The 144,179-nt window shown below is 43.7% G+C and overlaps 3 protein-coding genes across 3 annotated transcripts; 1 reads left to right on the top strand and 2 right to left on the bottom strand.

Moving 5' to 3' along the window:
* Positions 1-7,599: 7,599 nt before the first annotated feature.
* Positions 7,600-8,529, bottom strand: LOC116859368 (olfactory receptor 4B1). Its single transcript, XM_032844607.1, has one exon. The coding sequence runs from the start codon at positions 8,527-8,529 to the stop codon at positions 7,600-7,602; it is 930 nt and encodes a 309-aa protein (XP_032700498.1).
* A 21,164-nt stretch (positions 8,530-29,693) lies between these two features.
* LOC116859352 (olfactory receptor 4S2-like) lies at positions 29,694-30,677 on the top strand. The gene has a single exon (XM_032844584.1). It carries the CDS (start codon positions 29,694-29,696, stop codon positions 30,675-30,677), a length of 984 nt encoding a protein of 327 aa, XP_032700475.1.
* A 17,199-nt stretch (positions 30,678-47,876) lies between these two features.
* LOC116859329 (receptor-type tyrosine-protein phosphatase eta-like) lies at positions 47,877-96,704 on the bottom strand. The gene is made up of 23 exons (XM_032844540.1): positions 96,671-96,704; positions 93,980-94,216; positions 91,463-91,711; positions 90,153-90,377; positions 87,061-87,327; positions 84,352-84,609; positions 80,074-80,331; positions 78,852-79,130; positions 76,558-76,848; positions 72,124-72,255; positions 70,447-70,657; positions 70,210-70,334; positions 67,786-67,873; positions 65,641-65,682; positions 65,103-65,111; positions 64,913-65,000; positions 62,794-62,884; positions 60,826-60,899; positions 60,588-60,722; positions 58,497-58,616; positions 55,067-55,227; positions 53,740-53,875; positions 47,877-49,629 (listed from the first exon to the last, which is right to left on the bottom strand). Exons 1-23 carry the CDS (start codon positions 96,687-96,689, stop codon positions 49,471-49,473), a joined length of 3,654 nt encoding a protein of 1,217 aa, XP_032700431.1. The 5' UTR covers positions 96,690-96,704; the 3' UTR covers positions 47,877-49,470.
* Between the last annotated feature and the right edge of the window lie 47,475 nt (positions 96,705-144,179).

Raw genomic sequence — 144,179 nt, 5'->3', positions numbered from 1 at the left:
CCATAGACAAAACATCATTGTATAAATCCCATAACCCAGAGGTGAAGCTGAAGTAACACCACCAACAACAGAGGCCAGGAAAAACAGAGGCCTTAGCAAGATAAGATGAGCAGTTTAACCTTGACTGCACTGCCTCCCTCCCAAGCCAGCACAGCTACACCAAGAGGCCTCCCCTGGGCCCACAGCTTCTCCAGCAGGAAAAAGAAAACCCGAGGTGGACATGCAGCTTCTGAAGTGTTCTAAGACACTTCTCAGGAGCCCCACTTGCTCAGATCATGGGGAACACTGTGTTAACCTACAGAACTCAAACACTGGAGATGATATAGAGACAGGGAAGGGGATGGGGCTTACAGCAACCAGCATCAGATCTTGGATGACCAAGTTCCCGCTCACAGTGGCCCCTGCCTGGCCAAGAAGTTCAGTTGGCAGTTCTGCTTAATTCACATCCCTAGCCAATGGCCAAAACAACTATAGAGCCCATACTATGACCCCGCCTGGGCAGCTGAGCAAATTCCCAGTCCCACCAATTGCACAGCATAGTCTCTAATGCCCCTTTTGGGATGCAAGGCCACATATACCTAGCAGTGGTGGAGCACATACTCTGGCTCAACAGGGCAAAGGAACAAATTCATAGTTCTGCCCCAATACTAAGGACAGCCTCCAGTCCCACCATTCTGGGAAGCATGAACACAGACACCTGGGAGCCATGAACACATCCTATGGCCTGACCAGGCAGGGAGCCAACCCAGCAGCCCTGTCCAGTTACTGAGTATACCCTCTGACCCTGAATAACTAGGGACCTGAACAGTAACAATAAACAGCCTTGGAGCCCAGCCTATAGCACCACCTAACCATACAGCCCAGTCTAAAACCCCACCCAGCAGCAGAGTCTAGCATAAAGGCCTACCTGATTGCTAAACACAGCCTGCGTCCTTAACCAGGCCAGGATCCAGCACAATCACAGATCATAGCCTGCAGCCCCACCTAACTAGAAAGCAACCTCACATGACCCTGGAGCACAGTCTCCAGCCTCACCCATCTTCAGAGAACATCCTGCTGCCTAACCTAAACACAGAGCAGTCAGTGGCACCTTCCAGCCTGAAGCCACATCTGACCAGGAGCTATTGGGTGGTATATTCCAAATGTTGAAAGAACCAAACTGCCAACCAAGAATACCATCCTCAGCTAAGCTGTCCTTCAGAAATATAGAAAAAAGGCTTTCCCAAATGAAAAGAATTGAAGGAGTTCACCATTACTAGAGACACCTCACAAGAAATGCTAAAGGGCATTCTACAAGCTAAAATGAAATGGATGCTAATTAACATGGTAAAAAACATATGACTGTGTAAATCTCACTGCTAAAGGTAAATAAAGTCAAAGTCAGATTCTTGAATATTGTGATTGTGTTTCATAAATCAATTACAAGTCTAATTTAAAAGTAAAAAATACAATGGAATATTATGCAGCCATCAGAAAGGATGAATACCCAACTTTTGTATCAACATGGACAGGACTGGAAGAGATTATGCTGAATGAAGTAAGTCAAGCAGAGTCAATTATCATATCGTTTCACTTACTTGTGGAGCATAAGGAGTAACACGGAGGACATTGGGAGAAGGAGTGGAGAAGGGAGTTGGGGGATATTAGAGGGAGAGATGAAGCATGAGAGACTGTGGACTCTGAGAAACAAACTGAAGGTTTTGGAGGGGAGGAGGGGTTGGGGGATGGGTGAGCCTGGTGGTAGGTATTAAGGAGGGCACGTATTGCATGGAGCACTGGGTGTGGTGCATAAACAATGAATTTTGGAACACTGAAAAGATAAAATTAAATTAAAAAAATTTTTCTATGGGCACCTGAGTGGCTCAGTCAGTAGAGCCTATGACTCTTGATCTCAGGGCCGTAAGTTCAAGCCTCACATTGTGTGTAGAGATTACTTAAAAGTAAAATCTTAAAAAAAAAAAAAAGGTAAAAAAAAAGTATAAAAACAACCATAACTGTGATACAGTTTAAAAAGCTGGCTCATAAGAGATAAGATCTAAAAGAATCAGCCACAGACCAGTCAGGATCCCAGGGTACAGAAACAATCTTGCTCCTGATCTGAAGAAATAGCTACAAGTTTGCAGCAGAAATAAAAACTGAAGTGTGTGGACCCATGCTATCCAATGTGGTAGCCCCCCACCACATGTAGTTATTTAACTTTAAGTGGAAATTAAAATAAATAAATTTAAATTTAAATTTAAAAAAATTAAAGATTCAATTATTCAGATTGCTAGGCGTATTTAAAATACCAGTTAGCCACATGGAGGCACTACCATGTATTAGAATAGATATAGAATATTTCCATCATCACGGAAAGCTATTTTTTTATTAAGTTCAATTAGCCAACATTATAGTACATCTTTAATTTCTGATGTAGAGTTCAGTGATTCATTAGTTGTGTCTAACACCCAGTGCTCATCACATCACATTGACAATGCTGATCTAGACCATGGTAACTTCAGAAAACAGAATGTTTACATCCATGTAGGCAGGAACTTCCTCCAACCTATATGTCACTGTATATCCCTGGAACTTAGAGCAATGCAGAGCACATAGTACATCCTCATTAAGACTTATTGAATAGGGATGCCTGGGTGGCTCAGTGGGTTAAAGCCTCTGCCTTCAGCTCAGGTCCTGATCTCAGGGTCCTGGGATCGATCCCTGCATTGGGCTCTCTGCTCAGCAGGGAGTCTGCTTCCCCCTCTCTCTCTGCCTGCCTCTCTGCCTACTTTCCATCTCTGTCAAATAAATAAATAAAAATCTTTTTTAAAAAAAAAGACTTATTGAATAAATTATTAAGTAAACCTAATAGCTCTGAAATAGGTGAATGATTAAGTAAACTATGCTACAATTAGACCATTGATATTATCAAGCCATGATAAATAACTTTTTATGAAAATTTTTAATTGCTCAGGAAATTGGTATGTAATAGCCTGAGAATATGTGCTGATACTTACACCCATTCCCCCTTCTCTATTTTTTAAGTTTTTATTAAGTTCCAGTTAGTTAACATGCAGTGTAATACTAGTTTCAGGTGTACAATGTAGTGATTCAACACTTCAATACAACACCCAGTGCTCATCCCAAGAAGTGTCCACCTTAATCCCCATCACCTATTTAGCCTATCCTTCCACCCACCTCCATTCTGGTACCTATCAGATCATTCTCTATAATTAAGAGTCTGTTTCTTGGTTTGCACGCTCTCTCGCTCTCTCTCTCTCTCTTTTCTTCCCCCTTTGCTCATTTGTTTTGTTTCTTAAATTCCATATATGGGTGAAATAATTTGTTATTTGTCCTTCTCTGGCTGACTATATTTTGTTTGGCATAATATTCTCTAACTCCATCCATGTTGTTGCAAATGACAAGATTTCATTCTTTTTTATGGCTGAATAATATCCCAATATATATATATATATATATATATATATATATATATATATATACCACATCTTCTTTATTCGTTCATCAGTTGATGGACACTTGGGCTACTTCAAACTCCCCTTTCTCTTTAGGAACAAAACACCCTGATCTTACTTAGCTAAACACAATTCCACTTAAAATAAAAGATTATACTTTCTGGTCTCCCTTGCAATTAAGGGTAACCATGTGATTAACTTCAATCAAATAAGATGAGAGCAAAATTGCTATATAGCACTTTTGCATAATCTCATAAAAGAGGAAGTATTCAAGGGCTCTCAGGTGGCTCAGTCTGTGGTGTCTCTCTCTGCCTCAGGTCATGATCCCAGAGCCCCAGGATCAAGCCCACATTGGGCTCCCTGCTCAGCATGGGTCTGCTTCTACCTCTGCCCCTCATCATGCTTGTACTTCCTCTCTCTAGCTCAAATAAATAAATAAAATCTTTTAAGAGAGAGAGAAAGTGATCTTTTATTCCTCCCCTTCTTCCCTTTCCTTTCTCCTGGGATATAGATGAAATGCTAATTAGCCCACATATATGATGCGGTCTAACATGGCATCTATTAGCCACATTGTAGTTTTTTTATTTTTTGAGGGACAGAAGGGGCAGAGGGAGAGAGAGAATCCCAAGCAGGCTCCAGGCCCAGTGTGGAGCCCTATGTGGGACTCAATCTCACAACCCTGAGATCATGAACTGAGCCAAAAATCAAGAGTCAGAGGCTTAAATGTCTGAACCACCCAGGTGTCCCACCACATGTAGCTTTTAAAATATAAATTTCTTAAAATTAAATAAAATAAAATTTAAAATTTAGTTCCTTGGACTCACTAGTTCATTTCACTGCTCAAAGCCACTACAAATTTCTTCAGCACAGACACAGACCATCTCCAGCATGACATAAAGTTTGACTGGATAGCAGTGGTATGGAACACTAGAAAGAGTGAGGTCATGAGGTTCAAGCTGTGTGCTGAAGATGGTAGAGTCTGGATTTCTGATAATGTCGTTAGACCTCCACAACCATGCTGGACTTTCTACCTCTATACATTTGTACTTCTGTCTCATTAAGTTGTCATTCTTTTTCTGCCACGTGTAGTGAAAACTATACCTTAAAAGATTGAATAATAAATGAGAATAGTACAAAATTCTATATACAGAGAAGCTTGCAACACTCTCCTAACTTTTAATCTTTAATCTAAACTTTTCTTTATTTTATGTTTAATACGTTTTTTTAATGCTCAGACAGAATCAACAGTTGAGAACTAACTACATGTCTTCATTGCTAAATGGTATAATTAGACTGTTACACTTCTGTGAATTGAGAAGTTGTTTTTAATGTTTCACAACATTCTCTGGCTCTTAAACAATGGGAGAAAATGCTTTCCTTTGATTCCGATGTTTTTCTAGTGAGACCAGAACAAAGCAAGTAATTAGCTCTCAATAGACCCACCAACTCTCAACCCTCAGTAGGTGAGGTAATCCCTGAGAATTTTGACAATTCTGTTAGTGTGGCTATTATCTGCTCCTGCAGTATCCAATGACTCATTTGATTGATGATGTTCTTTTCCAAGCTCTCAGCAAAGAACCCACACATGTACATGACTAAGTGGCTCCCATCACAGCCCACATCCTAATGTCCCAGCCTTCCACAATACAAGCAAGGCATTGAGAGAGAGGGGAACTCCACCGAACTTGGTTCTGGATCACATGCTTTAAAATATGTATTAACAAAGTATAAGCACATTTAGCAGTAAAGACAATGTGGAGCCTATGTCATAATCTTTTTTTAATTGAAATACAGTTAACAGACAATACAGTCAGCATCTATTTAATAAACATTTATTGAGCGCCTACAACATGTCAGGAACTGTGCTAGGCCCTCAAAGACAGTTACAAGACAGAGAATGTTGAGCCCAAAGCAGCCTCAAAACAAAAGACTTAAACTGTCTTTAAGTGCTTGAAAACTTTTTGGTATGGAATCAGGGCCTATTCTCAGTAGCTCAAAAGAACTAAAAGAAGAGGTATGTGTGGACAGACATGTAGTCATTTTGTAAAATAAAATCAATGACCAGCAGCAATAATAATGAGATGATGACTAATATTTATTGAGCCCATGGTAAAACTCTACCCTGCTATTTTCTAAAAGCTTTACATATATCATTGTGTTTAATGTTCAGAATCATCTTGGGGATACATGCTATTATTAATCTTATTTTTAATTGTGTTAAACAATGTTCAGAGAAGTGAAGTAGCTTGGATCTTGGATTGTGGCTATAGGCAATTGGAACATCCTACGAAATTTCAGAGCTTGAGTTCTTAAAAGAGATGTGCTCTTCACCATGAAAGGATTCAGAGTGAATCAATAAGAAATAATAAAGAGAGGACAATGCATGGGCATAAAGGGTTAATTCAACAAGCACTTATATTTTTTTCAGCAAGCACTTATGGAGCACCAGTTACATGCATATTTAGATCCACAAAGAGGGGCAGTGAATAGTCTTGCCCTTGAAAAAAACACATGTAAAATAATTATAATCAAAGTGATAAGGCAATGATAAAGGGATACAAATATAATCATGGACAGGAGACACAAATTCAACACAAGGAGGAAGGAAGTCAGAGAAGGCCTCATAAGGGAGATGACTTTAACCATCTTAAAGGATGTATAGGATTTTGCCATATGGAAAAAGGTGGTAAAGTTGTTATGGGCAGAAGTATTTCCTCAGGGTTTAATGATGATGTCATCCCTGGCCATGATTATTGGAGAAGTGAAGGAGATTTCCTGGTGCCTTTAAAGCCACTATTCACCTTTATGTTCAGTCAGCTCCTAAGGAGCAAGAGACAAGTCCCTATGGCCTATAACACCACCTGTGATGCTCCATCCCTCTACAGGGAAGCTGCCTGAATTCTTTCACCTGATCCTCAGGGAGAGGTGAAAGGATGGAGTGCAAATGCAACTCCAGTCCTTGTAATTCCAAAGCCAAAGAGATAAATTTCATTATATTTTCTAAATTGTCCACAGTGATATGAGTCAGTTGGGTGAAGCAGAATTTCAGAGAGGTGGAAGGATATATGAGGTCACCAAGATGAGGATGGAGCAATTAAACCACTGTTGGCCAATACAATAACCCCCCTCCACAAAGGTGTCAGTGTAGGCAAGCTTGAATAATGGCTGAAGATCACAGAAATAATGGTCAGTCACACTGGGATCACAATAACAGAGGCACAGACTGTCAGAATGAGAACTTCACTGAGAAACACTAATAGGCATGAAAAGAAGTGGACATGGCATGGTCATTTAGAATAAAGGACAGAAGTCTGGAGTAGAAATATGCATGGACAGTATTTCCCTCCCCTTCATTCTTCAAGTTAAGCCTAATAAGAATTTTCTACATTCTGTTGTTTATTTATATTTGGATAAGCCTAAAAGTAATCTTTCCATTAAAACATTGACTTGATCTTTCCCCACTGACAGCTAGAGCCTATGCCATTTCGATTTTTTTTTTTTAATTTATGGATGCTGGACATTGTGAAAGGGATTGTGAAGATTGAAGAACTATCTTTTGTACCAACATGTCACAAGAACTGAAATTGCCCCCAGAGATTTTTTCGGTACTTGTAATCAGATGGTCTATTTTACAAGATGCCAAGAACCAATCAGAAGAACAGAAAAATTCTTGCATACAATTTTCAAAGATACACTTCTTCATATTGGAAAATAAGATCACATTGGTACCCTCTTCAAATAGCCCATGATAATTCCTCTCTTTGGTTTTCTTTCTTAATGAAATACAGGTCATTATTAGGAGGTTGAAAAAGGAAGGGAGAAGAGAGGGAGAGAGGGAGAAAGTATGTAATAGAAGTACTTTAACCTGTCAAAATATTCTCCTTTCCATTTGCATTTAATTTGAGTCTCAATACTACCCAACCCCATGACATGGTTAGATATTATGGAGCCAATCTGATCTCTGTCCTTGGAACATTATACCAGGATACCAGCCAAGTCTTTGGTTCTAAGAAGAATCACAGAAGCAGCAATATTAAGTCCTTACATTTGTTTCTGCCATAACTGAATGTCTCACTGGAATCAAAATCTATTTCAAAAACAGAGAATAATCAGATATGTTTTTTTCTTTATCACTTTCCCATTTTTACTCCATTCCTGAGTTCTTTTTGCCCCACAACCTCCTCATGGCAATTTTCACCTCTGCATTTCTGAGTGTGTATATGATGGGGTTTAGCATGGGAGTGACAACTGTGTAGAACACGGCCACCAGTTTATCCTCAGTAAAGGTGGAGGAAGGTCTCATGTAGAGGAAGATGGCAGGTCCAAAAAACAAGAGGACCACTGTGATGTGAGAGGCACAGGTGGAGAGGGCTTTGCGCCTCCCCTCTGCAGAATGATTCCTCAGGTTGAACAGGATGACAATATAGGAGGACACCAAGATGAGGAAGGAGCACAGAGCAATTAAGCCACTGTTGGCCAACACAATAACCCCCTCCACAGAAGTGTCCGTACAAGCAAGTTTGAATAATGGCTGAAGATCACAGAAGTAGTGGTCAATCACACTGGGACCACAGAAGGGCAACTGAATGGTGATGAGAATCTGTATAATGGAGTGGAAAAAGCCACCAAGCCAGGAGCCAGTCACCAATACATGACACAGTGGACGGCTCATAATGTTCATATAATGAAGAGGCTTGCAGATGGCCACATAGCGGTCGTACGCCATCACCACAAGCAGAAAGATCTCAGTGACCCCAAAGAAGTGGAAGAAGAATATCTGAGCCACACAGCCCTTGAGGGAAATGGTTTTAATCTTGGCAAGTAAGTCTGTGATGAATTTAGGGACTACAGTGGAGGAGTAAGTGATCTCCACCAGGGACAGGTAGCTAAGGAAGAAGTACATGGGGGAATGCAGACTCTTACTGACATTGACTGTCAGGACTATGAGGCCATTACCCACCACTGTGGCCAGGTACACAAGAAGAAACACCACAAAACACACTCTCTGCACCTCTGGATCCTCGAAAAGGCCAGTGAAAATTAACTCAGTCACATTATTTGTACTGGACTCCATGTGGAGAAGATGAATCTCAGAGAAGAGTCCTGTGACAAAACAAACATATCATAATACCAATCATGCATGCTTATTTAGTACTTGCTGTTAATAGAACCCTTTCGTACATAACATCTTACTGGTTTATTTTACTTACTTATTTGTTAACATAACCAATATTTATCCATTCACTACCCAATAGCCCACTCAATACAATACACTATGCAATCTATCTCACAAAAACTCCACGATCCCAATTTCACAAGTGAGAAAACCAAGGCTCAGAGAGGTTGTGAATTAGCAAAGCCTCCCAGTAAGAAGTGGACCCAGAACAAGAACCACATCATTTTATTCCAACTAGTATGTTATCTCAAGTATAGCCACACTGAAAATAATAATCAACATTTTCAGCAATAATAGGTATCCCTATTACCAATAATCCTTATCATGCCTTAGCAAGAGAAATTCTCAAGTGAACTTCTGTTCCTGAATCCCTTTTTCCTCCATTTACTCCTCAGAAATGCCAATCTCATTAATGGTTCTCCCTCTCTAAAGAGTGTCTTCAGTGGTATCCTTACATGATATTATCAAAGTTTCTGAATTTTTCAGGCCCTATGGCTTTGCCCAACCCCACATCTTCATGAAATGTAACAAACATTTTGAGAAAATTGTGACACCTGGGGCCAAAGTGGACATATGGAAGCTGTTGAGAATATAGGTCAGTATCAAACAATAGTTCACGTATAATATATGGGGATTCACCTGTTCGGTTGTTTCTGTCTTCCAGTATTCTCATCTTTGTCAGCAGGAGGTGAGGATATATTTCAAGCCAGTTCTTTGACCAAATGTTTTATTAAGCATCTACCATGTGCCCAGGCAATTCAGGACATATGAGGGAATAAAGAAAGATGGCTCTCACCCTCAGGAAGCTTTTTGCTTCATGCAATTCAGTAGCACATTTATGAAATGAGGCAGAGGGAAACTCTTGAGATTTTATCTGCTTTTGAAATTACTCTGAAGTGGTCAGTCACAATGTTGTATGCCTGAAACTAATGTAACATTGTGTGTCAGTTATAGTTCAGCTAAAAAAATAAGTACAATTACTTTGAAGTATTTCTTATTCCTCTTATTTTTCCTTCTTCCACTTGTGCTTCCAAACTGAAAAAGATTAAGTACCTCCCCCATCACCAATTTATCTCATAGTAAAAATTAGAAGATATACACAAGGTGACAATATGCTGAGAGAATCCTCAGCAAGCTACCTGGCTATCACTGAAGGAAGAAAATAGGGGGTTGTATGGCATGAAAGAAGGGTACCCAAGAAGAACACCTGAACAGGAGAGGGAAAGCAAGAGGAGGTCCCCTTACTTGTGCAGAGGAACGGAAACAATGAAGGCATCAGAAAGCACCACAGAGGATGTAAAACAGTCTGGTTGCCTAAGGGAAACTAAAGTATGTCTACCTGATATTCACCATTGTCATTGTTATTGTCATCCCAACAGCCACAGCAGCAGACACTGCTGACATTTAGTTAGTATCCACTGTGTGCTGGACTGTGGTAAGCACTTTATCATTGTCCCCTCAATTAATTCTTCCTGTACCACTTTGAGTTAGCTAATTGATAGGTGAGTAAACTCTGACTCAGAGAGGTTAAGTAACCTGTCCAAATACACACCGCTTGTGAGTGATTGAGCCAAGGCTGGAATGCAGGGCTTTCTAGAAAGGGAGGGAGAGCTACCACTCCTCAGCCAGAGAAGAAAGGGGTTAGCCACTCCAGCACCTTAGAGAAATAACACCAAGACCTATCATTAATACAAAATTTGTCCAATTATGCCTTCCCTGTGAATAGCAGGAGCATTCAGTGAACTCCAAGTTACTGGGAACATTTCGACGCCACCACCTCTGGAACAAAAGAAACCAAGAAGCTGTGTCGGATACTGAGGAGAGTGTGGACTTGGAGATGCCCCTTCTTCCTCTGCCCCCATGGCATGGATTTGACCAGGAGTTAGAGCTGCAGCTGATGGCGCTGAGTTGTGGACTCAGTATCCCCCAGCAAGGGGACCCTGACAGACTGCTTTTCTCAGCTGGGTCTTACAGCAGCATCATCATTCTGCCTAGTCCTCAGGCTGGATTCTTTGGAGTTACCTCTAACTCATTCTCTTCTGCATTTCCCACGTTTACAAATCCCCACATCCTCTTGATTTCACTAGTTTTTCCTCCACCTCATCCTGCACCCTCCATCTTCCAGCAGGATATAAGTTCAGGTGAGGATTACCACAATTCCCCCATGCTCCAACTGTCTCCAGGAGTCCCAGGTCTTCAACCCCTCAATGTGTTCTGTATACCGAAGTCAGAATTCTTCCTGAGTCTCTCTGCTCAGATCACTCAGAAATGACCAATGTCTCCCAGGTGCCTGGAAATCAACCCTCAATTCCTCCAAGCTCTAACATACTTTCTCGTGCTCCTTCGGGCCAACTTTACTGACCACTAAACAATACATATTATTGTCCTCTTTAGAGGTCCCCTCACCTTCTCATTAAGGCAACCTGACAACCACCACAAGAGCATCTCTTACTTTTCACATTCCATGGCGTGCCTGCCCCTCTGCCTGCCGCTCCAAGTCCTACCTTCTCTATGATGTCCACTGTTTAGGAAGCCACCCTGGTCACTTCCACACTTGTTCATTCACCTCAACTCTTGACTCTGGAAATGAGTTTAAGTGATCATGCGTTAAATGCAGTAACCCATGTAGTACTCAGTTCATAGCAAACCCTCAAAAAATATAAGCTATTTTTGTCATAGTTGTTATACTTCTAAAATGCAAATCTAAACAAGTTATGCATTAACTTAAAATCTATCAACGGCTTCCCACTGCCTACAAGATTAAGTCCAATAGTATTAGCAGGGCATATAAGCACTGGATCCTGATCACCTTTCTAGTTTCTCTTGCCAAGACTTCCTTCTGAGCCTATTTTCCAGCCATTCTAAAATATATATCATTCTCCCAAAATTGTCCGTTACCCATATACTCTACATTTTATGTGGCATGCACACCTTGGCTTTTTGATTCGTGTTTATTCTTGCTTTAATGTTTAGATCAAACACCACTTATTGTTCCACTCCAGCCAACACTTCTTCCATGTTTTTTACATCTTTCTACTGGAGTATTCAGCAAATTTTATTATAATTATTGTTTCTGTATCTGTCTCCCTTACTAAGTTGAGCTTATTCATGTCTGAATCTTCAGAACTAAATACATAGTAAGTGCCCAGTAAATGGTCATTGAGTTGAATTTTGAAATGAAGATATTCTCTACCACCTGCAACTGGAACCATACAATTTATTACAATTGATTTTGATATCAACTTATTGCTTACTGTGGTTTTATGTTGCTTACTTGTCTTCAGTTCATTACTCCTTAAACCCACCCAGCACCTAAGTGTCAATCTTACAGATGGGGCTCAGAATATATGTAGACTTCTGATTGATGATAAACTGACCAACCAGTAGAACTCATAAGAAAGAATTAGATTATTTAATGCTATCTGTCTGCATTTTCCTTTCAGCCTATCTTGACCACATATAACACAGGTGTGACTCTTTCACCAAATATTTACGGTTGTGAATAATGTAGATCATTTCTATTTCAGAAACAGACTTTACTGCACAGGGTAAAAGCCACACGTGTTACAACTTTGCAGTTAAGTTCACTGTGAGCTGGGTGGCTAAATCATTATGTTCCATAGAAGATATTTGTTGGGGCGCCTGGGTGGCTCAGTGGGTTAAGCCTCTGCCTTCAGCTCAGGTCATGATCCCAGATTCCTGGGATCGAGCCCCACATCGGGCTCTCTGCTCACCGGGGAGCCTGCTTCCCCCTTTCTCTCTCTGCCTGCCTCTCTGCCTACTTGTGATATCTGTGTAGAATAAATAAATAAAATATTTTTTAAAAAGAAGATATTTGTTGTTCTTTGTTTTGTCCAGTGTTGCAAGGACACGAATTATCTAATTCTCATTAAAAGACCAAATCTCTTACACAAATCTCTTACACACTCATGTATATATCATATCTGAGTTTGTATGTTGAGATTACCATTTGGATTACATGGTATATATTTTTAAATGCAAACAAAAAAATTCATTAGGGAAATGTAAGACAGTTGTATCAGATGAGTGCATGGGATCATTGTGAGACACACAGATGATTAATTGCTGAAGGTCAGAGATGACCCATCTTTGAGTGGAGGGAATAGTTCCAGGTTCATGGATCTCTAAAGAGCTGGAGAAAACAAAACAAGAACACCTGCTGAGCTGCTTTTCTCTCTCCTCAGGGACTGATCTACAATAGGGTCTATGGGAACAAGCACTGCAGTTGGCAGCCCATTCTTAGCTTTATCACCTCGTATCATATGTCCCTGTAAGAAGACTCCTTTTTTTATTATTTTATCAGAATAGGATAAAAATTCATATCTGGTAGTGAAAAGAAGGGCCATCTGTACCCCAATGTTTATAGCAGCAATGGCCATGGTCGCCAAACTGTGGAAAGAACCAAGATGCCCTTCAACAGACGAATGGATAAGGAAGATGTGGTCCATATACACTATGGAGTATTATGCCTCCATCAGAAAGGATGCTACTTTTGTAACAACATGGACAGGACTGGAAGAGATTATGCTGAGTGAAATAAGTCAAGCTGAGAGAGTCAATTATCATATGGTTTCACTTATTTGTGGAGCATAACAAATAGCATGGAGGGCAAGGGGAGATGGAGAGGAAAAGGGAGTTGAGGGAAATTGGAGGGGGAGGTGAACCATGAGAGACTATGGACTGAAAAATAATCTGAGGGTCTTGAAGGGGCGGGGGTTGGGAGGTTCGGGGAACCAGGTGGTGGGTATTAGAGAGGGCACGGATTGCATGGAGCACTGGGTGTGGTGCAAAAACAATGAATACTGTTATGCTGAAAAGAAATAAAAATTTTTTTTAAAAATTCATATCTGACATGGTTGTTGCAAGAAATAGACCTAAGATAAAATATATAAAACATTCAAGAGGGTTGGCTGGCAAATAGGAAGCTCTCAATAAGTAGTAGCTATTATTAGTTCAGACTTCCTGGTATTTATTTACATTTTTCTCTCCTTTCTCTTCCCCCCTTGCCCAAAAGAAAGACAATTAGTAATAAATTATCTCCTCTTCCTCCAAGCACTTCCCAAATAAAACCCTCATCCTAGGATCACAGATAACAAGCTAATCATCCATTGATTACATGTAAGCCTAGGTAGATAAATGATGTTCTAGATCCTAACTAGATAGAATTTTATCCTCTAAAATAAGCCACAATGAGAGAAATCTGAGAAGGACAAAATAATAAGTGATAGAGAGCCTGAAAGACCTATTGAAATGAACTTAAAGTCACATCACAAGGGCCTCTTTCTCACAACTGATGCTAGACCCCAAGTGACACTTTATGGAATCCTAGAATGTGAATACCAAGGAGAAATTGAGGGCACATTCTGTTCATCCCCCTCCTTTTTACAGAGGCAGAAACTGAGGCTCAGGGAGGAAAAGTGATTCACTCTAGATCATACAGTGATTTGGAACCTTATACTCACATTCAATCAACCTGAGACATCCTTCTGGGTATGTCATTACCTACCTTGTTTGAGTAATGCTCAGATTTACAGCAAAGATTTGAACATAAAGATTCTTCTCTTTAGGATTAGGAACAATTTCTCCTTCTGTTGCATGAGCTCATCACTCAAAGAATGTCCTGGGCTGAAGAGACTAAAGGAGTGTGCCCTGGAACACAGGAGGCTCTCCTGACAACAACTCTTCCAGCAGGCTTCTTCCTCTGCATAGAAGACCCCCAGTGGGCTAAGCTGCTTCATCTCAGCCAAGGCTCCAGATGAAACAGAAGAAACTTTAGAGCTGAAAGGCAATTTAAAGACTATTAATACAATCTTCTTAGTTTACAGATGAAGCAGCTAAGAGAGAGTTTAACTGACTTCTGAGTCACACAGCTAGTTACTAGTCAAGTTGCCGATGCACTGTTTCCATAACACTGGGATTCCTTTCTAGTGATTTTGATTTTGTGATTGTTATTGCCAGTTAACAGTGCCAGTCTTGCTTCCACACAACAAAGTTCCATCTGTTCTATGATAATTTAGAAAATGAACAGCCTATAGGGATGCAGATAAATCACAAAGAGAAGGATTCAGGAAATCATCCCCATGGCCAGTCTTTAGGTCATCTATTTAGAAACAGAAAAATAAGTACAGACAGCTAGCCAGTGAGTTTAAGGTCCTGTTTTTTAGTTTAGAAAACCCATGCATTCACTAGAAGACCAAGGATTGTTTTTCAATATTGAGATGCTTAAACTATTTAAAATAAATTGAACCTCAGAGTGTGATGAAGAGCCACATTCCCCATGGAATTTGTTGTCTCTAGTGTAAAACTCTACCATAAAAATTGTGAGTTAGGAAAAGGTTCAAGACGTTTTTCAATTATTTCAGCTGGAGAACTTTAAGAAGTTACAAACACCTAATTATTATGCTCTAAGAGAGGAAAGCTAAAGACATGGCAAATATATTCATGGATACGAATATAAGATGTTGCATTAGAAATACAAAACCCAAAAAAAAAAATTTTTTTTTAATCAGAAACGAGTTAAATGAGAGTTGATTAAACTCAGGAAAAAATAAAATAAAAAGACAAAAAATCATGTCAGAAATGAAAATTAAATTACCAAAAGGAGAAGAGTCTAATTAAAATATAATAAAGAGCATGAAAGTAAATCAGATAATCAAAGGAAATAAAATGACATTTTAAAGAAGTTAGGGGAACCTGGGTGGCCCGTCAGTTAAGCATCCAACCCTTGATCTTGGCTCAGGTCATGATCTCAGGGTCATGAGATCAAGCTCCGCATCAGGCTCCTTGCTCAACACAGCGTCTGCTTGAGATTCTCTCACTCCCTCCCCACCACCTCATTCTCTATAAATAAATAAATAAATAAATAAATTCTTTAAAAATAAAAAGTTAAAAGGGCCAAAAGAGAGGGGTGGAAATGGTAGTTAGACCAAGGAGGCTTAACACACATATAATTGATGTCCAAAAAAAAATCAAAACAATAAAATAGAACCAATATTTAAAATCCAAAAAATATTTTATAAACTTAAAAACACCTAAGGCTACACATTGAAAGGATCCACTGGGTACCAGGAGAAGCTAACAGATCAATCAACCCAAGATGTATCCTAGTAATACTATTAGACATTAAAGATAAAGAAAGAAATCCTCAGGAACTCTAGGCAAAATTATGACATAACGTACAAAAACAAAAGACTTGTAGTGGCATTCAACTTCCCAAAAACAATACAAAGCAAGGCAACTGTGTAGCAGCATTTTCCAGATTATTAAGAAAGTATAAACCAGAATATTGGGGTGCCTATGTGGCTCAGTGGGTTAAAGCCTCTGCCTTCAGCTCAGGTCATGATCCCAGGGTCTTGGGATCGAGCCCCGCATCGGGCTCTCTGCTCATCAGGGAGCCTGCTTACTCCCCTCTCTCTCTCTCTGCCTGCCTGTCTGCCTGCTAATGATCTCTGTCTGTCAAATAAATAAATAAAAATCTTTTAAAAAAAAAAACAGAATATTATACTTAACCAAGCTGTCTTTCAATAAACAAAGTTTTGATCAGGTAGTAACCCAAAAATACTGTACATAAGCATCCTTTCTGAAAAATATACTATATAATGAGTTTAATTGGGAAAACTTCAATAAAAGGACAGTCAGTTCTATCAGGTCTTTCTTTTTCATGTGTTTCCAAGACTTTGTTGTTAGGTGCATATGCTATTAGGATTATTATGTCTTCTTCGTGAACTGATCCATCTATCTTCTATGTAATATCCCTCTCTATCTCCAGTAATATTCTTTGTCCTAAAGTCTGTTTTGTCTGATATCAATATATTTGCTGTAGCTTTTATTGATTAGTGCATTTATTATGTATCTTTTTCCATAATTTTACTCCTAATGTATGTATGTCTTCATATTTGAAAAAATGCCTTACAGGCAAGATAAGTTTGGGTTTGGTATTTCATACAATTTAAATATTTTTAATAAGTGTTTAAGTCATTACATTTAGTGTAAGTATTGACTGGTTTAATTCAAACATCTATAATATAATATATATTATATGTTAAATGTTATTTTTTTCTGTATGTTCCATTGTATTTTGTTATCTTATTCCTCATTCTCTGCCTAATTTTGAATTAGTTTATTTTTATGATTCCATTTTACCTTACTACATATTATTTGTTTCTTTTTAAAATATTTTAGTGGTTGCTAACATATAATATATGTATGCATATACAATATTATGGAGACTATATTATATAACATATTATGTCTTTCATTTATTACCATCTACCTTTAAGTGCTTTTATGCAACTTCATACAGTCTAAGAACCATATAGCACTACACTTCCAATTCCTGCTTCCCATTTCTTGTGATATTTTCATGTAATTTACTTGTGCACATACTACAAACCTATAACATATTGCTCCTACTTTTGCCTTAAAAACCACTTAAGAGCAGGGCACCTGGGTGGCTCAGTGGGTTAAGTCTCTACCTTTGGCTCAGGTCATGATCTCAGGGTCCTGGGATCGAGCCCTGCATTGGGCTCTCTGCTCAGTAGGGAGCCTGCTTCCCCCTCTCTCTCTGCCTGCTTCTCTGCCTACTTGTGATCTCTCTGTCAAATAAATAAATAAAATCTTTTTTTAAAAAAATCACTTAAGACGGATGCCTGGGTGGCTCAGTCGGTTGAGCCACTGCCTTCGGCTCAGGTCATGATTCCAGGGTCCTGGGATCTAGTCCCCGATCTAGACTCCTTGCTTGGCAGGGAGCCTGCTTCTCTCTCCGCCTCTGCCTGTCACTCTGCCTGCTTGTGCACATGCTCTTGCACTCTCTCTCTCTCTCTCTCTCTCTGATAAATAAATAAAATCTTTTTTAAAAAATTACTTAAGAGCAACTAAAATAAAAAATATAATCCTTTATATCTACCCTTTTTTAAAACCATTCTGAAGCTCTTCACTTGTTCATATATATTCAACTTTCAATCAAATAACATTATATTGAAAGATAGCAGGAGTAGAGGACCCTATTTCAACCAGTCCCCTGAATTGAGCTGGATATCTATCAGACAACTCTGAATACCCACAAAATCAGCCTGAGATGTAAGAAGGTATATCCATATCTCTACAAACAAAATATCTCCAACAATTGGTTTCAAGGCATGAGGTGGGGTGTGGGAGGAAGGTGCATAATTCTGGGGGCAGATTTTGGAAGACAAATGTAAGGGGGAGGGAGCCTCTAGGATCCTGTACTCCCTGAGTGCAAAAGGCTCCCACACTGGAGACGAGGCACAGACTCCCAGACTGCTAGCAGTGGGGATAGGACTTTAGGGTAATCCTCCAGAATGAAACCTGGAACTGTGGGGGCACATGTTCAAACTGGGGGCAGCTGGCAATTTAGAAGCACAAAGGGCAGAGATGTGCCTAGACCTGGAAGCAAGGGCTGAGAGTGCTGCTGTGGGATGCACAACACAGGACACTGTGGTTTTTAGTAGCACAGACAAAAACAGAGTCAGTGTGGCCTGAAGGTCCTCTGGAGAACAGACTGCAATCTTTCTGTTCTGAGACAGAAGTTTGGATACAGTCACTTCTGCTCTGACTCTTGAAAGAGATGCGGAAAGCTGCAGTGAAAGTCCCCAGAGAACAAAGCCCCCCCCCCCAAAAAAATGGTTCTCACTGAACCCATCCCTCACCACAGGGGTAGGACACCCTCCCCAAACAGGGTTGTCTGAGTAACAACACCACAGGCTCCTCCCCTAGAAGACAGTCTGGAAGAACAAGAGGCTGACAACCCTAAGATCCCTATAACAGGCGCATCTTACTTCAGTTGTCGTCAATAATCTGGACTCTGTACATTCCCTCAACCAACCATCAACAGAATGACTAAGAGGAAGAACTTCCAATACAGGAAAAATTCAGAGACTATGACCTCTGCCACAGAACTAATGGATACGAATATAAGCAAGATGTCAGAAATAGACTTCAGGGTAACAGTTATGCGGACAATACCTAAGATGGAGAAAACCATTAATGACAACATAGGTTCTCTAAGGGCAGAAATGAGAGCTGATCTGGCAGAACCTAAAAATTCTATCAATGAGATCTGATCCAATCTAGATAGTCTAATAGCTAGGGAAAATGAGGCAGAAGAATGAATTAGTGATCTAGAAGACAAACATAGAAAAGAGGGAATAGGAAGAGGCCTGGAATAAACAGCTTAAAATCCATGAAAACAGAATCAGAGAAATAAATGATGCCATGAAATGTTCCAATGTCAGAATTATTGGGATCCCGTGGGGGCAGGGAGAGGGGGAGGACTAGAAGATACATTTGAACAAATCATAGCTGAGAACTTCCCTAATCTGGGTATGAAATAAACATTTGTGTCCTAGAGTCAGAGAGGTCCCCTCCCAAGATCAAGGTGAACAGACTGATGCCCAAGCATATAATAGTTAAACTCACAAATCTTAAAACCAAGGAATCCTAAGAATTTTAAGAGCAAGTAGAGGGAAAGAGACTCCTTACATACAGAGGGAGAAACATCAGAATAACATCAGACCTGTCCACAAAGACCTGGCAAGCCAGAAAGGGCTGACAAGACATATTCAGGGTACTAAATGAGAAGAACATGCAGCCAAGAATACTTTTTCTGGCAAGGCTGTCATTTAGAATGGATGGAGAGATAAAGAGCTTCCAAGACCTTCAGAAATTGAAAGAATATGTGACCAGTAAGCTGTGCTTGTGAGAAATATTAAGGGGGGGTTCTATAAAAGGAGAAAGACCCCAAGAGTGATATAAAACAGAAATTTACAGAGACAATCTATAGAAACAAGGACTTTGCAGGCAACATGATGACAGTTAATCATATTTTTCAATAATCACTCTCAATGTGAATGGCCTAAATCCTCCCATAAAACAGGACAGGGTTGCAGATTGGATAAAAAGACAGGACCCATTCATATGTTGTCTACAAGAGACTAATTTGGAAAGATACATCCAGACTGAAGGTGAAGGGGTGGAGAACCATCTTTCATGCCAAGAGACCTCAAAAGAAAGCTGTCATAGCAATTCTCATATCAGACAAATTAGATTTTAAGCTAAAGACTATGGTTAGAGATACAAAAGGACACTGTATCATTCTTAGAGTGTCTATCCTACAAGATCTAACAATTGTAAATATCTATCCCCCCAACATGGGAGCAGCCAACTACATAAACCAACTGTTAACCAAAATAAGGAAACGTATTGATAATAATATGTAGATAGTAGAACTGAACACGCCTCTCTCAGCAATAGACAGATCATCTAAGCAGAAAATCAACAAAGGAACAAGAGCTTTGAATGACACACTGAACCAGATGGACTTCATAGATATATACAGAACATTCTACCCTAAAACAACAGAATACTCTTTCTTCTCAAGCACACATGGAACTTTCTCCAGGATAGACCACATACTGAGTCACAAATCAGGTCTCAACTGATACCAGAAGACTGAGATTATTCCCTGCATTTTCTCTGCATATGTGGCCTGCATATTCTCAGGCCACAGTGCTTTGAAACTGGAACTCAATCACAAGAAAAAGTTTGGAGAGAAATTCAAACACTTGGAAGCTAAAGACCATCCTGCTCAAGAATATTTGGGTCAATCAAGAAATCAAAGAGGAGCTTAACTCATGGAAACCAATGAGAATGAAAATACATCAGTCCAACTCCTATGGGATATGGCAAAGGAAGTCCTAACAGGAAGTATATAGCCATCCAAACCTCACACACACACACACACACACACACACAAAAAAAAAAAAAAATATATATATATATATATATATATATATATATATATATATCCCAAAAGCATAAATTATCTTTACACTTTAAACAACTAGAGAATCAGCAACAAATCAAGTCTAACCTTTGCATGAGAAAGGAAATAATTAAAATTGGAGCAGAGATCAATGAATTAGAAACCAGAAATAATGCAGTAGAACACATTAACAAAACTAGAAGCTGGTTCTTTGAAAGAATTAATAAGATCGATAAACTGCTATTCAGTCTTATCCAAAAGAAAAGAGAAAGAACCCAAATTAATAAAATTATGAATGAAAGGGAAGAGATCATGACTACCACTAAGGAAATAGAAACAATCATCAGAAATTATTATCAACAGATATATACCAATAAGTTAAGCAATCTGGAAGAAATGGATGCATTCCTGGAAACCTATAAACTACCAAGGCTGAAACAGGAAGAAATTGACAGCTTGAATAGACCAACACAGTAACAAGATTGAAGTAGTGATCAAAAGCTTTCCAAAAAACAGGAGTCCAGAACCTGATGGATTCCCTGGGGAATTCTACCAGTCAAAGAAGAAATAATACCTATTCTCCTGAAGTTGTTTCAAAAAATAGAAACAAAAAGAAAACTTCCAGACTCTTTATATGAGTCCAGCATTACCTTGGTCCCTGAACCAGGCAAGGACCCCATCAAAAAGGAGAATTTCAGACCAATATCCCTGATGAATATGGATGCCAAAATTCTCAAAAAAAGATCCTAGCTAATGGGATCCAGCAGTACATTAAAAGGATTATCCACCAGGATCAGGTGGGATTTATCACTGCGATGCAAAGTGGTTCAACATTTGCAAAATCAATCAATGTGATAGAATACATAAATAAAAGAAGAGAAAAGAACCACATGGTGCTCTCAATTGATGCAGAAAAAGCATTTGACAAAATACAGCGTCCTTTCCTGATTAAAACTCTTTGAGTATAGGGATAAAGGAAACATTCCTCAATTTCATAAAATCCATCTATGAAAAACCAACAATGAATATCATTCTCAATGGTGAAAAGCTGAGAGTCTTTCCCTTAAGATCAGGAATACAACAAGGATGCCCACTCTTGCCACTATTGTTCAGCATTGTACTGTAAGTCCTAACAACAACAATCAGACAACAAAAATAAATCAAAGATATTTAAGTTGGCAGAGCAGTTAAACTCTCTCTCTTCACAGATGCCATGATACTTTATGTAGAAAAACCCAAAAGAGTCCACCCCTAAATTAGAATTCATACAGCAATTCAGTAATGTGGCATGATACAAAATCAAGGCACAGAAATCAGTTGCTTTCCTATACACTAACAATGTAACTGTAAAGAAGAAATTAGAGAATTGATTCCATTTACAATAGCACCCAAAACCATAAGATATCTTGGAATAAACCTAACCAAAGAGGTGAAGGATCTATAGTCTAGAAACTACATAACACTTATGAAAGAAATTGAAGAAGACACAAAATGATGGAAAAACATTCCATGCTCATGGATCAAAAGAATGAACATTGTTAAAATGCTATGCTGCCCAGAACAATCTATACTTTCAACGCCATCTTGACCAAAATACCAATGACATTTTTCAAAGTGCTGGAACAAACAATCCTAAAATTTGTATGAAACCAGAAAATACCCTGAATCACCAAGGAAATGTTGCATTAAAAAAAAAATTTTTAAAGCTGGGGGCATCACGTTGCCTGATTTCAAGTTACATTACAAAGCTGTGATCACTAAGACAGTATGGTACTGGCACAAAACCAGATATACAGAACAATGGAACAGAATAGAGAGCCCAGATATGGACCCTCAATGCTATGGTCAAATAATCTTTGACAAAGTGGGAAAAAATACACAGTGGAAAAAATGGTCTCTTCAATAAATGGTGCTGGTAAAATTGGACAGCTACGTATGGAAGAATGAAACTCAACCATACTCTTACACCATACACAAAGATAAACTTGAAATGAATGAAGACCTAAACGTGAGGCAGGAATCTATCAAAATCCTAAAGGAGAACATACGTAATAACTTCTTCAACAACAGCCACAGTAACTTCTTTCAAAACATGTCTCCAAAGCCAAAGGAAACAAAAGCAAAAATGAACTTTTGGGACTTTATCAAAATAAAAACTTCTGCACTGCAAAGGAAACGGTCAACAGTACAAAGAGGCAACCCAGGGAATGGGAGAAGATACTCACAAATAACACTACAAACAAAGGGCTGATATCCAAGATTTGTAAGAACTTCTCAAACTCAACACCCAAAAAACAAATAATCAAGTCAAAAACGGGCAGAAGACATGAACAGACACTTCACCAAAGACATACAAATGGCCTCTATAGAGAATATCTTACAAGTGAGCATGAACTCCCCTTGTGTCTGTGGCTCTCAGGCATTCTATACTCTCATGCTAGCCCACATATGGCCTTTAAGCAATTCACTTATTTTTTTTTAACTTATCTGTATTTTTCTTACCACTTATATGGCTCTTGGCATTTCTTCCTTTAATGCTTTCCAGTGAAACAGTGCTGTGTTTCATCTCTGCTTGGAGGGGTCTATATTTCGGGATATTTGGTTGCTCCAAAACCTCACCTTTCTACTACATTACCAAAAAAAGTTATGAATTTATAATTTATCTAGATTTTCCTGTTCATAGTATACAAAAAACCCCCTTTCCAGTTTTCTACATTCTAGGCATAAGTAGAAAACCTATAAATAAATCTTCAAAATGTTTGTAAGACCCCAACACTGAAAAGTAGAAAACATTTAGAAAGCATTTAGAAAAATTAAAGAAGACCTACATAAATTAAAGGATATACCATTTAAGATTCAAGGTTATTAAAGTGCTAAATATACCCAACTTTATCAATAGGTTTATTATAATCCCAAATAAAATCCCTGAAGATATTTTGTGGAAATTTATAAGCATATTTTATAATGTACATGAAAACACAAAAGGCCAAAAATAGCTAACCCAACTTTAAATAATCGAAGTTTGTGGGCTTACACCACTTATTTTCAAGAGTTATTGCAAAATTACAGTTAGTAAGACAGACATTGATGTAAAGATAAATTGACCAATAGTGTAGTGTACAACCAGAGGCAGACATGTGTATGTGGACATCTGGTTTATTACAAAGGTGCACAGAAAAGCCATGGAAAACGGTAAGCTTTACAATAAATGGTTTTAATTCAGTAGGACTTTTATATTAAAAAAAATCTGTCCTGGGGCGCCTGGGTGGCTCAGTGGATTGAAGCGTCTGCCATCGGCTCAGATCATGGTCTCAGGGTCCTGGGATCGAGCCCCACATTGGGCTCTCTGCTCATCAGGGAGCTTGCTTCCCCCTCTCTCTCTGCCTGCCTCTCTGCCTACTTGCGATATCTGTCTGTCAAATAAATAAACGATTTAAAAAAAATTTTTTTAAATCTGTCTTGGCCCTCCCTCAAAAAGTTAATTCCAGATGGATTTTAATCTAAATATGAAAAGTAAAACAAAAAAGCATCTAAATATTAATATAGGGAATAATTTTATGAACTTGGAATAAGGAAGGGTTTCTTAAAGAAGATATAAAAATTACTATTGTTTTAGTCCTTTTGGGCTGCTATAACAAAATACCAGAGTAGTTAGGTTATAAACAATAGAAATTTATTTCTCACAATTCTGGAGGCTAGGAAGTCCAAAGCCTAGTCTCCAACTGATTCAGTGTCTGGTGAGAACACATTTCCTGGTCCAAAGAAGGTATTTTTTTACTGTATCTTTATACGGTGGAGGGAATGAGAGGCTTCCTGGGGTCCCTTTCATGAGGGTGTTGTCCCTATGACCTAATCACCTCCTAAAAGCTCTATCTCTTAATAACATCACCTTGGGAGTTAGGGTTTCAACATATGAATTTTGGAGGACACAAATATTCAGCCCATAACAACTATCAAAATGGGAAATACTAATAAATTAGAATACATTAAATTAAGGATTTCTAGTCATCAAAAAATATCATTAAAAGAGAAAAGGCAAGCTACAAAATTAGGAGAGGAGATGTTATAGATATACCGATAGAGAAAGAGATGACAAGGGACTTTTATGCAGATTATATAAAAGCCAGATTATATACAAATAACGTCTACAAATAAATAAGAGATAGATAATCCAAAACTGGACCCCCCCCTAAAAAAAGTCACCTTATATAAGAAACTATCCAAATATCATTCAAGTCATGAAAGAATGTTCAATTTTGGTAAAATCTGAATTTAAAATACAGGGAATAATCTCAACATTACAATATCTTTAACTTCCTGACATTCAAGGATAGGCAATGGGTTGAGCTAGGGAAAGGCATACACAGGTAGATGTAATTTATCCATACTGTGTAACTGGTGGATTATATTTTGGCTTACAGTGATTTATTAAATTAATTAATAGTGAAGTATGTCATGCATAGAACAATGGTGATAGTGAGCCTCAAACAACAGTCACAATTACTTCATGTCAACTCAACTGAAGCCCTAAATATTAAAGAAACTGTGGAATGCATATAAATTGCTTATGGTAATGGAGAACACATAGTTAGTGCTTAATAGAATCCACTGTTGTGAGATTAAAGGATGGGTATCAGACAGGAAATCCAGGATGATTTACCTCTACTGGCATAAAAACAGAGGAAGCCACTCTAGAAAGCCCTCTCCCAAGTGGCCTCACATTTGACCAATGCAGTGAGGAAAGTTACTTGTATCTCTAGTAAGAACTTTCAACAGGGGAAGCAACTCGAAAGCTCACAGGAGCTCATTACTTAAGACAATGACACAGAACACTGTATCCTCTGGGTATCAGGGGGCTTTTCTTTCTCCTTCCCAATCCATAGAGTTGGGATTTGAAAAAGCCTTTGACTGAATTTACACTAAGCTGGAAGACAACTCTGGATATCACGGAGAGAGTAAGTTAACCCTCATGATGATCCCCAAAGTCACAAGTTTCTATCATACTTACCCTCTGTCCTCACTGTTTACTGAAACCTGCCAAGAACTTAATGTAAACAAGTTTGCTTCAAGTCCAAGACAAATAACTTTGCTTTATGACCCAGGCAGCAATTCTACGAATAAATGGGGGGGGCGGAGACAGACTATTTTTCAAAAAAACATACATGCACGGACTACAGAAATTGGAATAGGGATGGTGTTTGGAGGGGTCATAGATGGGTAGAGGATTCATAGGACCCAGAAGTAGGAAATGATGGGAAGGAAGAGCTTCACACCCTCCAGGTAACTGAAATCACTTTTATCACTTTTTTTTTTTTATTTTGTATTTCCCATATTTATGATGTGCAGGATAAAAATTAGAATAACTAACATTTTAAGTATTTTTTATGGACCAAAAACTATGTTAAGCACTATATGCATTTGCTATGTTTTTAAAGATTTTATTTATTTTTTTAAAGATTTTATTTATTTATTTGACAGACAGAGATCACAAGCAGGCAGATAGGCAGGCAGAGAGAGGAAGGAAAGCAGGCTCCCTGCTGAGCAGAAAGCCCGATGTGGGGCTCAATCCCAGGACCCTGGGATCATGACCTGAGCTGAAGCCAGCAGCTTAACCCACTGAGCCACCCAGGTGCCCCAAGATTTTATTTATTTTTTAAAAAGATTTTATTCATTTATTTGAGAGAGAGCAAGAGAGAGAGAGAAAGAGCGTGCATAAGTTGGGGGAGGGGCAGAGGGAGAAGCAGGCTTCCCACTAAGCAGGGATCTCAATGCAGGGCTGGATCCCAAGACTCCAGGATCATGACTTGGGCCCAAGACAGATGCTTAACCGACTGAGCCACCCAGCACCCCTATGCATTCACTCTGTTAATTCTCACACCAACTCAGTGAGCCAAGAACTATTTATCCCTATTTTACAGATTAAGACTATGATTAAATAGATAAACTAATTAGTTAAAGGCACACAGCCAGCACTGGTGTGCCTGGGGGTTGACAATCCAGCTCTGATTTGGTGATTTTAACCAGTATTCTACACTAGACAATAGGTAGTCTGAAGCCAGACCATCTAGAGAGATTCACAAACCAGTAACTCTCATTTCCTTACTCCCTCTCTCTCTCCTTCCTACAAAATTTATTGAGTACCTAACATAAGTGCCTGGCACTGGGTCAAGTCTTGAGGAATGGTCTCTGCATTTAAGTGACACAATCTATTGGGGGAGACACACACATAGTCTAAAAGACAGGGATTTTAAATATTATGATAAAAACAAACAGAGGACATCTACAGGGGTCAGGAAATCCCTCTCCTGCAGACTTTTAGAAAACCACCTCTCTCAAGAAATGTCTGTGGATAAATTTTTTTCAGTGAGTCAGCATTTAGTCAAGGCACTGAAATTTAGCATTTGGTGATGCCTAAACTCTCATCATTAGATTTTTGCCTCTGTCCTCATTCTACCACAAATTGAAGGCTACTAGTGTATTCTGGTTTGTGAAATAATCCATGTCTAGGCCCAGCACCACATGCCAGGGTGACAGTGGGGAGAGGGACAGTGAGACAAAGGATCCTACTGAGACCCAGACTCTAGAAGGAGAAATGACAGAGTTTGAATATGCTTTGTCACAGTCTGTTCCATTTTCTGAGATTGTTCCTATCCTGTAGCAGAAACTACTGTTTGGTGACAAGGCCAATGGGTCTTCCAAGAACACAGGACATCAGGACTTCACTAACTTATCAGAGTACTGGCATCTATCTTGGTGAATTAAGTTTTGTTTGAAGTTAATAAAGGAGCAATTCATATCCCAGAAACATTAAAATAATAAAGAAGATCCCAAAGCTATTATCAATATTTTTTAAATAAATGTCAATGGAAATTGTACATTTATGATATAAAGTAGCATAGGCTAAAAAAACGTATCAAGGTTGAATCTGTGTTTCATCAATGACTAGTTACATGACCATAGATAAAGCTAGTTTAACTTTCTGGGTTTTATTCCTTATGTGAAGAATGGGAATAATTCTACATACTCTATATAATTACAAGAAATAGTATGATTAAGCACTTAGACTAGAGCCTAATCCCCAGTACAGCTCTGTGTGATAGAAACATTATACAAGCAGGAAAGGATGCTGTATTTTGTCAAATGCTTGTTCTGCATCAATTTAGAAGACCATGTGATCCTTGTGTGTACCCTTATTTATTTGTTCTGTCATATTGATTGATTTGCAAATGTTGAACCACCCTTGCATCCCAGGGATAAATCCCACTTGGTCATGACGGAAGCCACACTGTCATTTTAAACATTTTGGTAGCCACATAAAAGAGCAAAACAAGTAGGTAGAATTGATTTTAATAATATTTAATATCTTATTTTACCCAATATGTCCAAATTTTATTATATCATATTTTACATTGCTTTAGGTTTTTTATTTCAATAAATTGAAATAATTTAAATAAAACCGAAACTTCAGTTTCTTAGTCCCTCTGTACACATTTCAAGTACACAGTAGCCACATTGCACTACCCTAGCACATGGAGCAGACATTGTAAGCACCCAACTAAGCACTGTATAGAGAGGAGCAAAACATGGTTCCAACAAACCAGGAATGGCTTAATATCAAGCAACTCCTGGTAATTTTGTTAGATGTGATTGAGCCTTTCGTTCACATGAGAATATTCCCCAGAAATACAGAAAATGAAGCATGTAGTGGTTAAAATGGCATGATGACTGGGAATGACACTAAAATACCCTGAAAAAAAAATGAAGAAGAGGGAGGGATGATGCAAATGTAGTACAACATGGATCATTTTTTAATCTGAGTGATCAATATATTAGAGCTTATACTACTGTTATCTCCATTGTGTATACATTTGAAAATTTTCACCATAAAATGTGTTAAGTACTGGTAACCCAGTTAGAAAATGAAAGGGCATAATTACTGGGTGCTTACTATATGTCGGGCTAGGTTTGGTATTTAAAATAACTCTCTTGAAGCAGTCAGTAGTGTTTCCATTTGAAGGATGAAGAAATAGAGGTTTAAATGAATTGCCAAACTTATGAGAGTAGTATTTGTATTCAGGCAATACAAAGATAAAGTTACACATTGTCTCCCCTTCACACATCTTTTGGTTCAAAGGAATACAGGGATAATGAAACAAAGAAACTACATTCAATGACAATGATCCATCACAGTGAAATGATCATCCCAAAGTCCATGACATAGGCCAAAGCAGAGGAGACCCTAGTATGCATGTAGCAGTTATACCAATGACCAAAGAAACTGGGTCTCTATCAGTGTAAGTAATTTGTCCCAGAACTCACAGTTGGTCATTGTTAAGATCTAAAAGATCTAAACCTACTCGAGAGTTAATTCGTTTCCATATTTTATAACAACTAATGTCAACTAGGATCTGAAGTCTTAGCATCTTGAAGATGGTAGTCCCTTTTCATGAAGACTCTATACATGTTTCCCAACTTTTAGACATATAAGAAGGGACAAAGAGTGAAGTCCTGGAATAATCGAAAATATGACAAAGCCAATCAGTCTGTCAGGAATTTGGGAGCCCAAGGGGTCTCATAAAAAGGTAATTACATCCTGGGTTTGACTCAAAGTGCACATTTTAAGACTTACATACATATGATCACAAATGTGTATGTGTGTGTGTGCTTACTTTTGTAGATTGCATACACCAACTGGAAAATGGATGAAAAGCATCCTCAAATGAAGACACTAGAGGTTACCACTTGGAACCTTGATTTAACACAGAGATTTAATTTAAATTCTGGTGCAACAATAAACTTTGTCGGACAACTGACACTTAAGAAGAGAGCCAAGACTACATCCCTAAATCTGTTCAAAGCCTGTCAGATCTTTTTTTTTTTCCTTTCTTTCTCTCTGTCTCCCTGTCTCTCTGTCTGTCTCTCTCTCTCTCTCTCTCCTCCCACCAGCTCCCCTATCCCTGGTAATTTTAAGAAACAGACCATTGGGGAAGATGTGTGCTATGGTGAGCATTGTGAATTGTGTAAGACTGATGAATCACAGACCTATACCCCTGAAACAAATAATACATTATATGTTAATTTAAAAAAAAAAACAGACTTTACCCAAACTAGTACCTTAAAGTGAGAAAGAAATTTTGAGAATAATTTTTTTTAAAAAATAACAATTTAATTATCAATTAACAATCTAATTATCCTTCTTTTTTTTTTTCCTATAGGTAAAGTTGCACTGTATTTCTCTCTTGTGAACTTCCCAGGTTCCATGGAAAATAATGTTACTGAATTTATCTTCATGGGTCTTTCCCAAAATGAGAAAGTACAGCAACTATGCTTCTTTTTGTTTTTACTCTTTTATATGATCCTCATGACTGGAAATTTTCTCATTATAATGACCATTCAAATGAGTCCAACTCTCAACTCTCCAATGTACTTCTTCCTTAGCTTCCTATCCTTTGTGGACATCTGCTATTCCTCTGTTACAGCCCCCAAACTGATTGTTGATTCCCAAGCCAAAGTCAAGAACATCTCTTTTGTTGGTTGTATGGTGCAGCTTTTTTTCTGCCATATCTTTGGCTGCACAGAGATCTTCATTCTCACAGTGATGGCCTATGACAGGTATGTGGCTATCTGTAAGCCTCTACGCTATATGACCATCATGGATCGGAAGGTCTGCTCCATACTGGTGGTAACCTGCTGGTTAGGAGGGTTTGTGCATTCCTTTATCCAGACCATCCTCACTGTACAACTGCCTTTCTGTGGCCCCAACCTGATTGACCACTATTTCTGTGATGTCCACCCTTTACTGAAGCTAGCTTGCACAGACACATATGTGGTAGGGCTCATTGTGATAGCCAACAGTGGCATGATTTCCCTGAGCTGCTTTGTAATTCTTGTAGGCTCTTACATTGTCATCTTGCTTTCCTTTAAGACCCGTTCATCAGAGGGGAGGCGCAAGGCCCTGTCCACATGTGCTTCCCACATTACAGTGGTGATCTTGTTTTTTGTCCCCTGCCTCTTCATCTACCTAAGGCCTTCCACCACTTTTACTGAGGACAAGATGGTGGCTGTGTTCTATACCATCATTACACCCATGTTAAACCCCCTGATCTACACCCTGAGAAACATGGAAGTGAAAAATGCCATGAAGAGACTGTGGATGGAAAGGTTGTTGGTCAGAAATAAGAGAGACTCTGGTATGAAACTCAATGGGATTGCTATAGCCTCAGTTGTACCAGTTTCCACATGAGTTGCTGGGAACAAGTCAACCATCATCCCTTAAACCTTATCCCATGAGAAAGAGTACAATATAGCATAGTTCTGGATTTGAAGTCTAAAGATCTAGTTTGAAGGGCCTATTCTACTAGTTACTAGTAGTCTGACGTTAGGCAAAGAGATATACTAATCACCCTGAGTGGATTAAATGTTACTGCAGAGAACTCTGACACCTAAACACAGTCCATTACATAATGTATAGTACTGTTGCCTCTGAGTAATAACTCTAACTGATGTAGAATGACAGGCATTGTATTCTAATAAGGTAATATAAAGAAATAATATCAAAATATTGGGAGTGATATTAAAACATAAAGGAATGATACCAAAAACAAATGTTGACATTGATCTTGCTATCCTTTGTCTGGTCTGTTTTAAATCTCATTTTAAAATGCAGATAACTACATTTCCTACCACTTCCCAGGGCTATATAGAGAATTACATGAGGTGAAATTGAAAGTAAACACATTTTGTCAATGGTAAGGATCTCTGAAAGCCAACAAGGCTTGCATCCATGAGACCCCAAAATTACAGCAAAGAAACAGTTAATGGGCTCATGAGAACACAATGAGGCTATTTCCCCAAGACTCAGCCAGAGGAAGCAGACAGAAATGTCTATCTCCAAGTCTTTCTCTGAAAAAGGCTTATCTGCATACTTTAAAAGCTGATGCCTAAGCATCAGGCTTCTAATTTAGCACAGTAGGGGCTGACTGCAATCTTCCCCAGAAACCAAGAAGGCCACTGGACACCATCTCCACCTTCACCCTCTGGCCCATTCCAAGTCATCAGTGTCTCCCTGACAGGAGCTTATACACATATCTGGTACCCAGGTTTTGAGGCTGCTCCCCAGAATACGCCCCCTTCCACCACCTGACTCTGGTGGGCAGTGGAGTTTGAATTCACTGGTCCCATTGGACTACATCAAACAACGAAACACTTCTTAACCAGCTAGGCCCAAGAAATGCCCACTTCCCAGCCTTTCCCTGAAAGAGGCTTATTTCCTTCCTCTAAAGTTGCTGCCTGAGGATCTAATTTTCAATCTGTTTCCTGGAGCGGATGAGATCTTCCGTTTTGGGACACTTACAGGTCTTAGCACACACTCGTCTACTGAAGGCTACTAAACACAAAGAAAGCATCCTGCACACAGGTTTGAGAAACGACCAAAAGCTCAGGCCAGACTGAATGATTAGGTTCATTCCCTACAAAACACCACTTCATCCAGACTAGGAGAGGTGACTACATCAAAAACTAATGATACACTACATGTGAGTTAATTGAACATAATAATATAAGTAAACATTTACGTAAATAAATAAATAAATAATCTTTTAAAAAGTCTAGGAGAGGTGGCGGTTTTACCTAATGCACAGAAACCAACAGAGAGTCAAGAAAAACAGAGAAACAGAGGAATGTGTTCCAATCAAAAAAGCAAGATAAAACTCCAGAAACTGGTCATAATGAAATGGAGTTGAGTGATTTATCTGATAAAGAGTTCAGAATAATGTTCATAAATATGATCACCAAGGTTAGGAGAACAATACATGAACAAAGTGAGATTTTCAACAAAAATATAAGAAAGTACCAAAGAGAAATCACAGAGCTAAAGAATGCAGAAACTGAACTAAAAAATTCAATAGAGGTTAATACGAGACCACATCAAGTAAAACAAAGAATCAGTGAACTCAAAGATAGGGCAGTGGGATTCATTCAAACAGGAGTAAAAAGAAAAAAGAATGAAAAAGAGAGCATATAGCATAAGGGACTTACAGGATATCACTAAAGAGACCAATATTCTCATTACAGGGTTCCCAGAAGAAAAAGAGAGAAATAAAGGGACAGAGTGCTTATTCAAAGAAATAATGAAAATAATGAAAACCTCCTAAACTGAGGGAGGAAATAGACATCCAGATCAAGGAAATTCAGACAGTTCCAAATAAGATGACTCCAAAGAGACCCACACTGAGACACTTTATAAGTAAGTTTTCATAAGTTAAAGAATCTTTAAAGCATCAAGAGAAAAACACCATGTCGCATATTAAGGAACCCTCATTAGGTGATCAGCATATTTTTCACAGAAACTATGAAGTCCAGAAGGGAATGCATGATATATTCAAAATGCTGAAAGAAAAAAAAAATGCCAACCAAGAATATTTGACTTGGCAAAGCTGTCTTTCAGAATTAAAGGAGAGAGAAAGAGTTTTTTGGACAAGCAAAAACTAAAGGAATCTTCACCACTAGACCAGCCTTACAAGAAATGTTAAAGGGAGTTCTTTAAGCTAAATTGAAAGAACACTAATTAATAACATGAAAGCATAGGAAGGTATAAATCTAACCAGCAAAGGTAAAATACAGTTAAATTCAGAATATTCCAGTGTTGTAATGGTGGTAGGTAAATCTCTTATAACTCTAATATGAAGGTTAAAAGACAAAAGTACTAAAAATAACTATAACTACTATAATTCGTTAATGGATCCACAAGATAAAAAGATGTAAATTGTGACATCAAAAATATAAAATGGTAGCCTAGCTGGATATAGTATTCTTGGCTGCATGTTTTTCTCATTTAGTACTCTGAATATATCATGCCAGCTCTTTCTGGCCTGCCAGGTCTCTGAGGGTTGCTGGGGGGAGGGGGGTTGGGGGGGTGGGGTTATTATGGACATTGGGGAGGGTATGTGCTATGATGAGTGCGGTGAAGTGTGTAAACTTGGCGATTCACAGACCTGTACCCCTGGGGAAAAAAAATATATGTTTATAAAAAATAAAATTTATTAAAAAAAAAAATCAGATGAACAAGAAAAAAAAAAGAAAATAAAAAAATATATATAAAATGGGTGGGGATTAAAAATGTAGAGCTTTAATATACATTTGAACTTAAATTGGTATGAGCTTAATATAGACTACTATTAATACAAGATGTTTTATGTAAACTTCATGGTAACCACAAAGCAAAAACCTGTAATGAATACACAAAAGATAAAGAGAAAGGACTCTAAGCACACCATTACAGAAAATCATCACAAAAAAGGAGCAACACAAGAAGAAAGGAAGAAAGAATTACAAAGAGCCAGGAAACAACAAAATGGCAATAGTTAGTCCATACCTACCAATAATTACTCTAAATATAAATGGACTAAGTTATCCAATCAAAAGCATAGAGTAACTGAATGTATTAAAAAATAAGACCCAGGGTGCCTGGGTGGCTCAGTGGGTTAAAGCCTGTGCCTTCAGCTCAGGTCATGATCCCGGGGTCCTGGGATCGAGCCCCGCAACGGGCTCTCTGCTCGGCAGGGAGCCTGCTTCCTCCTCTCTCTCTGCCTGCCTCTCCGCCTCCTTGTGATCTCTGTCTGTCAAATAAATAAATAAAATCTTTAAAAAAAAAAAAAAAAACAAGACCCAACTTTATAAGTTGTTTACAAAATTCTCTCTTCAGCTTTTAAAAAAAATTTTTTAGTGTGTTATGTTAGTCACCACACAGACGAAAGTGAAAAAATATTCCATGCAAATGGAAACCAAAAGAAAGCAGGGATAGCTATACTTACATAAATAAAATAGACTTTAAAACAAAGACTATAATAAAAAACAAAGAAGGTCATTATACAATGATAAAGAAGTCAATCCAACAAGAAGATACATTTGTAAATAGAAGGATCTAAATATATAAAACAAATATTAAAAGACCTGAAAGGAGAAATAACAATAATAAAATAATAGTAGGGGATTTCAGCACCCCACTTTTATCAATGGAAGATCATTCAGACATAAAATCAATTAGAAAACACTGGAGTTAAAACTACATGTTAGACCATCAGGACTTAACACATTTGCAGAACATTCCATCCAACAGCAAAAGAATACACATTCTTCTCATGGAAACATGGAATGTTCCCTAGGACAGATCATATGTGAGACCACAAAACAAGCCTTAATATATTTGAGAAGACTGAAATCATATCAAGCATCTTTCTTGACCACAATTGTATGAAACTAGAAATCAATTATGAGAACTGAAAAATTCACAAATATATGGAGATTAAACAATATGCTACTGAATAGCTAATGGCTCAAAGAAGAAATTAAAAGAGAAATTTTAAAAATATCTTTGAGACTACAAAACAGAAACAGAAACACAACATACCAAAATGTATACGATGTAGCAAAAGCACTTCTAAGAGAATTCATAGTGATAAATACCTACCTTAAGAAAACAGAAAGATCTCAAATAAACAACCTAACTTTATACCTCAGAAAACTAGAAAAAGAACAAACAACATCCAAAATTAATAGAAAGAAGGAAGTAAGAAATCAGAGCAGAAACAAGCAAAATAGATGCTTTAAAAAACAATAGGAAAGGGTGGAGGAGCAACACGGCAGAGGAGTAGGAGACCTAAATATCATCAGGTCCCAGGAGCTCGACTAGATAGTTCTCAAACCATTCTGAACACCTACAAACTCAACAGGAGATTGAAGAGAAGAGCAGCAATTCTAGGAACAGAAAAGTGACCACTTTCTAGAAGGTAGGATGTATAAAGAAGTGAATCTGAAGCAACACATATGGGAAGATACACCATGGGAGGAAGGGTCAGCTCCCGGCAAGCAGTAGTGCTGCAGAGCACAAAATCAGAACTTTTAGAAGTCTGCTCCACTGAGGGACGACACTCCAGGGGCTGGAGCCCTTACAGGGACAGGGTGGTCTCAGGACCCACAGGGTCACAAAAAGACCAGGGATGTCTGAGTGTAGCAGAGCTCCCACATATGAGAGCAGGGAAGCCAGCTGCAGAGACAGAGATGAGGGGTGGGCTCTCAGCTCAGGGTTACCTTAAACCATGATCCAAGGCATAGTCAGGCCACTGCTCTTCAAGCAGGGACCCCACAAGTGGCAGACCCAGGAAGACCCCCTCCTTCCTCCTCCGGGAGGAGCAGCACAGGAGTGTGCTGCAGGAATCTGCTGGGTTTGGAGACTCCAAATGGGGCTGTGTGCCAAAGATAGAAACACTGGGTCACAGGCGAGGTGAGCACAGAACACAGCCAGAAACCAGGGTGACAGGAGTGATTGACCACTTTTCTCTGAGGGTGCGCTGAGGAGTGGGGCCCTGAGCTCTCAGCTCCTACAGAGCTGGAAATTGGGAAGCCACCATTTTCATTCCCGTCCTCCAAAGCTGTACAGAAAGCATTCAGGGAACAAAAGCTTCTGAGAGCAAAACTGAGCAGATTATTTAGCCTGGCCCCTGGCAAGGACAGTATAATTCCACCTCAGGCAAAGACATTTGAGAATCACTGCAACAGACCCCTCCCCCAGAAGATGAACAAGAACATCCAGCCAAGACCAGTTCACCAGTCGATGAGAACTGCAAAACTTCAGAGCTATGGGAATACAGCACAGAATTCATGGCTTTTTTCCCCATGATTCTTTAGTCTTTCAAAGTTAAATTTTTTAAATTTTATTTTTTTCTTATTCTATATTTTTAAGTTTTCCTCTTCCTATTTTAACTTTTTTTAACCATTTTATCTTATCAATACTTTTTCAAAAATCTTTTTTTAATTTTCATTGTAATAGTCATATTCTATCCCTTCATTGCATTTAACCTTATTTTTGTATACATACAGGTTTTTCTTTCTTTAAAATTTTGGGATACAGTTTCTTCTAACAGATCAAAATATACCCTAATCTAGCATATGGCTTTGTTCTAGTCTCCATCCTGATTACATTGTTTCCTTTTTTTTTTTCTTTTTTCAACCAACTTCTTATCAATTCCTTTTTTAGAATCTTTTTTAATTTTCATCTTTACATTCATATTCCATCCTTTCATCATGTTTACCCTTGTTTTTGTACATATATATGTTTTTCATTCTTTAAATTTTGGGGAGGCAGTTTCTTCTAACAGACCAAATACACCAAAATCAAGTGTGTGACCCTGTTCGATTCACCATTCTAATTAATATATATGTATATGTATGTATTCTCAAACACACACACACAGATTTTTTTCTCTCCTTTCTTCTCCCCCCAGTTTTGGGTCTCTTCCAACTTGATTAGTGTATATTTTTCTGGGGTCTGCTACCTTTTTAGTATTTTGTTGTCTCTTTCACCTATTCTTATCTGGATAAAATGACAAGGCAGAAAAACCTCAAAAAAAGAAGAGGAGGCAGTACTGAGAGCTAGGGACCTAATCAATATGGACATTAGTAAGATGTCAGAACTAGAGTTCAGAATGATGATTATCAAGGTGCTAGCTGGGCTTGGAAAAAAGCATGGAAGATACTAGAGAATCCCTTTCTGGAGAAATAAAAGAACTAAAATCTAATCAAGTTGAAATTAAAAAAAAGCTATTAATGAGGTGCCATCAAAAATGAAGGCTCTTACTGCTAGGACAAAGAAGGCAGAAGAGAGAATTAGTGATATAGAAGATCAAATGATGGAGGATAAGAAGCTGAGAAAAAGGGATAAGCAACTACTGGACCACGAAGGGAGAATTTGAGAGGTAAGTGATACTATAAGATGAAACTGTATTAGAATAATTTGGATCCCAGAAGAAAAAGAAAGAGAGACGGGGGCAGAAGGCATGTTGGAGCAAATTATAACAGAGAATTTCCCTAATTCGGCTAAGGGAACAAGCATCAAAATCCAGATCAAATCCAAAATCAAAATCAATAAAAATAGGTCAATACCCCATCATCTAATAGTTAAACTTACAAGTCTCAGTGACAAAGAGAAAAAAAAAAAAAAGAAGGATGCTATGGACTAAATTGTCCCCCCCAAAATTCATATGGTTGAAGCCCTAATCTTCATTGTGGTGTGAGGGTGTTTGGAGATGGAGCCTGTGGAAGGCAATGAGGGTTAGATGAGGTCACGAGGGTAGGGTCCTCTTGATGAGGTTAGCAGGCTTCTAAGAAGAGGAGGAGAGAGAGAACACTGTGTCCCCCACACATACCCTCAGCACCATGTGAGGACACAGCAGAAGGCAGCTCTGCAAGACAGGAAGAGAGCCCTCACCAGGAAACCAGATCCACCAGCACCTTGATTTTGTACTTCTGGCCTCTGGAACTATGAAAACTAAACTCGTGTTGTTTAAGCCACTGAGGATGGTATTTGTTACAGCAGCCTGTGTATGATATTGAAAAAATATATCAACTAAAAAAAAAAAAAACAGGTCAAACAAGAGTGTGCAAACATAATGGTATAGATGTAAAAATGATAATGACTTGTTCAAATCCATGTATTCTCAGCTGTTTCCATTGATTCTCTACAACACAGATATCAGCCTCTCTACATTTGGCAGAAAAAGTTCGCTGCTGCTACAATCATCATCAAGGGAAGAAAAAGAGCCAATTAGTTCTCCATTCTGTGCAGTCGATGATCAGTCCCTGCTTTCTGTGGCCCATGCCCAGCTTTATGACATGATGCCTTTGGCAACTAATTATACTCTAAGGAGCTGAGGCAAAGATCGAGGAAAAGTTTGTAAAGAAGAAAATTAATGTCATCCCTCAGGGGGTTTTCAGAGCTGAGTATTTTTTTACCTCTTTGAGATCCCCAGGAGCTGTAGGTAAGTAATTAAAGGCATGACTGGAGGCTGTGAGAACACTGAAGAGCCAGAGCCTGCGGTTCCAGCCTCCTCCCGTAACCACACTGTGCGCCCAAACCAGGACTCAACACCTCCCAGCACCTCTGTTAGATCCACAAAACAAGACATTGAGAAGTAGCTGGGTTGCCATGCCAGTGCAGAAGCACAGAGGCCATTTCTTTCCCATCTCCTCCTTCCCCAGACATGTGTCTCTGGAAGGGTGGATGATACCACCATTTGTGGAATCCCTGCTAGGTACCAGGCACAGTGCTATGCACTTTATCCATTGGATTGACCAATATGACACAGAACGTCAGTGTTCACTGATACCTGCAGTTTTCGGCTTCCTCGGTAAACAGCTAAATGCTATTTCCCTGTCAGTGGAATGCAGGTGAAAGTGATACATGTCATTTCCACACTTGGCCATAGAAACCCCACACAGTGTCTTCCACTTTCTCTTCCTCATCTTCCAGCTAGAAGGTGACACTCTGAATGACCTTAAGAGGTTTGGGTTAAAGAGGATGGAACCTGTACCAGCCTGGGTCCTTAAATGGCGCCAACCACATTAAACTGTGGCATGACTATTAAGCCACTGAGAGCTGGGCCTTTTTGTTATAACAGCAGTTAGTTTACCCAAAACATCTATTTCACCATCTCAAAATTCAAATTAAATCACATCTTTTATTTACCCAACTAATGGTTCAAGGCACACCTGCCTTATTAACAGAAGTCCACTATCTCCCACATAATGCTGAACCTCATCTCCATCTCAAATTGTCCAAGAACTTCTGAGGAACTCCTAGCCCAAAGGAATCCTGCTACCAAAGACCATGTAGGAAGAGAGGAATTAAAACTCTGACTAGGCACCCTCTTTGGTCATTGCCATGTAATTAGACCTGTGAAATCTGATGGATATGGGTCTGCTGCCCAGGTCTAGACCACTGTCAACGCCATGGTTAGAGTCCACATGTGAGCCCCAAGGTCATAGTTCTCTTTGTCCACTCTCACACGTTCAGCTATTGTTCCCCAAAACACAACAGTCCAGTATGGCTGGACCCAAAGAGGTTTCCAGGCCCAGGCACATGCTGCACCAAATCAAGCCTCCCACATAAACCCTGGTGCTGAACCTATAATTACCAACACTGGTCCCTCTTTCCTTCATGGAGGGCTCCCTCTCGAGGCTTTTAATATTCATTTATTCTAATGGATCATGGTCAACGTTACCATGAACCACATAAATAGGTTTCCTTAATTGCAAATCTTACAGACCAAAAGTTGAGGGTTTGGGCTCTTTCTTCCCAGAAAGCCCCTTGCTCTGTAAGAAAATTGTTCATATCAAGGGGAAGCACTTTTTACTCCATCTCTTGAAAAACATCATAATAATAGGTCCCCACACTTACTATATCTCCATTACTAAGCGGTGCACTCAATTAACTTCTCAGAACAAAGACATCTACTCTAAGAAAACTTCCTGCCTCTGTCTATACAGAGAAAAAGCTAGCAGTTAATCTTGAGTTTTGCACATAGTATCTCATTTAAAGCTATGAGTAAATGCTATCATATCACACAGCATTATGAGTCAATGCTGTTATTCTTACAAAGAACTAGATGTTCAAAGAAGGGAAGTGGCTTGTCTGCAGGATCACAGCTAGTAGGTGGTCAGCTAGGCCACAAATCATGTTCATTGGACTCCAAAGCTTAAAGCAGTTTCTGAGGATCAGGAACCCAGGAGGGGCTTAGCTGGACAGTCTGGTTCAAAGTCTCCCCAGAGGCCACAGTCAAGCTGTGTGCCTCTGGGCTGTGTGGCTGTGTGGCTGTGTGGCACTCTGGGTGCCAGAGAGCAAAGATCATTTGGGGTTATCTTGGTTGGAGACCACACAGGACTTCTTTTCCCCTCTTTTTTTAACCTGAATTTCCTAAATTTTTTTAAATAAAGATTTTATTTCTTTATCTGTCAGGGAGAGAGAGCATAAGCATGGGAAGCAGCAGGCAGAGGGAGATGCAGGCTCCTTGCTGAGTAAGGAGCCCAATGTGGGACTTGAATCCAGAACCCTGGGATCATGACCTGAGCTGAAGGCAGATGCTTAACCAACTAAGCCACCCAGGCATCCCTAAATTTCCTAAATTTTTTACCAAGAACATACTGTATACCAGATTATAAATAAAAAAGCTATCGGGTGCTGGCAAGGGCAGTTCTTCAACCCTGTTGATTTTTACGCATCCTATCTCCGCCTTCTAGTTCCTTTTCCAATCCTATTTTCCTCCGTTGCCTTCCCAACAGTTTAACCAAGTGTCGCTTCCTCGGCCCAATCCTCTGGCGTCATCTAGTGGCCACTTTCGAAATGGCTCCCCTGACAAAGTTTCTCAACTTTTGGATCCAAGGATTTACCTTGCCTTCAGGAAAGTGACTTGGATAGGATGTAACTCATAAGTCTAGAGTCTCGTGTTTTTCCTCAGAAGCCCCAGAGATCTTCAAGTCCAGTCCCAAAGGGAGCTGTCCCCCAGAAGGGACGGATGGGCTGTGAGAACTTTTGAGAACAGGGACTAAACCTGTCTCCTCCTTCTGCTCCCTAGATGACAACCAGCCTTCCCCCCTCCCAGACCAACATTCAGCCAGGAGCACGAAGGTCCCTAGTTTCCTACAGCTTTACAGCTCAGAACCTAACTTCCAAAAACTTAACATTCTCTTTTAACAAACTGCTAGCAGCTGAAGGTGCTCAAAAAAACAGTCTTGGGCTCACAAAGTTTTAGAGAACTTTGTAAAACTTAACAAATATGTTTTAAAATACGTTATATCTAATTTTTTTCATCAAGGAGAAAACAATATTAGGTTTTATTAGTTGAGTAGTCACTGGAATAAAATAGAAAATTTAGGCAAGTAAAAATTAAAATAAAGCCACTCATAATCCCACCATTACATATTCTGGAATTGTCTTTCTTCGATGCATTTATCTGCTTTTTAAATGGGATTATTCCCTACTTCAGTTCTACAAATTGCTTTTCTCAAACTTTACATGTCAGAAGAGCACAGGTGATTATCTGATGTTTATTTCCAATGATACCTCAGTTTCTTGGCTATACCTAAGTAATCTTTATCAAACGAAGTGTTAGAAGCAGAAAACACTTATATGTGAGACCATTTTTGCCTTTTAGCCTGGTTTTTTAAAAAGTCAGAAACAGAGTATGAAGGTTTCTTGCATCCTCCTGCCTCACCCAAACCAAGAGGGTATGCAGAAATATTTTGGGACAACTTTAGCCTGAACCAAGGCATGAAGACTATGTATGCATTCCCCCACCCAGTGTTATCTCTAAGCAGAAAGTCTGGGAGGGCTAACTGTATCATAATCTTTAGTGAGGGCTTCTAGGGTAGAGCTATAGACAAATTCTGTTTTCTCTGGTGTGATAGATACCTCCGAATTCTGTTTATCATTGCCTGGTTAAGAAACGGACTGTTTTAAGGTGATGGGTGTTAAGGAGTGCTCTTGTGATGAGCCCAGGGTGATGTGTGGATCACTATATTGTACACCTGAAACTAACATAACACTGTATGTTAACTAAACTGGAATTAAAATTAAAACTTTAAAAAATTGACTATTTTAAATGAAATCATCTATTCTTGAAAGAGATGACTAAGAACCAAGCCTTAAAGTTGACTCAAATCCCAGCTTCACCAATTACTAGCTGGGAGGCTCTTTTGTTATTGCCACAAAAATGCTATATAATAGGGACACCTGGGTGGCTCAGTTGGTTAAGCGTCTGACTCTTGATTTCAGCTCAGGTTGTGATCTCAGGGTCCTGGGGTCGAGCCCCCCGTGGGACTCCAAGCTCAGCATGGAGTCTGCTTGTCCTTCTCCCTCTGCTCTTCCCCCTACTCTCTCTTTCCCTCTCTCTCAAATGAATAAAATCTCTTTTTAAATGCCACATAATAAATGACCCCAAAGTCATAGAGAATGGAGTAAATCATTCTCGTGGATGTGTAGGTCAACTAGGGAGCAGTGAACAGAGGCAGGGTTGGACCAGGTGTCTCTGCTCCCAGGTGGAGCCCAGCTTGGCTTGGCTGGGGCAGCTCTGCTCCACACGTATTCATTCTGGGGCTCAGGCTTACAGGGCAGCAGCTGCCCAGGGGAGGTTCTTTTCAGAGCAATGGTTGAAGTACAAGAGAGTAAACAAAACCGAGTGAAGCATCTTATGATCTAGGTTTGGCATTAATACTGTCACTTGTGCCCTATCCACAAATCATCTGGCCTCATCCTGAGTCAAAGACAGGGGAGGGGAGTGTATTGGCCCACCACTGTCCTGTACACAATCGCCCACCTACCCCTCTGGCTTCTTACTGTGCTCTTACCTCCCCTGTCAGTTATGCTCTAAAGACCACAGTCTCCATGACCCCTTTTCAAAGCACCGAATGCATTCCTGCCTCAGGGCCTTGGCACACCCTGCCGCTCCCTCTGATCCTTTCTCATTCAAGCTACAATGTATCAGCAGGTAGGTTTAATTCCTTTTAAATTTCCTGTCTCTCCAATAGGCCCTAAAATTCCACAAGGGCAATGACCATGTCTGTTTTGTTCACGAATGTATATACCCAGGGCCCACTGCCAGCCCACAGTAGATGACCAATACAAATTTAGGTTGATAAATGAATAGCTACCACTTATTGGATATTTCATATATCCAGGCACTGTGCTGAGTGTCACAGCAGCAAAATTATAACCACACTCATATAGGTAAAAAGTTGAAATGTCACCTCTTTCCTTACAGAACTTATCTTCAAGCCCCCTCTTTGCTGAATGGCCAAGTCTGAAACATAGGGTAGGCCCAGAAACTTCCCAGTCGGGCATGTGATGGCCAAGATACCCTTGGGAAGATGCCCTCCTAGGGGCCTGAGTCTTTAAACGTCCCAGGTTTGACAAGACATCAACCCACGCCCACCTCTCTCGGGCACCAGGGCTGTGTTTTCAGCAAACCCCAGATACTCCACTCCTGACACTCCAGGCAAACTTTAGCTTTCTGCCACCTGATGCGCATCAAAAGCAGAAGGTCTGTGATTTCCAGTCCGTTTGGGGAGGGGAAGAACTAAAGCTCAGGCTTCCAAACTGGGACCTGCACGATTCTTTAGTTCCACGTACATCCATCCAGAAGCATCTTTTCTTAAGGCAAAATGCTTTCTAGCCTCAACCAGGAATAATTAAATTATAATATGCTCCAGATCTGTGTTTTTTGCCTATTGTGAAAATTAATTACAGCCACGGCCTCGGGCAGACCTGGACACACCAGGGGTACCATGCCTGGAAAACTGACCTGCATTCACATAATGTTTGTCAGTAAACAGCTCAGGAATGTGCTGGAACTGTCCATGGTTTTGTTGCACTTGACAAGCAGGCCAGCGTGTAGCAGTAGTCCCCAGATAGCCGGGAGAGGTGAGGAGCATGGGGAGTGAGGGAGAGACAGAGAACGCACATCATGGGCAAGGCAAGGTGCTGGAAGAACCCCTCTCAGTACCAACTAGGGCTGAGAACTACGGCTGTGGACCCCTTGTGGGGGAAGGGGGGTCAGATGGGGGAACTGTGTCTCCCACTGCAAGGGCTGCTTGTGCCCCTTTCTGTGCGGTAAATTCTACCTCTGACTCACATTCGCAGGACTTCAGTCCCATTAACCTGCCAGGTGTCTGATGGGACCCTTCCCTCTAGCCCATGTGACGCCATGTGGCCACCATGCCATTTCCATCCAGAGAAGATAGTGAAGGTAAGTTACGGGCCTGTGTGTGAATGGGGTTACTTTTTTTTTTTTTTTTTTTAAGATTTTACTTCTTTATTTGTCAGAGAGGGAGAGAGCGTGCACAAGCAGGGGGAAGGGCAGACAAAGGCTCCGCAGAGCAGGGAGCCGGATGTGGGACTCTATCCCAGGACCCCAGGATCATGACCGGAGCAGAAGACAGACACTTAACAGACTGAGCCAGTCACCCATCCCATGCATGTGGTTACTTACATATAATGTCTACGTCTGCACACACACACGCATACACACGCACACACGCCTGGCACATGTCTCGGCAGTGAGACAGCCTCAGGCAACCACAATCCCAGAGCTCTTGCCCTCCAGGCTCCCTCACCACTGCCAGGTGCGCTCACCCGGCCTCCCGTACAGACGGACACACGTTCTCCAGGTATCGCCGGTGCTTTCACGCCCCCAAGGACCCCCACCTCCTCCTGCCAAAATTCCACTGGAGACTCGGCTCAGAAATCTCCAGCCTACCTTCTCCTGGTACCCCTCTTACCGGTGCCTGTCAACCTCCTGGGCATCTCCTGGGTTCCTTCTGTGTTTGCGCCACACGGGCCCCGCCCCCTGCTCATGGACCACCTCTACTGCCTTCGTTCCTGCTTGTCCCGCGGGCCGGCCTGCCCAGCGAGCACCGAGGTGTTCTGAGAGCGCTCTAGCCTCCCCACAAGCACCAGCGCGTGATGAGCCTGTGGCCAGCGCGTGGCCAGAGCATGGGCAGCGCGCCAGCAGCAGGTAGCCAATGCGTGGCCACCGCTGGGCAGAAAGCTTTCTCCTTGGCACAGGTGTGTACCTGCTTATGATCGTGTGAAAGCTACGAGTTGGTGCATCAGAGCATGAAATGCTGTTTTCTTTCTATTTTGACCACCTAAGCCACTAAAGATTTTATTTACTTACCTTATTGGTTCTGTTTCCCCTCTCAAAATGTAAGTTCATGAGGGCAAAGGTTTTTGCCCCTTTTGTTCATGGTGGAACCCTCGGCCGCTGAGGTGTAGTGGTTGGTGCATAGTAGACCCGGGAAATAAAAACTGTCCGCATTGCTACAGTATCCCAGCAATTCTGGGACTTCCCAGATCATCACCAAAACATCCTCAAAAACTCCTGGGGACTTGCCTACGGCATGCGTGCTGCCACCAAGTGGCAGAAGTAGGGTGTCTGTCCATCTGTCCGCGTCTGACCCTCTGAGCACACATTCAGCCACATCTTAGAGGCACACTCACTTCTTCCAAGTCTCCTCTTCACATAGGCTCCCTGGATGTGTGTTTTGGGCTGAATTATGTCTCCCCAGAGTTCATATGTTAAACTTCTAAGCCCAGTACCTCAGAATGTATTTGGAGATATGGTCTTTAATGAAGGTGGGGAAATCGGAGAGGGAGACGAACCATGAGAGACAATGGACTCTGAGAAACAAACTGAGGGTTTCAGAGGGGAGAGGGGTGGGAAAATAAGTGAGCCCGGTGATGGGTACTAAGGTGGGCACGGATTGCATGGAGCACTGGGTGTTCTAAGCAAACAATGAATCATGGAACACTACATCAAAAACTAATGATGTACTGTAAAATAAAATTTAATTTAAAAAATTTAAAATAATGAGATTTTAAAAAAAAAAAAAAAAGGAGAGATGAGTATAGTTAACATTAAGTCATTGGAGGGCCTTAACTCTTTATGGCTGGTGTCCTGATAAAAAGAGGTGAGGACACAGACCCACACAGAGGAAAGATGGTGTGAGGACAAAGGGAGATGGTAGCCACCTGCAAGCCAAGGAGAGAGGCCTCAGAAGAAACCAGCTGGCAACACTTGGATCTTGGACTTCAGGCCCCCAGACTAGTGTGACAGTGAGTCTCTGCTGTTTCAGCCCCCTGGTCTGGGGCACTTTGTTGTGGCAGCCCAGAAACGAACACTAGGTAGAAAATGTTATCGTTAAGGATGCCTCAAGTGGCAGGCTCGCTAGGACACGGCTTCATCAATGAACGGGTGTGCACACAAAGTAAAAAAGTGGGGGTGGGGGGGGAAGAAACAAAGGCACAACATGTTGACATTTTTTATATTTGGTATTTGTGAGTCTTTTTAAAAAAAATTTTCAGGCCATTTTTTTCCTTTAAAAAAAAAAAAGCAACCAACAGCAATACTCTGTACAAGTATAACAAACATTAGAAATATGCATCATTCCAAAATAGTTACAAGAAAATTACAGTTTTAGAGTCCATATCAACACATCCTGTTCCTATGTGCCCCCAAGAGAGAAAAGCTACAGTATGTCGAACACTTGACGGCTACACAGTCTGAAAACTCAGAACTTGGACTTTTGAGGCAAATCAACATCAGTCACCAAGACTCATTTAGCTCAATAAGCATACCCCAGCGCTGCAAAAGAAAACCAGGCTTTTACATCATCTCAGGTGAAAAGCAAACACGGATCGGCTGCATAATTGGCCCCCATCCCCCAGGAGCCTCTGACTCCATGAAGCCCGAATCCAGTGCAGTTAAATGTGCCAAAGTCCAGCCAGAGGTCGCCACGTGCCCACGGGGAACAGACCCCCAAATGTCATTTTCCAATGGTCCCTGTGTCACTAGGTTTACCTTTGGGGGCAAATGTCCTTGCTCTTGGGAGAAGGTACCAATGACCCAAATGCCCCCAACCAACTGACCACCAATCTTTCACTGATAACTAACCACATCCTGGCTATTTTTCTGTGTGCAACTGGCAAATACTGAAGCAGGGATAATCACACCATCTCCTCAATTCCACTGGATTCCTCAGATTTTAGTTCGCTATTCCTGGGAGGCTTTGGCACAGGAGCTCAAAAGCACCTTCTGTTTTCTATGGCCAACCTCCAGCCCACGTGTCCTTTATATTTACACAATTATCTTCCCTTTTCAAACACTGTGCTATAAATACCCTCACAACCCCCACTGGCCCCAAACCCAGTCCTCTTCAGGATGCAAAGAAGCATCGTGACCTTCATGTGACCTGCCACGTGGAATCCAGACCTCTAGACCACAAGCCTTCTTCCCAGGATCTGAGAGTGGCTTGCTGGGGCAGCTGCCTGTTTCCCAAACCCATATCAGGCAGAAGGGAGAAGGATTTCTGGGTGTTTTTGTGTGTTTTTTATACAATAGGTTTACAATTACTGTTGCTTTAGCCTTTTAAAGGGATTTTTAGACTTTTAAAGGGACTTGACACTTAAACTTACCCATCCAGGTGGATTCCTGACAACTGAAGCGGAGAAGGGTATGGCCAACAGAATTTCTGCCCAGGCAAGAGCCTCTCGATGGGGTCAAGGAACTCTCCAAGATCTGGGTACATTGAGGGGCAGACCAGTGTAAAGGTTTGAAAGCCATCTGCCCAAACCCGACATCACTCAGCAGCCTGGGATGGCGTGGCTTCCCTGATGCAGACCTCAAGAGCTGAAGGCCCCCCTGAAGCAGAGTCCAGAGGGCCGTCCAGGCCCATACCACCCATTCCTTTAAGGGCCTGATGCTAAATGAACTGCTTGCCACAAAAGAGAGCAAAGGATTCGGCAAAAAGTGCAATTTCTCTGTGGGAAGGAAGTTCTCCCCAAACGCGACACCTTCACCACCTCTCCTTTTAATCCTTTCAGTACCTCAAAGGGAAAAGGGGGACAAAAGACGTACAAGCACTAAACCTCGGAACTGAATCAAGGGCGTTCAGTTGTGGTTCACCCTTCATGACCCACTAACATGTCCAGTCAGCTCTCAAGGTGCCAGCAGAGTGAGGAACACGGCAGGGGCAGGAGACGGGCTCCCCCAGGTCAACAGGGACCAGGGCACTCGGAGAAGACCCCGCCCCTGTTTTCACTCGGACACAATTGTCCTAAGTTTACAGCAGGATTTATTACTGTGGAAAACAGCCACAGGATTCCAGGAACCTGGCAATTCCTTCATAAGACCTTAAATTCTTCATTGCCTATAGGAGGAGAAACTCAAAACTTCTTCCAAATATAACCTGAGCCACAATATAAAATAAAAAGAAACAAATCCTTTCATGTTAATGCCTTGAGAAGTTTACAGATTATGTACCAATAAAATAAATCCACGTAAATTCTGAAATTCTTGGTGGATACAACACCTGAAGCCAAAAAAAAAAAAATTAATCTACATTTTTTAAAAATCAAAGTAATTACAGCAGCAGTATAGTGAAAAGAGGTTTTAAAAATAATTACATCTTTGATACAAATTCAAACTTTGTACACCTCAATTCAAAGGAATGACTGTTTTAAGAGTTTAGTATATATATACAGTAGATATGGATGTGTGTCACTGCAGATAGACTAAAGCCAGTGGACTTTGAGGGAGGAGGGATTAGTCAGACACTGTTTTCACACTGAAGTGTTCACAGATTGCCACGCTTTTAAAAACACACACACACACATATACACAGACACACATAAAATGCCAACCTGAGTAAAACATTACTAAAAACCTAGAGCATCATGAATCACTAAATCACATATTGCACCTTTAAATAATCCTTCTTACCAAATACAGAAATAAGAAAAAGGATAAAACAGGGACAAGAAAAGGAGATCATGTCACTGTAGGGTTCCTTTGCTTCCCTCCCCCGACCCCACTCCACAAATTCTCAAGGTGATACCTGGTTTCCCCTCTCACTCAACCAATGGGCTGAAAATGTGGCCAACAGAAGTGTCTTTGGGGAAAAGTGGGAAGGAAAAGGGAAGAAAGAATAGAGCACAAAACAGGGGGGAGGTGAAGGGAAGGGGAAGGCCTCCTCTAGTCAAATGAGAACAGGAATGTTACTGAGAAGGCTGAACCTCGGATACTAAACTACTGTTTAAATATTCCGTATATTCCAATTATGAGATTCAATACAAAAATAGAGATATCTACTGAGTTTTGCCTGTGGAAGCATAATTCAGAAAAGGCACATGTTCAAATAGAAAACCCAGGCAGGAGAGGCACCATGTACCCCTCCCTACACGATAATCATCCACAATTATGTATTTTCCATCAGCTAGATTCCAAGATACAGTAGGTAAAAATAGACCTCTGATACTTAAAATATATTCAACCCAACACAATCCTGGCTTTAGCATGTGAATCATATAAAATAGTCTTTTTTAAAAAGAATCTGTTTTGAAAAAGAAAAAAAAAGTCATAGCTCACTTTTCCTGGTGTTCCCATAATTCTTAAGAAAAACAAACAAAAAAAAAAGTGAACTCATCCCATTGGTGATCAGAAATGTAGTAGATTAGCTCACCACCCATCCACAGCCCCTGTCAGCCCCAACTTTTCATCTGTCCTGTGCAGCCTCACACCCTCAAATTAGTTCTAATGAAACAGAACAAAGAATTAAGATATTAGACATATAAAAACATGTCCACATCGGGGCATTTTCCTTTGCTGTGGGTGTGACGGTCCAGGTAACTCCAGAAAGGTCTGACTTTGGGATTAGGCAATATAACCATTTGTCTTTCCAAACGCAGTCACGGGAGCAAGGTTTTCATAGATTGTCATTGCGGTTGTGTTCTGGTAGATGAGATCTACTTTTGAGTCCTTCTGGGATCTGATAATATCCAGAACACACTGGTTGAGGAAAACATACTGGTCCTGTAGAAGAGTAAAAAGAGAAAGCCAATGAGTGGAGAGGTCCCAGAGAGTATTACCACCCAAGGCTATTTTCAGATTACCACTCCCCCAAACCCACCAACCACCCCGCCACACACCCAGTGAACACTTCAAGTTCACGTTTATCAAGAAGCTGCCACATTCTGGTAAAATCTGAAACCACAGATAGCAAGATTCTCATCATCAATCATTCTTAACCAGAGGGACAGACTCCCCACACCTCCCCTCCCTAAGGAGGAGTCCCAGAATCTTGGGGAAGAGCAAAAAAGGAATGTGGAAGAAATAATGCGCATATACATTCAAACAAGAAAAAGTCCAGCAAGAATTACTTGGTTAGCGAGCATGTACTGTATAAGGAGTAAATTGTGATTCTCAACAGAGGGAATATGTTAAAGGGGGATAAGCAGGGTAGAGTTCAGTGGGGACAACCTCAGGCAAGCTTGTCAGAATCTGCAGGTAGCCATTAAAAAGAAAGAGGAAGAAGAGGTATATGCTGACAGAAAGATCCATGATGCTATAAGAGAAAAAAAAATTACAGTGTAGTATTATATATAAAATAGGATTCAATTTTTTTTAAAATACTCTGCGTTAATATTTAAAATATGTAAAGAACCTATACAACTCAACATCAAAAAAAAAATCTGATTAGAAATTGGGCAGAGCCATTTGTATGTCTTCATTGCACAGTACATTTGATGCTGTCCTGCCCTCCATTTTATCCTAAGCATATGGCATTTCCCCTTACGGATGATCAAAAAGGACATATTTTCCTATAACTCTTTTTTGAGCCCCAAACAATGGGCTTTCTTTGATTGGAATCCCTTAACTTTGCTGCTAGTTAAAATACAGGCAACTGGAAATCTTTATTGCACAATGGCAAATTTGATGCTAAACCTATCTGTTGTTTTCTTAAATTATGGAATAATAAAGAATGGCTATAAAAATGAAGAAAAAAAAAGAAAGAAATTGGGCAGAGGACCTGAATAGACATTTTTCCAAAGAAGATATACAGATGGCCAACAGACACATGAAAAGATGCTCAATATCACTCATCATCAGGGAAATGCAAATCCAAACCACAATAAGATATCACCTCTCACCTGTCAGAATGGCAGGAAAAAAGGACAAAATCAAAAAGGATGCAAAGAAAAGGGAACACTCTTGCACTCTTGGTGGGAATGTAAATTGGCACAGTCTCTGTGAAAAAAACAGTATGGAGTTTCCTCAAAAAAAATTAAAAATAGATATACCATTATGACCCAATAATTCCACTAGTCGGTATTCACCCAAAGAAGACAAAAACACTAACTGAAAAAGATAGATGCAACCCCATGTTTATTGTAATATTATTCACAGTAGCCTAGATATGGAAGCAACCTAAGCATCCACTGATAGATGAATGGATAAAGAAGATGTGGTATAGATCAACAATGAAATATTACTCAGCCATAAAAAAGAGTGAAATCTTGCCATTTGTGACAACATGGACAGATCTACAAGGTATTATGTTAAGTGAAGTAAGATGGACGGAGAAAGACAAATATCCTTAGATTTCACTTAAACATAGAATCTAAAAATCGAAACAAACAAATGAAAAACAGAAACCAACCCACAAATACAGAGAACTGCTAATTGCCAGAAGGGAGGGAGACAGGGGATGGGCAAAATGGGGGAAGGGCGGTGGGAGGTACAGGCTTCCAGTTACAGGATGAATAAGCCAAGAGGCTAAAAGGTACAGCATAGAGAATCTAGTCAGTGATATTGTAATAGCGTTGTATGGTAACAGACAGAAGCTACACTTGCGGTGGGAATAACATTACATATAGACTCGTTGAATCACTATGTTGTACCCCTAATGTACTAAATGTACTAAAGTAACATTGTATGTCAACTGTACTCAGTTTATAAAAAGCAATAGCCAGAAGAAAATAAAAGATACTGTGTATGTGTGTGTGTGTGTGTACATGTTTTTCTACAGATGTACATAAAGAACCTGTAATGATATATACAAACTGTAAGCATTGGCTATCTCTAGGGAGTGGGATTGGAGAAGAAAAAGTAATAGAGAAACATAATCCTGTTCTGTTAGATGTTTTATGATGAAAAAGTTTACAGGGTGCCTGGAGGGCTCAGTCTGTCAAGCATCTGATTTCGGCTCAGGTCATGATCTCAGCCCCACATGGGGCTCCACACTGGGGGCACAGAGCCTGGTTAAGATTTTCTCTCTACCGATGCAAAAAAAGAGGAACCCTCCTACACTGTTGGTGAGAATGCAAGCTGGTGCAGTCACTCTGGAAAACAGCATGGAGGTTCCTCAAAAAGTTGAAAATAGAGCTACCCTGTGACCCAGCAATCGCACTACTGGGTATTTACCCTAAAGATACAAATGTAGTGATCCGAAGGGGCACGTGCACCCAAATGTTTATAGCAGCAATGTCTACAATAGCCAAACTATGGAAAGAACCTAAATGTCCATCAACAGATGAATGGATAAAGAAGATGTGGTATATATATATATATATGCATACATACATACAATGGAATACTATGCAGCCATCAAAAGAAATGAAATCTTGCCATTTGCAACAATTAGGATGGAACTAGATGGTATTATGCTGAGCGAAATAAGTCAATCAGAGAAAGACAATTATCATATGATCTCCCTGATATGAGAAATTTGAGAAGCAGGGTGTGGGGTTTGGGTGGTAGGGAAGGAAAAAATGAAACAAGATGAGATTGAGAAGGAAACAAACCATAAGAGACTCTTAGTCTCACAAAACAAACTGAGGGTTGCTGGGGGTGTAGGGAGGTGTGGAGAGGGTGGCTGGGTTATGAACATTGGGGAGGGTATGTTCTATGGTGAGTGCTGTGAAGTGTGTAAGCCTGATGATTCACAAACCTGTACCCCTGGGGTAACTAATACATTATATGTTAATAAAAATAATTTTTAAAAAAAGTAAAAAACAAAACAAATAAACATTCCTCACACTGCAAAAAAAAAAAAAAATCTCTCTCTACCCCTTCCCCCACTACCACCACACCTGCTCATGCAAGTGTGCTCTCTCAAAAATTTTTAAAAATAAAATAAAAATTTTTTTTAAATAAACACATTTACATTACTTTCAAACTATAAAAGAAAACAAACAAAAGACTTTGTAGGTAGGTGTAAGATTTCTGGGTGTCTCAAAAGGGGATAAAAGACTGAGTCCTGCTCTACGTAAGTATAGCGAAAAAAGAAAATCTCTCTTCTGGACAACACAGAGGTGAATTCCACTCTTTGTACCACAACCGTGCCACTCACCCCAAAGCACACAATGTACCCAGGCCTCCAGAATATTCCCTGCTACACTCAAAAACACAGCACATATTCATGGAGTTCTAAATCGGTACGGGGTGACAGCCTGATACAAAATTAACATTCTGCTCTCATCCCAGTCAAGACATGTTCCAACCCTACAGCATCAAGGAAGGCGATTTCTCATTATGGTTGTTGAGAATGTGACTCGAAAACAATGTTTATCAGGAACATCTCAGGGAAAGCCAAATCCAACGGTCTTACCCAACTGATATTGTAGATATTAAGCATTCATCTTCTCAGTTGGCCAGCCACCCCCCCCCCCGTAGCTATGATAATTGCCGTTGTGTAATATTTCCTTGGCTGGGTGAGGATACACAGTGGTATGAATGCAGCCACATCCATTTCATTCACATCATTAACATCTGATGAGTCCGTTCAGGAGCTCATTTTAAGGATGGTCAGACCTTCTTAGAAACAAAGTGTGATGATACCAGTTTTACGAGTTTACAACCCAGAAGCCAAAGTTCAGATTATGTGATGAGTCAGTAGCTGCAAGTTAGGGAATCCTAACATTATTTTGGTTTGTATAGTTCCATTGCTGATATCAGTTACCACTATCTCACTATATCAAATCATTAAATCACACATCAGTTAAGGATCTTAAAGAATGCCTCACAGCCCAGAGCCAGAAAGATGTAGAAGGGTGAAATGTCTTAACTCAAGAATGTGATATGATGCAACCTTCTAAAAACAGATTGGAAAGGCAGCCTGCCAAACACAGAGCTTGGCCTCACCTCTGTTTGCACCATTAAGGGCCTGTGCATTCGAAGGTCATACACAATCCCATACACATCCACCGTGTTCTCATTCTCTATCTGGTAGATAAGACGATCAATGGCAATGAATGTGCCTGTCCTTCCAACGCCAGCACTGAAGAGAAAAAGAAATGAGCACATCACCATGGGTTACTTGAACATAAAACTCTCAAATGTCCCCCTTCGTACATATATCTTGCTCTCCCCCACTATCAACACCAAGGATGGTTAAACATCTGCTCTACTGAAATCCTGGCAAGTGGGACTGCATTAGCTTGGGACTGGGACCCCAGCCGTAAAGTTCATTTGGAGTCAAATGCCACAAATAAAACATCTTGCTAGACCTTCTTAAATCTTAGTGTTGTTCAAGTCACCACCATAACCTAGGATGGCGAGTTTCATCAACTTATTCCCCGTAGGGCCACAAAGCCCCTCTCTTCTTCTGCCCTAAATTAATTTCTTTAGCTTAAAAGCTAGGGTCCTATTGTTCTAAAGAAGGAAAGGGGTGGAAGGGTAAACTTTTTCTGTAAAGGACCAGATAATAAATATCCTTGGCTTTGCAGACAAAATGGCCTCTTTCTGCCATTTTAGCATGAAAGTAACTATAGATAATACATAAATGAGCATGGTTCTGTTCCAATAAAACTTTATTTACAAAAATAGGCAGCCAAAGACATTGTGGCGATGGACCCGTATACATTAATTTACACACAGGTTTTGTATGCCCAAAAGAATTCATTAATAAATCAATAAAATGAACTAGAACTATGTGCTCCAACTTTGTTAAGTAACAAACCAAAATGCTAAAAGAAGAAAGGAGGTTGCAGGGTGATGTCTGTATCATAAAATCTGGTAAAAGTAAAAAGCTATATAAAACCCACAGATACATATCAAATAAAATACAAAAGCATGCAAAGGAATGATTCAGATCCATGTTAGGACCATGTTTAACTGTGTAGGAAGGAGACTGATAAGTAGAGACTTCATGACTGTAAGATCTTACTAATAAAAAAAAAAACACATGACCTCATTTTATACTTTATTAGACTGCTGATTGAACTATTTTGTAAAATTGAACTATTTTATAAGAAATAAGAGTACACTGTAGTTTAAAAGGAAAAAAACAGAGGCAATATACCGATCTGGTCCACAGGTTATATAGTTTGCCAACCCCTGTTCCAGTTCCTGGTCCCTTATACAAACCGTTCTTGAATTTGCAAATGCCTACCACGTTCCCTCTTGGGCCTTGCTTTTCTAAAGTGTGATGGCACTTGAAATCTGTCACACACGGAGCACATCTGCATACCTGCAGTGGACCAGAATGGGTGACTCAGGAGGTCTCTGCTTCATGTAGTCACGAACAAGGTACCGAAAGTTAATGAGCAGGTCCGTGGTGTCGGGAACGCCGTGGTCCGGCCAGGAGGTGAAATGGAACTGTCGCAGAGGGTGACTCTCACTTGTCTGGATCTAAAAGCCAAGAAAGAGTTAAGTGTCCGAGAAGTCCTAGTGAAACGGAGCCATCCCGGGATGCCGAGCTGCACGGGATGGCTGACTGGCAGCTAGATAGGAGTGGTTACAACTAAAAGTTGCAATTTTACATTGCTACAACAATGGATAAAGTGCTTGCCCAGACTCTGATGTGCTCATCAAAGCCCACAATAAGCTCCAGAAGGAGGGGTTCTCACCCTCCCGTTAAGATTCCAAAAAGTGAAGCGACTCCCCCACACTCAGCTCAGAGGCAGCCTCTTCCTAGGACCCTGAGTTCAGACCTTCCTTTCCCACAGCAGGTGCCTGCCTGTAATGCACTCACAGTCTTAGACCTACAGCTCCTTGGAGCCTCCAGAAGCTCATCCCTGAACCCACCTGGGAATGTCATCAACCAAAATACCAAAAATGAATTATACTGATATGGCTCCGATAATCGGAACCTTTGGGGCACGGGCTGCCTCACAATCTGCATGCCTTCCGGAGAGTCTCATGAAGGAGCAGGTAGCTAGTGAGCACTAAGTAAATATTTAGAATTGCATGAGTTTGAGAAAAGGAACTCCCCGCCCCCAACACACAAAAAAACACATCTATTTCAACATCAGACAGATAGTAGAAAGTGGATCTTGTTGTAACAGAGTGAGTGATGACACAGGCTGGTTTCCTACCACGGACAAAGGCAGGCACCTGTTATTATCAGAATTCCACCGAGGCTGGACCATTCCTGTCCCGATTCAACTGTGCTCATTATGCCCAGCCCTGGGCACTGAGCTCAGCCTCATACCTACATCTGGACTCTAGGCATTTCCATCTCCTTTATGAGAGCTACCTTTGGAAGCTTCTTTTTTTTTTTTTTAATGTATATACATTACAAAAGCAGTGTGTTCACATTGTTCAAAATATGGGAAGAGAGTAGAGAAAAAAGGCAGAGTGAAGGAGAGGGTACTGTGAAGTCTTATACACACAAAGGGGACAGTCACAAACTGAACCACAAGTATTCATCCAAAGAAGGAAAGCAGCTGTGAGAGACAAGCGGACAGGGAGGTGTAGGGGGAGGTCAGACTTTTTAGCATTATTTCTACAGAGGGTGGCCAGGGGCTCAGCTTAGGGGTGGCAGTCAAAAGAAACTTTTAGTTCTATCTGCTGTGTTCCCACTTTCAAGAAGGAAAACATATCCGTGCACTTTGTGTAATTAAAAAGGAGTCTTAGGGGGAAAAGTGGTATTTTACTAAATGCTACGTGGTCTCCTGGATCATTCGATCCTGGAACAGGAAATGGGTTTAGGGGAAAAATGTGAAATCCAAATGAAGTCCGGAGTTTAGTTAAAAGATGATAACATCGTGGTAATTTTGTTTAAATGATGTGAACAAAGCCACCCATGATTCCCCTCCCACAAGGGGATTCCCCTCCCCAAGCACGAAAGCAACCGAGGATAACCTGGTCTGGTTAAAATGGGCAAAATCTATAGAATAAGTGCATTATGAGGGTTTCTCAACCACTATGCGCTCCATCGTGTGATAACAGCTTTGACAGCACCTCTAGGGAAGGAATTGAAATATTAATTGAAGCCAACTCCTTTGAGACACAGCACTCAGTGAAGAATTAATACTTAATATACTACCCTGTCTCCGTGACTTTTGGAATCTTCAAGGATAATTCTTGTCAACTAGAACCTAACCCACCAACCTCCCACAAAAGTTAACTCCACTGACTCTACTCCCAGGCTTTTCTTTGGTGCATTATTCACAATATGCATAGACGTTTGTCTCCCGGTGTGTTTCACTTAATTGCAATCTCGCATCTCTCCATGGTAATTACGCAGTCTATGTAGCCATCATTTCTAATAGCTAAATAATGATACACTGACTAGATAACCTATAGTTTAGTTATCTATTCTCTGAAAGCTAGATATTTGAACAGGCTCCAAATCTTCCCTCCATTGTAAATAACGCCAAGATTCCTCTTTGTGAATAATAAGCCTTGTCCTCTATTTCAGATTATTACTTTAAGACAGACTCTCAAATGTTAAACCACCAGATCAAAGGAGAATGGTCATTTTGATGCTTTTGATATAAACCGCAAAGGGCTATACCAATTTACACACTCACCAAAAGATATCAATGTGGCTTCATTGCCTCTATTTCTAGACACCCTGTAAAAAAAAAAAAAAAGGACACAGGGGCACCTGGGTGGCTCAGTCAGTTAAGCGGCTGCCTTTGGCTCAGGTCATGATCCCAGGGTCCTGGGATCGAGTCCTGCGTTGGTCTCCCTGCTCAATGGAGAGCCTGCTTCTCCCTCTCCCTCTGCCTGCCAATCTGCCTACTTGTGCTCTATCTCTTGGTCAAATAAATAAATAAAATCTTTTTAAAAAAAGAAAAGAAAAAAGGACACATAATCTGACTTCCTGCAGTATCTTCACCATGTAATTGGATTTTTTTTCCCTAACTTTTGGCGGGGGCTGGGTGGGTAGGGGGTGGTGAGGCCATGTCTATACACCCAGAAATCTTATTAATGTAACCGCTCTCATAAACTGCTCCCAACTGCAAACTGCCACTCCTGAGGTCATATTTGCAACCAAAAGGGCCTTGGTTTGTAACAAAAACTCTATAAACAAGTCACCTGAAAGCGGAAGGAACAGTGGCTGCTGCTGACCCTTGTTCTTAAGATTCATCTCATTCTGGAATAACATACAGTAACAAAAACAAACACAAACAAACAAACAAAACACCCGACTGAGAAAAAAAAAAGAACAAGCTGGTGGCTGCCAGAGGGGAAGTGGGTCAGGGGTGGGCGAAAGGGGTAAAGGGGACTAAGACCCACAAACTCTCACTTACAAAATATGTAAGTTACAGGGACGAAAAGGACAGCATAGGGAATAGAATCAATAATGTCGTAATAAGGTTGTATGGTGACAGATGGGGACTACACTTACCCCAGTGAGCACCACATAAAGTATATAATTACTGGGTCACTATGTCGTACACCTGAAACTAACGTAATATTCTATGTCAACTACACTTCAAAAGGGAAAAATAAAAAAAATAACAGGAACTTCCTCTTAAGAAAGTTAAAGCTAAGGGTTGCTTTAGAGTGTATGCAGATAGTTTTCATTCTGTGAAAAGAGAGCAAAAGTATTTTTCTGATGCATAACAAAAAATATATATATTGGTTAATATCAACCTAGAAATATCACCCCAAACTACTATAGGGTCTTCTTATCTGAGGCCTATCCATCTTGGCCTCTTACTTACATTTTTCACCGTGAAGTCTCTGATGGTCCATTCTGGAAGAACGACTTCTGATGTCATTGCCACCATTATGTCCCCATAGTCCTGAGCCTGCTTGGAGGGCCAGTACTCCTCACATTTGGTCTAGAGTAAAATTGCATTTTTATTCAAAAAGTCAGGTCGCACCATCCGCCATCACTACAGCTTCATAAGGGAGACTGGCTATTGGAAACTGGCATCAGAGACTGGGTCAGCCCTTTAGTTGGGTTCTGTCAGACCCCCAAAATTGTTTTTTAATTTACAATTCTGGCCAACTCTTTTACAATTGGGAGGTTTCTCATAAAATTCCAGATTCCCGGCTTCTCCTGAGAACTCAGAAGATCTGGCCCACCCTGAGCCCCCATTTCTGCATGTAAATGGATTTAGAGCAGAACAGTCATTGTCCCTTCTCTGAGGACACAGTCCCAGCTGGCTTCCTTCGGCTCCGACTGCCGCCAGCCCACGACTGTCCTCCGAACTAAACTCAGACTGACCCATAACCCCATGCAGCTAAAAGAAATGAGAACCTTCCCCAGTACTTTCAGACCCACACTAATTAGAATACAAATACAGACACGAATAAAAAGAAATTAAATCACTCTGGGTCTTTGATTTAAATAAATCGGTGGGCAGATGTAAACAATAAAAATCAAGAAACATCTGCTCTGCAAGAATATCTGAATCTCTAATTTGACAGATGACTTAATACACCCACACAAACACACACTCTTTCTCCCTCCTCCATTCCCCCTCCCCGCCTTTCCGAGGTGAGTTCTACGGCAGGTGCCATCCAAACCCGATTATCTGACTCGCCCCGGGGAGGTCTATTTTGCTCATCTAAAAACAGATGCCCAGACTCCACCTCCAGGCTTCTGACTCTGGCTGGGGATCTGTATTTTTTAAAAAGATCCCAGTTTCCGGACCACTGCTCCCACAAAGAACACAGGACTCAGACACACAATGACATGGAGCTGATGCCCTCAGCTCAGCCTCTCCCCAGCTGGGTGTCTGCTGCTACCGTGTGGGCAAGTTCTTAAGTTCTCTGAGCCTCAGTTTCCCCCTCTACACAATAATTATAAAGGAGCACTGTTAGAGGAAAGAAATAACATACATGGAATAAAGTGACTGGCTCCCTTTCTTTTTTACCTGGAGCCAGTAAATCCACTTCTCCCCTGACCTGAGATAAACAACAAACATGTTCCCCATTCATTCAACTACATCATTTTCATTTGCCTAACACTGATTTATGAAACTGTTCCATGGGGTAGGCCTTGAGCTCCACCACTCCATAAAGTTTATTTGCATTCATAAGCAAAGTTCTTTTGTTTGCATGACAGCCTGTTCTCTGGATGCAAGGAAGTGAGGCAGAACACGGGCTTCTATACCCAGAGCCATGTGAAAATGGGAACCACATCTTAGGGTTCACTTATCTCTCCCTCCCCCATCCCCAGCCCGTAGCATAGCACCCTACACATACTTGGGGCAGGGTAAACATCTGCTAAATTAAAGCGAAATGAAGAATATTAAAAGGGGAGAGGGGAGAGCTGGGACTTATCTGGTGAGGAGTCTGAGATCTGGGGTAGAGGAGGGGTTCCAGTGTTAAAAGCTATGTTTGATCACCAAGTTGGTCGAATCCCTCATCTCACAGATGAGATGCTGGCTGCTTAGAGACACAAAGGGCTGGCGCCCACTCCCAGCATGAAGATGACCCCGTGCTCCAGCCCCACGAGCTCTGCGTGGAGCTGACCGCACTCCCGCTACTTGTAACTGCAGCAGCGACCTCGTGAATAGAGAACATTGCTATTCATCCACAAAAGAAGGTAACAGTAAAATGCTTTTATTTTTTTAAAGATATTTTTAAACTTTTCTCTTAGAGGAGAAAAAGACAGAAAATGAGTTTCTAAGAAGAGAGGTGCTGATGGTTGGGGGAGTGTTTTCTTTAGAAAGACAAATGCTTCTTAAGATACCCCTTCACCACAGTCGAAATGAATGCATTAATTTAATTGAATAATTAAAATTAAAATAATCAAATAAAATAAATTTTAAAATAACTTAAGTAAAAAATAAAACACTTACCCTTCCCTGTTCGACACATTTGGTCAACATAACGACGGCATATACATTTTTCTCCCAAACCATACGCCAGAAATCTTTCAAAGTGTTGGGCAAAGGCCCTTGTGTGGCAATGAAATCTTTCTTGGAATGGTAGCCCTAGAAAATGGGAATCAACCCAAATTCAGTGTCAAAGACACAAGGAGGAGCCCCGAAGATTTCACCCGAACAAGCCATGCTCTGGGCTCGTCTCCCCACTTACGGGCATGTAGTTGGCGTTGATGTAGTCATCAGCTGAGTGGGTCTGGATGGAAAGCTTGACACGGGAAATATCATCTGTGGCATTGAGAGAAAAATGTCCTCATTAGAAATATTTGAGGAGCGTTACACACAAGAGAGAAAAGTACAAAATGGCAACACAGGGGCTCCTCTCACATCCTGAAGGTGTGACACATGGCATTTTATGGAGATGACCTACTTGATCCTTACAGTCAGCACAAGTGACTGGCACAGAGGAGTCAGGCAATTGCCTGCAGAAGCCCAGCAGAGCTACGCACTGGCAGAGCCAGGATTTGAACCCCAGGCAGCCTGCAGCGAGGGTCCGAGCTCTTCATCAAGCCAGACCTCCTTCTCAGACAACACCAACCTACTGCTATTAGCATCCTTGGTGTGCGTGTCACAAGCCAAGAGATGCACTGAGCAATTGTATTTATTCCTCAAAACCACCCTTCTGGCTTTTGTGCCCGTTTTACAAATGAGGAAACTGAGGGTCTGTGAGATTAAGTACTAATGTCCGGTCAAAGACACTCAGAATTCAAATCTAGTGCTCTTCCCACGAAGGAAAGGTTTGCATACTTTCTCTATTCTCCTAAAAATGTCATTACAAAAAGTACCAAACTCAGGCATAAATGTGGAAGACAACTATGGGTGGGAAGATCTAAAACACAAAATCCTTGTGTTTTCATCTTAAAAATACACACACAATTTATCAGTTGCATATAAACACTACAAAAATAAATGCACACGCAATCTTGCCCAACTCAAGAAATGAAGTAATGTTAGAATTTCAAATGTAATCAGTAGCATCACCTGTGTGTCCCTGCCTCTGATCACATATTATCTCACCCTCCCCTGGACAAAATAACACGACAATTCCAAACTCATTGACCTACACGAGTTTCAGCCCAAAACTCTCCCAAACTCTGGATCTGAAAATCTCTGCAACATTCACAGGAACAGGCCAATGATCCTGAGTTAACCATGGACAGGCCATTCTGAGGCACATCCCACCAGCCTGATTTTGAAAGCACTTTTCTTGGAACAAGGGTCAGTACCTGCTGTCAGTACAAGGACAGACGGCAGGAGGCACAAAGAGAAAGAATGCAGAAGCTAAAAAATCCTGAATCTAAGCAGAAGTTAATGTTTTAGACCGGAAAAGAAAAACACAGCTTCGAAGAAAAAAGACAATGTCTCTAAATGTCCTCGTGGAAAAATCATCTGCAGAGCCTATAAATGACAGCGAAAATCAGAACACAGCTGCAATCTATTGATAAGTTCTTCATGCCCTAATTCCCACCCGAGAGAGACCACAAAGAGCTTTCCGTGGTAGAGGGCTGACATTTCATCTCCACGGATGATGTGATAAATCACTCTCATTTTAAACCCCATTTGCTTTGTTGGATGTTATCCCCATCCATTAGGCAGACATTGTTACTTTTCCAATATGTGAATTCAAATACAAGTCCTATTTAGCTGTGGAATGCTCTCATCAGCCCACCAGAGATGTATCTGGATAAGCAGAAAGCATTACTCCCATCCTCCTCCTGCTCCCTTCCTTTCCAGAGCAACAGTAGCTGAAATGAGGGGCTTTAAGAGAGAGGGGAAAAGAGCAGGGACTCTGGCCCTTTCCCGGAAAGAAACGATAGCTCTGGCCCGCCATGGCCCTCTGTGCGATTCTGGGAAAACCCCCCTAGCTACCCTGTGCCTCAATTTTCTCATCTACAAACCGAATATTCTACTACCTACTTCATAAGGTTCTCCTGAGGGCTGGATTCAGTGGACTATGCCTAAATAAAGGGCTTAGGACCCCACAGGGGACTCATGAATGATCGTGGGCGTGGCTAGCCAGCACCCTGGTCCCATTCCCCTCCACTGTTAGAGGCCTGACAGCCAGAGACCGAGAACAGGGAAGAGCCTATGGGGGGAAAAAAAAACAACAACAACGACTTACAGGGCAGAACGTTATTATAGCGATTTTTTCCTCTATTCTCAGCCAGCTCCGCCACATATTTGGGTAGACTGATTCCAACAAGCTTCAGATCCTGAAAACAAATGAGTTGTCCGTTTGTTTAGTGCCCAGATGTTAGTTATAATGACCACAGAGCACGACAGAACAAAGTGGGAGTGCAGAGGTGTTTTGGGTTAAACTGTGTCCACCAAAAAGATAGGCTGAAGTTCTGATCCCTGGGACCTGGGAATGATGCAGCCTTATTTGGAACTTTGGTCTTTGCCACTGTCATCAAAAGAAGACGAGGTCATGGGGGCGCCTGAGTGGCTCAGTGTGTTAAGCTTCTGCCTTTGGCTCAGGTCATGATCTCAGGGTCCTGGGATCAAGCCCCGCATTGGGCTCTCTGCTCCACAGGGAGCCTGCTTCCCCCTCTCTCTCTGCCTACTTGTGATCTAGGTCTGTCAAATAAATAAATAAAATCTTTAAAAAAAAAAAAAAAAGAAGAAGAAGAAGAAGATGATGAGGTCATACTGGAGTAGGGTGGGCCCTTCATCCAACAGGACTAATGTCCTTCTAAGAGAAGAGACACCAAGATACAGACATATGAGGGGAGCCAGGTGTGCTGAGATGAAGGCAGGCAGAGGAGTTAGACTCCCACACACCAAGAATGCCTGGAGCTTCCAGAAGCTGGCTGAAGACGCTCCTGGTGGTCTAGTGGTTAGGATTCGGCTCTCTCAGAAGCTGGCTGAAGCTTCTGGCAGGAGCCTTCCCTAGAGGCTTCAGATGAAGCAAGGCATTGCCAACACTTTGATTTTGGACCCCTGATTTCCAGAACCATGAGAGAACAATTGATGTCAGAAGCCACCCAGTCTGTGGTGCTTTGTTAAGGCAGCCCGTGGGAACTAATGCAGAGGTCCCACTCAAAGAAAAAGCATAATCCTTGCCTTCAAAGAGCTTACAACCTGGGAGCGGGGAGTAGGCGGAAATCACTAACTTTACAACGAGGCAGAATTAGATAAATCCTGGATGTCACTGACAGGCAACACCTCACAGGGGTAAGGGACCCAAAGACAGAATTTACGTCCTGAGCGGTGCTTTGAGTCATGCAGCTGGTTGAATGGCAGCCCCCAAAAAGGCAGGCCCATATCCTAATCCCCGCAACCTGTGGCTGTGAGCTGCTTTTGGAAGAGTCTTGCGGAATGGATTTAAGTTGAGAATTGAGGTGAGATCATCCCGGAATCTGCAGGTGGGCCCCAAATCTAGTAACAAGTGTGCTCACCCAAGACACCCCGAGGGGAGCCATGGTGGGGGGAGCCACAGAGCAGAGACACAGCCCCAAGCCACAGAACACCTGGAGCCACCCACTTTGGAAGAGGCAAGGAAGGGGATCCCCGCCCAGAGAGATGGAGGGAGGACTGGTCTGCTGACACCCGACTCTAGACTTAGTAGAGCCTCCAGAACCACAAGAGAATACAAATCTAATGTTTAAAGCCACGAGTTTGTGGTGATTTGTTATGGCAGCCACAGGAAGCCAGTGCAAATGGCGAGCCAGAGACAGCAGCAGGGCAGCAGGCAAGGGAGGCAGGGCAGGGAGGGCAGCAGGGCGGGACAGGGTGGGGAGGGTGGCAGGGCAGGGCGGGGAGAGCGAGCGTGTGAGTGTGCGTGGCCATTCTGAGGGAGGGGCTCTGGGCTGGTGAGGGTGGTCAGAGCACACTGGACAGGACAGAACAGGATGGAAGCACAGGAACTCTTTCCGCGGCTCTTCACATGATGCTCAGGAATCGACCTGGGCCACACAGCGCCCCACGCCAGCCCCCACAGCTTCGCAACTACTCCAGTGAACAGCCCTCCGACTGAAGTACCCAGTTTCTCTCCCTCTCTCTGCATAATCTTCATTTCTCAACAAGGTTAAACACACAAACCACTAGCAGTGGGGGTACATCTAAGGGCTCGCAGCCCACGCGGCCACAGTGGGTCCCCCGGGCGACATGCAAGAGCTCCTCCGCCCTCCAAGAGGGCCGCCTCTCACCCAGCGCTTCTCCCTGCAACAAAAATGGGCGGGTCCCCAACTTTTGGAAGAAACATAAAGCAGTTAAAAAACACATTATTTACAACCACGTACTTCATATTCTTCTGCAAACCCACAGTTGGAGTCTGCTTGTTGTTTCTTAAAGTAGGCCTCGAAATTCTCCACTTTGATTAACTTGGATCTAAGAAAACAGAACAACTTCTTAGAACTCTTTTATATTCAATAAAGTTCATGCTCAAAACAGAAAAATACAAGTTATTAAAAAATTAAAGCAGCTACTCACTTTTTAGGTCTTCATCATAGAAAGGGAAAGAAAAAAATAATCCATTAGAAACACCGACTCAGTCATGACTCAAGAAATAATAGTAAACATCTTCCCAAAAGAACAAAAACCATAATAATAAATGAGGGAGGGAGGGCTCACTATAATGTTATTTATAAACCACTGAAATGTAAATCAGGAAATCTCACTTTTAGACCCTCTCACGTCACCGATTGGCTTTGTGACTTCCAACAAGGTCCTCTCCTAGATATTGATAACCCATTTATTTTTCCTTAAAAATCACAAAATACAAATTTATTGGTAGAATATGGAAGTGAGGTTTTACTCGCCTTAGGAGAACATGGCAAGGAAGCTACTAGCTTCAGGAGACAAACAGATTCCTTGCAGAAAAACAAAGCTAGCAAGAACTTCGGGATGATCATGGCCAAATGTGTTAGAAAAAAGGACAGCAAGTTCCACCAAAAATTCTCTAGATAGTTACTGAACAGATTGGGGGATTAAATGTCTTCAAATAAAGCTCATAACTCCAGAGACTTACTTAATTTGAGAAAAGGATACCTCATTATTCTTCGCATCTTTCCTGTTTTAAAAGAAACAAAGACCCAATAAGACCAAAAAAAGGGTAATTCTGGGCTTTTCCACTTTCATGTATCTACAAAATGCCATATATATATATATATATATGACACTAAATCTTGTTCCCTAACACTAAGCTTAGAGGTCTAGGCAGCAAACCCTGGTTACAAATCTGCGAAGTAACTCTCTTTCATACCATCCAAAAGTATGGAAGAACCTTGCTCAGGCCACCGTTAGAAATACTTCTGGGTAAATGTGAATCCACAGCATGACTCCTTTGTAAAGCCAGAGTCATTTCTTCAAACTCTTCTTTGAGAAGGGCTTCCCGATAAGTTAATGAAATAAACCAGAAAATACCTCCACTATAGGTATGGTGGTGGGACTCCTGGCAATCTCCTGCATTGTTGGCTAAACCCCATATTGGTGTTTAAAATATACACACACACACACAAACACACACACATACACACACCCCTTCTGGAAGGTGACTTGTCAGTATGTATCAAAATTGAGGGGCTCAGTGGGGTAAGCATCTGCCTTCAGCTCAGGCTGTCATTTCAGACTCCTGGGATCAAGCACCAAATGCAGAGAGCCTGCTTCTCCCTCTCCCTGTCCCCCTCCCGCCTGCTTATGCTCTCTCTATCTCTTTCTCTCTCTTACTCAAACAAATAAAATCTTTAAAAAAAAAAAATTTGGAAACAGGCACCATACCCAAAGAGTCAGCAAACTGCCCACTTTGGGATTTAGCCTAAGGAAATAATCATGAATGTGCCCAGAGATTTAGAGACAAGTTAACTAACTGTAACAAAAAAAAAAAAAAAAAACCTGAAGACATCAGGAAAATTGAATAATTTCCACACAGTTGAATACTCTGTATCTACTTAAAATGAAGAAGATTTGAAGCTGTCCAGACTAGAAAATGATGTCCATAATATGATTCCGTGTGTGTGTGTGTGTGTGTGTGTATTCATCTGTGAGTTTCACAACCATATCAATGTGAAATGTAGTTTTGTGCAGGAGCTGTGATTATGAATTATCTAGTTCCTTTGCTCTTCTTTTTCTTTTCTGCTTTTTGTTTTGTTTGTTACCACAAGCATGTATAACACTTATTTCAACAAAAAACAATAAAGCTGTTTTGACCCCTCCTCACACACACACACACATTTAAAATCTGCCTGTCAACCCAACAGGGTAAGATGGCGGCAGAAGACCCTGGCGGGGCTGCTTTCAGGAACTCTGAGCCAGAAGGAAACTCCCTGGCTGGCAGCACCTGGGGAGTGCAAATGAATGCCAGCAGATACACATGCTTCACTTGCCCCACACATGGTCAGACAGGAGAGCGAGCAATGAAGTGCAAACACCGGGTTCAAGTTCACTTCCACGCTTCCTACACTAAACTTGTGTGTCCTTGCAATGGGGCTTTCAAGACCCACCTCCTAGAGCCCCATGAACATGAGAATTGATGGAAAACACAAATCCAGGCACACAGGAAGCACTCAAAACAGAGATGCTATTTTTACTACTCACACACTGTATCTATTTAACGCTCGGTGTCATATCACAGAGTCTCCTAGACATCCCGGCAAAGCTCCCTACTGCTACTCAGACCACCCATGTGTTCAAACTTAGCTAACTCGAGAGTGAAATCTCTTAACACCACACCATTGATTCGGGAACCAGAAGGCACAGTTCCGAGGAAGCACCTTACACGGCAGTGTTCACCAGGACCTGATGCCAGGGCGGCTGAGGGGAAGCAGGACTGGCCAGCAGTGGAGAGTGTGGATGACGGGGATGGGGGTGGGGGACCCATGACACTGGTCCTTCCAATCGTGTGACTGTCTGAAATTTTCCATAGTAAAAAGCTCCCTTAGGGGCGCCTGGGTGGCTCAGTCATTAAGCATCTGCCTTCAGCTCAGGTCATGATGCCAGGGTCCTGGAATTGAGCCCCGAATCAGGCTCCCTGCTCAGCAGGGAGTCTGCTTCTCTGTCTCCCACTCCCCCTGCTTGTGCTCCCTCTCTTGCTGTGTCTCTGTCAAATAAATAAGTAAAATATTTTTTTAAAAAGTCCCTTAAAAAGTAGGGTATTGTCACCAACATAAACAGTCACCTTTTCTTTCTCCAGAAGATGAAGCCGCCCACAGCCACAATTACCAAGGCACCAAAGATGCACCCAAAAACTGCTCCACAGATGACACCTGGGGTAAGTCCAAACAGGAAGCACTTCAAAAGATGCTCATGAGTTGATAATATACTATATGTTAATTGAATTTGAATAAAATTTTTTATTTTTTTAATTTTATTTTATTTTTTCAGTGTTCCAAGATTCATTGTTTATGCACCACACCCAGTGCTCCATGAAATACGTGCCCCCCTTGGAGACAAACCATAAGAGACTCTTAATCCCACAAAACAAACTGAGGGTTGCCAGGGGAAGGAGGGTTGGGAGAGGGTGGTTGGGTTATGGACATTGGAGAGGGTATGTGCTATGGTGAGTGCTGTGAAATGTGTAAGCCTGATGATTCACAGACCTGTACCCCTGGGGCTAATAATACATTATATGTTAATAAAAATTTAAAAAATAAAATAAAATACTTGCCCTCCTTAATACCCACCACCAGGCTCACCCAACCCCCCACTTCCTCCCCTCCAGAACCCTTAGTTTGTTTCGCAGAGTCCACAGTCTCTCATGCTTCGTCTCCCCCTTCAATTTCCCCCAATTCACTTTTCTTTTCCTTCTCTTAATGTCCTCCATATCGCTCCTTATGTTCCACAAGTAAGTGAAACCGTATGATAATTGACTCTCTCTGCTTGACTTATTTTACTCAGCATAATCTCCTCCAGTCCCGTCCGTGTTGATACAAAAGTTGGGTATTTATCCTTTCTGATGGAGGCATAATACTCCATTGTATATATGGACCATATCTTCTTTATCCATTCGTCCGTTGAAGGGTATCTTGGTTCTTTCCACAGTTTGGCGACTGTGGCCATTGCTGCTATGAACATTGGGGTGCAGATGGCCCTTCTTTTCAGAACATCTGTATGTTTGGGGTAAATACCCAGTGGTGCAATTGCAGGGTCAGAGGGAAGCTCTATTTTTAGTTTTTTGAGGAATCTCCATCCACACTGTTCTCCAAAGTGGCTGTACCAACTTGCATTCCCACCAACAGTGTAGGAGAGTTCCCCTTTCTCCACATCCTCTCCAACACCTGTTGTTTCCCGTTCTGTTGATTTTGGCCATTATAACTAGTGTAAGGTGGTATCTCAATGTGGTTTGGGGGCAGAAGACATATAAATGGCTAACAGACACATGAAAAAAATGTTCATCAAAATTAAGTTTAAAAAAAAAGATGTTCACAATTGGTCCAGAGTCCTCAAACCAGAGAGTGTGTGCGTGTGTGTGTGTGCGCGTGCACGCATGCGCTAAATATCTTTGGACATAAAATTAGTCCAGGCATTTGGGAGCCAGGGTCCCCCGCCCCAGCCCACCACCAATGGGCTGGCCTTGAGAAAGTCACGGCTCCCCTCCCCCAGGGTTCCTCCACTGCAAACATAAGGAACTGGGCTGTCTATGATTTTCGAGTTGTTCTTACTGCTGATGTCTTTCTTCAGATGAAATTGCAAGCAGCAGCCCAATATATAAAGTAGAAAACCAGGCAGAAACTCTCTTGTGGAGGCAGGGTGGGGCAGGGAGGGTCTCAGACCTGGGTCCTGTTTGGTGGAGTGACCGCTGTTTAAAAACCACTAGAAAAAATGTTCCCTGTGGTTCCTGCCACCTCTAACTCTGTGAGACTAACAGCCACCAATGAGCAGAAGTACCAACAGCACTGTGCTCAAGTGACAGAAAACCCCTCGGATTACTGGGGGAGGGAGTGGGGGTTCCCTGAACTTGGCTCCTGGGGCTTCTTTCCTGAAGCAAACAACTATCAAGTGTAAAAACCGGACACACTAACAAACCAGCGGATCACTTTGCCGCTGGCCTGAAGGTAAAGTGTATACTACTCCCTTGGGTCCCTGAGGCTCCAGAATCACTTGGTGTGACAAAGGCTCCAGAATCACTCTGTGTGACAAAGGACAGGAGTGCTTGACAAGGAGTTTGAGGCCAGAGTATCGAGCCTGCCTCTACGCAAGTCACTGCCCCTCTCTGGGCCTTCACAGCCTTGTGTCTCAGAAAGGAGCTGGACAAGACAATTTCTGCAGCTCCTTTGGCCCTAACATTTGAAGATGCCATGCACTAAAGTCAAATGGTGCCTGGCACGTGGGCACACGGATGACCACTCTGAGAAAAAGGACTAAATGTGTTTGCAGAGTGGAAGGGCAATGGGCTGAGGAGAGACATAGTGGGGGCGGGCAGGGCGGGGGGCCTCCTTCCAGGAAGCAGATGTGGCCCTTGATGGCCACGAGACCTCTCAGCTTCTGAGAGGAGAGACCAGCCCTCCCAGGGATGGAGGGAGGTGCGCAGACTCCTGGCCTTCTGTCCACACCAGAAGCAAAACCCCACTGAGATGTTAAGAGCACTGTTGTTCTTTTCTACCTGGATCCTGGGGCAAGAACACTGCATCTGAATAGGGACTGAAGGACACGTAGCTCTCGGGCCCGTCTATGAGTCCGTTATTGCGAAGGTTAAAGGTGATGTTGGTGAAGCCGGCCACACAAGCCCTATGGGATGACAAGAAGGAAAGAGATAGCTGAGACAGGGCCACCACCGTGGTGTGCGAACTTCGCACTCACGAGGATTGGCCCCAGAGGCCAAGAACCACTAGGGCATTACCGATAGGAGCCCAGGGGTTCCAGCTTCCCGTTGTAATAACCGTGCGTGGTTGACTCGTTCCCAACATCGACTTCGTATTTCAAGACCTCAGCCAAGCCCTGAGAACGTCTCTTCTCTTCTGTGGTTATGAGGTATGTCACGTAAGTATCTGAGGCCCCCTTTTTGAAATCCTCATACGTGTATCTCAAAACATCTGCAGATGGCTGAACAGCTAAGAAAGGCACACAGAAAGAAAGTCATAAGAAAGTGACTGCAGAGAGAGATTTCCATTTCTCACGTATCTAAATAGTGATATTGATGCTGGGCGGTAATGACGATAGCTCCCATCTCTCACGTGTGCTCTCCGTCAGGCTTCACTTAAACTAAGTTGTACCTGCTTTACTTATCTCTGTGCACTAAACGACAGACACTGACAATAGTCTCATCACATGGGTTTACTGTACCCATCTTACAGGTGGGAAAATGAAGGCATGGAAAGCTAAAAGGACCTGGGCCCAAGACCACACTGCATATACAGTGGGGTTGATTTTCAAGCCAGACCATCGACTCAGTGCCTGTGGTCTCTTTACCACAGGGTGATATTGGTCACTGTGGTCACTATGAAATATTTCCTCCTTCATTCAACAACGTCTAAGCTTGGATTTTGCTGGAAATCTTCACCACAAAATGACCTGAAACAGACCCAAAACGAAAAGACAGAGAGACTGGGAGATCTCAGCATCAGTTGTGGAAACCCTGCCATGGGTTTATGACACCAGCAAAGTCCTTGTGTTCCAGGATCCCCACACCCCTCACAAGGGGCTCCACCTCTGGGTCCTCAAGGAGGTGAGGACAGTACCCTGGGCAGGGCTGAGAGAATGGGCAGAGGCAGTACTGCATTGTTCCCATTTAAAGAATCAACAAAACAACAGAACGTGGCCTTGAAAATGCAGCCTTGTGCATTGCACAAGGACAGCTAACACTAACAAGAACAACCCCAAATCACACCTTTCTTCCCACCAAAGAATGTTATGGAGCCCCACTGGGGAAAAGGAGCATGTGAGCCCCCTCCTCTCTCAGCTGTGAGGATGCTTTCTGCAAGTTTTTAACCACAAATGCAGAAGTCACTTTCTGTTTTCCTTCGAGAGAAAGCCACCCTCTAGTATAACAGGTGTGCGTGTGTGTGCACATGCGTGCATGCACGTGTGTGTGTGTGTGAGAGAGAGAAAGAGAGAGAGTTGGTTAACAGACTAACATTCTGTCACCTGAAAGATCCTGTGTTGTAAAAGAGAAGAAAAACCTAGGTCAGAGGTCAGCAAAGTACAACCCACAGGCCAGATCCAGCCGGCCACCCATTCTGATAAATAATATATTAATGGAACAGACACACTCATACTTCACGCCCCTTCTGCGGCCACTCTCACCCCACAGTGCCAGAGTCCAGCAGCTGTGAGAGGGACTGCACAGCCTGCAAAGCTGAAACTATTTGCTATCCAGCCCTTCACAGAAAGTCTGTCAACCCTGACCTAGATCATCGGACAAAGAGCTCACCCACCACCTTCTGAGCACCAAAGCGTGGGTGACAGTGTAAAAACAGACATGTGCTTGTATCTCCAGTGTGCCTAAGTGGGCACAGGAATGGGCCACTGTCATGGCATGGCTCCTGGGCTATTGGAGCCATAACCGACCCCTCCTTACCATTCCCAGTGGTGAGAATCAGCGCATAGGCTTTGATGGGTCCGTGGCTGGCTTCAAAGCCACTGAACTCAACCTTTACGGAATTGTGACTGATGGACGTAATATTCGGGGATCCATCTGGAGAAGGGGGGGCTGAAACAGAACAAAGCAAAACATGATCACCCACCATTTAAAACCAAAGAGGGAATAAAATTATTAAGGTGAAGTTTGCTATAGTGCCTTCAAGCTCTGCCCTTGCTCTGGGAGCAGGGAGTGGGGCTCAGGGAAAGCACATCCAGAGCAAGGGACAGGAAAGGGAAGTAGGGGGCAGAGATGGCAGATCCCCAGCTCACAACGGCACCTTCAGCATGCCCAGCCACACGCCCGGGCAGGCTCCCAGCAGCCTTGTTTGTTGAAGACAGCCTGCCTTTCTTATCGTCTTATCATCCTGACCCAAAGAACCAGGGTGGATGGAGAGCGAGAGAGAGCCTGTGTGGCTGGGACTCTGAGGTGGGAGCTGTCCGCAGTCACCTGCCCACCGCGTGGCCACAGCACCAGACGGTTTGGTTGGCTGAGGACCATGATGGAACAGAGAGACCTGGATGAAAGCAAAGCTGAGGGATGCCTCTGGGTGGCTCAGTCGGTTAAGCCGCTGCCTTCGGCTCGGGTCATGATTCCAGGGTCCTGGGATTGAGTCCCACATCCGGCTCCTTGCTTGGCAGGGAGCCTACTTCTCTCTCCGCCTCTGCCTGCTTGTGCGCTCTCTCTCTGATAAATAAATAAAATCTTTAAAAAAAGAAAAGAAAGAAAGCAAAGCTGACATGAAGAGGATGCGCTTTCTCCTGAGACCTGGCTGTGTTCCTGGTCCACATTCTTCAAACTAAAGTCCTCATTTTTTTTGCTGGAGTTGGTTTAAAATGCCACCTAGAGAAACCCGACTGATCCCTCTCCCAGAAAAGCCCATGCAGGAACATTCCATGCACGACCTTCACGAGGATGTGCCTCCCCTTTCTGAACTGAGCTGCTGAAGTCAGCCTCCGAGTTAACACAAGAGGAAGAAAACGCTGAATTAAAGATGATCCTTCTCCACGCACACAGATACACACACACACACGTACTCTCCCTTTACCTAAATCTGTCTCCCACGTACAGTTCGAATGTTTTCATCATTATAGTCAAGATTCAGGAAGACTGAGAAAACTGAACAAAAACACGGCAGCGGGGCTCCCACACTTGGTGCTGCCCAGGGTGGCAGCCACCAGCCACGCAGAGCTGCTCAGCTGCTAAAACATGACCAGCCCCAGTTCGGGCGTGCTAGGCGTGTAATCATGGACTGGATGCCGAAGACTGAGCATGAGAAAAGAATGTAAAATAATTCATCGATAATTGACTTTGTGTAGATTACGTGTTGGAATGATGTTTTTAATATATAATATATAATGATGTTTTTATTTTTTTTAAAGATTTTGTTTATTTATTTGACACAGAGAAAGAGAGATCACAAGGAGGCAGAGAGGCAGGCAGAGAGAGAGGCAGAAGCAGGCTCCCTGCTGAGCAGAGAGCCCGATGCAGGGCACCATCCCAGGACCCTGAGATCATGACCTGGGCCGAAGGCAGAGGCTTAACCCACTGAGCCACCCAGGTGCCCCTATAATGATGTTTTTAATATTAAATGTGATTTAAATCGTCAGCTCTTCCTTTTTACTTTATTTTTTTAATTTTCATATGAAGATTTTATTTATTTATTTGAGAAAGAGAGAGAGAGTGAGCAAGCACGAGTGGGTGGGGGAGAGGCAGAAGGAGAGAGAGAAGCAGACTCCTAACTGAGCAGGGGAGCTGGACACCAGGCTTCATCCCAGGACCCTGGGATCACGACCTGAGCCAAAGGCAGATGCTTAACACACTGAGCCACCCAGGTGCCCCTTTTTACTTTTTTTATTCTTTTTTTTTTAAGATTTTATTTATTTGACAGAGAGAGATCACAAGTAGGCAGAGAGGCAAGCAGAGAGAGAGAAAGAGAGGGAGGAGGAAGCAGGCTCCCTGCCCAGCAGAGAGCTCGATGTGGCACTCGATCCCAGGACCCTGAGATCATGACCTGAGCTGAAAGCAGAGGCTTAACCCACTGAGCCACCCAGGCAGCCCTTACTTTTTTTTTTTTTTTAATGCAGCCCCTCGGAAATGTTAAATGCTGCAAGAGACTCCTATTATTTTCTATAGGACAGCACAGCTTTGAACCAGGCTTCGGCAACCTCTCAAGTAACTGAGAGTAGTGACCACTTGGGGGCGCTATCCCCATGTCTAATTGTCAACCACCTAGCCAGGCTTCCCAACCTAGACTCCAGGGATTCCCGTCAGCTCTTTGCCTGTTAGCTGCCCAGAGGGGACTAGATTGTCAGCGGCATGCTAGCTCATCTACCTGCAGGGCTGGAAATCCTCTCCCTCTCTGCGCTTATCTGAATCCTTTGCTCCAGGGACCCCATCTGCCTTACTCACCAGTGTCCCTCACCCCAGGCATAGAGTCAGCAACTAACAAATGACGGCTAGAAGACCATCACTCCAGTTCTCCGAGATTACCCATCCCATACCTCTCAGAGAAAATGCAGCTCCACCTTTATGATAAATAAAAGATATGTTAATTTTGTCTATAAAAGTTCATCTGCGGGAGGGGTCACCCGCATAGCTCAGATGGTTCAAAGATCAGCTCTTGGTTTCGGTTCAGGTCATGATCTCATGGGTCATGAGCTTGAGCCCTGCATCAGGCTCCATGCTCAGCCCGGAGTCTGCCTGAAGATTCTCTCCCTCTGCCCCTCTTCCCCACCCCCCAACCCACTCTCTCTCTCTCTCAAACAAATACATAAATCTTAAAGAAAAATTCATCTGAGGAAAGGGAGAGGTACAGATTGAAAAGTAAGAGAATTACTGGACTAAAGAACTGGTCATTATCCAAACCTACCATACTGTTCAGCTTCAGAAACAACTATTTCTGACAAGTTCCTTCTCTTCCCTAGGCACTGCGTATAGCCCTAAAGATACCGAGTCAGATATGGCTTATGTTTCTCAGCAGCTGACGAGACGACACTATAAAACAGAAACTACAGAGAAGGTTCATTATTTCTATTGTGTTCTAGATTGCTGCAGAAACCTGAAGGAGTGTGACCCAGGGCATCTGATACAGTTGTGTACTACACAACTTCAAGGAGCCCCATGCACACTGTAGTCCATATGAATGGTGTCCCCTGGAACTGTGTGGTGCACAACCTGAGCAGCCATACATGGCCACTCTCAAGCGGTCTTGCAAACACATTACCTCATCTAATTTGTATAACAATCCTGAAAGCTAGTATTATTTCCCCTTTTTATAACCAAGAAAAACAAGGCTCATAAAGGTTAGGTAGCTCTTCTGAGATCCCATAGCTGGCAAAAGGCAGAACTCAGAATCAAACCCAGGTCTCCCTGTCTAAATCCAAGGCTCTGTGCACAGAACCCCTCAAACACTTTCAAGTCAGTGTTCCTATAGTAAGAGGCCTTTTTTTCTTATTACACTCACGGATTCTTTGGGAAATTTCCAGAAACATTCTAATACCCCAAAGGAAACATATACAGGAGTCAAGAGCACAAAACAAAACCAACCCACCAGGCTGATCTAAGACATAATGTTGGCAAAGACATTGCAAGGAAAAGATAGGTAAAAACAAAACAAAGACATCATAAGGAACCTTTTTTCCAAGTACAAAAAATAAGAACAATGAGCATGAAAAGTTTGACTAGTGGGATCCCCTGGACAGGAAGTGGTCCCTGTGCCTCAAAATAGGTGGGGAGCTTATCCATATGGATTCTAGGGAAATGGGAATCTTGACTGGATATGTGATCATAAGGAATAAAAGCACTTCTCACTTTTTAAGTGTGATGGTAAGAGCAATGTGGTTCTGTCAGAAAGGGGAAAGGAGCTTCTATCTTGGAGGAATGCTTCCTGATATATTTATAAATAAAGGTATAGAATGACCAGGACTGATCTCAAAGTAATCCAGTCAGGGAGGAGGGGATCTAAATGAAAGAAGATTGGTCAAACTCTGACAAACGTCCAATTGGGTGGTGATGGATATGTGGGTTTCTTTATGCCTCCTTCTACTTTTGTGTATATATGAATATTTCTATGAAAATGTTTTTTGGTAATGCAGTCAGGGAACTTACTACTTAAAACGTGGCAATGAATTATTCTATAAAACAAAGGAAGCTTTTGGAATACAAAAAAAAAGAGTCCCTCTTACTCTGCATTTTAATGCTAGATTTCTATAGAATTAACAGTCTATGCCAACAAAAACAAGTATTTTAGTAGAAATTGAAAAAGAAATACAGGCTTTTAGGCCACACTTGCAGACCCACTGGGACGGCGTTCTCTAGGAGTGACCACAATGCCATCTGTCCCCCCTCCACCACCACCACCACAAAGCCCACCTGTGATGCCAGTGAGGCAGGTGTTTTGGGCGGGAGATGCGGTCTTGTTGCAGGAAGAGGCAGCGACGCTGATGTTGTAGGAGGTAGAAAAATTCAAACATGTGATTTCTGTCCTGTACTCAGTGCCGTTCTCTGAGGAGCAGTTCTCCAGGTCTGTCACATTTTCCCAAGCTCCTCTGCTGATCTCCAGCCGGAAGCCCGTGTTGGCGCCAGGAGGACAGGGCCACTTGAGAATCAAGGTTGGCTCTTTGGGGACCACTTCGCAATGGAAGAAGGCTACTGGTGCGGGATCTGCCAAGCAAGGACAGCACATCATGAGAGTGTGGGACTTGTGCCTTGCCGGACACTGGCCCTCGGAGAGCAGCAGAATCCCAGCTCATCTGTAATGCGGAGAGAGCCACGCGGTCCAGTAGAAGAGGCAGAGGCTGACATTGAATCAGGCATCACTGAACTGTGTGACCTTGGCTCAGTCACCCAACTAAGTCTCAGCTGCAGGACTGTATGGGGAACTACATGAAACAGTGGCCACCAGTCACCACGCCGGAAGACGACAGGGCTCCGTGAGAACTAGCTGTGGCATAACAGCATGGGAACAGCAACTCCTTCACCCGCGTCATCTCACCTTGGGGCCATCCTGACAATCCTTCTGTTAGAGGTAGGGTTAACACCTATTAACTCTGCCAGTGTGTCAGCTGAGGCTTCAAGAGGTTACGTTAAGTTGCTAAAGATGATGTGACTGGTAAGCAACAAAGCCAGAACTGGAGCCCAGGATTTCCAAACCCAAGGCCAGGGTATTTTGTAGACACACAGCATGCTGAATAATCAATGGTAAATGGGATCAGTTTCTTCATCTTTAAAATGGGGTGTCAGGGGTGCCTGGCTGGTTAGTCAGTTAATCTTCCAACTCTAGATTTTGGCTCAGGTCATGATCTTGGGGTTGTGTACCAATGTACTAGGGGAGAGTATTATCACTACTTCAATGCTGCAGTATTTTGCAGCAGGAAAAGCACTAACAAATCACTAGAAGCAGCTCCCACATGCTTCACCGGAGGCCTGAAAAAGTCATCTGCCCAGTGCACACCTACCGCCACAGCTCCTCTTCCAGCCCCCTCCAGTCATAAAGGCTCATGTACGTTTTTCTCTTGCTATTGGTGGCAATTATTATAGCTAAGATAAATGTCAGCATGGAAGCAACCCAAACCACAAAGGTCAGTGTCTAGACCAGGCAGATGGAGCCCAAGATAGCAGAAGTGACTCAGAGTTGCTAGGATTTCTTAGCTGCTCCCCGTGAGAGGTCAGAGGTCATCAAGGTCCCAGCTCCCACACCACCAGGAAGGCTGATCCAATGGGAACCCTCCACTTCCAGATCAGCCTGAACACACTTGCATAGCTTGGTCTAAGGAAGAGAAGATGTTGGTACAAAGGGGGTAGAGAATAAGGTGGTACACAGGTGCCAAGGTGACAAAGGGCGCAGATCTGTGAGCCGAAGCACTTAGAACCACCTGTAAAACACTCCCTGGGTCCCTCTCTGAAGCTCCCTCAGTTAAACGCAGGCTACCCTTCTCTTTGTAGCACTATTTACACTCAGAGATAAGGATCAAGACAGGTGAAAAGGATGAGCATCCATTTTAACAATATCCTTTCGATCTTCTTCAGTGGGGAAGCCAAACTATGAACTACAAGCCTGGATGGCATCCATTTCCTGTCCCATGGCCTCTCAGGCCTCACCATCTGCCCATCCGTCGCCCCGTTGCTCCCATTGGTCCACTCCCGCCATCCTGGCCTCCTGATCTTCCTTCAACCCAGCGGGCACACTCCAGCCCCATGGCCTTTGCACTGGCTGTTTCTCTGACTATCATGCTCTATGCCCTGACAGTCATATGGCTGGCTCCTTCACTTCCTTCAGGTCTTTGCTGAACAGTTACCTTTTCACTGGGGCACCCTAGATAAACATCTCATCTCCCCCTTCCTTCTACTTTTTCCTCTGCCGAGCAGTAACTATCATCTAATAACTTACTTATTTATCTTGTTTATTACCTGTCTTCCCCACCAAAATAAAAATTCCAGGAAGGCAGGGACTTGTGGGTATCATTAACAGCACTTGGCATATAGTAACTGTTTGATAAATCCCTGAGTGAATAAATGATAAGAATAACTAGACAGCACTAATAAGCTAATAGGATGTCTCAAAGAGATCAGCGTATTCCGTACAACACAAAACTGATCAAAGTCTGTAGAGGACCTACCTGCAAGGTCAGCACCACCCAGGAAAGGTGCCACCCGAGGCTACTCACCTGTACAGAATGACTGCCAGCTCGGTGACAGGGACCAGGTAGCATTCCCAACTTGGGTGAAGATCTCCACCATGTATACCGACCCAGGTATTAACTCGGTGATGGTGGCACTGGTGACACCCATGTCTGTGATGAGTTCTCTTGCATTGCTAGAACTTCCATCCTTCTTAATAAAAAGGTGGTAGGTGTACATATCAGAATCTTCATCAAAGTTCTGCCAAATTAAGGTTGCTGCTGTGGTGTTGATACTTATTTCAATGTTGGATACAATGCTGGGCCCTTCGTTTCAACGACAACAACAACAAAAAAAGACACGGATTAGCCCTGAATTCCAAGACTATTTTATTTACTGCCTCTAAAAAACAGGCTGACCCCTTTGGGACAGAATCAATAAAGCTAACATTTGCTGACTCAAACAACAGAAGTCTTCCCAAAAAGACCTTCAGAAAATAATCATATAGATTAAATCTCAGAAAAAAAATTCTTTCTTACTGCTTTTAATTATCTGAAATATATTTTCCAGATATAATTTCCTATCTGTTTTGGAAGTCTGATTAAGGAAAGAGAAAAATATACTAAAAAGATAACACACACTACCATGTCTACCATGTAAGTTAGATCAAACATTAGCAAGACACCTCCCTTACTGGGGTACCTGGGTGGCTCAGTGGGTTAAGCCTCTGCCTTTGGCTCAGGTCATGATCTCAGGGTCCTGGGATCAAGGCCCGCATCGGGCTCTCTGCTCAGCAGGGAGCCTGTTTCCCCCCACCCCGCCCTCTCTCTCTGCCTGTCTCTCTGCCTACTTGTGATCTCCCTCTCCACATCAAATAAATAAATAAAATCCTTAAAAAAAATAAATTTTTAAAAAGATACCTCCCTTACTGCTCCTCGTGTAAGCAGTATCTTCTAATGGAAGCATGACAAGGTGACCCTCCTCTAGTCTGTATTCCCAAGGAATGAATGAAACAGTTATGTCGTCCATGCTCATCAGATCACTTTCTGCTTCTAAAGACAATTCCAGGTTCATATGGCTCAGTAGCAACACTGAGAACAGCAGAATCTCTGCTGTTTTCTGATGTTTTCCACTTAAGCAGCTTCCTACTCTAGCGGGAACCCGGAAACACAGTGGTCCCTTCCCCACTGTTTAAGCAAGGCTTACTTCCCACCCTCCAGGAGAGAGTCAGGAAGAATAGTCCTTGACCCGGCATCCTAAGAGACTTACTTGTGTACGGTGCAGTGAAGTCGGACTTCCCCACGATGTGGTCCACTTCTGGAAAGATCGTGATGTTATATAAGGTGCCTGGAACCAAGTCCTTGAGAGTGATAGCTTTGTGAGAGCTGTATGTCCTGTTAGTGCCATACTTGGACTGTAAGTCCAAGTAGTAGGTATAGTCAGAAGCATTATCTGTATTCTGCCACTCCAACTCCATTTCGGTTGTGGTGACATTGAGCACACGGATGTCAAAGACCATGCTGGGGTCTGGTTGGAAGAAAGGAAGAGAAGAAGAAGTCTGTCAAGGACCATCATAATGCCCACCTTGATTTCAAAATGTCAAGAGAACTGTTCTTTTGCCATCAAAGCCTCAAATGAGTTCACAAAAGGTAAATTCCAAAACAAGGTAGAAACACATTTCTTTCAGGAATTTTGGCTCTTCCATAGCACAGATGAATGTACCAATTCATCTGCCAGTTCTCTGGTCTTTTGCTTTTGCCCTAAAAATGCCCCCCCCTTCAGGGGTCTTCTGGAGTGGAAATCAGGTTCGGTTTCCTGATCTGAGTGCTGATGACCAGATGGGTTCAGTGTGTGAAAATTCATCAAACCATGCACTTAGGCTGTGTGTGTTTTTCAGGATGTACCCTGCATCTTGATAAATAGGCTTTTATTTTTTAATCATTTTCTCAAAAGAAAACATCTTCCTATAAGAGAACAGCTGAAATGCAGAGTTGACATTCGCTAGGTTGGGGGGAATCTGAGGACGGGCTGAAGGGAAAACACATACACACAGTCCAGCCTTGGAGCTGGGCTCAGAAGAGAAGTGTCCCTCAGGACCCCGCTCCGCCCACCTCACCTCTGCAAACCAAACCAGATATAATATGAATGCACAGATCAAGGCCCAGAAATAAGGACATAAGCAGAGCGTCTCTTCTGCCCTTGCTTTCAGCACAATTCTCTCTTCACCTGGGAACCGAGGTCACCTCTAACGAGAGGAACTGAGTGGCTGAAGGGACAGAAGAGGGAAAGAAATATTTTCACTGTAAAATTTTTTGGGGGGTATCATTATTTTGTACCACCTGCATGCGCTCCCTTCCAAAAAAAATTTTTTTTAGATTTTATTTATTTGAGAGAGAGTAAGAGCAAGAACACAAGCAGGAGGAGCAGCAGAGGGAGAGGGAGAAGCAGGCTCCCCAGTGAGCAGAGAGCCTGACGTGGGGCTTGATCCCAGGATCCCGGGACCATGACCTGAGCTGAAGGCAGGCACTTAACTGACGGAGCCATCCAGGCACCCCCCCAAATTTATTTTTTTAAGTGTGTTCTCCTTAAAGGGAGGTAGCTTTGAGAGGCTTCTTTCCCTACCACCAAATTCCCGATGTCAAAGGGATGCCACAGAGACCATAAAAGAAAACCATTATCTATAAAGATAAAAGAATCTATAAATAATCTAAATATTCCATAAAAAGAGAAGGGCTTTGTAAACTGTGGCCTGGCTACCAAATGAAACATTTTGCAGCCACTAAAAACATGAAGACCATTAAAAAAAAAAAAAAAAGTTCAACTACAAAATACAATGATTTGTATAATAATCACATGTAAACAAAACCTGTGACCGTGGACACAGATGTGAAAACAACGCAGCTGCGTTAGAAGAGTGGAGTTATTCTTAATTCCTTTCCTTTTGATGGTGGTAAAATACACATGAAATTTATTATTTTAACCATTTGTAAATGTACAACTCAGTGGCATTAAACACACAATGTTGTGTCACCAGCATCACCACTATACCCAGAACATTCCATCACCGCCAGCACACACTCTGTTCCCATTAAACAGCAACTCTTCTCTCCTGGTAACTTCTAATCTAGTTTTGTCTCTAGGAACTTGCCTATTCCAAGAACCTCTTGGAAATGGAAACATATAATATTTGTCCTTCTGTATCTGGTTTCTTTCATGTAGCTTAATGTTCCAGAGGTTTTTCTACATTGTAGCAGGTACCAGGATTTCATCCTTTTTATGGCTGAATAATATTCTATACCATATACATACCATATTTTGTCTATCCACTGCTCTGCTGATGGACAAGTGGTTGCTTCCGCCTCTTAGCTATTGTGAATCATGCTACTACGATCACTGGTGTCCAAGTAACTCAGTCCCATATGGACATATATGATTGGAATTGCTGGGTCATATGGTATTTGTTTCCCTTCTCCAAATTGCCTGTAATGCCATTATACTGATATTTATAATAAGTTGTTCAATAATAGAATGGCAATCTCCTAAGAGACTAATGCCTTGTTAGAACTCTTCTTGATTTCCATTCAATGAGACTCAATTACAGGCTACAGTACAGGAGATGCCTTCTCCTCAACCGACAGTCCTAAATGGCTTTGCAGCTGCACCATATCAAAGTGTCCTCACTCTCACTAACACCTCACTCTTCAAAGCCAGACAGAGGCCAGTGCCCTACCTTGTCACTCTGGGCCAGTTATCAAGCTCACAGAACTCCTATTCCCTACACTGGAAAATAGGTTAACAGAACCTACTTCATGAAGTTGTAATAAAAAATTTTAAATAAAGGATGAGAGCCCAGCACTCGGCAGACCCCCAATATGTTTAACTATTGTTCCATTAAGTTCTGGTTCTTGGCAAGTCAAGCAGTATCAAGGGTCCCCCACCATGGTGATCCTCATCATTAGCAACATTCTCAAAAGAAGAAAAGAGATATATGTTGACATTAAGACCCCATCTCAACAGTTTAATCTAAAATTCAGAGTTGAAAAGGAATTACTACCTTTCATCTGAGGAAGGCACGGTAGCAGTTCTTTATTTTGGAAACAGATCTTTCAAGTAATTAGCAATGTCTTAACCCAACCAACAGAGTTGAAGAAACCCACACAAGGAAAATCTCAAAAGCCCAACTGATTTCATGTGTAGCTAAGGGAATTAGTCTCATTTCTTTATTCTTCCCCTCTCCATAAAAGTTTTCAATTCTCCTACAATCAAAGATCAAAGAATAGTGTGTTTTTCAAACTTCCCCAAAAAAAAATCATTTCAAATTTTAAAAACAACAGAAATGAGCATTAAGTTGTTTTCATGAGATACTTTCATCAATATCATTTAGCCTTAAAGAACAATGTTGTTCATGAAAGACTATAAATAATCTGCTTGTCCAATGAAAGAGGAATACTTAAGTAATTTACAACATATCCAGATCAGTGGTTCTCAAACTTTTGAATCTCAGGACCCTTTACCTTCTTAAAAGAGAATTTTTTAAAAGAGAATTTTTATTTATATAGGCTATATTTATATTTACAGTATTAGAAATTTTTAAAATGAGGGAATTTTTAAAACCTAAGAATACACAAGCCTACATTCCATTAGCCATCAGAGTGATGATGCCATCCCTTGTCATATAGCATCTGGAAAACTCCAATGTACACTCATTATGAGAGAATAAAAGTGAAAAAGCCAAATATCACTTTAGCAGCATTATGATAATAATAATACCTTGTCAACATCTTGAAAGAACCTAGGGAACTCTCAGGGTTCCCTGGATCACACTTTGAATACCAATGATCTATCCCAGGGATCAACCAAGTTTTTCTTTAAGGGCCACAGAACAAATATTTTAAGCTTTATGGGTCATATATTTTCTGTTGCAACTACTTATTTCTAGCACAAAAGAAGTCATAGACAATATGTAAATATATAAGCATGGTTGTGTTCCAATAAAACTTTATTTATAAAAACAGGCAGTGGGCCAGATTTGGCCCATAGGCCATTATTATCTGTTGACCTTTTATTTAGACAATGGAATGCCAGGCAGGTACTAAAACTATCCTGTAGAAATATTTATATTGAAAGGGGAAAATATCCATAATAAGCTAATAAGTGGAAAAAGGCAGATTATAAAACCACGTAAATAGGATGACTTCAATGTTTTTAAAAGAAAAAATACACTATATACACACACACACACACACACACACACCTGTATATATCTTAAAATTGTAAAATCATAAAAGTTATCAGTAATTATTTCATACACCAAAAACACACCAAAAATTATCAGTGATTATTTCTGGTTGATAGTTTACTATGTGATTTTCTTCTTTTTGCTTGTGTGTCTATTTTATATAATGAATATGCATTACTATCATTATACATTTTTTAAAGATTCTTCTTAGATAAAAAGAAAAGCAATATTTGGAAAACTTGATGTTACAAATTACACTGATTTCCTTTAAGGAACTGTTTTACAGAAAACACAGTCCATTTGCTTACCAGTGCTATTGCAGATTCTCTGGGGATCCCCTTTAGTCTCATTTGGTCCTCTTGGAAATATGTCAAAAACATACATAGTTCCAGGGGATAAGCCACCAATGATAATACTTTGGTGAGTGGTTGTGTTCTCCTGAGATTCTCCAGTTCCATTCTTTGTGGTAATTATCTTAAAGAAATCTGAGTCATTGCTGCTCCAAGCTAAGCCAATTGCCCTCGTGCTAACACTCGTCACTCGGAAGTCAGAAACTGGACCAGGGGCTGAGGGAAGAAAGTAAACAACCAGATTAAGAACCTATTTCTCCAGAAGACAAGAGTGACTGAACATCACAAAAATATTTATACTGAGATTAAATGCACACTTGGGACACCTGACCTGTCTTTTTCTCTTCTTTGTATTACCTTCTACAACACAAGCCCCTCAGAAACTGGTATTTCTGGCCACTGAGAAAACACTTGACTACAAGAACACAGAAACTGCTTTTGGGTTGTACAAAGTCATTCACCGGAAATAAATGAACCTCTGTTGAGGGACATGCAGCAGAGGCTGCTAAAACCAATTCCCTACCCTGCTTTTTCCTTAGTCATACAGCCCTAGATTTTTAGCCATCTACATAGCCATCAGAAATAAAGACTAAATTTCCCAGCCTCCCTTGCTGCTAGATGAACCATGCGGCTAAGTTCTAGCCAATGGGATGTGAGCAGAAATACTGTCTGACTTCTAGGACGGTATCATGTAAGCCTGGAGCGGTATCTTCTGCTCCTCCCCCTCCTTATAGCTGTAATGTAGATTCAATGGCTAGAGCTCAGGCTGCTTAGCTCTAGAACCAACACTGTGGCTGCTGATCCCAGACTCCAGCTCAGAACATACATTCCTGGAGCTGCTGTGACAAAGCTGGACCCTTAGGGTGGGAATCATTCCTGGGTCCCAGCCTAAAGCCTGCTCCCCAGCTGTTATGACTTGAATTGTGTATCTCCCTCAAAATTCCTGTGTTGAAGTCCCAACCCTCTGTACCTCAGAATGTGAGGTACATTTGGAGAAAGGGTCTTTAACAAGGTAATTAAAGTAAAATGAGGTCATTAGCTGGAGTCCTTATAAGAAGAGGAGATTAGGACACAGATATGCACAGACCAAAGGACAACCATGTGAAGACACAGGGAGAAGCAGCCATCTACAAGCCAAGGAGAGTGGCCTCAGAGAAAATCCCCCATGCATCACCTTGTTCTCAGTCTTCTTACCTCCAGAAGTGTGAAAAATAAATTTCTCTTGTTGAAGCTCCCCAGTCTTTGGTATTTGGTCATGGCAGCCCTAGAAAAATAATACACCAACCCTCCCAATAATTCTATTAACCCTCATTTCCCAGGATTAAATTCCTTTTGGCTTAAAAAAGGCTCATAGCTTGTGTTTCCTGCAGTGGAGCCCTGGCTAACACTCCACCATCCCCTCCTGCTGGGCACTGGGCTTCTTTTATGATGACAAAGAAATAGACTTCTCTTTTGTTTAAGCCATACAAACTCGGGAAGTTTTTTATTACTCACAGCTAAACATAATCCTAACTAATAAAGGGATTAAACAGTAAAAAATGTAAAAGATGGAGAAGTGAAAGCAAATTCCCATTTACCCCAAAAAGTCAGTCCAGAAGACACTTGTAAAAATATCTAAGGTGTGGGGGTGCCTGGATGGTTCAGCCAATTAAGAGTCGGTAAATCCGACTCTTGATTTTGGCTTGGGTCTTGATCTCAGGGCTGTGGGTTTGAACCCCGCCTTGGACTCCACACTGGGCATAGAGCCTACTTAAGATCCTTTCTCTCCTTCTCCCTCTGCCCCTCCCTTCCGCTCTCCCCTAACCTCACCCCCTCTCTAAAACAAAAACAAAAACAAAAACAAAACCTCCTAAGATATGCTTCCTAGGAAGCAACAGACACCCAAGTGGAGCACTCTGTGAAACGATCCCTGGGTCCAGAGCCAGGCACAGGTCTTTGCTCTGCACTTGCTACCTAACTCTGTGGCCTTGGGCAAATCATTCCACTGTGCTGGGCTGCAGCTTTCTCATCTCTAACACAGGGATCCTAAAACACTGGACATGGTACAATACTGATACTATTGTACTATAAACTGCTGGTACACCATTATTGTTTTCTTTTAAATACTGGACCTCCTTCAGAACAGAAAACTTTTTATTTGCTGTTTATCATCTTATCTTTAAGGTAGAGTTAAGCAAAAAAAGATGAGCTATATCTGTACCCTGCTCCATGATAATGTCAGTCCCCGGAAGACAAAGGGACGTGAGTATGCAGGTTCTTTTTGTCTCCGTGCATCCATGTGCCTCTACCGCTCTAAATGGTCATGACAAGCCCAGCTGGAGTCTAATCCCACCTCTGCCACTTACCAGGTGTGACACCTGCCTACTGCATCTCTCTCAGCCGTGGCTTCCTTATCCATAAAATAAGGCTAATGCCAACCATGTCAAAGATTTGTGAACGTCCCCTGAGAGCTCAAGGAAAGCACGCTGCACAATGCTCAGCACGGGGGGAGGGTCCGTCAACGGTCGCCAGTACTACAGAGCACATCCTGAAGGAGGTAAGAGTCCCCGGGGACTCCCACACTGAGCCCTGCTCTCCTTGAGGGCAGGAAAAGACCTCTGTCTCATACGTGGGCCTGACATATAGCAGGCAGGCAAGAAAGTTTAGCAAAGCAATGAGTTAACTCACAGGTGTACACTTGGAGGAAACCTGACACGCCTTCAGAACCGTTTTGAAGGAAAGGGCACACGGTGATGTTGTACAAGGTACTTGAGTTGAGTGAAGGGATGTTGACCCAAGTCTCACTGGCATTGAGGGTGAAGGAATCCATCGCCCCAGCAACCTGGATCTTGTAGGTATAGACAGAGGATGTCTCATCATCGTTGATTTTCCAGGTCAGGGTCACGTTGGTCGCACTGATGTTCACAACTTCAATGTCAAAAACTTGACTGGCCACTGTGATGACACAGAAGTTAACAGTAACCAGAATGGCCAAGCCAGAGAGAGAAACCCCCATCAGGGCATGCCAGCTAATGTAAGAAGGGCTCTCAGTGACTGTGCCTTCCTCTCCCTCACCAGGTACCCACAGCCACAACATACACAAAACCACAGGGGCCCCAGCAAACGTCAGGCGGCATCATCATCATCATCATCGGTGAAAAACAACCTGGCCAACTGCAATGGCACAGTCTGTCTTCGTTCTTCTTGGGAGTTTACTCTTAGAGCTAAGACGGCCCCTCAAACAAGAACACGGACTCTACTCAGGTCTGCGCAGGTGTCGGGCTGACCCAGAAACCCCCTCAAGCAGCTATCCCTCCAGAATGAACTCTACAGGATCAGTTAAAGATCATAAACTTCAGCAGGAGGCGGGCCCAGGTTCCAAGGTTAGTTCTGCATTAACGGCTGGATAGATCTTAGGAAAATCACTTGAGCTCAGTTTCCTCATCTGTCAAAGTGGGATAACACTCCTAACCTCAAGAAAAGATAACACAGAGCTCACCCCACACTCGCAATCCATCCTCCATCCTTCTATGGCCTGCTTTGTGTCCCAGGAGGCTGACTCCCACACCCTGTATCCCTGGGGTTGGGGGGCGGGGAGGCCCTGCCAGACGGCCTGGGATCGGGTTCCACCTGCCAACCTGGTAAGAGGTGACTTCCTACCATAACTAGTCTCAGGGGTCTTGGCAATGCTCTGATGATTTCCTGAACTCCATCCCACCTAACTAGTCACTTGAAAAATGCCTGGTATGATACATGTAGATGTGTGCGTACTTATACGTACATATGTATGTGTCTACATATATATATACACACACACATGCCACATAGAGAGGGTGAAGGTTACTATAATTCTTATTTATCAAGTGCTAGGACAGTTTGACACAAACCATGTGTGTATTCATATGACCGAGAGCCTAAAGCACAATCGCTATCACTTTAATTCTGCTCAAACCACTTTAAAAGCAGGGAACCCAAGACCCACACAAATCCACAAAACTCCTTTCAGCAAATCAGGCAAAAGGTCATTGGGTGGATCCAGCTCTGGGGTACAAGTGCTTGGCAAGGGGCCCATTCACCCTCTTGCACAGCATCTTGCGTGTCGGACAGCTCCATCGCCATCAAAGGCACCCCCCAGAGAGTCCATTCCTCCCCCTCCTCCAACCTGACCCCTGCCGACCTGCTGGGTCCCTGAGGGTCCCTGGAAGCCAAGCCACCTTTCCTACAGGTATATCCTCCCCTCTCCACCCACACAGTAGCATCACCAGTAGAAGAAAGGAGGGCACGAGTGGACCCTCCTTCAAGGCAGATACCAGGAAAAGCAAGAATTCTTTACAGACACCACCTGTCATAGGCGTCCTGCCAGGAACAAGGCCTGTGCAAGGAACATGGCCAGGCCAGTCACTGCCCCGGAATACTCTGCAGCATGTCTCTGAGAGAGACACCCAACTCTTAAGCACCTGATCACATCTCTCTAGGAAGGAAATCAACCCCTGTGGAATTACCAGGGGCCTCGAGCAGTCACTGACTCCCTGTGCTTCTCTACCTCCATACCTCAACGTCGGCGACCGGCACCTTCACCCACAATGTTGCCTCAACGGACATGTCTTCCTCCCTCTCTCTGTTTATCCAAATCCTATTCTCTCTTCAAAGCAAGTTCAAATCCTGCCTGCTGCAGAGGCCTTCCCTTGGGATTTGATGTGAGAATCGTGCTCCACCTTCCGACGTCCAGAGCCCTCAGTGGGCAGCTGCCGTGGACAGTGGCCATGTGTTGCCTCTGCAGCACCCAGTGCCCTCTTCCCAAGAGCACACCACTCCCCTTGATGGGAGGAAGTGCCTATCAGCCATGTAAAAGCTGGGGGACAGCACTCCCTTCCCCAACACAGCCACCCAGAAAGCAGGAATGGGATACCCTCTGCATCGTGGGACTTTGCTCCTGGTACAGTGTGATCCAGCCTTCCCGAGTTTCCTGGATCCTATTCTTATCTTCTGCCTTGTGTCCCCTAGCCCCCACCCCATCCCTCCATCCTATGGGTCTCTGGCAGCCTTTGAGAACAGCTATATTTTTGGATCAGGTAACCAGAGTTAGTTCACGTCGCCTCGGCCTGGTCCCCAAGGGTGACACTTCTTGCAGCATTTATTCCCGAGCCCACAGGGCCTGACACATGCCTCTCAGTGCACATGCATCTCCCTCAACTCCCCGTCTATACCCAAATGCCGTCAGGGAGGAACCGCACATTTCTTTGTTCCCCCATCAGCACCAAACCAAAACACCCCAAACACTGGTGAGTGTGCAGAGCAGAAGCACCACTGAACTCTAGGTAGGACGTCACGACGTGAATGTCAACGAGCTTCAGCAGGGAGGTCAATATGCATTCCAAGGCTGGGCCAGAAAAATAAAAAACTTGTTTTCTCAGCCGATGGAGAAAATCTTTAGCCAACAATGACAACACGAACACCTGTTAATAAGAGAAAAGCAGGACACGACTTTGTCCCCCAGGTTTGTGTGCAAAGGCACAAAAGAAAGACATGAGGTAGCACCTAGCGTCTGCACGTAGTAGCAGCTCCCGACACGCTTTCCTGAGCTGGAAGAAGGAGGCGTCTTGGCTGCAGAGGGAAGAGGAAACTCACTGCATCTGCTCTGTCCAAAACCTCTTCCTGAAAATGCCCTCTGACAACCAAACTGCTTGTGAGGCAAGAGAGAACTGTGAACCAGAATCACAGAGGACAAAACGTGGGGCCAGAAAACTCTGGCTGAAGACATTCCACAAAATTCAACGTACCCGTCCTGAAAGTTATGTTTTGGGGCTGCCCTTCTCTACCACCGGCTGCTTGAGGATACACGGTGGCCTTGTACTGCGTGTTGGGCTTCAGCCCGAAGAGCCACACTTCCGTGTCTCCGGTCAGAGGATGGTGAGAAGACGGGTCTGTGGAATTGAGGGTGTACCCATACACCAGGGCACTGGGCGTCCTGGGCTGCGGGAGGGCGCCCTCGGTGTTGTTGGCATCTGTTTCAAACACAAAAGTCAAATACACTCACTCAACAGAAGCCCAGCCCTGTCCCCCTGCAGCACCTCCCCTACAAGAGGACACCTCCAACTCTGCCCTTCCTTCCCTTGAGAGAGAGACATCCTCCTACAAAGGCCCCAATCTCAGGCAGGCATTTTATTTTCTACTTTTATCCCAGGTACCACCAGACAACTGTGCTTCTCCTTCCAACATGACTGTTTGCAACTCTTCCCCTTTTCTCAGGAAATCTTCTCCCACCCAGCTCCAAACGTGGTCCTCCAGGGACAGCCACAGGACTCAAACCCGGAGAGTCAGAGCCCACTCTAGAAATATCTCCCCTTCTGATAGGGGGTGACACGGGGTACCTGTGGGGAATCATGTCTCCCAGAGCTGTGTGACGGGAGCCACTCTGAGAATGAGGTTGCTAAAGAAGGAAACAGGAAGAGGAATTGGGAGTCCCCTTGTCTCTTTCTTCAAGGCCTTGCTGCCCACCGTGGGAAAACAGACACAAGCCAGTAAGTTGCTCTTCCAGCCCAAGCTACTTGAAGTCTGGCTCCTGTCACTTGCAGTCAAGAATCCTAACACCCACTGTGTAGTCCTGTTTCCTTAAGTGTAAAACGGGGATTAAGTATGTGTTCTCAATCCACAGGGTCACTTCTGAAAACGCTTAAAATCTGCAAATGGCTACACCATTGGCAATGCAGACGATGTCTGCTAGACTTGCCCGCTAAGCGTCCCTGTCCTCAATGGACATGGCAAGTTCCTCTGATGGCCCTGCTCACATAAAAACATCTGTTATTCGTTCGATGGAAAGCTGAAAGAGCTAATGGAGCCGGCTCCTCTCCGGGATGCCAGACTCAAAAACTTTCAACCCCCATTACCACTCTGAGCCCCAGCGATCTGATCTATAAAATAAGAACATCTCCCTACCTTCTTCATATAAATGTAGGGTCAAACTAAAATGTGGAGGAAAGCTCTCAATAAATTCTAAAACTCTATAGAAATGTAAGAACGACATTTCTTAGCAGTCATGGAAAATCAAATCCAGAAAGGCAGATGAGAAGCACACACTTTGGTAACTCACCTAAGCCACTGCCTGTGACCGAGGGCTTTCTCTGTTCATTTGGTTCTGCAAGTGTCAGGGTGACGTTGTGTGAAGTCCCTGGTTTCAGGCCCGATATATTGGCCACTAAGTCTTGAGTCAACTCTATGGGACTTCCGACACCTTCAAGGAGCAGCCGGTAGGTAGAAGTACCATTGCCAGTCTTCCAGGTAAGAGCAGCCTTTGTCACCCTCACGAAGGAATTTTGAAGACCAGAGACTGGACTGGGCTCTATTTGAAAAACACACAGTGGACATTGATGGAACAATGGGCAGTCACCTTTCATTAGGAATGACTGGGGTCACTGAGGTTCTCACTAACAATACTTTCTTGAGATCAGGGTCTGGGGCAAATCCATCATTTCACAGCAGGAAAAAGTAGATATAGCATGACGGGGAAAGAAGGATACACCCACAGCCCAGGATTTTTAGGATCTGTAGTATTCACTTCCACAGTTCACTTCAACGGCGGTGTGACACTCTGAAATTGTCCTCGAAATTGTCAAACAGCAGCATTTAATCATATTTGTTTAGAGCATGGGGACAAGGCAGGAAACAAAGTGATTGTTTACTACTTCTAAAGGTCTCAATTCAAGATAACAACAAAAATAATGCCATCTCAGAGCACCCAGGCGTTTCGACTAAGGAGCTCATTCCTGCGTTCCAACCCAAAGGGTGCTTTGGAAGACTTCCGATCCATCGCCCCACCATTCTGTCCATCACCTGATTTGGCTTGCTGTGACATAAACCAGCCATTTCTGTCAACGTGACATCCACTCCCTTCATTCTGGAGATGGCAAGGTAGACATACTGAGAGGTGGATTGACTGGCTCAGGGGCACACATCATGGGTAGAATTGGGGAAATCAGAACCCAAGGCTCCAGCACTGAGCCCATGAGGTCCGGGGAGTGCTGCGGATACAGCAAACCCTGCCTGAGGTCTGCAGGGGCGGCATCGGAGGCCACGGTGGGCTCTGAAGTGAGCTAATTGGCTGTGATTCTACCCTTCACGCCAAACATTTTGGGCTCGAAGATTCCTAAATGGGGTCACTCCTGTGTCCTTTTTCTTTTGAAAAGAAATGGAACAGCCATCAAGTAGCCAGAGGAAGAACTCTGGGTAAGGGGTCCCAGCTTCTGAGCACTATTGTGCTCTGGGCCTGGACTCCCTCAGTGCCCACCACTTCCTGCTCAATAACCAAGCCCTCAGACGATACCTCGGTATTACAATGCCTCGGCATTACAGTTTGTCACTGTGGCCCTCAGCGTTACTACGAGGACAGGATAATGTATTAAGAATAAGCACATAGTACATGCTCAGCAAATAGTAGCTGATGAATGAAGCATTGTCCCTGGGACTTTCAGACAGAGTGAGGACACTCAGCTCCTGTTTGGCTGCTTCTTGCCACTTCTCGACCTCCTCTTTCCTATGGCCACCAGTGCTGTGTTCCCTTGTCCCCATCACCATCGCTGAATTCCGTCTTCTTCCTCCTCTTCCATTCTCTTCCTCTTCTGCCTGTCCTCTCCTCCTGCTCTTCTCTCTTTCATAATATAGCAAACCTCTATTATACAGTTTTTTGCCTCTAAAACTCTGCTCTGAGGAGCTCCGAGAGTTTTTCTAAAGGTATCTGTGATACCCCACCCCTGTAGCTCCCCCTCGTTCCAGTTCTTTTTATTTATTGGGCTTCTGGGCAAGATTTCATTATTTAAAGAAATTGTTTCCTGGCCTTTAAAAAAAAAAAAAAAACTTGCTGAAAACCACTGGTTTTGTTCGCCTGTTCCCTTTGAAGGAGACACTGTGCTAGGCAGGTGGTCTCTTCAAGCCGCGGGCTCCACGACGTCAAGCTCCATGGCCCTCACCAGCCAAAGAGATCACATCCCCAGGTCAGAAAACCAACAGAGGATCTCATTTTTAAGTTTCGGTTCTTCTCAGCTTTAAAAGAGCTTCTCATCTCTTTTTTATAGTTTTGGTTCTTTTCAGCTTAAAAAAAGAGAGAGAGCTAAATCTGCAGCTATAACACGTGTCTCAAGATATCGACATCTAAGCTAAATAAAACTCTAAACCTTCCCAAGTGTCACAGGGCCATTATTTCATCTGAAACACACACTCCTCTATAAAGTATACCCAACTTTCAGGCCCAGCAAAAATTCCTGAGAAGCTTTAAGCTGCTTTTAAAGAAGCCTACTAATTACTGGACCCATTATAACACATGGCCAATGAGGTCTCTGCCCTCAAGCCTTAGCAGAAAATATTGCCAATAACAGCAAAGGGTTTTTAAAACTGAACAGCTGGAATTACTTAAAACCTCCCAAAACACCGAAGACCCTAATACCGAATGATCCAGCCACCTGAACTCCTGGGCTTAAAACAATAGAGAATCTTTTCTCTCTTCCACCGTTAGCAAAAACCAATCTCTCTCCCAAAAGGCAAACTGAATGGACAAGGCTCAAGGACACAGGATGAAAAGGAACAGCTCACCATCATTCCTGGAGGCTCATCTTACCTAGTGTGTCATTTATGGCCACGGAATCTCTTGAAGTCCCGGCGACTGTTTCTGAAGTGACAAAGGACGTGTTCGAAGTTGTTGGATTAAAGCCTGTGGTGCCATTCCTTATTGGATCTTCAGCAGGGGTGTTCCGCTCGCTCTCCACCTTGCTCTTTTCTGTATGCGTGTACCCAGAAACAGTGCCATTCGCGTTTCCCCATGTTGTGGTCATACTGGTTGTATTGATGGAAACAGCTTCAATGTCAAACACAAACATGGGTTCTACTTAAATAACATTTCCCAAAGGACAGCAAAAATTATATTTAAAAAAGAAATGTATGCCTGGGTGGCTTAATCTGCCTTTGGCTCAGGTCATGATCTTAGGATCCTGGGATTAAGCCCCAGATCAGGCTCCCCATTCAGTGGGGAGTCTGCTTTTCCCTCTCCCTTTGCTCCTCCCTGCCCCACTCATGCTTGCCCTCTCTCGCTCTCTCTCTCAAATAAATAAAACCTTAAAAAGATAAAAAAGAAACCTAAGAGTCAGGACTGCTCTATATGTCTATTTTTCAGAAGTGAATTGTACAATGACAGAAGTTCATTTCCCTTTCTTTTGCCTCCTGGACTTTTCTCCAGCAAACTAATTTTAGATACATATACATATATGCATGCTTGTGTGTTAGTAAGACAGAAGGCTTTAAAACGGAGACAAAAATGACAGAAATCAGCAATGTTGGCTGTGACTTGAGTATGGATTAAATCTATCTAGAGGCTGATATAAAGAAAGACCGAAGAGGCAAAAGGAGTCTCTCTTGCCATTCTTAGAAAATACTGCCCGTGGAGAGGTCTTACAAGATGCAGAAGCTAACTCTTTGGCCAAATCCTGATATTAGGAGGAAGCTCTGCCATTTTCAGGCACTAAGATGGCATGAGACAGAATGGCATGAAGGGAAAGGAGCTGGTCTTTGAATTCACCCCTGGATGTGAGGACCTCCTCTGCCCCTTAGCCGTGTGACCTGGAATGAGTCCCTAAGAACCTCTCATCCTCAGGTGCCTCTGTTGTCAGCTCTAACACACTATTTTAAACATGAAGGACTATCTTTAAGGCACGTGATATGGTAACCAAGGTCGCTGGATTTGGACATTTATAAAATGGGAGTTCAGAGTTCCATCCTGCTGGTCGTTAGCACGTGATTCTACTCAAAGTCCTGGGAGAACATTCTCATTATTTCATCACTGTGGTTCACAGACTTTTTAGCTTGTGTTTCATTTTTCTTTCCTGTGTCCAAGGCTTCAGCTGTGATCTGGTAACAGTCACATCTATAGCCACCGAAATGCATGTTACTTAATAAGGCACCAGGAAACTTTTCAGTGATAAATGTGACTGATTTGAGTAGCCAGAAACAGTGGTCATGCAAGCTAACAAAACATTATCTCCCACTGTATACTAGTGATAGAACAGGATTTTGTTATGATTTTTTAAAAGGAATCATAGGTCCCTCATCTCCCCTTCTCCTGCTTTAAAATGCTACCTCTATGCACAGAAGTTCTCTTCTTTGGCACCAAAGATTCAAGCCTCTACAAGGTACCTACCAGCCTATTTACCAAACTGATTAACAAGCAAGAAAAAGCAACTGCAGAGCTCTTCCCATTATTTGTACAGACTTTGCATAATCACTATTATTAACTCAGATTGGCTTTATTAAAAGGTTTCAGCAAGATCTACCCCCTTTGTGTGGCACTGGAAGAACATTCTAATTATTTTATCTCCATGGTTCACAGACTTTGGGATTTTACCAATGGGGGGGTGGAGGGGAAGTTCCCAAATTTTGAGGACAGATAAAAGCTACCAATTTTTATTTATTCTAAAAGGTACATTTAAAAAAACTACCAAATACTATTATTTTTATAGAAACAAATTATGACCTAAAAAATTAGTAAGGACATAATCCCAGAATAAATGTTGTTATCAATTAAATATACTTAGCTTCACTTAAAACTTACTATCATAGCCTTATTTTACTCATTTTACTCTAGACCAGGGAGCATTTCAATGGACCAGCACTGTTAGCAGCTGGGACTCAGTCCTCTACATAGAAGCAAAATATACAGGAGTCTACGTCTGATTTTCCAAAGCTTACACAAACTCTATATATCAGTTTAAAAATAATGGAGCAGGGGCACCTGGGTGGCTCAGTGGGTTAAAGCCTCTGCCTTCGGTTCAGGTCATGATCCCAGGGTCTTGGGATCGAGCCCCGCATTGGGCTCTCTGCTCAGCGGGGCGCCTGCTTCCCCCCCTCTCTCTCTCTGCCTATTTGTGATCTCTGTCTGTCAAATAAATAAATAAAATATTTATAAAAGAATAATGGAGCAGTGTAGCGAAAAAAAAATACTTATGGGATAGCAGCATACAAAGTAAATATAAATCATACTGCATTATGAAAAGTGTTTTTAAAAATCACCCACGCATGTAGGCTTGCAGAAAAGAAAAATCACAGAAAATATAAAATTTTTTGTCAAAGTTGCTCAATTGATTGAATTCTTTCTTTCACTTGCTGTTGCCACACTCACCCCAATTCTAAAGAAAAACTGGAAACTAAGACTTTGAACAAATAAGCATTTTCTGTGATTTTCGCATTGCTGTAAATGCTGCTGTGTCCATCAGGGGGCGGTAGCGAACAATACAAAAGAAGAGAGGGAAGTGGTACTTACAGTCACCTGCGCACACCATCTGTAACAAAAAGAAAACGGAAGTCAGTGCATTCATTCAGCCACGGAAAATGCAAATCAGGAATAAAGCAGTTGAGAATTTAATAATGGAGATGGGGTGTTAACAAGTACATTAAAAAAAAAGGCCCGATGGCAGCGATTAGGGTGCCAGGACACTGAATAAGGGAACTCGGTGAAACCAGAGGTCGCTTACAAACAATGGATTAGCTCAGCTGTATGGAGGCTGAGCCATCCAGTGTTCTTCCCCACAGATACATCCAACACTGGAGCAGCTCCCCTCCTGCCACCGCATCATAAATTGAGGCAGAAGGACACAGAAGCAAGGTCATGATTCTCTAGGACGGGAAAAAAAAAAAAGCAGGACCATGGCACCCCTTCCCCCAGCCATGTTCAGGTTGCAAGTACAGAATGTAAAGCCAGGTGCACACGAGAAGGTAATCAACTTGAGTTCGGGATTTTTGTTGTGCAACAATCCAGCTTCTTCCTTCTACCAGTAGGTGTCAATAATCTTTTTTTTTTTTTTTCAATTATATGGCATGCAACTTTGGGAAGCATGAATGTCCAAAACATAGCAACCTTAAAGATTATTTATTTAGTTAAGTGTCTCAATCTGCCATCTTTGGATCCCTGAAGGTCCTCAAAGATATTCATTGTGAGCCATAAATTATTCCCCCATACTTTAAAAACCTAAAATAATTTGAGGTTGTACATTCTACTACCTAGAAAACACATCTCTGGGTAACGGGATTTTTCAAAGTATGGCCCTCATGAAGAGGAAAATAATCAAAAGGGATTCTAGTGGGGAAAAAATGTCCTCCAGCTTCCCATCACCCTTAGAATAAAATCATGATCTCATCATGCCCTTTGAAATGTTCCTGAAGCTGGTTCTCTCTTACAGCCTTTACATATTGATTCCTTTCTCCAAAAACACTCTGCCCCAGACCTTCCAGGGTCATGGCCTAAAAGGCCACCTATTCGGGGAATCCTTCTCCAATCAACCAGTGAAACCTAGCGCCCCTGGATCTTTTCTCCTCTGCATTCACCTCAATTGTCATCAGCCTCCTTCAACTACAACATATGCTCCATGAGAACAGAAACCTCACCTGCACCCATCCCTAGAATGGTGCATACAGTAGGCACTCTAAAAATGACACTGAAGAAAGGAATGACCCTCTTGTTTTATAAAGGAAGTAATTCCTAAGGCCCAGAGGAGGAAGAAGATTTGCCCAAGGTCCTATACAGCAAGGCCAAGGCCAAGGCTGGTCAGGTCCAGAAGCCTGAATACCCCACTCAATCCAAAGGAAACATCCTCTGCACTTACCAAATGGAGACGCTGAAGACAACATTCATTCTCATCTGGGGGTTATGCCAACAGACAGAAAGGTCTACTCACCAGCCTGTCTCCCAAGGGCCCAGGCACCAGTTCCCAAAGGAATCTGAGGGTTCCTCCTAATTCTTCCCTCCCCACAAGTCTCATGGCCCACATCCTATTGATTCCTCCTTTCCTACACACACACACACACACTTTCCATTCCCACCCCCCAACTCTACCCTCAAGCCTGCACTCCTTCAGCCCGTCTTCCTGCTTCCAGCCCCTGCCGCCCACCTATGCCCAGCTTCTCTCCTGTGTCTGATAGACCACAGGAGAGAGAAAGATGAAGACCAGGTTGCCAAGCAAGTTAGCATGTGGCAGCAAACCCTCCCCCTTTTTCCCCCAGCAGTAGGAAAACATAAACTACCCAAGCTCATTACTCTATACTGGCCCGTCCTAGCCCCTTGTGATGTTATCGTCTCTTCATACACAGCTCTGCGTTGCATCCTATGCTGGAATCCATTCGGTCAACGATGCACCCAAATAATGCCCACAAACATGGATGAGCTGGACCTGCCCTCAGACTGTTTTTCGGAAAGTAAGGGCAATAAGGCGTGTGTATAAATAAGTAACTGAAGGCAGAGTAGAAAGCACCGCCAACTCAGTGAACCAGCAAATCTTGAGCGCCTGCCTGTGCCCAGCCGCACAACCCAGAGCTGAGGCAGGCAGCCTCTGTGCCGTGCGGGGCTCTCAGTTGCGGTGAGGAGGCAGGCGAACCGAACCGCAGGACAGACGGAAGGTACCCCTGGGGTAGGCACCAGTCGCTGAGGGACGTCAGAGGAGGGCGTCCACGAAGACAGAGTGCCTGTGCATTTTGAGCTGGGTCCTGTACAGCCCTAGGCCCAGTAAACATGGGCTGATGATCATTACATGGGACAACGTGCCAAACAGCTCTGAGTTCTAGAGGGGAAAGGGCAAGGGTCACCCTCACTGTGCACAGAGTCTGAATCTGCCAGGCTTTGTTCCAAGTGCTTTAAGATATTAACTCACTTAATGCTCCACACAGCCCTGAGTGTAGGAACAAGTCCCTTGAGCGCTGTTGAGCTGCAGCGTCTAGACTTGAACCCAGGCAGTCTGACTCCAGGGTCCACACCCTTAATCAACAGCTACCCTTCCTCCCCATGTAAAGCAACGGGTGAGAAATATACTGGAACCAACAGAAGGTTTAAAAGTCAATTTCAAAAGCTATCCATGTCACCTTTCTTCCCTCTGCCTTCCAAAAACTCCAGCAAGCAAAGGAAGAGTGTTCTTGACAAAACAGTGTTATGGTTTCTCCTGGCAGCCCTCCCACTGGTGCCACACAAACACAGGAGCCATGTCTGTCTATGGCTCAGTCTGAAAATGACAGCCAGAGAGAGCAAGTGCACTCGCCATCACACGGCTTCAGGCTCTCCTGGCCTCCCTTCCCCTTCTTTTCCTTCACCTTGACCTCACTGGGCCTGACTTCCCAAATAAAGCCTCAACACTATAATCCCTTCCTCAGGACCATAGAAAGCCCAGACTAAGACACAGGACAAGGGGACCAAACAGAAGTCCACAAGGGGCTCCGGGAGGGAAAGCTTCCTCATTAATAAAAAAGGAATTACATGGAAGAAAATACCGTCCTGGTTTGGTGGACTTCACTAGATCTGCCCATGATGCCTGGGCTGCTGCAGCCTCTGTGTGACAAGGAGGTAAGAAATCACCGACTTGCTGAGAATGGCTGATGAGGAGAAAAGGGGGAAACATCTTGTGCTACTAAATCAACCCATTCTTGCATGTGTCCTACCCCCAGACTTCCTGCCTAGAGACAGGCAATACCCCTCATTATTTAACTACTTTTATTTGGGCTGTCCAATATTTAAAACCAAAAGGACACTAGTTGACACAACAACTACAAAGCAAGGTAGCTAATTTTCACATTAACCCTCATTTTTACAGATGAAGAACGTGAAAGGCCATTGATCTGCAATTCAGGGTCGCAGAGCTAATCAGGGAGAGATAAAACCAGGATGTAAGCCCGGGTCTGCCAGACCCCCAAAACTCTTTCACTGACCACAGGGCGGGGAAAAAAAGACCCTTGCAAACAATACCCCACAAGACAACTGGCATGGGAGAAATTTGTAAATACTTTTTTGAAGAATACAATCAAAAGAAAACTCATCTTTCTAAAATTAGCTCAGGGCGCCTGGGTGGCTCAGTGGGTTAAGCCGCTGCCTTCGGCTCAGGTCATGATCTCAGGGTCCTGGGATCGAGTTCCGCATCGGGCTCTCTGCTCAGCAGGGAGCTTGCTTCCCTCTTTCTCTCTGCCTGCCTCTCTGTCTACTTGTGATCTCTCTCTGTCAAATAAATAAATAAAATATTTAAAATTAGCTCAAAGCCTACTTGTAGGAGGTGAAATGGGAGGCAATCCACTTTCACAGATTCATACACCAAGCACCAAAGTTAACTGCAGAAAACAGGAAGGTGGGGACAACTTCCCAGCAGGGACAGCGAAACATGATGACGGGAGTAACCTCAGCTCCTTCCCCTTCTGAGAGGATCCAAAATGGTGGCTGCCCATGCATAAGGCATCCACACAAATCAGCCTTCATCCAAGGGCCCTTCCACAATTGCTCCCTAACCCGGCCAACCCGAATCCTGGTAGGAAAAGAAGTAAGCCTTCCATTTTACTTAATCGTTATTGTCACAACAACCCTATAAAATAGGAATTATAATCCCCACTTTACAGATAGGGACCCTGGAGCTCAGAGTGTACAGCCTGAGGTCACACAGCTGAGAGATAAAAACAGATGCTAGAGGCTAGAGATAAAACCAGCAATTTCCACTCTCTACCCCCACCTCCTTGGCAGAAGTTAAACTAGAGTTAGTATGCAGAGCGAAGCCCAGTGGCAGCCGTCCCTCAGACTCCAAAGGGTGTCCCATTCTCATCTGAGGCTCCAGGCTTCTCCCTCCCAGCTTCTGCAGACCCTCAATGAGAGAGTTGATTATAAGTGAGCTTGCCTTATGGCTAAGACTCAGGGGACACCAGAAGTCACTGACCTTGAACCCAATCAGGGAGCAGAGTTTCCATAAAAGGCAGTGTCATAGCAACACTATTCACAATAGCCAAGGGGAAGGACCACCTAATTTTCATCAATGGATAAATGGATAAACAGCATGTTCTATACCCATACAATGGAATACTATTCAGCCATAAAAAGGAACGAAATTCTGGGACCTGCTACAAACAATGTGGATGGACCACAAAAACATTATGCTATATGAAAGAAGCCAGACACAGAAGCCCATATGTTGTAGGATTTCAAGTATATGAAATATCCAGAAAAGGGAAATCCAGGGAAACAGAAAGCAGACAGGAAGTCACCAGGGGCTAGGGGAGAGAGAAGGGAGAGTGATTGCTAATGGCTACTGCGTTTCCATCTGGGTAACGGAAATGTTTGGAACTGCACAGAGGTGTGGTCCTACAACACTGTGAATGTACTAAATGCCACTGACTGTGTTCTTCAACATGGTTAATTCTATGTTCTATGAATTTCACCTCAATTTTTTTTTTAAAGATAGGAAGTAGGTAATTTTTGTATAATCAAGCTCAGGCACTAGAAGGAAGTAGGGAAAGAAAGTTCCCTGAAGGAAGGACAGGGGTGCGGTGGAGAAGAAGGAGGAAGTAAATAGGGAGGTCTGAAAAAGCAGATCAGGACAATCAGAAAAGAGAGAAAGAAGCACTGTGAACGCGGAAATTAGAAAACTAAGCCAGGCAAAACTGCCCAACGGAAGCAGCCTGGGGACCTCCAGTTCTGAACAGATTCCTAGGATAAAAGGAAGGAATTGAAGCTCCCTGAACACCTACTGTGTGCCAGGCACTGAGGTGGGCTTTCCATGTCCCTTGTCTGAGCTGAGTCTCGGAATCACAGCTGAAAAGCTTGGGAATCTAGAATCAGACCAGGGAAAATCATTCAGCTCTACCATTTACTGGCTCTGTGACTTCCGGGCAGGGACCTTAACCTCTCTGTCCCTTGACTCTCCATCTGTAAACAGGAATGATAATCATACCCGCCTTGTTGGAGTGAGGATGAAAGTAAGCGATCTCTTTAACACCGACTGTTAGCATCTTTAAATCTTCAGAGCAATTCTGCAAGGTATTTTTATCCCCATTGTACAGATGACAACATCAAGGCTCAGATCTACTGACAAGACCAACAGACAATCTGAAATTCATACTTCCGAAACATTTGAATAAATGAGCAACAACTCTGTTACAGAGGCGGGCACTGAGGCCCAGAGACAGTAAGTGGCTTACCCAAGGACACACAGCACCAAAACCAGAACCCAGGTCTTGACTTCTACTTCAACCTCAATCACGTTCCCCACCCTTCCCCAAGCCCTTGTCTCCCGGAATGCAGACCCATAAGGAGTACTCACAGCTCACCCCTGCTTCTCACTCCTCCTCTGCAAAGTCAACCATACAGATGACCCAAAGCTTTTGCAGGCCCCCGTGACTAGGCAAATGAAATAAATCATGAGATGAGATTTTGAGCTCACTGCTTTAGGAGGAAGGCATACTGACATGCAAAAAAGGAATATGATACTGTCTTTGAACCTGCCACAGAGTTCTGGTGACCTAGGCTCCCCAGGCACAGTAGAAACCTGTTGATCAACCAGATAGTGGGACTAACTAAACACCCTACATGCTATAGAGCCTTCTCCCTCCTCTTTTCAGAGGAGCAGACCCTGGCTATTGAGCCTTCCAGCCTTATTCATGGCTCCCCTCCCACAGAGATGTGTTCCTGTTTCACTTTGCTTACACCGATGAGCCAAAACTCTTTCTCCTTCTCTTCGAGAACTACCACTAGTCCTGAAACTGTGGCTCCGGGCCCAAGGATCCTCCTCCAGGCCCCCAAGAAAATCAAACAATGAACACTACCCTCGATGCCACCCCAACTCAGCCAAAGCTGCAGCCATCCCATCAGTGGTCCACTCTGAACACTGGATTCTTCCTACTCAACACCTTCGTCACAGGAGGTCACTAATTGCATTTACCTGAAACTTCTAAATTCTCCCCAGCTCCTCTACACATAAATATCACTCCCACATTCATACCAAAACATACTCATAAATATTCTCTTCCCCTCTTTCCAAGACCCTCTGTAACTGCCCCATTGAACTTGTCTCCCACTCTACCAACTTCAGAAGAACCCAACTCTTCCCTGCCTTCACCCTCCTTGGGTACACTCAGGAGTTATGTCCTAAAGATGCTTCTTTGTCCAAATCACCTTGACTTCCCCACTTCCATACTGTGGCCATCATAAACCAAAGCCTCCTAAACCCCAAGCCCTAAATCACAGAAAAAACCTCCTCCTAGGGCTGAGCAAAACCCAGGCCACATTTCTGTTTTGAAGTGCTTAGGATACACTCACCAAAAAAAAAAAAAAAAAAAAAAAAAAAAAAAAAAAAAATTAAAAGCACCAGGACAGGGTAAGATCTGTTACAGTGTACTTGTGTTTTAATCTTGTCAGAGTATCAATGTGACTCCATCCATAATCCTTCATTTGGAATATTAAAGGCCAAAACCTAAAGAGAGGCCCTTTTTGATGAACACCGAAGGTGAGAGCCAGGCCCTAGTCCTTCATCCACGTACCTGGTTGCCCCTCCTTTCACCTCTCCCTTCAATGAACAGTGAAAAATAAATAGAACTGCTAGATTCCTCTTTCTAAAACATGCTAATATTCACCGGGACCCTGGCAGGGACAGACGGAACACTCAACCAGGGGAACTGAGGACGGTTTAAAAGGGACCATTTATAAGAGTTGGGGGGCAGAGCCAGTAGGGAGGCAAGAATCCTGAGGCGGTACCAGTCGGACAGGTAAGGAAATGGGCTGAGGGGCTGCCTCTCCCCCATCCCTATCTGGGGCTTCCTAGAGGTCAAGGGCCTCCACTGGTGTAGACCTGGAGGTCAGCCTCCTCCTATCGGCAGGGCAGGGTGGAGATGAGTGGGCAGGGGTCTGCAGGGGTACACAGAGAGCTCATGTCCCATCACCGCTGAGAGCCTGTGAATTGGTAGGCAAGGCCTAGTAGGGTGACCAAGAGGTTTAGGTTCAACTGCCCCCGACAGTCGGGAGCTCTGGGGCTCAAGGGTCTCTCCAAGCCACCTGTTTCATCAGTTTCAAACAGTGGAAGGATATATGCAACATAGATGCCCCGTTTGAGATCTCCCTGATGTTCAAACAAAATAAGGTTTCCATATTCCCAGTCTAACAGCTGTCTTCCTGCCTCACTGAACCGCTGAAGCTGCCACCTTCAGCAGCCTTGATGACCTTCAGCGATGGCTCCAACCCCCAGGAGCATCCAGGCTCTGAGCTCCTTCCAGTCCCTCCCACTCAGCCCTTTCCCTATACCCTGCACTGTGCTCCACTCTGGCCCAGTTGCCAAAGATACCCAGGGCACTTCACGTGGTTCCAAGTCTCCAGGTACTCAGAGGCACGAGAAGCAGGAAAGAACAGGATGGTGCAATGTGGAGAGACAGCCAGGAACCACCCCGACCACCCTGCTACATGGGCAGGGGGTGCCCGAGGACATGGTGAACGTGAGGGACAGGGAGCGAGGGGCTCAAGGGGTTCGAGGGTAATGTGTAAGGGAAGATTGGTGGAATCACCACCCAAAGAGGGACCCCATGCAGGGACCTAATGCTGGCTGGCTCTACTTACTATAATACTGATTGAGCGCTTAACTACTGGCCAGTTATGGTGCGATCAGGGTTCCCTTCAACATCTCAGTCAAGCCTTACAGCAACCTCAGGAGGTAGGAACTGTCCAGATGAAGAAGCGAAGCCTTGGAAAAGTGAGGTTCCTGACCCAGCATCTCACAGCTAGGAAGCTGAAGATTCCAGCACTGGTCTCCCTGGTTCTGAAGGTCTGCACCTTCCCCCCTCCCAGGAGCACTGAGCTGGCTTGTCCCTGAGCAAGTCTCAGGCCTGCTTCCATGAACCTCTGCCTTCCACGCGGGCCTCGGGGACAGGTCTGTAGACCCATTTAATTGGACTCAATTAAGAAGGCTTCTGTGTGTTCTCAGAAAGAGTAGAGTTTGAGGGTAAACTCACAGAGCTGCCTGGATTTTAGCAAGTGACAAATCTTCGGGTTTCCCATTATCTATGTTTGGCTTTTAGGGATGGATAATAAGTGACTGAGGAACACAATGGGTAACAATAGGCTCTTTATCCTTCTAAAACCAAGCCCACACACCATATGACAATAGTTATTTTTACCCACTGACGTAATTAACCAAAATGTGAACTGCTTCAAGCAATTTTTTAAATCAAATAGCATTTTATGGGATTTGGTACATTCTTCTGAATGCTCATTTATCTCCCATGTGAAAAGTACCCAACAGCTTCTATAAAACCAGTCCCTGAAAGGTAAATCATTGATCATGAAAATGGTAGCCGGAGTGGGCTCTCCCTCTGAACCCAGAAGCCAGGCAATAAACATCACTCCCCAGAAGACAAGTGTGGCATTATGAGGTGATCCGAATGATCTGAATACCTATCATCCTTTTCTACCCTAGAGTCTGAAAGGCCTGGGACAGGCAGGCCAACAGGTGGCATGGCAAAGTGTTACCACACCACAAGACAACAGACCAAGCCAGGCTCACCCTGCCTATGTGGGACTCTCTGAACTTGATGCTGTCATCAAAAGGGATTGTGGAGGGACGCCTGGGTGGCTCAGTCGGTGAAGTGTCTGCCTTCAGCTCAGGTCATGATCTCAGGGTCCTGGGATCTAACCCCGCATTGGGCTCCTTGTTCAGCAGGAGGCCTGCTTCTCCCTCTGCCCCTCCCCTGGCTATGCTATCTCTCTCTGTGTCTCTGTCTCTCTCTCTCTGACAAAAAAATAAAATTTTTTTAAAAGGTGGGGTTTTGTGGAAAAGGGTCAGCATCAGCCAGAATTCTGTGTCCCAAAACAGCCAGGTGAGGTTTTGTCAGAAAGGATGAGCACCAACCAGCCTACAAAGACCAGGAGCTCACCTCTTCCCTCTTGGGATGGTTGGAGGCATGATGAACTCTTCCAAATGCATGGAGAAAAAAGTAACCAGAGGGGCTATTTTGGTGAGGCTATGTGAACTTTGAGATGCAGAGCTGAGGAAATCCCAGGCCAGAAGTTTCCATGGGTATTTTTAGCAGCAGGATTATTTTTTCAAGAAAGAATCTTCTGGAGAACTACATGTACAGAGCTCCACATTTCATACATATCTATATCTATATCTATATCTATATACATGTACATGTGTGTACAAGTCCACTTGGATACAAGCAGTTTTTTGTTATATATTTCTTTTAAAGTTCAAGTTACCTCATTCTTATTTTTTTTCCATTTTATTTTATTTTACTTCTTTTCAGTGTTCCAGCATTCATTGTTTAAGCACCACACCCAGGGCTCCATGCAATACGTGCCCTCCATAATACTACCTCATTTTTATTTTGATGCATAACTACATTAGGACATTGAATTCGTGTTCTCCAATGTATTAAAATATGGTGTAACACATATCTGGGCAAGTGTGTTCATTACAATTTGACTATAATTTCAAGCACGGCCAAATTGGAAACCAGGTAGGGTGTTTTTAATGAAACACTTATGGAACCCCCAACACACCTCAAGGAACACAGTTTGAAAACTAGTGATCTGGAGCGCCTGGGTGGCTCAGTCTGTTAAGTGTCTGCCTTCAGCTTGGGTCATGATCCCAGGGTCCTGGGACTGAGCCCCACATAAAGCTCTCTGCTTGGTGGGGAGCCTGTTTCTTCCTCTCCCTCTGCCTGCCATTCCCCCTACTTGTGTGCTCTCTCTCTCAAATAAATTAAATATTTAAAAAGAGAGAGAGAGAAGGAGTGTGAGAGTTGGCAAGCTCCAGACCCCTGTCTAAACCCTTTTTCCACACTGTACAATAAATCTGAACGTCCTAAAGTGGAGTTCCATTGTCCAAATCTAGCCCACTGACATGTTTTATTCAATTCACAATGGTTTTTTTCTAATTCGCCTTCACTAGAACACTTCCTATTTTTCCCCATTGTGTTTTCCAACTTCGGTAATATTTTAGGAGTCTTAGATTTTTTTTAAATCTTAAGTTCTAGCTCCAAAAAAAAAAAAAAAAAAAAAGAAAGAAAGAAAGATCAAGAGGCAGTGTGATTTTTCATTATTTGGCCTCTTCCATTTACTTACATTCCTAACTACCCCCAAAAACATCTGAGTTTCTATTGATCAAAGTGCATCTTGCAAAATTCATGGGTTGCAATTATCAAAGAACTGTTTACTTTGTAAGTTTCTCTCTTAGGACCAGATCTCTGGCCAATCCCTGATGTGAATTATGTGCACGATGTGAATATGAAATGCACCAGTATGCCTGCTCTAAATTCTCTGCTCAACTCTGTTCAACCTACCCCCCAATGACACCACCACCCCCCAAAAGAAGAAAAAAACAGGGTGATCCTTCAGTTGAAGAATTTAATTTCCAACTTCTAAATCTGAATAATAAAACCACTCCAAAAGTCCTATCGTCCACCTTTGAGTATGGACAACAATAGCTAATAGCTACCACTTACCAAATGCTTGCTATGCCCAGGCCAGTTATTCATGGAATCCTCCCCTTCCTCACCCCACCCAGCCGGGTGTATCTATAATCTATGCCTTCTTGACTCCCCAGTCTCCCATATCCTTCCCGCTTCCTCCTAGAAGAGGACCAAAGATCAGGACCAAAGATCACAAACTCTGCCTTCAGCTGACCGCAGAAAGCTAAGGGGTCTCTCACTATCTATTCACTTTGAGCAGAAACCCAAGGGTAGATCCTATCTCAGAGGCCAAAGGGCCAGTGGTGATTTCCACAAACCCAGATGCCTTCCACGCCCTCTTAGAACCATCCTGAAGTAATCCCGTGTTCTTCCAAGGCTTTACAAACAGAGGTTCCCACGACCCAAATCACCACCCCTCTGATGACCACTGCATTGTGGCATTGAGGACAGAGAACAGGGTGGGGTCAAAAATCAGCAGGACTTGGGATCAGGTTTGGATGTGAATCCTGGCATCACCACGTCTTAGCAAGGAGTCTGAAAGCCACCCTCCTTGAGTTCTTTTCACCCATAAGTTACCAACTCCCCTGTAGGCTTGATGTAGGGGTTGAAGGGCACACACTAGGTCCTCTATACACAGCAGCAAACATCAGTCCTTTAGAGGTGGGACAGCACAGGAATGAAGAGAACATGGTCTGGAGTCCAGCCCCTCCAACTACGTGAACCTGAGTGAGTTACTCATCCCCTTCTAGCAACAATGATGACCACACCCACCTAAAGCAAGGGTGGGTACTATATTGACAAGCACTGAACTCAAGCGCTGGGTATATTGGCATTTATTTGTGAATGTTTGATCATTTCGTAAATAAAAAAGTAAATAAATGATAGAAACAGTATTTGCTGTTTACAGCACTGCCATGACAAGTCTGAAGTGGCGAGATCACCCAGAGTGAGTGCGCGGGTCAGTGTAAGTGATCGCTACAATGATTATCACTCCCAGGAACTGGGACCAGAGGATCTGAGAGGTGAGGCACAGGGAGGGGCACACTGTCTTGCAGAGAAAAAGCAGAACCAGCACATATTTCTGCCAACACAGAAGCAAAAACAGAAGGGAAGGGCAAGCTGGCATCTTGGATTTGGGTGTGTGATGAGAGGAACTTGAGCAAAAATTCTGAGACGGGCTGCTTCCCTGGCTCCTCCCGCCCACCCCAGACTGAGCTGTACAGAGGCCATGGAGAGTCACTCTACAAACGCATGGTCGAGCCCCTCTCCCCATACAATGGAGGAGTCTACCCAGTTTAGCGGAGAGCCCAGGACTCAGGCCCACTCCTCCCCATGCACCAGCACCATCTCAGGATGGCCTCAAAATTCACAGATGATAGTAACAGATCAGTCCTTATAAAGATCTTTGGGCCCACAGTATACCCTTCTAATTAAAAAGTACATCGCTAACCCATCCAGACAACACAGGAAACTTCAACTGTTTTGTTCTCCCATCAGCTAAATAGAATCACCATCACCCCTCCCCCCAAAAAAAGTTGCAAGGCAAAGCCATACCATCGTCCTCCGTGAGAAACTAATCTTTAATAAAATGGCGCCTTGGCAAACCACTGGGGCAGGTACTATCAGGCCAGTGATGCCACAAAGCAGACACTTTAATCTGACATCCAAGCAATGAAAAGAGAACTCTGAGCCCTAAAATCCTGGATTATGGGAGAGCTGACCCAACCGAGCCCCATCCATGAAGACAGAGATGGGGAATGACAGGTAATTTTCAACATCTCATAAAGCCTAATGAATGCCCTAAATGCAAAATATGTCTGTAAAAGGCCAGACAATCTATATTTTAGGCTACAACTATTGTAACCATCAGCCACAGGCAATGTGTTACCTAATGACCATGGCTGTGTTCCAATAAAACTTTATTTATCGACATTAAATTTGCACTTCATATAATTTTTCACCTGTCATAAAATATTATTCTTGCCTTGAATTTTCTTTCAACCATTTAAAAATGTAAAAAGCACTCTTAGCTCACAGGCCACCCAGAAATTAAGTGGTAGCTGGGTTTGGCCCACAGGACCGTAGTTTGCCGACCACTGGCCCTAAATGACATATTTACCCTCGACGGAGCCACAGGCACCGGCTAACAGCAGGTCAGAACATGTACCTGTGGTCTGGGTCTAGTTCTGTGTCCTGGGTTCCAAAAATTACTACCTTGAGCACTAAACTGAAGTTTAATCTTCTCATCTGGAAATAGGGATTACAACAGTCCCCTCCTCAAACGCTTAAGAGAATCCACTGGAATGATGCCTGGCACAAGGCACATGCTCAAGAGAGGGTAACTCTACACCAACTGCCATTGTTTCCTTGCTCTTGGTAGACTTCAATCAGCTCAGTGTTAAGAACACAGGATCTCCTGACACTTGTCTGAATTTCCCATTGGGAGTCTTTGGCTGATATGACATGGGAAGGAACAAAATTTCTCCAAATGAATACAGGGTATTCAAATGAGAATATAATTTGCAATATGGGCCCCCTGGTGGCAGAGAATGGTGCCTGAAGGTCAAAACACATGTGGCCACAGCCACAGGGCTGCCTGGCTGCCTCAGTCAGGGGAACATGTGACTTTTGATCTTAGGGTTGTGGGTTCAAGCCCCAGATTGGGTGTAGAGATTACATAAAAATAAAAAGATCTTAAATATTAAAAAAAAAAAAAACCACATTGGCCCCAGAGTGCTTCTCAGAATAGCTCCTCTTGTACCCTATAAGTTTGCATTCACTCTCTCAGCATCAGGCAATTTATTTTCTGTGTGTTTACCTTATCGCTCTAGCTAGATGATAAACTCTCTCCTCAGGTCAGGGAAGTCCCACACCTCACACTCATCCGTGCCTAGCACAGTGCTGTCCCTGATGCAGGCTCGTTCAGCACTGGCTGACCGGTGGGTTGTAACTGGCCCTCTGGGGCCTGACACAGAGCTGGCCTGGCCGTGAGTGGGTAAAGCCGAGCAGACATGGGTGAACTTCACGGCCTCGGGAGCCAGCAACTGAAATATAGGTGGCCCGTCATACGGTAAGATAAAATCTTAGAGATTATCTGTACCAATCTGCCTCTGTTTCAAGTTGAGGAAACAGAGGCCGGGTGAGGTAAAGTGATTTGTCAAAGCAGCTGGGCTGAAACTCGTCCATTCACCCCACGTTCGCTGACTTGGATTCTCTATGCCAGGCTCCATGATCTTTCTAGAGCACAGAGATAGAAGTTCCCTAGTCTTACGGTGCTTGAAGACGAGCAAGGAAGACGAAGCAATAAACAACAGGGTTTTTTTTTTTTTCATTGCTCCTTTAGGTGGAAGCACTTAATTTGGTGAGGATATTGAGTTCTTACATTCTACCTCTCTCTGTCTTTTCCTGAGCTCTTCAACACACACACCTTTTTTTTTTTTCAAACAATAGATGTAACCAATGCCTCCAGTAAAGGAAAGTGTGAGTCATAAAGGCAGAACTCACGTTTCATGTACATTTTTCCACATACTGACATACCTCCCATTCTCTGAATAGTCTGGGCTGCCATCCCCTACTTTGACTCATGCATCTCTACTACCTTCTTAGAAAGCGAGAGCTGCCTCACTCCCTCTCTTTCCCAGTTGGTAGCTGCTCATTCACCAGGACAGCTTTGCCTAACCCCACCTCCCAGTGCAGCAGGAGCCTTCCTCTGTTGGTGTGCTCTCCCCCCAGCTTGATCTCCTGCACCTCATGACTGTATGTGTGTCCTGGACTGGCTGGGAGTTCCATGGGGGTAGGGGACTCTAACTCATGCCTAGCACAGTGCCTGAGCTGGCTGGGCACTAGACAGCTGGACAGTAAGCAGCATGATATGCAGAAAGGATAAGAGAGGAGACGAGGTCTAGGCATGAGAACTGGACTTCCTATGGATAGCAGGAAAGAGTGGAAGAGAACAGGCAAGCCAAGAAACAAATAAAATGGCAAGCGAGCTCACAGAAGTGGTTCTCATACTTTGGTAGGTCTCAGAACCATCTGGGAACTTAGTAAAAATACAAAAGCCCAGCTTTGTTCTATTTCAACCAGCTCTCTAGGTGACTCAAGTCCCCTCCAAAGTGTTGAAAACCACTGGATGAAGGTATTTTAAAAAGACAGTAAGACAAGATGAAAATCCCCTCTGGTCTGAGTAGCCACAACCTATAAGCTCCCAGGAGGGCACTCAACAACTCCAGGGGAATGAGTTGGGAGTTGGTTTGGTTTGAGGAAAACTCAACCCAGAATAAACTGAAGATATTCTCTGATGGTCTTTAAATGAGGGAGGGGCCTGGTCTTCTAGAATCCAGGTGGAATTTTCCCAGTGGGTTCTAGTTGATCTAAAACCAGACTAGACTTGAAAAAGATGGGCCAAAGGGAAAGGGTTTCCCTCAGAAGTATTGCAAATTTCTGGCAGCTTCTTCCAGTTCTCCCTTCAACAAATCCAGCAATCCAACAAATCCTAGAAAGTAATTCCATCAGCTACGTGCGAATTCCCGCTAAGAGTGATCTTCCTCACTGACCAACAACTTGAAATGTTTTCACACCAGGGTCAGGAAGACTAACACTGTCACTCAGCATGTAGTAACTCCTTTTCCTGCCCGTTGACTAGCACCATCTGTTCACACAACACATTATTTGCCACATCCCTGGATCCCTGGCTTTTACTTATGTGCTTTCAGGAAACAAAATTCAACACTTAGAAGACATGATGGATGTAAACATCTTCTGTACACTGCAGTGACCTGGGCTGGATTCCAGCGAGACCTACAGTGAATGAATCAGCACTCTGCAGAAGAGGGAGAATGAACATGGAAGTCAGACAGGGGTTCGAATCTCCACCCCACCACCTAGTAGGTGTCTGATACCAGGTGAGTCACCAGTTCACATTTTCTTTGGGAAAACAATGCTGCCTGACCTCCCATGATGGTGGCGAGCAAGTGTTTTCCTCAGGTCTTATACAAAGTGGTTGCTTAATGAATGTTAACATCCTATATCCCAAAGGTATATATACTCATCTTCAGAAGTAGCAATATTTGGCTTTGCACAAAAGACACACAACACACACACATACTGGTATTTTACCCAGTTGAAGATGATTATTAACTATTAATGATAATTACTACATTGTACGAATAAATTGCATTATATAAAGAGTGACTCTCTTCCTAAGTTTGCATTAACAAAGAAAAAAGCTAAAATTCTCAAAGTCTCATAAGTCCAGTCCATCTTTCTTTGCCATCTAATAAAACACTTTTTATTTCCTTTCATGGGCTTAAACTTCACTAAAAGGCAAATTGTCTGAGGGCCTGCCTCTGAGACAACAGGACTCTGTGTGTGCTCAAATAATCCCCTGTTCCAGTTGACTGTTTTCTATTTTTCTGAATAGACACTGTACAGAATCAGGAATCAGAAACGGTCCTGTGATCTCCCTAATTGCTTCCACAGACAAGTCCAAAATGGGTAAATTTTTTCAAAGACACAACTGATTCAAACCCCAAATGTTCCTCAAGGAGCTCCCAGGCTTCTCTTCCACAATGGTGTGGACCCCCCTCAGCCAGCCCTCACCCCAGGGCTGGGCAAGAACTCAAATGGCAGAAAGGACTCCCCCTCCAGACAAGACCCATCTCCACCCAATAAAGGCCGGCACTCAGAAGAGGAAGGCCAGGAAGTCGAAGACAACATGTTCTCAGGCATCTGTCCTCTTGTTACCCTGAAGCTGACCCCAAGTCTGATCCAGATTCTAGCATTTGGGGAGCCACTGTGCCACCAAGAACTTCTGCATCCCCAAAACATCCTTAACAGCCACGTATGAACTTCAAATTCATACATCCATCACTGTAGATGCCACCAACCAGCCCACTTGATCTCAGATTTAACAGCTCTCAAGAGAGATCAGGGTCTCGGTCTTCCCAGCATTTTACTGGGATCCTCCAAATTCCTTTTATCAGCTCTGCAAAGAAATAGGCAGGTCCTGTTAATCAAAAGGTAGAACAAGGAGGCACCTGGGTGGCTCAGTGGGTTGGGCCTCTGCCTTCAGCTCAGGTCATGATCTCGGGTCCTGGGATCGAGCCCCACGTCAGGCTCTCTGCTCAGCAGGGAGCCTGCTTTCCTCGCTCTCTCTCTCTCTGCCTGCCTCTCTGCCTGCTTGTGATCTCTGTCTGTCAAATGAATAAATAAATTCTTAAAAAAAAAAAAAAAAAGGTAGAGCAAACAAGCCCAAGTAGAGGCTGAAGTCATATCAGTAAACAGCGAAAGGTCCAAATTCCCAACAGGTTTGACGTCTGATAGACATCACGTGATTTCAGCCAACAACCTCTGTCAAAGTTACTTCCCCATTCAGTAAACTTAAAATGTCAGGAATGTCTTATTACGGTACTCGGTAAGCTTGACAAAATGACTTTATTGCCATTTTTTTAAAAATCAAGATAATGAGAAGCTCCAGGAAGGTCATTTTGGCCAGATCTTTTGGTGGCACTCTATTTGGTCTCTCAGATGGAATAGTCCTCTCTTAAATGTTTTAATAAATTAAATCCCAGGAAAACAATTTTACTCCTTCCTCGCTGTTCAAAGAAAAATTTCCCTGCTTGTACTGTGGCTTTTGACATCCTGCCAAGTTTCAGACACTGAAATATGAATGGGATTAAAAAGGATTAAGACAGAGTAAATGCTATTAACAGTACCTCTATCGCATGCATCCATCTTACTCAGGAACCAATGACCCACCAGGGAAAAAGGAGGACTAAGGGGGATCGGCTCATTCAACACCTGCTCACTTGGGATGGCAAGGTCAGCCGTGAATGCTTGGCTCTCTCCAGCCACAGTTGTGTGTCTGTCAAAGGTCTGCACCGTTCATCTTTACACATAATCAAAGAACACTTCATCAAGGATCGTCAGAGCTGCGGGAGCCGTTAGCAATAATCAGCTTCCCTTTGTATTATTTTAGAAGAGCAAAATCCTCTTGCTCTGATACAATGGATAATAACATTATTAGTAAGCCATAATTTTAGAAGTTCAAATTTATAATATTTACTTATTATGGAGCATCCATTTTTTTTTTTAAACAGTGATTTGGGCAAACGAAAAATCTGAAATCACGTGTTACATCCCATCCATTTCTGGGTTTCATTCGGTTGCACAAAATCAATAAAATTCTGATTCACTTAGATGTGCAGCTATAAATGGTCAAAGTTTAACAATTCATCTCAATTAAACAGAAAGCTGAGGTTTTATTCCTAAGGGCATCATTTTTTAAAAAAGTTAAGCTGGCAATACACAGGAACAAAGGGGTACTCTCCAGTGTTAAAGGTGTTTCTTTTTTATTTTTTCCCAGCTTTATGGAAATATAATTGAGGGTTTAAGGTGTATGCATGGTGATTTGATACACATATGAATTACGTACAAGATGGTCACCACCGATGATTTCACACAGTTACTTTTGTCAGGGAGGAGAACATTTGAGATCTACTCTCTTAGCAATATGAAACAAACACTTTACAGAACTCATGAAATATTTCACATAATATTTCCTTGGAAGACTTTTAAACTACTCATCTATATACTAATTTTATACAAATTCTACTAAAGGATTAAAACAAAGAGAGGAGAGACATTCTCTTATTCTTTTTTTTTTTAAGATTTTATTTATTTGGGAGAGAAAGAGAGCGCACATGAGGAGAGGAACAGAGTCGAAGGAAGAAACAGACTCCCCACTGAGCAAGAAGTCCAATGTGGGGCTCAATCCCAGGACTTTGAGATCATGACCTGAACCAAAGGGAGACACTTAACGGACTGAGCCACCCAAGTGGCCCTGGGCATTCCTTTATTCTATGAAGCCAATATAATCTTGGTCCTAAGAGAAGGACAAATAAGCAAAAAAAGTTATAGGCCAACACTCTACATGACCAAGGATGCAAAAATCCCAAATAAAATATTAGTGAAGATGAATTCAGTGTAAAAACAGTATCACGACCAAGTTGATTTGCCCAGGGAACGCAAGAATGGCTTCAAGATAGAAAATGTATGTCATTTATTACAGTATCCGATTAAAGGAAAAAAACACAAGGTCGTCTCAATGCAGAAAAAGGATGTGGTAATATTCAACATCATACATGAAAAATTCAGTCTAGAAAGGAACTTCCTTAACCCAATAATGGCAATCTATCAAACAGAACAGGCAGCGTTCTGAGCCCGGGTGACACTGGAGAGGATTCCCTTTAAAATCAAAACCAAGGGGTGCCTGGGTGGCTTAGTTGTTAAGCATCTGCCTTCAGCTCAGGTCATGATCCCAGGGTCCTAGGATAGAGTCCAGGCTCCCTGTTCAGCAAGAAGCCTGCTTCTCCCTCTCCCACTCCCCCTGCTTGTGTTCTCTCTTTCGCTGTGTCTTTCTCTGTCAAATAAATAAATAAAATCTTTTTTAAATAAATAAATAAATACATAAAATCAAAACCAAAACATTATTTATCAACTAAACCTTAATAAAACTTGGGGGGGCGGGTAATGAGACCAAGACAAGGATGCTCGGTTACCACTTCTTTTTATAGCAGACAAGAAAAGGAAATAAATAGATAGGAAATAAAAAGAAGGAAATAAAACTCTGTCTACTTACAGAAAATGAGATAATAAAATTGGCTGTATAGAAAAAAATTTCAGTGCACAGACACGTTATTAGAAATAATCAGAGAATTTCATTTGGCACACTTACTAAATCAAATGCATTTCTGCATACCAGCTATTAACAGAAGAGGTGATTTAAGTTATCATTTATGATAACAACAAAAACCTAAGGAACCTAGGACTGCACCTATGAAGCTCTGTATGGAGATAATTATCAGACTTTATTTAAAAGACTTAGAAGAGATAGACCATGTCCCTAGACTAGAAGACTCAATATTGAAAGATGTCTGTTTGAGATGCCCAGGTGGCTCAGTCGGGTAAGTGTCTGCCTTCAGCTCAGGTCATGATCCCAGGGTCCTGGGATCAAGTCCTGCATCAGGCTCCTTGCTCAGCAAGAAGCCTGCTTCTTCCTCTCTGCTTGGACTCTCTTTCTCTCTCTGACAAATAAAATTGAAAAGAAGGAAGGAAGGAAAGAAGGAAGAAAGGACGGAGGGAAAAAGAAAGTTGTCAATTCAATGCAATCCTAACCAAAATCCAAATGAGATGAGTTTTCTTCAGAAAGTTGATCCTAAGACTTAAATGGAAAAAAGCAAGGAAGTGTCAGGACCTCCTCCTGAAGAATTAGGTAGAGTCATTTCCTCTACCACCAATTAAGACTTATTATAATGCTAATTGTAATTAACACAGTGTGGTGCTGTGTTAAGGGACAGACAAAGGGGTCAAGGAAACAGAATCAAGAACCCAGAGAGATGTCACTCTAAGCTCACGTGGACCTGACAATCATCAGCAGCAGAAGGAAGAATTCATCAAATGGTGTTGGAAAATGTGGTATCCACAGGGAAACTGTGAAACTAGATCTCTACCATCAAACCATAAACCAAAATCAATCCTAAATAAATAAAAGCACTAAATATGAAAGGCAATACCCTGGAACTTTAAAAGCAGAATAGCAGGGAGCATCTTTATAACTTCAGGGTAAGAAAATAGTTCGTACACTAAAGCATAATCATTAAAAAAAAAAAAAAAAGGACTGATGTATTTGGCCCCCTTCAAAACTAAAAACCCCAGTTCCTCAAAAGAAATCTTAAAAGAAAGAGAAGTCAAACCACACACTGAGAGGAGATCCAATGCATACACCGAACAAAGAATTAACTTCGGAATAGAAAGAGCCTGAATAAATCATTAAGAAAAAAGCAAATAATCCAACAGAAAAACACGACAGAAGGACCCAAACAATATTTCAGCTAAGAAATACAAGGGACCATGGAAGATTAAAGTGACTGCTCAGATGAAAGCCTTAAGATCTCTGACAGTATCCAGTGATGGACCACAGATCGACAGGAACTATTTTTCTTTTTTTTAATTTTTTTTATTTATTTTCAGCGTAACAGTATTCATTGTTTTTGCACCACACCCAGTGCCCTATGCAATCCGTGCCCTCTCCAATACCCACCACCTGGTTCCCCCAACCTCCCACCCCCTGCCCCTTCAAAACCCTCAGATTGTTTTTCAGAGTCCATAGTCTCTCATGGTTCACCTCCCCTTCCAATTTCCCTCAACTCCCTTCTCCTCTCTAAATCCCCTTTGACAGGAACTCTTATACGTAGTGACGGGATGGGAAATCGGGCACAATCACTCTGGAAAACGGTTTAACAATCTTGTGAAGTTGAACTTCATCACGCAATCCCACTCTTGGGAATGAGCTGGAGAGAAACTGTCCCTGGGTGTGAACCAGGAGACACGAGCAGGAATGTTCACGGCACCATGACCAAAACAGAGTGGGACACGCCAAATGTCAATCATCCAGAGGAATGGATCGCTACGTTGCAGGAGTAACACACCAATTAATCGCTCACACCTGTACAACTGAAATCACTGCAGCAACACACACAACAGATGAGTATTCGGAAACAAGACGGAGAAAGCAAGTCATAGAAAACCAAGAGAGACACTCTCATCAGAGTGTCTCTGTTAGAAGCAAAACTCAACAACAGGCTCCCTAGGTATAGATGCACAGAGAGGTTATAATTTTGTTAATGTTGATAAAGGATAAATATAATTCAAGATAGTGGTGATCTGGCTGGGGGTTAGGCAAGTGATGGGCTTAAAAGGAACACAGGTGAGGGAAATGACCGGGTGACAGCTTCACAGGTGTACATTTTCCTCTTGCAAATGTAGTTCAACTATATTCTTTTGATTATCAAATACATGATCAACATGTTTAAGCCACAGACACAATTCACTATCACCATCGTCAATGACCATGACAACGCCTAACACTTATCAGTAAGGTGATCACGAGATGCCAGGCGCTGCTTCTGTTATAGAAAGAACTCGGGCAGCCAGGTGACATGCCCAAGGTGGCACCCCCAATAGAGGGGCCAGAGCCAGAAGACAAACCCAGACCTCCTGTACCTCCACGGACACATCATTTAAAAAAAAAAAATAAATAAAACTAAATTTTAAAAGATTTATTTATTTATTTAAGAGAGAGGTGGGGAGCAGGGGGAGTGGCAGAAGGAGAGGGAGACAAGCAGACTCCCCGCTGAGCAGGGAGCCCAACATGGGTTCCATCCCTGGACCCTGAGATCACGACCTGAGCAGAATCAACAGTTGGATGCTTAACCGGCTGAGCCACACGGGGGCCCCTTCACAGACACTTTAGAACCACGTGCTTTATTCAATTCGCAGCTAATCATTAGCTTCTAGAAAAACAGTTCTCAGTTGACAAGATGGCAACAGAAAGGTAGGTTACTGTCATCCGTTGTGAGAAACAGTGCCCTTAATTTGTAACTAATAAGCCTGTGGCTAGTTGACTTCTTCTCTAAGCGGAGGAAATTCAAAGTTCTCACCGAGGAGTCACTCCTTGCACAAGTCAACAGGTCTTCTTAACGAGGGGGAGCGGGGGACAGATCCACAGCCAGGCAAGGGCCATGGGTCTAAGTGCAGGGTGGAGGCAGGGAGGTACTGAGAGTCATAATTCGAGAGAGAGAGAGGAAGGGAGAGGAGCAATAGAGAGGGAAGCGGGGAGAGAGAACAAGAGAGGAAGGGAGCTGGCTTCATCAGCTGGTTGGTTAGATGGGGAGGTTGCTTGATGTGCAGGGGCTGTTGGTCTCAGATCCCGGCGGTGGCCACGCCCACCTCCAGAACTGATCTAGGAGGAAAGTGAGACTCTTTTCCATGGCTCTGAAGACCTGCGTCCCCGTCCTGGATCCAAGTACCTGTTCCATCCCTGGGCTCACCTCACTTTGTTTGGGCCTCTAGGCTTCCGTCCATGATAGGAGATTTGTCACTCCTGCCTTCTACCTTCACAGACTTGTCCAAAGATCCAACAAGATGGCACATGCCAGCTCTTTGCCACTCTTCAAATATTATGCTGACAACATTTTCCCGTCTGCAAAAACACGCACTGAAGCAGCTTTTCAGAGGTAAGTGGCCACCCTTCCTCAGTCCGGCAGCACCTCTCTATCCCACCGCAGTGGCCAGAAGCACCTACCTTTCTGAACAGCACCCAGAGGAGTCCAGATATAATAGTGTATACCGCCAAAGCCTACAACCTACAAGCTGCACAGGGGAGACTCGACGCTACCCCACGAAGGAGCAAGGCTCCAGGCCCCACTGGGATCCTCAGCAGGCTCCGCCCACCTGGGGCCCCAGAAAACAAGCTCTGATCTTTCTTGCAGCTCGGGGAGGGCACACCATCCTCTGATCGACATAACCCCCTGCCCCAAGCAAAGAGCAGGAGCTCTCGGAGCCAGCTTCCTTAGATTTGGCCGTCTCACTTGGGCTTGCCTTGAGAGCAATCCTAAGAAAGCAGGTATCTTTGAGAAATTTTTCCAGTCACCTAAGGAACAAAAGGTCAAATCTGGAGCGGAAAGGGAAAAGGGAGTCACAGAAACACCTACGTGTTTTCCACTTAGGGGAGACCAGTGAAGACCTGCCTTTAAGAAGAGAGAAGTGGCGAGAATGCCTGGTCTGTAAAGTACCGCTCAGTCACCACACAGCAATAAATAGATAAGACCCATCCTGCCCTAAAGACTATACACAGTTCTATTCTGGAACCTTTTAAACTCATATACACTTACCTCCTTAAGAGGAAGCAATAAAAAATGCAAATTTATAATAACAATAATGATATGGTAACAGCAGCCCTTTTACTGAGCTCTTAATATACCAGGAAACATTTCCATCACACAAGTCATCCTAATAATACTCCAGGGAGATAAGAGACACTCTTACCTCCAATCTACAATTGGGAAGTGGATGTCCAAACATAGGAAGCGAACTGCCCAGGACCAGACAGCTATCCTGGGCACCCAGGTACTTCTCTCCAGTCCCACCTGTCTGGTCTACCCAAAGCCTGTACCTTCTCTTCTTTTACCAGAGAGGACTTTGCTTCATTGCAGACTGAAGAAACCCTCCAAGGCCACAAGTAAATGCCCCCTGTGGACACATAGGGCCAGTCTTTGGACAGTGGTCTGATGAGCAGCCTTCGGTATCCGAATACTTCACCACCACCTGCGACATTCATCCTCCAGAGTGGGGTGGGCTGGGCATGTTTCCGATAAGGCTGGAAGTCCTGAGGAGAACACACCAGCAGGATGAAGACCTGGCCCGAGCAATTCAGAAGTACCAAGCACTGGCCACGTGCCCACAATGAGGCACAGCCAAGGCAGGCAGGGGTGCAGCTCCGGGGGTGGGCAGTGGAGGAAACCAGATGGGAAGTCCGGGTGTGGGTCTGGGTGTCAGGGTGCACCCACGTCATGGTCTGTGAGGACCACGGACCTGTCTCTAAGGAAGGCAGCTATGCTTGGCTCTGGTCAGGGACAGGATACCAAAGCCTCTTACTTATGAGTGACTTGAGAGGACAAGGCAGAAATGAAAGCCAGGCTACCAGTATCTGATCAGGCACTAAGGAGATTCAAGAAAGGAAGCTAGCGTTGGTCTAGGGGCCAGGAAGGAAGACCACCTTCCTTTCCCCCTGAAGCTTGAATACCAAATGGAGGTAGGAGAGAAAAACATGTGTGAGGAGGAAGGGGAAGATCCAAGTAATCTGGGCATTTGTTCATGAGCTGAAGACAAACCAGGTGGCAAGTGCGTCCCCCCTACCCCGTCGCCACAAAGACAGTGTCTGCTGGGGCGGCCCTCGAGAGCGGCTCCCACCTGACACGGGGTCATTCAAGAGGCTGTAAATTAACTGGGCCACTCAACAAGCCGCAAAATAATGAGAGTTTCCTTGACCCGCTAAGACTGGGGGCGGGCGGGGGGACTGAACACCTGCTTTAAGAGTGTGTTTTCCTTTGTTTCTCTGGAATAATGAGAGCCAATATTTATCGTGAGCCTGCTATAAAGCATATGACTCCAAAGATCCCATAAATATAGATGAGATAGAGACTGAGATACAGATACAGAGATATATAGACAGATAGACACAGATATAGATATATCTGGGGATATAACTGGCCCCATTTTACAGGTGGGGAAACAAAGGCACTATACTTCAATGGCTAGTACAGTAGTACAGGGCCCTAGAGCTAGGCTGTGAGAGGGCCGGCCTAGCGTTCCCTCTGACCTATACCTTCCATAAGAATTCCTTTCATTCCCTGATCATCCCCAGGTGCCAGCATGTGCTAAATAAAGCATTTCACATTCGTTTCCTCATTAAACTCCCACAACAGCCCTTTGAATTAAATGCATCATCTCCCTTTAGAAAGTCACACACAGTATGACATCAACTAAATCTTCTTCATGCATTTAAAGCCATACTGATAAAACACTGAATTTTAACAATGGTCTCCTCGGGTACCACTATAGGCAAAAAAAAAAAAAAAAAAAAAAAAAAAAAATTTTAATATGTTCCTGTACTTGCCATAATTTCCACGCAGGGCATGGCTTCCTTTTACAATTAAAAATGTCTCCTAGGACATTTGGGTATGAGTAGCAGCCACAGTTAAAATGTTCAAAGCGGTTCTCAAACATAGCAGACAGAGCGTGGCTGCCCAACACACTGACCAGGGCTGACAAACAGTCCATCTCTCACATGAAGAGATACAGTGTGTTACTTGAATAAATAATAAATAACAACCCTACACAGAGTTCCTAAAGCAAAGCATGTCAGCTGACTTGGCTGAAGTCAATACAACAGAAATTTTCTTAATACGACACACCAGGGTGGGAACTGCCTTTGTGGAGATCGCCCCAAGCCATGCACAACCAGCATGAGTACAGAAGCCTCATGTGATTCCTCCCCTTGTGCACAGATGGGCCCATGGAGGGCTTCTAACCCATCCATTCCGCAGGACACAAGAGACTTAAGACGACACTCAGACAACATGCAGAGAGAGAAGACTTTGAGACTAGGAACATGGGAAATTCCAGAGGTGATGACCGCCATTTGCAGAGCACCTACTGGGGCCCAAGAACAAAGGTGGGCATTTTTCATACATCACTCTGCCCAAGTCTCTAGGATAAGCTGATGGCAGCCAGCCAGCGACATCTGGGGCCACTTGCCAAGTTGCCGTGCTTCCTTCATCTGTGAACATATGGAGTCACTAAACTGTCACTAGGAGAGCATGGTACAGCTCAGCCCAGGTCAGGCCCTTTCATTCCCACAGATAATTTATGTCCGTTATTACAAGTCTTCGAGAGGAAGTATGGGATGTTCTTCGGTCTTTAAATCTGACATATCATGAGAATTTCTGCATGCTTGCTACTCTGTCTGTTAAAGGGCTGCCTCTCCAAGCCCCTAGACGAGAAAGAAAATGCTTTTCAATCATCTTGGATTCCAAGAGGGAGGCAGGTCCTCCCCTGGCCCTGACCCCAAGAAAGGGAAGTGCCTAAACTCTGTGCATAGCATTGGACCCTGGCAAACCCTTTTTAGCCCATCCTCCTAGGACCAGTGCCTGGGACTAGAAGCAGAGAGGCTCAAAATGGATCTATGAAATCATTCAACAGTTGAAGAGAAAGATCACCAAGAGAGGACTGAGAAGCCAAGGGACAGCTGGTGTCACTTAGAATCACAAGTAGGAAATGCAGGGACCTTGCTAAAAATACAACCCTTCTGACTGATGTCACTCACTGACCTATCATAAGGGGGAGCGAAGAGAGGAAGGTTTCCTTTACCCTAGAGCTAAAATCTCTCCAAACCAAACCACCTCATTAAATCCTCCTGTTGACTCCTTGGATGGGTACCCCAATTTCATAGCTAAGAGGTCAGCTCGTAAGTGGCAGAGGCAGAATTGGAATACAGGCATGCTTGACTCAAAACCAGAACCCATCGCCATCCTCTTTGGGTTTTAGCCCTGCCTCGCCTCAGATTTGCTGTGTGACACCGGGCAAGTCACATGCTTCCTCTGAGTCTCCGGTCCTCACCTGTAAAATGAGGGGAACATATCTTGACTGATTGCTCGGGCCCCTCTAGCTCTGACATTTTTATGGGGTTTTTTTATTTTATTTTATTTTATTTTTATTTATTTATTTACTTATTTATTTGACAGAGATCACAAGTAGGCAGAGACACAGGCAGAGAGGGAGAGGAGGAAGCATGCTCGGAAGCATGCTCCCCGCCGAGCAGAGAGCCCAATGTGGGGCTCGATCCCAGCACCCTGGGATCATGACCCGAGCCAAAGACAGAGGCTTTAACCCACTGAGCCACCCAGGCGCCCCTACGGTTTTATCTACCAGGACTTTGGACTTCCCAGATCAATGCAGTTTCAAACATTACGCACACAAAACATTAAAGGGCAACCCAAGAGATGCAACTTTTTATTTTACCAGATAAAAGCTACTTACCACCTACTGTCATTCTTCACAAAAGGAAATACTTTCCCCATAAAAATATAGGAAGGACATATTCTAATGAAAGGATGATCCTTTGGACTGAGTTAACGTCATGAGAATCTCAGGGGGTCAGTCTTATTTTTCTATCTTTTTTTAAGACGGATGACTAGAAACTTCCCAAGGTCTGCCTCAGTCTGCAGAGCAGCGTCGGGGAACTCGTGTCATAGGCATGTCTAACCACATTCATCATAGGACATAAAATCCATCATTTTGCCTGGCATGCTGGAAGAACGCAAGCCAATGCCATTGCAGAATTAACCGGGACAATGTGATGTACAAATCAATTATCAAAATTGCTGAAGAGAAACAGCACTGATCACAATAATAACGTATCGCTTTAACTGTAGTCCTGTTGTTGCCATGGAGACGAGGTGCTCAGTGCTTCATGGGCTCACTGGTTCATTTAATTGTCCATAGCCACCTTTTGCCCATTTTCTATCAAAATGCCCAGTTCTTCAGGGGTACAATGACATGGAAATGTTTTCAGATTGGAACAAAACAGATTTCAATGTGGTTCGTGGCTCAACGTGGGGACACACGGGCCTTTTTTTTTTTTTTTTTTAAGCCCTTTTGCACTGAGACGAGCAACAGGAAGTGATACAGGAGCAATTAAAATAAACACACGCACTGTCTTCCTGCCGAGTCCCTGGCCGGTCAGGAAGGACAGGTGGCCCCAGGCCACTGACCTCAGTTGCTCAATAAGCCCCAGGCAAGGCGCCGCGCGAGGTCAGTGCCGTCAGCGCAGACGACTAAGTGAGGAGAAGCAGCTCCAGGCTGGAGGCTGGAGACAGCCTGGGACCCAGAATCAGGGTCACAACCTCCAGCAAGGCAACACGCCTCAGGCCTCAGAGAGCCTCAGACTGCCACCTGTGGGATGCAGCCGTCCCCGCCGCCGCCTCACACGCTGCCCTTGTCCCACTTCCAGCCTCGCCGCGTCCCTGGAACCTGTCACTGTGTCACTTCTCACTTTCCACCTATCTCTTTCAGAGCGGTGAACAGAGCTAACACATGGAAGGTTTCAAGAATGGAACACAAGGACGTCAGAGTGGGAAGAGACCACACACACTCTCTCATCTCCTCAGCCCCGGTCCCCAGGCCCAATTTTTTAAAAAATGAGAAGAGCAAGGCCCAGAAGAGACAGCAATATGCCCAAAGCCATGCAGCCGGAAGGCAAACATGCCGTTCAGACAGGCGTCTCCTGACCGAGGGGATGCTCCGCAAACACCAATCACCTGCCTGGAAAGGAATCCTGGTATGAGCTATGGGATCGGGGTCCAAACAGTCCCTGCCACAGCCTGAGGAGCTCCGCTGACACCCCTGCCTCCTGAACCATCTGGTATCAAGGCCCTTTATGGTCTTAAAAATTACTGAGGACCCCAAAGACCTTTTGTTCATAATGCATCCATCATTCGTTAACAAAAGGATGCTTCACGGGAACTATCTGCCAATATGGAAAAGAATCAGTGAGAGGAGTGGCATTCATTTTAGATGTTTGCCGATCTCTTTAATGTCCGGCTGATTAGGAGTTCAATTCTCATGGGTGCTTCTGCATTCGCTCTGTGGTAAGGGGGCTTGGGGAGCCTGAGGTATAGGAAGACATCTTGGCCACACACGAACATGTAGCTGGAGAAGGGAGTATTTTCATAGACTTCTCAGTAATTGTGTATTTTTTTTTATACTACACCAAAACTTGATAAATGGTACATCGTTTTGTTGTTGTTGTCGTTGTTTAAGTGGGCCACATTGTAGAATCTCAAACTATGTCGGTTCTAAGCAATGGGGACCCAGAGGTGAAGACTTTTTTCCCTGTCCTGTTACATGAAAATCCATGGGCCTCCCCATCCATCGCACCTTGGATGGCTCTTTCTAGCCTGCATGGCTTTGCGCCATCGTGCGTTGCTTAGCTGGACAATACTGGTTCGCTGGGATTTGCACTCATGAGAAAATAAACACGAGAAGACAAAGAAAGTTCTCATATTGTTATGACAATAGTTTTGACCATGCAGACCCCTGGAAAGGGTCTCAGGAACCCCCCGAGGTCCTAGGACCACACTTTGAGAAACAGTGGCTGAGACTCAAGTCAAAGAAGTTCCCGTCACTCATTCCGCAAATACTTACTGGGCACCCACTACGTGCCAGCAACCATCCCAGGTGCTGGGAATTCCACGACGGACAAAACAAAGTCCTGCCCTCATGCAGCTCACGTTCTCCTGGGGCAGGCAGACTGTATGGGAATAAACAGTCAATGTACACGATCACATCAGGCCGGGCGAAATGCTGGATGAAGCCCTGTGCCTGACATTTGCACACGAGCCTGTGGTTTCCTCGGGAAGCCTAATTCAGCCAGCCTGGGATTCACTAATGTAAGGGCTGCACAATAAAATATGGAGCGTCTTTTTTTTTTAATACCAAAATACTTGCGGACACAGGCGGGGTGGGGGGTGCCCCACCCCCAGAAGAGTTGAGAGCTCACCACTGAGACTAGATTCCTTTCTGATTGCTCCACGAGAGGGTAAACCTCGGAAGTCACCTCACTCAGATGCTCCCGCCCTCCCTGCTTGTTTGCACAATCCCTTCACCAACCTCTTCTGCGTACAGGACGTTCTAATACACTGTCCTGTGTGAGCCACCCATGAATCCCTGAGAGGAGGAAACTGAGCCCGGGAGAGGTTCATAAGCAACACGCCAAGGGACGACACCTCAGAACTCGAACCCCAGTGCCCTGACTCCTCAGCACCGTTCATTCCACAAAGATTTTTACCACTTCCTGCACCTCTGATATTCCTTCACGTAAGGAAGAGAGAATAGGCAAAACGTTGAAACCAAAGTGTCCGTTTAGCTTCTTCCTTTAAAAATGTCCTGCTCGGGGATGCCTGGGTGGCGTAGCTGGTTAAGCTTCTGCCTTCAGCTCAGGTCATGATCTCAGGGTCCTGGGATCAAGTCCCGCGTCGGGCTCCCTGCTCAGGGGGGAGCCTGCTTCTCCCTCTCCTCCCGGCTTGTGCTCTCTCTCGCTATCTCTATCTCTGTCTCTTTCTCTCAAATAAATAAAGTCTTTTAAAAAAAAAAAAATGTCCTGCTCGTCATATCCCCCTCTGAAACAGCCAATCTGTGAAGAACACAAAAGACAAATGGGAGCTGATGCTTAGTAAGCACCAAGTGTTTGCAGCTACAAGCTCTATAAATGGTGAAGGTTTACTGCTGTGCCAGGCCCAGTTCTAAGCAATGGGGACCCAGAGGTGAAGAAAAACAACCCTGTCCCTGCCTCCTGGAGCTGATATTCTTAGAGGGCTGCCATCAGCACAAAACAGAGACACTTGGCAATATCTGCCTCATGGACCCTAAAAGAGTTAACACCAAAACCCAAGCTTCCTAAGCCTTCATCAATAGCATCAGACCAACAACAGAGCCCTGTGTTCAATCCTGGCCTCGGAACACCCTTTCAGGAGAAGAAATGAGCTTTATTACTCTGCCCCTTCACTCCCCTCCCACCTCATTCTACAGATGGAAAAGCCAGCCCAAGGCTCCAAAGCCACTCCCTCTGAGTCTTACAATGAGTCAGAGGTGTGACGGGGGCAAAGCCAGCTCCCTTGTCTTCCTGAGAAGCCCTGGCCGGCCCAGTTCTCTCTTCTTAACATCCCAAGAGGCCTCCTTGAACAACAGCCATGCATTTGTGGCGGCCAAACAGCACACATCCCAGCCAGGGAAACGACTATTTCAAGAGGAAAGGGGCATATATAGCAATGGCCCTCGGCGGCCACCCAAAGTACAACCAGCCCTTCGGTGTCAGCCAACCCCACGCCCCCCTCAAGCTTCCTCTCCCCCCCCACCCCGTTTGCCTTGCCAACACAGTTCCCACCAAGGTTTAAAAAAGAAGGAGAAGTTCCCTTCTGCTGGCTGGCCGGCACATTCCACTGACTCAGACCGTTCTGGACACCACGGAGAAGACACTGTTCATTTTCCCTGGGCTGAGAACTAGCCCACATCCGGACCTGTCACCAGTAGGAGGGGGCACTTGGCTGTCCCAGCACAAGCAGATGAATGGAGGGCTATTTTTAATGTTTGGTTCCTGTCTTTATTCCAGAAAGCCTGGCACCTGTGCCAGAGTTGCTCCAAGTGTGGCCTGTAGACCACCGGCATCAGAAACACCTAGCTGCTGCAGGGAAATCCTGAGTCTAGGGCCCTATCACACACCTGGGAGCAATCACCAGGCATAGGACTAGGAGTGTGAATCTTTAACAAGTGCCTCAAGTGAGTCTTTTGCAAAATAAAGTTGGAGAACCATTGGCAATGCAGGATGCATTCATTCATTCACTCATTCCTTCAACATCTGCCCAGGGCCCAGCACTGGGCTCATGAAGTGAGTGGCATACAAAGATAAATTGCCTTCCTGAGAGTCCGAGGTAGACGCAGTACACTGTGAATGCTAAAAGAGCATGGGACGCCATGGGAGCCCAAACCTGGGAGCATTTAACCTGCCTGGGGGGTCAGGGGCAGCTTCACAGACAAGGGGATCCTGGACCTGAGACCAGAAGGTTGGAAGAATCATTCCCTGTCCCGGCTGGCTCTGACATTCCCTTTGGCTTGGCCAAAACCGAGATGGTGTCCCTCCTGTCCTCGCCTCACCCGGTATCCTCCTGACAGCTCGCAAGTACTCAGTACACATTCAGTGAAGGAACAGAAACAGACCACGGACTGGACGCTGTGGGAACAGGAGCTAGGAAGGCGCTCAGAATCGCTATCTGTGCACCTACTGCTGAAGAACACAGGCCGTTGAGTGGGGCTGATGAGGGTCTGACTGCCATTTCCCATTTCTGGGTCACAGGCAGATCAGCCTTTCCAGGCTTCACCTTCCCCTCTATAAAGCAGGGACAACAGCTGCTTTCCAAGGTTGTCAGGAAGGCTAAACCTGCCTAAAAAGCCTCTCGCATGGAGCCTAGTACACGGCATGCATTTTAAAAAGCTAGGAATTGCTTAGCAATAATCCTAAAAGGCCTGAGATGAAATCCTAGTTCCACCACCAACCAGCTTTGGTAAATCCATCCATCTGGGGCCTCGGGGTTCTCTCCTGCAAAACAAGGTGCTCAGACCAGACCCTCCCTGAAGTGTCCTCTGGCAACAAACGTTTTTCTGAGAGTGGTGAGAGACTGTACAGTCCCCACGATTTATCCTGGACTGACAGGTGTGTTCTCTCTGGCTCACAGTGCCTGAGATCCCAGCTGGCATTTCTTTTCTTTTCTTTTTTGTTAAGATTTTATTTATTTATTTGACACAGACAGAGATCACAAGTAGGCAGAGAGGCAGGCAGAGAGAGAGATGGGGGGAAGCAGGCTCCTGCTGAGCAGAGAGCCCGATGTGGGGCCCGATCCCAGAACCCCGAGATCACGACCTGAGCCGAAGGCAGGGGCTTAACCCACTGAGCCACCCAGGCGCCCCCCAGCTGGCATTCCTAAGGCTGGGTGAAAGTTGTGCCTTTTCCCTGACTGGGGCCATGCCTCAGGCTATTTTGTTTTCCATTGGACCTCCCTTTCCAGCCCATTCTCCTTCTTTGTATCTGCTCCTATTCAAAGAGCTCTGTAAGTGACGCTTGCCCCCAAGCAGGCACAGGACAGCAGGGAAGTTGGTCTCCAAGCCTCCTCCTCAATGGGGCTAAAGGGAGTCATCAGCTTCCTCTCTCATCCCCAAAGGCAGGGAAAAGAAGGGTCAACACCAGCCACAAACGAAGAGCTCCAGCTGCCCAAGTCACACACACACATACTTGGGAAGCTGCAGAGGGTAGAGGGCAGCCTCCCAGACAGCCCCCCCAGTACTCCTGCCCTCTCTGCCGAACACAGTTGCTCCCAAAAGCCCCCAGTCAGGCGGGCGCCTCTTGGCCTCACTCCCATCATATCCGGCCCCTCTGCAGACAGGAAGCTGGCCTTGGTCAGGGCACGAGGAACCCACAGTGGACTTGGAGCCACCCAGCTGGCCCAGCTTTACTCTAAGACCAGACCAGGCTCAGGGGCGCCTGGGTGGCTCAGTCAGTGAAGCGCCAAACTCATGATTTTGGCTCAGGTCATGATCTCATGGGTCATGGGATCAAGCCTGGCATCGGGCTCCCCACTTAACAGGAAGTCTCCTTAATATTCTCTCCCTCTCCCTCTGTCCTTACCCCCATGCGCTTGTGCTCTCCCTCCCTAAATAAATACTTAAGGGGGGGGGAGACTAGCCCAGGCACCCCCATCACGAAAGCAAAACCCTTCCGCCCTTCCACGCTCCCCTGCCTAAGTATGGCCACATCCAGAGCACCATGTCTAAGACACAGAGTTACACAGAAGGGAAGAGCAACAACTTGGGAAAAAAAACCTGCATTGCTTCTTCCTGTAAACTGTCCCTTGACCCTGCCTGAACCTTCCTCCCCATTCACATTCTCTCACTCTGGCCAGTCCCCACCGGGGTCAGCAAATGTACTCTATAAAGGGCCAGGTAATAAATTCTCTCACCTTTGCAGGTCGCCCGGTCTCCACTGCAATCCCTCGCAGGGGACAGGACTGTGTGAGACCAGCCCAGACACTATGTAAATGAATAAGCATGGCTGTGTTCCAGCAAAACCTTATCCATGGACACTGACATTGGAAACTCCTATAAGTTCCGCCTGTCACAGCATAGTCTCTTGGCTCTCTGGCTGTACAGAAACAGGTGGCACAACATAGTTCAGTGACCCCAGATCTACACCCTGGTTACCTTGTTCCCACACCTGAGCCACGTTCTCCTCCCTGGCCTTCCTGGCCACTCCTACTCACCCTGAAATCCACCCCGTTCACTACAACCCTGGCAGATCTTCCTACAAATTCTACTTCAATCCTCTCATTCCTCTTATAAAAATGGCCAAACATCTTGGCTGCCGTTGAGGCCTTAGTTGGGCTACAAGGTATTTTTCCACGCTTGTCTCCTCATAGCCTGAACTAAGCCCATCTTCTTCCATTTTGCAAATACACTGGATCCATCTTTACAGATTTGAGTCAGATCTCTCCCCTGAGAACCTAACCTCCACCAAGTCTCAATTCCTACAGCACCCGTTTAAGCCATTCACAGAGCCCTCAGAGGGCTTGCAATTCGCAAGGAGAGAAGTGTAAATAGATACTTACGGAAGAATAAAATAAATGTTCTAATTGATGTTCATGAGGTCATACTGGAGAACAAAGCAACCAGCAGAGGGAAAATTGGGCGAAGGCTCTGTAAAGGATTAACCCCTAAGCCAGGAGAGTAAGGATTCATCAAGGCGGAAAGACATAGGGTTTGGGAGCAGGCTGGAAAGATTTGCACAAAGGCATGGGCTGGAGCAGGGTGGGGTGTGACTGGACTGGTGGCAAAAGTCAGATCATGAAGAGCTTGGCTCAGAAGCATGCTCAGTAAGGCTGCTGACCTGGCTCCAGAGAGAGACCTGGCAAGGTGCTGAAACACACAGTAGGACCTTCAGTAAATATATTTGGGGACTACCACTGAAACTAGAAGGGTTCCACTTCTCATTCCTGAAAGAGTCACTCCAAGCCTCAAAAAGTCAACAAACAAGAGCATCAAAGTATCCATGGTGGGAGAGCACTGGTCTCCTTCAGCCCACATGCACAGCTCAAAGGAGAGCTGAGTGTGAGGTCTCATGAGACCCAACCCCTGTTTTCTGCTGCATAACCTGCAACCCCACTAGCCGTCTTGGAAAATGTTGCGCAGAAGTTAAGACTATATTTCCGTCCTAGGCCCTTGTAACTAGGACAAAATAGAAAAGGCAGTTTAAGAAAAAAAGACTTAACTCATTTCCACCAATTAAAAAATCACTTTCATTTTTTTAAGATATCTCAAATTTTTTTCGGAATCACACTGGCTTATGTTTGATTTTTTTTTTCTTTTAAGAAGCAGATGTTTCTGGAACCCTCCCCCCTTTCCCCTTTAAAAGACTGTAAAAATAGAAGTCCCCAAAAACTCTTAAATGCAACCGACACAAGGTCTTCCATTGACGCCAACTCCTATAGGCTTCAGTGGCGAGCAATTCTCAGCTAAGGGGGCTCTGAAGTCAGCTCTTTGAAGTGAGCTTGGTGCTTTCTCGGTATAAAGGAAGTAAAAATGGAAGCGGAAAGATGAAGAGAAGACCGAAATACAAGGATGAAAAGGGGAAGTAGGCCCTTTGAACACCAATACCGTCCCCTAACCAGAATAACTCCGGACCAACTTGAATCTATGGAGATCAGCAAAACATCCACTTTTATAAATGCACTGTGCTAGGCACTATTGCAGAAACAAAGACAAGACATGGTCTTCTTCTGTAAGGCTATAATTTAGTCAAGCAAGGTACGACAAAAACAATACTCTAACACAAGAGTAAATGTAAAAACCATTACGGAAAGAAAAGGTAAGTCTCCGAGGCCAGGCCTTGTGTGAAATGCTCCAGCTATCCGTCTCATGAAAGTCAGATGCTTTAAGGCCCTAAGGACATCAAAGGCCCCACCCGAGATCATTCCTCAGGTAAACACGTGGATGGGAGTTTGAATCCAGGCCAAGCCACCAGGTTCTTCCCAAAGAGTAGTCCCAAGAAGAAGAAAAAGATACCTGCTTGAGATGGAGGAAAGACCATGAGAGGTTTCGTGAGTAAACCCGATGACCAGGGCTTTCGTAGACACCTCTGGGAAGAAAGAACATTCCATGCAGAAGGCCCCAACACCTGGCCCTTATAGAGGAAAGAGTAAGTAGAACTTGGCCTAGGTGTCAGGGAGCGTGGCTAGAAAAGGAGCCACGGTACAGGGTTGGGATCCCAAGGTAAAATGTACAGGAAGCAGCAGCCCCCAAGGGCTTCGGAGCAGGTAAGGGACATCATCAAACATCAAAATATTCAAGTATCCCAGAAAAGGTATAAATGGCTAAAACAGAATTGCCAGTTGTAAACAAGAACCAGAGAATCTTGGAGAGTCAATAAGTCTCCAGGATTCTTTTTATTCTCCTCCGTAAGCTCATCTGATACACTCTCACTAGGTCCCCTATTGGCAAAGAAAAATCTGGTCTCATAACAATCGCTGTTCCCCTCACTGCACTTTTACTTTTTGTTTAAAGTGCAAAACCCTGCATAAAATATAGAGAATGTTGAGATTCTTCTGCGTTGAGAGCACTGGCTGGTAGGCCTAATTTGGTGAAATTCCACATTCTCATAAATTATTTCAGCAAGTGCATTAGCATTCTCAAAAATACCTAAACACTATACCATGCTGCACTTTAGAGAACACCCAATGAGAGGGTCAAAAAAATTTTGAAGGACTGATTTAAGGACTAAGGTTCAAAGTCTCCAGGATGACAGGTCATGTTCACACTGAAGATGGTTTCACCCAAATTGCATTGATACAAGGACTAATTCTTTTCACATTACCTTTACTAACACCCTTGTGTGTTGGTAGAGAAAGGGTCTACTCCAGTTGATAAACGAGGAGATTATGGCTCAGAAAAGTTACATACTTTGCCCAAATTCAGAGACTCCAACACCACCTAAAGGATGCCAATTTATGCAATACATTGTTGCCTAGAATCTAAATACTGTATATTCATTTGGGCCCAAGCTGGGTAATTACAAATCCAGGCATGACATACGTGATTCTTATTGAATAAAAGGTTCTAAATATATTGCACAAATTAGTCCACTGTCCCAACATGCTAATACTAAAGACAGCTGAAATCGTTACTGCTACAAAAATAAACTGAGGGGGTGCCTGGGTGGCTCAGTGGGTTAAAGCCTCTGCCTTCTGCTCAGGTCATGATCCCAGGGTCCTGGGATCGAGGCCCTCATCAGGCTCTCACTCAAGCAGGGAGCCTGCTTCCTCCTCTCTCTCTCTGCCTGCCTCTCTGTCTACTTGTGATCTCTGTCTGTCAAATAAATAAATAAAATCTTTAAAATAAAATAAAATAAACTGAGAACACAGAACACACGAAGATACTTAAAGTTCTGATATTTAGGGGCGCCTGGATGGCTCAGTCGTTAAGTGTCTGCCTTTGGCTCAGGTCCTGATCCCAAAGTCCTGGGGTCGAGCCCCATATCGGGCTGCCTGCTCCTTGGGAAACCTGCTTCTCCCTCTCTCACTCCCCTGCTTGTGTTCCCTCTCTCACTATGTCTCTCTGTCAAATAAAATATAATAAAACAAAATTAAATTAAAAGTTCGCAAATTCAAAGTGCTTTAAGCACCTTTCTTCTGAGTTTTTAAAATTTAGGAAATGTTTGCTCTATGGTTTAAAAAGAATTTAATATGCTGTTAAGTATCATTCTGCTGTGTGAAATATATATAAAATGCTGCGAGCTGTCTTAACTATAATATCCTAAAGATTTCTAAAGTGAATGGGTCAACTAAAAATGCAAAGAAATCCTGTGGGACACTTTCAGCTACATGGGCTTATTCTATATCACATGTACACAATCGCTTTTAAATAATAACTTCAACCATCACCCCAAAAAATAAAAATAAAAAAGGAGAAGAGAGAAACTGAACTTGAAAGTGAGAAAACATAAAACATCCTTTTTTTTTTTTTAAAGGAAAAACTGATAAAGGGAATTGGGAAGGGGTCCTTTCGCTATGAGGCCAAAAGTCCTAAATCTGTAAATTTTCAAGTCACAGTTGACTCGTTCATATTGAAGAAGACACAATTAAGAGAATATGACCCATGAGCAGCAAAGAAGGACTTGACAGTAGCAACAATAGTGTGTGCATAGGAAACACTGTGTTAAGTCTACTCTACCTGCGTGTTCTCTCTCCATCTTACCGATGGGAAAACCGAAGTGAGCGGTTCAGGAGAAAAACATCGAGAGATGGGGGCAATGGACAGGAGGTCGTAAGATCTTAGAGCATCTGCTAAAGCAGCATTGCCAGAGCTCCCAGGAGGAAATCTGACCTCGTGTGGGACGCTCACCTTAAAAGAAACACTGTCAGTAAGGAGTGACTAGAGCAGGACAGGAGCAAGGCACACAGGGAATGGGGGTGATGGCTGGGGGCATTTAACCTAGAGAAGAAAAGACCAAAGGCAATGAGCAAGATGCAGGCGGGTCCTCTGTGTGTGACAGGGGGATCAAACAGAACTCTGGCCAAGAGGGCCAGGCAAGGAAACATCCCCTGCACCACCTTTTTCTTAAAGAACCCCCTGATCAGCACCGCGTTAACAAAAGTCTGGTGTGTGCGAACTGAGGCATCACTGAAATTACTTCATTTGGGCACACCACCATCAGGTTGGCCATAGTCACAGACCCTCCACATTTTTATCTGTTGAATATTTTCCTTACATACTTTACTGAAATGAATTTAGCTTCACCCTATATGATACGTTCCAAGAAACCAGGTGGCCTGTCACTCTATGGGTTTTTTCCTCATATATATGAAAATAGATGACAGTTAAAATAAATATTCATCCAGCTTGCATCTGTCATCATCTCACACACCAGCAGTCTTATGACTCCACGTTTAGAACACCGGAGCAGAAAAAGTCAAGCAAAACAGGAGACCACTGGATGCTGAATTAGACAACTCAGAGTTAGAACTCCCAACCCTCTCTGTGGATTTCTTCACCAGCAAATGGGTATGATTCAGTGTTTTCTCTCTTAGGGTGGTTTTAGGATTGTTTTTTAAAAGACACCCCAGGGATGCCTGGGTGGCTCAGTTGGTTAAGCTTCTGCCTTCAGCTCAGATCGTGATCTTGGGCTTCTGGGACTAAGTCCTGGGATGGGCTCCTTACTCAGCGGGGAGTCTGCTTCTCCCTCTGCCTGCTGCTCTCCCTGCTTGGGCTCATTCTCTCTCTCTCTCTCTCTCTCTCTCTCTCTCTCTCTGACAAATAAATAAATAAAATCTAAAGAAAGAAAGAAATAGACACCCCAGTGCTAAGCACATTTACTCCACTGGTATTTTCCACACTGTTTTGTAGAAAGAGCTTAATTAAGCTCTAGTCCTTATTACTGTGACCAAGTACACCTGTTCAGAACCTTGTAGAAGGTTCCCTGCACTGGAAGGAAGGTGAAGGGCATATTCTCTAACTCTTCTTTTAATGTGTCTGTAGTCCTAGTGAACTAATAATTATGCAACCTCAGGGAAACCAAGTCCCCCTACCTCTCAGAAAACAGGTTATAATGTATCTCTGTGGCAATTAGCAAAAGCATGTGACATTCAGACCAGCTATCACAGGACACCAGCTCATCAAATTTCCCTCTGTCGTTGAGAATGGCAGAGGCACTTTTCATTGAAAACTATAAAAATAGTTTGTGCCTCCAAACAATAATAATGAATGAGATTTGCTGCTATTGGTACATTACCGGGGGGGGGGAATAATGAAGTATACATTAAGAAATTTTCCACAGAGAATAGTTCAGAAAAACAAAACTCTTAGCAATGACGTATTCCCATTTGAAATCAGATCACCAGCAGTAGCAAAAACAAAGTCCGTGGAGGTCTCACCATATAAGCACACTACTTGAGTGAATGAAACTCTACCTGCTAAGGGAAGAAAGAAGGAAAAGAGAAAGAATTTAAACAGTACCACCATTCCACCCGTGAGGGAGTGAGAGCCTGACCTGGGGACCTGAATCTGTTGGTCAGTGAGTTCCAAGTCCCATGTACCATTTCTCACCTGCCTCATAGTGATAGCACATTCCAGGATATAGATTTTCCATTCTATGGTGCCCCTAGATATACTATTGGATCTGATCCTCAGCCACGGAAGGCAACCTTCTCAACCATGCAAGAGCTGAGGGAGGCTTGCTGAGAAATGGAGGTATTCCCCAACGTGATAGGTAAACACCACTTTTGGACACGGAATCCGTGGATGACTCCAGGACCAATTTCCATTCGTGATTTCGACTAAACAGCATTTCTTCCAATCTATGCTCCAACTGAGATGCAGTTCCCCCTGGCATCATCAAGGGTGATCTTGGTCCCAGATCAAAGTATAATACAGCCGAGTTGCATTTTCCCACCATCATCATTAGCCCATACAGCATTCCATAAAAAACAAATTAACCGTCAACACATTATTACAGCCATTTGGAATTTTTCTCACCTGGTGGCCTCTCCTTTGTACCTACTAGGTGACCTCAGTGACTTGGGTGACTTCACGATTGGGTTCCAAGATCACTTCCTCTCTGAAACTGTCCTGGAATTCTCCCCAGGGCAGATTTGGAATGCCAAGGAGAATAAAAAGAAGAACTGCCACTACCAGGCTATGCCAGGCTGTGTGCGAAGGCCGTTTCCATGCCCCTTCTCACTTAGTCTTCCTGGGAGACCTCTCTTGGGTAGAACTTTCAAGGTCACCATTTCCCACGTGAGCAAGATACAGAGTAGGGAAGACAGGGACCCAGCCAGTACCCCTTGCTAAGGCAAGTGGCAGGATCAACTTCAAGGCATTGCTCGTCCTGGCTCTGGCTCTCCTGCCCTTGATCCCGCCACGAGCTCAACACCGATGACACCATGCTCACCGCCGCCCAAGTGCAAGCTCCCTGAGGACAAGGTCTGCACCACCCCTTCTCAGGGACCGGAACGCTTCTCCACCTGGACCAGCTGACCAATCAATGTGGATTCAGTGTTCTTGCTGCCTGGAACAGGCCGCTTAATCAATAATCAATCAATCTAGTGCTGCCTCTCCGAATGAGAAATAAGTGATGGAGACCCATGTGTACCACACCGTCCTGTTTATAAACTGAGTCCAGCTGACCCTTGAACCATGCGGGTTTGGACTGCCCGGGTCGACTTACACATAGGGTTGCAGGTGTTTTTTGTTTTTTGTTTTTTTTTTTCAACAAATACCGTATGGCACTGCAAATATATTTTCTCTCCTGTGATGTTCTTAGCAACGTTTTCTTCTCTCCAGCTTAATGTACTGTAAGAATACTGTATGTAACATATAGGTAACATACAAAATACATCTTCACCAACTCTTTATGCTGTCAGTAAGGCTTTCACTCAACAGTAGGCGATGAGTAGCTCAGTGTTTTGGCATATTTGCAACTAAAGGGGGGGTAGGTGCCCCCTAGCCCCTGCCTTGTTTTGGGGGTCAACTGTACTCTGAGTCTAATAATGTTACCCTCATCTTCCCTGAATGTTTCAAGGATGCCTGGTCGTATTATTAGCAGCTGTACATACTGGGCTGAATTAGCACTTCCCAGGCCTGCTGAGCTAGGGCCCTTCTGCGTTCTCATTAGACCACAAGCACCTGAGGCTCCCTGGGGCCACAGAGGTGTCTGACCACAGGCTTCTTCTTTCTCCAGCTTCTCTTGTCTCTACCCCTAGCTGTCTGTTCTTACTGCTTCTCTGCTGCAGGAGAGGAAGCTGGCAGAGCCACACTTAACTGGACCAGTCTTTAAAAACGTGAATAAGAAGACTCTCCTCTGAGAAAAAAACATTGATGCATGCTTCAGGGGGCCTCTATTTTCTCGGCTTATTCAGATTTCTTTTTCCTGTGGTTTGGATAATTACTGTTTCCTGAGCAGTGGAACCCAGAAAAAGAAAAAGGCTCCCTAGAAGCCTTCCTCTGCTTTCAAATTTCCACATGAATTCACAGTCAGAGGGCCCGTCCACACAGTCTGAACTTTTCTGTCCTGGACAATAGGATGTGGAGAGTGAAAGCAAATGCTCTGGTCAGACCTGGAGACCTCCAAGCGGGGATTTTCTGAGTACAGCCTGAGCCTTGCATTTGAGGAAGTCATCGGCACCATCGGCAAACGCATTGCCTTCCTTTCCTTCCCCCCATTGTTTGCAGAATGGTGTCTCCTCCAGGCTGGTGAGGACCGTTCCAGATGAGGCTCCCTAATTGCCCTGGGGGAGAGGAAGGGGCTGGCTTTATCACAGGAAAGGACTCTCCCAGACTCTTTTCCAGCAGGCCTCCCAATCCCTTCTCTCACTGGAAAAAGGAAAGAAGGGAGAGGGGAAAAGACTATCTTACTACTTCCTTATTTTCTATATCCTCACCACAAGTTTCGGATTCTCTAAACCGAAACTGATGATTTGCATTATTCGGCCTTTGCCTGAAGCCCATTCCCTTTATAATGATGACCCTGGAAGGTGCCCTCCCCCCCCCCAACTGTGTTGAAGACCATCTGGCCACAATACAGCAGGCCGGTCCTTGGGAAACCAGCCCCGGACTAGTTCCCCCATGAGGCTGGTCACAGTGAGAGAGGAGATCCAGGTTCAAGATCATACTCTTCCTCTGCAACTCTGCGCACCCAGCAGTAGACTTCACCCCTGCACTTCTGACCCACCACCTGCAGGACGATGGTGGGGGCCCATTAGTGTAATTACCTATGTTCCCATACTTAACGTAGCAAATATATAAGGGTTCTGAATGGATGGTCTGCAAGGACATCCCGTGTTAACAGCCAGGTCTGTCTCTGAGCACTGGGGGTGACGGCCCAGAGCAGGGTGGGAGGAATGGGGTGCAGTTCTCACTCTGTTTGTACACATGTGCATGACTGAAGCTTTGGCCGCCACTGCAGTATTAACTTTTGAATTGTTTTAAGACAAGGGTTCTTTTGTTTTTGAGACATAAGAGCAGTAAGCCCTATTCCTGCTCTGCTCAGAGGTCAGTATGGTACAGTGGTTCAGCGCCAGGATTCTGGAGCTCACCTGCCCGGGGTTTGAATCCCAGCTCTCCATCAGGCAAATGCGTGGCCTTAGGGGTGTCACTAAACCATCTCTGCCCCAGCTCTGCCCTCCTTGTAACAGGGGTGCTAACAGCACAGGGGGGTGGGGTGAGGCTAAGTTAGCCTCCTATGGTTCTGGGGACAGAGCTGTGTCCTAGTTAAGCCTACAGGACTGTCTGCCACTGTGACTGCTTCTAAGTAACATCAGGCATGAAAGCACTCGGTAATCTGTAACGCACGCTACAAACAGGTCACTGCATCCCAGATGCTTGCTTTAGAAAGTTTCAAACTCAAGCAGAAGATACATGATTTACAAACAGGAAAAAGACTTGCAGATGTAGCAGAACTCAAAATGCAAATCTCCGCAATGGAGAAAAGCAGATGGGTACCACCGGGAGGGCACGTGAAGACTAGAAGCACACAGAGGAGGGCACCGGGTCCTGGGAGTGACATCTCCTCCCTGAGGGACACACACGGAGGGGGCTAGGAGGCCTGCAAAGGTTGAAGAACCCAGATGTGGCTGGGGACAGCCCCTGCCCCCCGCTCCTCCCTTACACTGGCTCACTGATGGGGTTTCCTCCCCACCCCTTGCTCCACAGGAAACCATTCTGGGCATCTCAGAGGAGCAGAAAGGAGCTCCAGCAGCCTTGCCGGGGAGCCGCCTGGGCCATCCATGGTGGGCTGATCCCGCAGGGAAACACTGCGCTGGGCCACAGCCCAGTCTCGGCCTCGCATTCAGTATCTGCTCCCGAAGTCCCAACCCTTCCCGCTTTCTAAACGAACCCGCCCTTTGGAAAGGAGACCCCAGTTCCCCAGGGGAGGGGCTACAGGAAGGCCGGGGGCCAAGGGCCCTCTCCCCACCCCCAAAAGAATCATGAATGAGAAAGAGGACTCATCATATCCTCAAAAACAAAACAGGGGTAAGGAGGGGCAGGGAGAAAGGTCCCGTGAGTTTGAGAGACCCTGCCCCACGTATCCACCAAAAACAAGGGAACACAAGCTGCGGTGGCCCTTGGAAGGCCCAGGAAAATGGTTTTTAAGTCCCCTCCAAAACAGACAGTGAACTTCAGGCCCCACTTCAGAGCTGGCCTTTCACAGAGCAGAACATCCACTCTTAGGCAGCAGAAAAATCACTGAGAATCTCAACCAAAGCCAAACATGAGCTCTTTTTTTAAAAAAAAAACACACATAAGCTGAGAATTTGCTACAACAAATGCCAGATTTTAGCTTGGGAGAAAAACAGAAGCCTTTGGGTAAAATAAACAGAAGGGGGAAAAAGTTCCCCTAGCATAAACCAAAGGGAACCTCCTTCCTGCAGATCGAGTTCTGACCTTTACGTGAACTCCAAATAACTAGCTCATGATTTCGCAAAGCAAGAGGAATGGCAAGCATTTTGAATGATGCTAAAAAATCTCAGTTCTCCTCTGGCTTTTTGTTAGGCAGCCAAGTGTATCAGTCAGAGCAAAAGTAGCTAAAAAATGTGTACTTCCCTCTGTCAGGAAAGACTGGTAAGGGGATGGCCAGCAGCCACCCTCTGGCAGCCTGTGCGGGACAACGCCCTTCATGTGACAACCAGAGCTGTCAATGAGAACAGAGCAAGGAAGGCCAATTTCCTTTCATTATTCCATCAACAAACATTTACTGAGCACCTACTATGGGCCAGTCACAATTTTAGAGCAGTGGGCAAAACAGACAAAAACCTCTCTCCTTTGGGGCTAATGTCTCCAAAGCTGGGGTTTGTTTTTTTTTTTTGGTTTTTTTTTTTTTTGGTTTTTGCTTTTTGTTTTAAATAAAGGCATCAGTTCTCTGGTTTTCACAAAGGAAATGACATCTAAGACATTATCGCACACCCTCACTCATGTCTATGCATCTGCTCTCACCGGCCCCCTGTTTCTGCCTAGCCTGGGACCCAAACCAGTCCCCTGCCCCTTCGTCTATCCAGGTGCGCATGTGGACCACCAGCCCAGGCACAAAGCTCAGCCCCAAGCTGGTCAGGAACAGCTCCACCAAGGGATATTCCTGTTGGCAAAGCTGGTGGGAGGAGGGGCCACATAGAAGCCTGTATCTGAGAAAGTCCTTCAGAAACAAAGCTGTCCAAGAACAAAGCGGTCTTACTACTCAATACTCATCCCCTTCTCGATGTTCCTCCCATACCTGCCCATCCCTTGCCGGCTATTTCTGTCTCCATATTGATTGGGCTTGGTATACAGTAGGAGATCAGTAGATGAATTCACAGCCAAAGGGCCTGATCAGGATGATATACAATAAGAACAGAGCATAAGTATATGCCAGTACTTTCTAAACAACCTGTAGGTCAGTGCCCATTAGTATCCCCATTCGATGTGTGAGAAGACCAAAACAAAGGAAGAGAACATGGCCAAAGTCACACAGCATGGAGCATTTCCATCAATTTTGTAAAGCAAAACTGGTAACAAGTAAGGGGTTTATTTTTCTTTTTTTTTTTAAGATTTTATTTATTTATTTGACAGGCAGAAATCACAAGTAGGCAGAGAGGCAGGCACAGAGAGAGGGGGAGGCAGGCTCCCTACCGAGCAGAGAGCCCGATGCAAGGCTCGATCCCAGGACCCTGGGATCATGACCTGAACCGAAGGCAGAGGCTTTAACCCACTGAGCCACCCAGGTGCACCAGGGACTTATTTTTCTTAAATAACAAGTATTCCAGAAGTGGGCAGCTCAGGACACTTCAGAGCTCCTTGAGGTTCCTTCCTGCTCCCATTTTTCAGGACAGGACTTGTACTTTCGGGAAAGGTGGCATAACAGAGAGAAAGATGAGGGATAGAAATTCGGGTGCCCAGGTCTTGGCTCTGTTGCTCGTTCTCTGGGGCCCTGGGAGGGTCTATTCTCCCTCCTCTGCCTTGGTTTCCTCTTCCATCCAATGGAGACTGTTTTCCTATCTATCTCAAACACGGTAATCAGGGGGTGTAGAGAAGTCCTGGACACACAGATACAGGATCACAGTAGTTCCTACTGGGATTATTGGCAGGAGTCCTGGTGCCCCTCAAAGCATAGCATCCACACTCGGGTCAGATGGGCACAGCCTACAAGCAAACAGTCAATCCCCCCACACAGGACTTTCCATGGTCCTTCACCCAGTGATGACGCCGTGCAACCATTTACCACAACGGAGTCACGTGGCCACCCCTACACCGAGTGACACTGGGAGAAGCAGCCTTCAACCAGGACGGAGACAAGAGACAGGGAACCGAGAAGGAAACCAGCAGTGTCCACACAAAGGTGGAGCCAGGAGGGACCCCAGGCATGCTGCAGCACACACCTCCCCCAAGGAAGGCACCTTGGGGGCAGGGGCAGCAGTGAGCAGCCCCTACCCCTTCTGAGGCTCCCTAACAAGCCTCTAGGTACACAGGACACAAGAGCCCCCTTGCCATACATTATTCTGCCGAAGCAGAGACGAGGAAAAGATGCAGGATAGAAGCTCTCTTCCCTGCTAAGGGGCTGGCAGCTCCCAGGTGCCCAAGAGACCAGTGAATCTCTACAATATACTTTTCTAACAAATTGGTTGAGGTGGCAGTTCTAATCAAAACATGAAAAGGCTTCAGGGCTCCTTCCAGACTTACGGAAATTAATAGGAGCCGCTAAACGAATCTCGCATTACCTCCCTGGCTTCCGACTTCTCCCTTCATCCTGCATCTTTCCAAGTTTGTGGGTGGGTAAAGCAAATGTTTGTTCTTGGAACGTACCGGTTTATTTTGTTGTTTGTGTAGAAACATGAGCTTGGATCCTTTTTAAAGACAAAATAAAAAATATATATATAGCTTCTATACATTAAAAAAAAGCAGCCCACAGGAACTCAATCTTTGTTCTCAGTACACTATACATACTTTCATGGAAAAGAGAGTTTTCATGAACCAGCAAGCTTCCTGGTTAGAAACACGACTTCGCAAAAATGTTTTTCAAAAGATAAAATTGCACTCAAGTGTTGTCTCACTAACCCACCTCCTGAATTCTCAATAAGCTTAGGTCCCAGTCATTTTGAATTTTACTAGTATCAAAAATCTACTTCTTAGATCTACAGAGGAAAACACACACCCCTCTACTTTCGAAAGCCTGATGTGTTCTAGTTAACCCAAGAAAGCAAGCTAATTTGGGGGCAATCATCCATTTATCAGGTATCTTCACTTGACAAAACCTCCCTTCCACAAAGAAAGCTTCCTAGAACCCCTTGGCCATAGAGTCCTCCCATTAACCAGGTGCAAAGCTCCACCAAAATCAGGACTGATGGTCCTCACTGGGATTTGGGCTTGTGCCAGTGGGGGTTAGAAGCAAGATGCAATGGTTAGGAGCAGGCTTCTAGAGCAGACACCTAGTGCTAAAGCCAGATATGTCCCCTCGGTTCAATTACTTATCCTTTCTTTGCCTGTTTTCTCATCTGGAAATGAAGATGATTGATAGGGGAGGTGCCTTGTCGGGTGGTTGTGAGGAAGCTCTTGGCGCCGTGCCTGGC

This window comes from Lontra canadensis, unplaced genomic scaffold (assembly GCF_010015895.1).
Source record: "Lontra canadensis isolate GAN:19392208 unplaced genomic scaffold, GSC_riverotter_1.0 scaffold154, whole genome shotgun sequence".
Classification (NCBI taxonomy): Eukaryota; Metazoa; Chordata; class Mammalia; order Carnivora; family Mustelidae; genus Lontra; species Lontra canadensis.
The sequence above is the reverse complement of the archived record's forward strand: the minus strand, read 5'-3'. Positions and strand labels throughout refer to the sequence as shown.

What these genes read in the sequence shown, in the direction of transcription:
- LOC116859352 (XM_032844584.1), top strand. Translation starts at nt 29,694, where the DNA reads ATGGAAAATAATGTTACTGAATTTATCTTCATGGGTCTTTCCCAAAAT.
- LOC116859329 (XM_032844540.1), bottom strand. An exon ending in CTGGCAGTCATTCTGTACAG is followed by an intron (nt 76,849 to 78,851) that starts GTGAGTAGCCTC and finishes CTTGCTTGGCAG; the next exon opens with ATCCCGCACCAGTAGCCTTC. An exon ending in AATGTGTCGAACAGGGAAGG is followed by an intron (nt 58,617 to 60,587) that starts GTAAGTGTTTTA and finishes ATTTTACTCTAG; the next exon opens with ACCAAATGTGAGGAGTACTG.
- LOC116859368 (XM_032844607.1), bottom strand. Translation starts at nt 8,529, where the DNA reads ATGGAGTCCAGTACAAATAATGTGACTGAGTTAATTTTCACTGGCCTT.